Below are 140225 nucleotides of genomic sequence, written 5' to 3'. Positions count from 1 at the left end.
TATTTGCGATTAATATATACGCGACTTTATACGAATTTCACGATTGAGAATAAAATACATATCCTATTTCGCGCATGATTAGCTGAATAAGAAGAAATGAGCTTTATAAGCTTTAAAATATAATTAAAAATCGCGTTGTGGCCACGTTTAATAAAAAATAACGGAACGAATGATTTTCATTAATATAGTTATCGATCGTCTTTTAAATTATAGAAGAAAATATTTGCACTACCAGCATTTTGCACGAACTATTAAAAACAATATTCAAAGACGTAGAAAGATAAACAAAGCTTCAATGTATAAGTCAACGATTAAATTATAAGATAAACCGCGATTTAAAATTCACGAGAAAACGCAACGAATAAATAAGCGATAATATGCGGAATATTTGATCGCGATACGTATAATTTTTATAATATAATAATCGAAGCTCTCAATAGACACGTGCGCGATATAATCACGTTATTATCACGTAAATATAGAAAATCGAAAATATTTCAACAATCATTTGAGGTCTGTAATGTTTGTGTTTATCGTCGCGTTTTATCGCAATTTAAAATTCGCGATAAAACGCGACGATAAATAAATCGATAATATTCAAAATATTTAATTGCAGATACGCGAGTGACATACCGGTAATCCGATAAAAAGAGGAGCGATCTTAAAAATGGAGAACGATTAACATCTTGTTTCTACATCAGATTTCGCAAGATCAATCTGCGAAGAAAAGTTAAGTGATCCATTGAACGTCGGGAATTCCATCGTAGGAGGGAACGAATCCTGGATCTTCCGGACTATTCCCGATAGCAATGATTTCAGTATTAAATCAAAGACAATTATCCCTCGTCATTATTTTCAATTCACGAATTTGATATTCACGTCAGAAAACATGTTCTTCCATTACTAAGAAATATATTTCTTTATTGAAAATTAAATGGATATAACCTTTGTCATTGAAATGTGATTACGAACGATTATATTTATAAATAATAAAATACATGCATTATTGGAGTTTGTGTTAAATGTGCGAACACATAATTTGGGGTACCGTCTGCGCGCGCGAGACGAATCGAACCCGATAACAGCAAGATTTAAAAAATTTCAATTCGAATAGTGTTCAAAATAAAATAAATGAAATAATTTTAAATATATAATTAATTCTAGATTAATTATCTAGATTCTTATTCTTGTAACGTTTAAATTAATAATTTTTTTTCTTTTAATCAATATCTTACTGATATAAGGGTACCCATTCGATTCGTCTCTAAATTTTTAAGTATTCGCACATATTATGTAACATTCATGTATAATTTCGCGTATATATAATATATCATATTAACAAAAATTATAAAAATATTTTGGATACGTTAATTTGTGCATGTATTTTAAATAATTTTTTCAAATTAATTAGTAATTAATAAAATATATTCGTTCGTAATCATTTTTATCATAAAAATTAATAAAAATTAATTAAATTATGAAATTATTTAAAAAATTAAAATTTATATACAACGCTATACCCATATTTAATCTACTATTAAATCTTTCTGGCATTATATAGACAATAATGATACCAATCCTAATAATGAAGAACATTTTTTAACGAAGAAAAGAAAAGATACATTTCTCTCATCTAAATATATATTATTTAAATTAATTCGACGTTAAAGAAGCGTATCGTCGTTGAACTACTACCGAAATCATTGCTTTCGGAAATTGCCAGGAAAACCTGGGATTAGTTCCAATCTTACAATAAAAATTCCCAATTTTTAACAGACCCTGGCGAAAATAAGAAACTTTATAAAGCGTTAACAACCGTTGAGTGAGGGTTTTCTGAGAGTTTATATGCTTTTCAAACTTTGTAAGAGCACTTACATAACGCTGTTGGGTTTTGAATGCTTATCAAACGCTGCAGTGTTGCAATTTTTGTTCTACAAACTCTTTATATAATGTTACATGAAAGTTTTGCAATGCTGAGGTAACATTTTTCAGAGTACGTTCAGTAAACGTTGATACATCTTCGTGTACAGAGTTTACTCAGACTTTTCAAACGTTTACGTTTACGCTATAACGTACAAACGTCTTTTAAACGCTGCAGTGTTGCAATTTTTGTTCTACAAACTCTTTACTAATCGTTTTTAAACTCTCGACGAACTTCCACAAACGTTCATGTAAACGCCAAACAAACGTCTCATTTTTGCCAGGGGACCACCGAACTAGACGTCGCGAATTGATCTCACAAGAACCGGTGAGAAATAATTCTCCATGATGAAAATCGTTTCGACTCCTCGGCGGTACGAGCCACGCAATTTTTATTAACGTTTATTTAACGGAAGAAACAACGATAACTCTTTTATTAAAACGACAATCTCGTCTAAGAATGCGAAAAGAACGCGGGAAAAACACGGTGATTTCACAACCGTAATTTATTAATTTATTTATAAATATTTTCCGATACGAAATTCGTAAATATAACTGAAAAAACAAATTATTAAATTCATAATAATTAACTCGCGATTCTATAATATCGAAGGTGATCGTTAAATTTTGTGAAGCTAATATTTAATCGTTGACTTATCACATCGAATCTTCACACTCTTATTCGATAATTCTGTATATTTAATTAGCAATATTTAGGAATATTATCTGACGAGAGGGACAGCGATAAAAATCTTTTGTTAAAACGATAATTTTGTATAAGAACTTATATTAAAAATTTTATATTTGATCGCGCGATGTATATACTTAATATGTATACCTATACATTAGACGGCTCTCCCGGTTTCGGTACGAGCGAAAATCCCATTTCACTTATGAGAATCAACTTCGAGCCAACCGGTCAGGATTGCAACGATACAACGAGCAAGGACTAAGCCCAAACCGGAAAGAAGACGAAACGATTGACGGAAATAGAAGAAAATGAAGTTCACCAACTCTTTTTCGCGCATAATTATCCTATCTCGTATCGAACCTGGACCCGCTAAGCACGATTTCAGGTGCTCCGCCCGGACATATTATGCCTCCCGCGGTTGCTATATGCTACACCAGGCTAGTAGACGGCAAAAGAAGAGGATACCCACATTTTTTAAATGCTTACATTCAGCAATTTAGAAAATGGGGAGGCAACCCCTTTTACCGAGCGAAAATCGTGCCTAGGGGAATCCACTCGACTCCTCGACAGGGTTAACACACGCAGTGCGTGTGGCTGTAGACGAACAAAGAGAAGGGACCCATTGACGACCATTCCGAGCAATCGATCGAGTTTTAACTAATTCGGGCCGAATCACTTGACGAAGCACGAAGCAAGAGTGTACGTTGCATAGCAACGTGTGCAAACTCGAAACATCCCAGTTAGTTGGCATCGAAATAGAGACTCGTGACAATAAATGAAATTGGGATTTTATATGAAAAGTCCAAAAGTTCCGCGAAAACGCGACGACGCGAGAATACTACAACGCGAAAACGCGGTAACGAAGCGCTTGCCGTCCGCGACACGTTGACGGCACCGACGACGCGAAAGGGTACTTAGCTTCCCATTCAAACACCTTAAGATTTATCATAAATAGAAAAATTTAAGATAAACCTCAAAGCACCATCCAAGTACTAAGCCCTCCCACCGCGACAAGGTGTACCCCATGGGAGGGTTATATTATATATAATTTTATATATAATATAATACATAATTTGAAATTTATTTTGTAATATAATACATAAATTTAAATTCGCAAATATAAACGATAAATAAAAATATAAAGGATCAGAGAACATCTATTATACAAAGCAATGTTCAAAATAATTGATTTTAAACCTAATTATTGCGCGCAATTAATTTTTACATTTTTACTTTTAAATAGATATATTTTAATATTATAAACTGCGTAATTACAAAATAATTTATATTTCTTAGATATAAACTTTTAAAAATATGATAAATAAAAAAATAGAAATTTTTTTATATATGAAATATTTAAATAAATATATTAATTTGAAATGGTTTATAAAACATAAAAGTATCTGAAAATATTAATTAATAAAAAATTTTATAAATGTTTTAATTATTTTAAAATGAAATGGAATATTTTTTATAAGTATATGTATTATATATGTTACAATTTAAAATCACTATTAAATCACAATCAAAGAAATAAAACGAAACGAGAAATATGTATATTTTGAATATATATATGATTGATAAATAATTTATATATTGTTGCGTCCGCGGAACGCGGTATATATCGAACGCGATATATATCGAACGCGCGCGACACAATCGGCATACGCTCGTGCATTCGTAAATAATAACGCGATTTAAGGTGCACAAGAATTTTAATAAATCGCGAGTAACATACAAGAATTCAGAATAATCGTAAAACGGATCACAAATAGACGCGCGTCCGCACAACTTGACAGCTGGGCTTAGACTCTCTGACAGTCGTTGTTTATAACAATATCTTGACAACGTGCGCGAAAACGATCTTCTTCGAAAGAATTCAAAGGGTGACGAATACATTCAGAGGGACGGGACGCGGGGACGCAACAATATAATAAATAATGAATGTGATAAATAATTTATATTAATGACTTACATCATATCTCTTATTGATCCATCCACTTCCAAAATCTCCTTTTTTCTTTTGCTTCCTTCGCTCTTTTCTCGTGGCACTTTAATCCTCGTTGCACTTACACTTATTCACGAAAAGTTCCTCGTTGTACTTGCAATTGTGTTTAGAGAAAGAATTTGATAATATATGAAACGTCTCACATCACTACTTCACTGCTCAAGAGCCACTGAGCGAATGATCGTAAGCCAAGAATATTATCGCGGTACTGTTTATATCGCCAGGGTCGACTATGTAAAGAAAGAATTTGATAATATATGAAACGTCACTACTTTATTGCTTAAGGTTACTGTGCGAATGACCGTAAGTCAGAAACATTACCGCGGTACTGTTTATATCGCCAAGTTCGACTTATACTATGTTATTATTATAATTCGTCGTTGAAATCTTCTATGAGTTATTGTCGATTAAGAAAATTTAAAGCATTGGTTGAAATTTATTTAATTCTAATAGATATCGTCAAGGAAATTATTATAATAAGCATTAATAATCGAAAGATCATAACAAAATTAATTCTTTTATCCCCTTTTATGTATCCCCTGTTTCAATTTTTATTCGCAGTAATTAATGATTGCGATGCGATAAAGATTTATCGTTGCGATACAGTTTCATGTCGTTTATTATAAGTTAATTAATTTATAATTATTAATAATTATATCAAATCATGTTTCGATACTAATCGTAATCGTGTTTAGAAAAATATTCGACAATATGCGAAGCAAAATATGTAGTATAATTATAATATAATTTATAAATTGATGATGCTATCAACATCAAATAAATATATATTCGAATTTATTCAAATATTTTCAATAATATGGATAATTTGATGTTGCATGAGAGCATTATAACACACACGCTTGGACTTACAATAATATTATATACATATATGGAAAGAAAGAGAAAGGAAAGTTCGGAGAGTAAGATAATTTTTCGAAAAATGAAGATATTGCAAGATATATTTTCCATTTTTCGAGACTTTTATTCAAGATTTATTCTCTATTGTGAGTGTTATAAATAACTTTTACACATAGTTTTGTTATAATTTTCATAATAACTTGATATACATAATAAATTGTTATATAGAATATATACATAGAATATTTTATTATATTACACGAAAATATCAGAAATGCGTACAATGTAAAATTTATTAGAAATTTTTAGATTGGCGTATATAGCTGATATAATCTATCGCGATCAAAAGAATCACTAATAAATTTATCGATTATGTCTTTCAATTAAGAAAGAGTACCCGGAATTTTAATGTATTTTGTAAGGTTTTCTAAAAGAAATATTATCGCGAAAAGATAAACTAAGTTTCGATGTTACTCAATGATTAAATGAGAAAAAAATCGCGATTTAAATTTCACGTATATACATGACAAATAAATAAATTGACAGTAATAGTAATATTTAATTACAATCCGTGTAATTTTTATAATAATCACAACACAACGTGCGCACACGCAATATAATTATTATCGTTTTATATGATAATAAAAAAGTATCAAGTAATTAATTTTTCTGTTGCATTTAACAGTTAACACTTAGCAATAAAACGATAATTTATTTTATTGTGATTTTTATAAGAATAATTATTTCTTTAACGATACTTAAAGATTAAGTGTATTTTATTCGATGTTTTATCATTCAACTTTTTAACAATCTAAATACAATTCAAATTATTATTAATTTTAATTCTTGTCACACACTTTTATTTTTAAATCAATATGTCAAAAATTAAATTCAAATATAATCAATTAATATTCTTATAGATCTATTCTTTATAAAACTCAAAATAATTTATTTTATAAAACTAATTATTACGCGCAATCAATTTTTTTATCTTTTAAGAGAGATTTATCTCTGATATTAATACTTTAAATGTAAAACTAGCAAAAAAATGTTTCTTTATTATAAATTTTTGAAAAATATAATATAAAGAAAGTATGTTAATTTTCATATATGAAATATTTAAATAATTATATTATTTTAAAAATATTTTATAAAATATTAAAATATTTATATATAAAAATATTAATTAATAACAAAAATATTACAAATGCTTTATTATAGATACTTTAAATGTATTAAAATAAAACCTGGAATATTTTATACATGCATTATATTATGTGATTTTTAGAGCGAATTATATATACCATTGAGAAAATGAAAAAATAATAAGCAATATGTCTATTTTCAAATTAATATATATTGTTGCGTCCGCGGATCGATATGTATCGAACGCGCGCGACACAATTGATCGGCACACGCTCGCACTCGCGCACTCGAAAATAATAATACGGTTCTTTGAAACACAAGAACCACGAAACATAGAACCACGGGAAACATACAAGAACTCAGATAATTCGTAAAACGAAACACAGATTTTAACGCGCGACCGCTCAGCTTGACAGCTGGGCTCAGACTCAGCTGACCGTCGTTGATGTTAAACAACCTCTTAACAACGCGCGCGGAGATGATCTTCTTCCATCGACGTACTTCCCGACAGAATAACGAATGGCGTATACATCCGCAGGAACGAGACGCGGGGAGCAACAATATAAATAATAAATAATTTTTATAAATTACTCACCGCATATCTCTCTGGCTGCTTCAGACTCTCTCACTGTTCTCTGGCTGTCCGATACTTTTCCAGATATCCTTCTCCTTTCTTTATCCTTTGCTTGCACCTTCACAGCACTCATGTTCACTCGCGAACAAACAATTAATTATATTTAGTCATATGTAGAAACGATTGCGAGACACTTTGCACGGCACTCCCGATCACGGAATAATTACGAGAGACGCACTTTAATATATTGTATAAGGGATAGAGAAGTACGATTCGCTCGACGTTTTTATGAAATCAAATTAAATACTAATTCATTACAAATGTTGTTTTCATTATTGATATATATATATATATATATATATATATATATATATATATATATATATATATATGCAATACATGTATATTAATACGAATTATAGGATCGAAAGTTTAATAAAATTGAAAATCATGATACAATAATTGTTTAATTAATAATTAATTTAAGAATATACGACGTATTTCGCACTACGATCTTTACTGCTCGAGTGTTGCCGTGTGAATTATACCAAGACCGTATGACTAGCGCGTTATTGTTTACATCGTCAAGGCCGAACACCGTGTTATTGTCCGTTCGTCATATCGAAATATATTATATTATATTATATTATATTTTATATTATAATATAATATAATATAAATATGTTAAAGTACGTAAAATATTTCGATGACGAACAGACAATAATACCGATCTTGGCGTAAACAATACATATTTATATTATATTATATTATATTATATTATATTATATTATATTATATTATATTATATTATATTATATTATATTATATTATATTATATTATATTATATTATATTATATTATATTATATTATATTATATTATATTATATTATATTATATTATATTATATTATATTATATTATATTATATTATATTATATTATATTATATTATATTATATTATATTATATTATATTATATTATATTATATTATATTATATTATATTATATTATATTATATTATATTATATTATATTATATTATATTATATTATATTATATTATATTATATTATATTATATTATATTATATTATATTATATTATATTATATTATATTATATTATATTATATTATATTATATTATATTATATTATATTATATTATATTATATTATATTATATTATATTATATTATATTATATTATATTATATTATATTATATTATATTATATTATATTATATTATATTATATTATATTATATTATATTATATTATATTATATTATATTATATTATATTATATTATATTATATTATATTATATTATATTATATTTTACGTATTTTGATACAGCAAATAATTTGTCGATATTGATCGCGATCGCGTCTAGAAAAGGATTTAACGGAGCGCCTTGTACTACTACTTTACTCTTTGAGTGTCGTCGCGCGAATAATAATAGAGCCGAGAAAATTAGTCCGAAAGACCGTGTTATTATTATTTTTTTATCGAAACATTTTTCAAGACTATGGCATGTAAACATTAGCGCGCTATTGTTTACGCCGCCAAGGTCGGTATTATTGTCTTGTTCGTCATCGAAATATTTTACGTACTTTAACATACACATACACACACACACACATATATGTATATATATATATACATATACATATGGAATATATTAAAGTATATAGAAGTACTTTAGATTATATAGATTTTTTAATTATATGATTATTTATTAAAAAATTGTATGATGTATCATGGAGCCTTACATTATATTAATTGTTTAGATCCACGATTCAATTATTTTACTGTGCGTCCTTATAATCCGAATTATATTTCAATGATTGAAAAATAAAACCATAAAACGTCGCAGATATATTATATTCGACTCTATAAATATCTATAAAAGAATCTATTAAAGAAATAATTTCTGCTCGTGAAAATCGATTTCATATCGAAATAATAATTTATTATTTTTTTAGATTTCTGTTACTATGATTCTTATTATAATTAATTAAATGAATAAATTACGAAATATGCGATTCGAGAATTTTCGTCGCGGTATGTATATAGATATTAATTATGTGTTATTTATAAAAGTTAATTAATTATATTGTTATAATAAATAATTTTCCGATGTTAATCGCGATCGTATCTAGAAAAGAAATTTAACGGCGTATCACTATATTACTCGCTAGAAAATATTAGACAATAACATATGAAATTATATATATCGTTTCACAATCGACATGCAGATATTACAATGCTATCTGTATCTCATTTATATAATTTCATATGTTATTGTCTAATATTTTCTCTAATGTGTTATATTAATTATTTTGTTTCAATTTTTGATCACGGTAATTAATGATTGCGATTCGATAAAGATTTATAGTTGCGATACAGTTTCATGTTGTGAATTAATTTTTAATTAATTAATTTATATTAATATTTAAAGTAAATTATGTTTTGATACTAATCGTAATCGTGTGTGTTTAGTAAAAAAATTACAATACAATACGAAACGTTTCTCACTACTACCTTATTACTCGAGAGTCACCGTGCGAATGATGACAAAGCCGAAACATAGCGCGCTACTGTTTATATTTTATATTGCCAAAGTCGAACACCGTGTTATCAATAATTCGTTGCCAAAATATTTTATATATTATAAAATGTACATTAACGCGGAATATTAAATTAATGAAGTATTTTAATTTATTGATTAAAATTGATTATTTATTAAACAATTTATCCTTTCATTATGCTAATTATTTGCATCTATAATTCGATTGATTTACTTCGTGTTCTCTCACAATCCAAATTACATTTAGATTGTCAAGTAGAACGATAAAGTAACACGGATGAAATATATTTGTGACTCTAAATGTTATAATAATAATTATTTTTTTTGTCCGTAAAAATCGCAACGATCGAAGTAATTATTTAATATTTTGGATTTCTATCATTTAATCGATTTTCGATTTAATTGTATATTGTTTAACAAGGATTGAGAAAATTAAAACATTGGTCGAAATATAGTTAATTCTAATATTATAGCTTTAACATAGCGCGCTACTGTTTATTTTTTGTATTGCCAAAGTCGAACACCGTGTATTTTCATTTCAGAAGTATTTTCATTAATTAATTAAAATTGATTATTTATTAAATAACTTATCACGGAATCTTTCGTTATGCTAATTATTTAAATTTATTCGATTATTTTATTTTCAAAGTCAAATTCTATAATATTTAGTTTTGCATTTTAGAAGACTGACTTAGAGCGAGCTAAATAAATAAATAAATAAATAAATAAATAAAAAATAAATAAATGATGTTGAGAAGAAAAAGAACACACATAAATAAATAATAGCGTGGAAAGAGAGAACATACTAATATTTTTATAATATAATAAATAACATACTAATATTTTTATAATATAATAAATTATTATTAATTCAATTATTTATATTTTTATTTATATTATTTATATTATCAGAGACACATATATGTTACCCTCTGAGAACATTCGTGGACATTGGCTTTGTAGTTCATTTTCACGTTTTTAATGTCTACAGAGGGAGTATCGCTTCCAGGGATCACCTAAAAGCGGGCCATGACATCTCTCAGTCTTCTCTCTGGCATGCGCCGAGAGCCGAGATTCGCGAGCTCGAGAGGCCTCCAGGCTCGCCAACCCCTCTGAGAATAATCTCTTATCTTTTTCACGCGACGTGACATCTCGAGAAACGTTTGAGAGTTCGATACGTCGCGATTATATCGACAGCCAATCACATCCACCCGTGCCTAGGGTCACTAGCAGCGCTCGGCCAATCGGAGAGCTCCGTTTTGAATCGGCCAATGGGCGGCGCGGTCGATCGGGCGCCGCCCACGAAGCGGCGGCGGTGGGGAGGAGGACGGAGAGGAGTGGGGGGGAGGCAACGTCACGTCTCCGATCGCACGAGAGGTTATCCGAGAGCGATTGTAAATTCTTTCTCTCGCTTCACGCATGTTCAGGCGCGGGAAATCTTCGCGGATTCCACAGACGTGCGACAAATTCCGGTAGCATGACAGCTAGAACGCTTCTACACCTGGGCGACACGACGAGCAGATGGTGCGGATTCCCGTGTGATTTCTCTGTTTTTTTCTCGGTCCCTAGCACACTTGACAGCGCGCTACTTCCGCTCTCTACGCTTCTCTCTTTTGTAAAAAAATTATCCCTTTTTATCCGACAAGTTTCTTCAAAATAATATGAATTTTCTGGAATTTTATTCCCGATATGGAAACTTTTCATCTTTCAAGGATATTGATTCTCTCACGGCTTCATATTGATTCCTCGTATTTATTATTACACAGGGTGTCCCATATGAATAGAGCATAGACTGTTGCTGTCAAAAAATATAATTATCTTTTTCTTGCCAAAAGTGTTTTCGAGATATCTCAATTTTTAATACAATGTATTTGCTGTTGTCTTTTTTTTTTTAATTCTTTATATAAAGATTTGTAAATTTGTATAAATTAGGAAAATATGTAAGACACCCTGTATAAGATGATTTTTAATCGCAATATATGAATATACTTTTGCAGAAATTCAGAATAACATAAATTGGTAAAGATTCTTCTCCTTAAAATTATAATATAACATAACATGATCTGTGTATATTAAAGCATCTAATGAGCGTATTCAGCAAAATTGCAATCAAACGTAGCTTTCACTTTTAGAAGCAACAAGTAGAATTCATTGCCATCTTATATAATACAATTTTTCTTTATTAATAACACAAGACAATTTCTAATTGATTGCTGATGCCAACTTTGCCATTCAAAGCAATAAAATATTTATTGTAAAATTTTATACTTATATTTATATTTAATTTTATTTATTTCAGATTTATTACCTGAAGTATGAATACGCAATTAAGAATTACATTCTGTACATTACAAATAATTACATTATGATTTTTTACGGCAATTTAAATATATGCTACATAAAAGTATTATATTTATAAATTGTATTAATTATATTTATGAAATTGCAGTTTCTTTGCGACTATACAAAACTGTGGACCAAGATTGCAAACGCCACAATATAGGCAAATAAGAAGTCTGAGGAGGTCACAGATTTCCCTCAAACAGTCAGCATCCCCTTTTCCAAATGTTCATATCGAATCTGGAGTTGTTCAGCCTGCAAGACTGTGGAAGCACCTTGGCTTCACCATCATGGTAAACAAATAACTTACAAAGCTATTCATCAGCTTTATTTATAAAATCAGATAATATATTTTATAAGAATATTTTATATTTTATTCAATAATATTATTTATAAGAATATTTTATATTTTATTCAAAAAGGCTAATATAAACCACGAGCGTTGAAGTTCGACGCAAAATAAGATACGAAATAACAAATTAAATATGCAAACTTAAGTAATCATAGATAACATATTGAATATTATTCTTCAAAAAAAGGACATAAAGAATAAATCGAAGTTCAAAGTAAATAAAACGCAGACGTTTCGATCTTCTCCGGATCCTTCTCAAAAAAACATACAATAATATACAGAAAGAACGCAGTCAGTACGAATGTCCGATGTAATAATGTCAAATCGCTATCATACAATTAAACAAATTTTTTTTCAGAGACGACAATAGAATGAAAATTATAATATAAATTGAGTTTCGCAAAGGGAAATTACCGAACCGCATTGGAAATGTTCGAAGGGCCGCCAATCACTCACTTGTGCTCCAAAATCGCAGATCGGAGCCGTGTGTAAAAAATGACACAAAAAAAAAAATCGTCGAGGACGTCCGTTTCGATGGTACAAGGAAAGAATGTATAAATATGCTGCGGTGACGCCAAAAATGCGAATCGGAATGATCATTAGTTATGCCCCCCCCCCTCCCCCCTGTCTCCCGTTTTTCGGGATTCCTCCGCTTCTTTTCGCACCTCAGTCTATTGCGCCACATTTGGCCGGCGACACATCACTTGCGATACTCTGATCTTATTTTCATCGATATGCTCTCTCTCTTTGTCTTCGTGGTCTTTTCACACGAATTATTGCGGTGTCTGCGTGTATGTACATTCTGTTTATTAATTATTAATTTTCTTTAATTTTTTTTTTCTCTTGCTTGTGGTTGCTTGGTCTTGTTTGTGGGGAATGCGTGTTGCTCTGTCCTCTTTTATTTTATTTCAGATCTCTACCGCTTGTGCTTTTGGATATTATGGAGTTGCCAAATTAATAATCAGCCTGATTTGCATTTTCGGCGTCACCGCAGCATTTTTATACATTCTTTCCTTGTACCATCGAAACGGACGTCTTCGGCGATTTTTTGTGTCGTTCTTTACACACGGCTCCGATCTGCGTTTTGGAGCACAGGTGAGTGACTCGCGGCTCTTCGAACATTTCCAATGCGGTTCGGTAATTTCCCTTTGCGAAACTCAATTTATATTATAATTTTCATCCTATTGTCGTCTCTGAAAAAAATTTTTTAAATTGTATGATAGCGATTTGACATTATTACATTGGACATTGTACTGACTGCGTTCTTTCTGTATTATTATTGTATGTTTTTTTGAGAAGGATCCGGAGAGGATCGAAACGTCTACATTTTATTTACTTTGAACTTGGATTTAACGTTCTTTATGTCCTTTTGAAGAATAATGTTCAATATGTTATCTATGATTACTTGAATTTGCATTTTTAATTTGTTATTTCGTATCTTATTTTGCGTCGAACTTCAACGCTGGTGGTTCATATTAGCCTCTTTGAATAAGTTCTTATTGAGTTTTATCCAACAAAACACTTTATATATTTTCTAATTTGTTTTATATATTTTATAGTTAAAACGACACATTTATTTCGTTTATGTGTAAGAAAAAATAAAACTAGTTTAGAAATTTAGAGAAAAAAAACTTCTTTTTATTCTTCCAAAATTGTTGTCAACAATGTTAAAAATAGAAAGAATTTGATCGCCGCTAATAATTGAAATAGAATCTTTTATTCTTTAAGTACTTTGAAATAAATGGTTTTTTAACATTTTTGTTTTAGTTTAGCAGTGCCTCTATGGTCGGTGCTGCAATTTGGGAATATGAGCGTATCAGAAGCCAGACGTACAAGATAATCCAACGTTACAGACAGTTTCGAATTAATGTATGTATTAGTTAAAAAGATATGTATTTAGGAGATGATTCCCTCACGCTTTACTGTATATACAATAATATATTGGTTAGCGAACAGGATGGAGGGGCGAAATAGAGACATGGTGGAGAAACTTGACAGAGGGACAGAAGATGTTCGTGCCTATATGTTTTATAAACGTAGTGACATTCTTAGCTTGGCGAGTGCCAGCTTTCCAAAAGACGATGGTGCGCTATTTTTGCGCTAATCCTGCCAGTAAGTAATATTATCATCTCAAGCATTTAATGAGCAAAAATTTGGAACATTTTCTTTTCTTTTCTGGATTATTATAAATGCTGATTTGAATAATTCTTGCGTAGGTGCGACGTGCTGGCCGATGCTGCTTTCCACTTTTTCACATTATTCCATATTCCATTTGGCTGCAAATATGTACGTGTTACATAGCTTCAGCACGATAGCTGTGACAACGTTAGGAAAGGAGCAATTTTTAGCTCTGTATTTATCGAGTGGAGTGATAGCCAGTTTTGCTAGTCATGCATACAAAATTATGTTTGGTGTGCCGGGTCTTTCTTTAGGAGCGGTAAGCAGCTTTATTTTATAAAGAAAAAAGATTATTAACACACAAATTTTTATATATTCTCGTAGATATTCCGAAAATTTATAATTATTTTTGAAAATGGAAGTCCGATATTCTAGAGAATATTTTTTTTTTTCTATTTTAGTCAGGGGCAATTATGGGTGTTCTTGGATTTATCTGTACACAATATCCTGACATACGACTCAGTATCATTTTTCTTCCTATGTTTACATTTACAGCTGGTATGGTATGTATTCCCAATCTTTATGTTGAAATTTTATAAAAAAATTTTGATTACATAAGTAAAAAATAGCATTATTTTGGTACATATTACTCTATTAAATTGTTATATAATAATTTGTAGTCTGATATATATTTCTCTGTTGTTCTATATTTTTGTTACTTAGGCAATCAAAGGAATAATGGCTGTGGATGTTGTCGGTTGCACCTTAGGATGGAAATATTTTGATCATGCTGCGCATTTAGGTGGTGCACTATTTGGAATGTAAGTTTAGTCAAATAACAAAATTCAAGGTATAAGACTTGCATTATTATATTTCTTTTCCATAAAAAAGAGAAAATAATGATATTATATAAATGCTCATTATAAATTTAATTTACAATGTAAGATAATTTTTCTAATAAAATCTTTCATCTTTACCAAATAATATAAATCGCACTATAATTTTTTTTTTGTAAATTGCAGATTTTGGCAAATTTGGGGCAATGCTAATATCTGGCAAAAGCGGGAACCACTTCTGACTTTGTGGCATAGGTTCCGAGAATATAGTAGATCACAATGATATTTTTTTAATTCTAAATTTTTGTTTATGCAATATTCATAAATTGTAAAGTTTCTATTATCTCGAAAAACAAATTTATATATGCATTATATATTTTTATTATTATACACCGTTTTTACATAATGAAATATAACTTTACCACTTCTCCAAAAAGAAAAACAATAAACATAGACATTAAAATAATAATTCATGTACAATTTTTATAGAAAAATGCGAGTCTTTGGAGAAGGTTTAGTATCATTTAATTCATAATTGTAAATCTCTCGTCAAAAATATAATATAGATTGCAATATTTCAAAAATCCAATGCTTTTAACAATATTGAACATACTTAACTTTTAAGATATTTTATGTGATGTTTGAAGTGATCCTCGATAAATGTAGCTATAAAGTAATAGCTATGATCATAACCATCCTGAAATCTGAGAGCGAGTGCAATCCCGTTATCCTTGGCAGCATTTAGTAAATTTTCTGGTAATAATTGTCCTTGTTTCAGAAACTGATCTTCGTTACCCTATAAAATGTGCAAACATATTAACAAAATACAATTTTTTTTTATAAAGCATAATCAATTAAAAAAAAACTGAAGAAAAATCTTGAAAATCAATTAAATGATAAAAAAAAAATAAGATACAAATTAAATGATTAAAAGTCAATTAAATGATTAAAAAATAAGATACAAATTAAAATCAAATATAAATGTAATTTTAAAATCAAACCTGATCTATTAAAATGCTCAAAGGTGGGCCATCGTATACTTTTGCTAATTCTGTAGCATCCCATTCTTTCCATGCAACATTATCTTCTGGCCCTCCCAGGTATCCTTTGAAAGCTTTCTTTCCCCATGGACACAAAATTGGATTACTTATGGGTGCAAAGGCTGAAACTGCTTTATACTGTCCAGGATTTTTAAAGGCGCATATTAAAGCGCCATGTCCTCCCATGCTAAACAAACAAGAAGAAGGATATTTTAAAGATTACATTCAAATATATCTCTGCAAAAAAATCTGTCACTGTTTTTCACACCTGTGACCCATTATAGACTGTTTGTCCGCTAAAGTTGGGAATTCTTTATTAATCAAAGCCGGCAGTTCTTTGGTGACATAGCTGTACATCCTGTAATTTTTACTCCACGGTTCGCGTGTCGCATCCACATAGAACCCCGCACCACTGCCAAAGTCGTAACTGTCATCCTCCCCAGGAATATTCAGTCCTCTAGGACTCGTATCAGGTATAACAAGAAGCACGCCATAATTCGCAGCGTATTTCTGAGCTCCAGCTTTTTCACTGAAATTAGCTTCGGTGCAGGTGAGACCAGACAACCAGTAGATAACCGGCACGGGGCCCTCTTCGACCTGGGGTGGTAGATAGACAGCGAATTTCATCTTGCATCCTAATTCTGTGCTGTTGAATAATTATAATTGTCAGTACAAAGTATTCCATAGGAAGCTCTACTGTTCTAATTAAGTTAATAAATGCGTATTAAATTCTAGTAAAATTGCTTTAAAATCTTGACAAAAATTTATAAAGTATATTTCTTTAAAGTTGATAAAAATTATATATTTTTATATTATTAGATATTTATAGCTAGCTTTTGCACAAATCGTGTATTTTACCTGTTGTGCGAATACACCTTCTGCCATCCTCCAAAAATTTTGTTGCTTTGAACTTGCGTTAACTCGGACATCTGAAAATTATTGTTAGATTTTAAATAAATAATATTCTTAAATATTTATATATTTTCTTAGATTACAAATATTATTTATTTGCTATAAACTAAAATTTCGGTAAAAAAATTGTTAAATTAATTAATTAGTAATTTTTAAAAATGTTTACGTTTCAGATTCAATGAGAAACAGTAGGATTGCTTATAAGGTTAGGTTAGTTAGAGTCAGTTTAGGTTAGATAACCGATAAATAAAGGTTATACGTGAAGGTTAACCGATGAGTCTCTAATATTTTATAGATGAATATTTTGTTATAAATATATATAATTATATCTTTTTTTTACGTCATATAAAAATATATATATATATATATATATAATTTTTATAAATATATAATAAATTTTACAATATATAATAAATAAAAATATGTAATTTAATATAAAATATATAATTTTTATAAACTTTATAAAGAAATATAATTTATAAATTTTTATCAAGCTTTTAGAGCAATTTTATTGGAATTTAATACGCATTTATTTTGAAACAAATTTTATTAAAACTACTTATAAACATAAATTTATCTATAAACAGAGAAAAAATAATAAATAGAAAATAAATAAAATTTTCATCCTTATAAGTATTTCTGAATTTCTTTGAAACGTTACGTACTTTTTTATATCCGAAATGCGCGGATGAGGCTTGTAAACTGGACCAAAATGCTCGAAAAGTCACACGCGAAAGAGAGCGAGAGATGCAAGATATCTTTAACATAGAAAACATGATACTTTGGACTTTTATCTCTCAGATTTTTATGTGCACGTGTACCTATATGTATGTTCCATACATATTTAGCATTAGTAGTGCAACTTACTTCAAATGATAATTATAAACATGATTGTTTTTTTATTTTTTCTCTTATTATATAAATATCTCAAAACAAAAGCTCTTACAAGCCTTTCTTTTTAATATATGAAGAGTTATATAGATTAATTCTTCTATTACACAGTCCTAATTAATATATCAACAGAATAATCATCACGATTTTTTTCCTAATTGTTGTTTATCTTGTATACTAGAAGATCTCTTTGACAAGGCAATTTTTGTAGGACACGATTCGCGCTTTATATTTTTTCTTGAGATGTTACTTGCTGCTGAAACGAAATACAAGTTACAAAAATTAGTAATTATCAAGAAATCAAAAAGAGATATCAAAAGAAATTAATTATTTAAAATTTAAAATACTTAAAATATTTTTTTGGTCCTGATCCAAATATTCTGATAGTATAAAAGTTTAAAAATAGACGACTTAAAAATATATATTTAAATATTCCAATATAAAAGTAATAAGCGTACGTTTCTCGAATTGTGGCTCTATCTTAACTATACTGCCAATACTCTCTCTCGACGATGCGAGAACGCTTGTGCGGCTCGTACTCTTCGCAGGCTGATCTAAAGAGCCTGCAGAACTCCCGTAAGGACTGATGGGCGACCTGGTCGAGGGAGGAAAACTCGGCAGCTCGATATTTCTGGCTATCAATAATTTTTTAACATACGCCTCAGCTTCCACATGACGAATCGTGAACTCTGCGATGTCTTGCAGGACTAGCGCGTTCTGTTCTTGGAGCTCACGCAGTTCCACCTCTCTCTGAAAAGTGGAATTTCGAGACGGAATCGTCAAAGAATGCAATTCGTCGTCCGCAGATTTTCTGCCTGCAATTTTCAGTCACCTGTTGTAAAAGTACGATGTCGTCTTTCTTAAGAACGTACAAGTTCTGTATATCCTTTTGCGCTTTACGAAGACTCTTATCAGCCCTGGAGATCTTCTCTCCCTGTTCCGTCGTTTGTTTCTGAATATCCGACAAGTAACGTTGCTTATTTTCCTTTTCTTCCTTCATTTCCTCGATGTTTTCGAGTAGTTGAGTATAATCATTCTGCGCTGTCTGTCCAATAAAATTATATATTAATAAAAATTATAAATTAAAAATTATATATTAATCATATATTGTTTCCTGATAGTTAGGGAGGAAAGCTCTTATATGTGAATGCGCGAAATACCCGCAATTTATCGGACAACTGTTGCAGCTGCGTTTGCCTTTGGTGCAGCTTTTGTCGCGCATCGCGCATTTGCTCGTCGAGTCTCTTCTGCTCTATCCACTCCGGCGCGTCCTGGTCGACCGCGGTCAGATTGTCTCTGTACTTGTCGTTGCACACGTTTACCACGCGTAACGTGTTCTCCATGCTACGTATCTCCTGCTCGGTCCGTCCGATCGCTTCGTCCAGCTTGTCACCTCGCTCCCGCAATAAATACCGCTCCTGAGCGCTTTGTATCTTCAGGTATGCGGTGCTCATCGGCAACCCATCCGGGCTGGCGCCCAACGCGGCGACGCCGCTGTCATATCGCGCTTGCAGCTGCCGTATCCTGCTCTTTCTCTCGGTGATAGCAGTCCGCAATTCCGAGCACTCGTTGCCAGCAACCCTCTTTTGCACGATAAGCGCCTCTTTCTGCGCCGCGATTTCCACCGAGCGTTCCTTAAGCGCCTGCGAGCAAAAATGGTGAGATGTTGTGGGTGACAACAGCTTGATTACGCGATTGGACCGAGTAGAATCGATTCAAGTTATGTAAAATCTCTTGTTTTTAAGCTAATGTTGTTTTCTAATTATATTAATGAATTTTAAAATGATCAAATAAGACTTACCGCTTCGAGGTGAAGACGATACTTCTCTAAATCGTAAACTTTATCGCTCACGTTCATCGTCATTCGCTCAAGCTGTGATACTCGAAGGCGCATTATATTTTCCTCCACTTGTCTTTCCTCGTTTCGAGATTGTGCGATCTTCAATCGCTTCTCGCCTCCATCCAACAGCAACAACAGATCCTGCTTCTTGCTCCGTAGCCGCTCGAGCTCGTCGTTCTCGTTTGTCAGGCAGTTAGACATTTTCCTCATGTCATGCTGAAGAGGAAAAAAACGTTTTACTTAATTAAATTTTAGTCAAATAAATTTTCTGAGATTTTGACATACTTTGATTGTTCCTTTTTTAAATTAATTTCGAAATAATTTTTATCGTGTGTCATAAACTTGAGAAAAGTGCGAAATTTTACCTCTAAACTAGCGATCTGGTTTTGCAACAGTTTAGAAGTGGCTGTTCTTTCGTTCAGTACAGCTTGCAACTCCTCAATTTTTCTTTGTTTCCTCTCGACCTCGCTCTTGTCGTGCTCGTAGCCTCTGATTCGCTCGAGTTTCATCTCGCACTTTTGCAGATTAAATTCCACTCGATAGAGCTCTTCTTTTTTCTCGCTTAACAGTTTCTTCTCTTTCGCTAGCAATCCGGCAAGCACATCAATTTTCTTGTGCTCACCCTGAGTCTGCACCTGCATCGTCCTCTTTTCATTTTCCAATTCTCCAATTTTCTTCGTTGTCCGTAAAATTGCGACTTGCAGCCGATTCAATTCCTTGACAATCACGGATTTCCGTTTCTCGTCGTGCTAGAAATAATAAATTGTATAACAAATTATTATTATTCTTTCCAAGACTGTTCGCATCAACCTCTTTCTTACAATACATACTTCAATCATCTTTTCCAAGCGTTTTGTTCTCTCTTCAACGTTTAACTTTTGGCTCTCGATCTCCTCTAAAGTCGACATTAGATCATCGATCCGTTTCTTGCAATTGTCTACCTTTATACATTTGTTCTCGATGTCAATCTTTTTGCGTTTCGTATTAGCTCGGATTTGTTGTATACGACGTCCCAGATCCCCAACTAACTTTCTCTGAGTATGAACCTGTCTCGATGATTATCGACAATCATTGCTCAAGTTACAAAGATAATTAAAATAATAAAGATAATAAAAAAATAATAAAAAATAATAAAAACTGTAAATTAACATGGAATAATTTAATAAAACTAGATCTATAATTTTATGAAAAATAATATATAAATATATAAATATATAATATATAAATATATAATATATAAATCTTCGGTATTGTCTTCACACCTCGATGGCGTAAATATCGATCGCCTCTGTGATTTTACGCTGTTTATCTCGGTTTGCGACAAGTTCTTTCTCCGATTGTTTAATCAGTTCTTCCAACTGCTTATTATTTACAACTTGGTCTTGTAAAAATTGTTCCACTTCTTCGAGATTGTTCTTTTTTTCTCTGTCGATCTCTCGCAGTGTGTCGATTTCCTACGATTTATATATATTCGATTCTATATTTTACACAGAAATTGGAAGAAATTGGTCATATATACTTTTAGACTATTTTGTATATCATTGTCCCTCTGTCGCAAAACGTTGACGCTTTGTGTCCACTGATTTATCATCTGCCTGCGCTCTTTTAACGCTTCCATGTACAATTTTGTTGTACGGTCTAAAACAATTTCCATCTCATGTATCTCGTCAAAGGCCTTGACAGTAGCTTGGCGGTAAGTTTCAAGTTCTCCACTAAGTTTCTGCCGGTTTTGCTCCAATTCCTAAAAATAAAATTATCTTTACACTATGTATTATTTTGATGTATAAATTATACAACTAGAGCTTTTCAGTCTTTGTATAGAAAAATCTAACTGATAAAACTGTATTCTTATAAAAAAATCCTATCTTTATAATATTTATTGACTTCTAAATATATTTTATTATTAAATATATAATATTATTTAATTATAAAAACATTTTTGGGATTAAATAAGTTTAAATTTCAAAGTTTTTCAAAATAAATATATAAATTAAATATTAAGAGACAGAAAGAGAAAAAATCTAGATTAAGAATCACAAATTTAAAACTTTAAAAAGTTTCTAATTCAAAGATTTTAACATTTTTAATTCCCAATTATTTCTTTTTAAGATAGAAAATAAAATTGCACGTTAAAGTGTCTATTTATATCAGATCAAAATATTTTTCTATAATATTTCTCTTTCATCTTCCAAGTAAATATAATACATTTAAGAATATTCCTAGACATCTTTACAGACAAATATATATCTTAATTGTCCTTGCGCTACCTTGTACTTTTGTGCATCTTGCTTCATGTAAATCTCTATCAGTTGATTATCCTCTTCCTTTTGCACAAGCATCTCCTCACACTTATGTAAATTATCTTCGTCGAAATGGACCGTTTGTTTCGCCTTAACTATTTTTTTTGTTATCTTTAGCAGCTCTTTTTCTATGTATGATACTCTGCCATTCACATCCGACCACTCCTTTTCAAATTCGCGCGTCTCTTGACGTAGTGACGACTCCTTGTTGCCGCTGAGCTGATACAGATGATCCTCTGTCTCCATCTGGGCCGAATGCTCCGCGAGCAGCTTCTGATTGAAATCATGTCGCATGGTTACATCGCTGGAGTGCTTTTTCATCATCTTCAGCCGTTCTTCCAGATTCTCCAACTTTGCATTTAGAGAGACTTTGTACTTGGTCTTTCTAGCGACCTGTAATAAACAATATAAATATCTAAAAAGGTTTTACAGTTTATATAATTCTTTTTCGAATAATCTTATAATTAAATTAAATTAAATTTATTATTGTGCAATATAATTATTTTAGATTTGTATAATTGACTGTCATAATAAGAATAAATAATCTTTGAGATATTAATAGCAGAAAATTACTTTTTACACCATAAACAATAATAAATATAAAAATTGTTCAATTACGATAAATATTTTTTATTTCTATTTCATTAAGAGAGACTTGGGTTTTTTGTTTTATTTTAGAAAAATAGTTTTGTTCATATTTAATAGCAAATTTTTATTTTATTATTAATTTATAATAATTTATAATTATTATAAATTAATAATTAAATTATTATAAATTAATAATTTAATGATTAAATTTTAATTAATAATTATATAAATTAATATTATTAATTTATATAATTATTAAATTATTAATTAAAATTTAATTATTAAATTATTAATTTATAATAATTATACAGCAAGGGAAATTATAAGATTTCTTGAGATTGACACTTCGTTGCATCTTTACCTCCTCTTCCAGACGTTTGTTCTCCTCGTTAGCTACAGGAATTCGGAAGCCATCCTGCCATCCTAGCTGGCTCAGGATCACATCTATATTACCTGTCGCCATTATTAAAATATCGTGCTGTTCTAATCTGTCGCTATTTATTCGCAGCAATTCGTAAGCGTCATAAAACAGCACGCAATGCAATATTGACACAATTCGCGACGCGGCGACGTTTGTATCTCGTTACCATGGTAACCGACAAGATAGCCAATACAAAGAGAGATGGCACTCGCGGGCTCGGCTGCGGCTGGGACTGACCAATCAGAGCGAAGCAACCGGCCGGCCGGCTACGCTGATTGGTCAACTCCAGTTGCAACCGAATACGCAATCTCTGGTGAACGTTGTTGACATTTGTCAATATTCTTCGCACACGCATCGCGACGATAGCGTGTGATAACGTAAATTGTTGCCCGATTCGATTTTAACATGACTGCATGTCGATTAGAGCCATGTATTCAACTTCCTCTTTCGGAGGAGAAATTGAGAGAAAGCGTGGATAAAGCGAAAGATTGGACACTTATGCACGGTAATCTCACTGATATTGATAACAATCACCTGTAGGACACGTGACACATAAGTAACAAGTGGTTGCTTTTACTATTTTTTGGAATTAGCTATAAAGATTTGAAGAGGGTATAAAATTATAATTAATATAATGTAATATAATTAATATAATATAATGTAATTGATAACACATGTATGTATATTTTATTATTTAGGAATGTCCAAAAGATCCATGAAGAATTATAGTAAGGATCAAGTACAGTTACTACCATTTACGCTGATACCATCAAGCTTTCCTCAGAAGCCTTTTTTCACCGTAAAAAATGTACAAGTTTTGTTAAATCAACTTGTTCACAAGGTCGCCTACGATAAGGAATTTCTTACAAGTAGTTTAAAGAGGTATTGCGAGTTTATTTATCATAATCTTTTTTTTTTCATTGCGATACGACATTATATATTTGTTTTAGCACCATCCAAGCTGATCCGTTTACAGCAAAATTGTTTCATATTTATGAAACAGTATACGAAGAAGGATTTAGCCAGGTATATAAAATAAAATTTTGCAGATATCAGTGAAAAGATTGAGTGGAATAAAAAAACAGAAGAGTATAAAATATATCTTATTCTTATAATTTTATAGAACATAAGTCTTGGATTACTAAGATCGGATTACTTATTACACGATGATTGTAAGATAAAACAAGTTGAAATAAATACAATAGCAACTAGCTTTGCTGCCTTGGCTACTATTACATCTCAATATCATAAGTAAGCATGTAATGTAAAAATTTTACATTTAAAAATCTATTTGTACATATAGTTTATGCATATATGTATCTATTTATAGTTTATATTTGTTAGTTTCTATTTATTGTTTCTATTTATATTTATTAGTTTTATAGTTTATGCATATATGTATCTATTTTATAAAGTAAAATATTTATTTTAGATATATATTAGGAGAATTGGGGTATACCAAGGAAGCAAATGAACAGGTGAGTTATTAGAACTATTTTTAAAAAGTATAATTGTCTACATTATTTGTTTTCCATAATAAGCTAAATTTGTATTATTTTGATATTGTAATATTTTTAACATATTTTATGTGTATCATTTATTATTTATTAATTATCATTATATATAAGATTCCAGAAAATAATGCCATTATTGGATTTTGTGAGGGACTAGTACGTGCATGGGAATTATACAATAATACAGAGTAAGTTGGATAATACAATAGATATATATTACTCTAGAGAAATTCTATGTAAATTAAATTTATAAATGTTTTTTGTATTCTAGAGCTATTATATTGTTTATTGTTGAGGATGTGACTTATAATATAAGTGATCAAAGATTTCACGAATTTCAAATTCGCCAATTATGTCCTAAGATAAAGATTATTAGAAGAAGTTTAACAAGCTTAACTTTGGAGGAAATAAAATTGGGGCCAAATAAGGAGTTAATTGTGTAAGTTGCTTGAATTATAGTGTGTTTATATGTTATAAAATTGTATCAAAAATTTTACATACAAAATACATAAAATCTTTCAAAAAAAAAAGAGGGAATATTTTCAAAAAAATAATAATCAAATTCAAATATAAATATATATATTTGAAATACTGTAAACTTGAATTATTGAATTATTTTAGTGCAAATATGATAGTGGCTGTAGTTTATTATCGTTCTGGTTACGAACTCGAAGCTTATCCTACAGAAAAGGAATGGGATATTAGATTGTTAATTGAACGTTCTCGAGCAATAAAATGTCCATCAGTGCAATATCACTTGGCAGGCACAAAAAAAGTATGTATTTTATTTTATTATTTGCATAAGAAAATATAGCATATATATAAAAATTCTTATTATTTACATAATTATATTAAATGTTATATATCAAATCATATTAAATTATATTAAGTATTAAATGCATACCTGAACAACAAGGATTAATTTTTATATTTATTAAGCTGAAATAAGAGTTTTGTAATACTTATTAGAACAAAATGTTTCAAAAATCATTTCCTTTTTAGGTACAACAATCTTTGGCTCAGCCTAATGTATTGAAAAAATTTCTAAAAGATGAAACATCTGTTGCAAGAGTTCAAGAAATATTTGCTGGATTATACACATTAGACTTTGTAAGTAATCTGTTATTAATCAGAACAATTTAATTGTTTAATGTTTAGGTGAAAATCACGACTTTTAAGACATTTTCTCATTTAAATATCTTTAAATGATACATTTAAGTATATTTGTTTCGATAACAGAATGAGGATGGAGAGAAAGCAATAGAAATGGGTATAAGTAAGCCAAACAAATTTGTTCTCAAACCACAAAGGGAAGGAGGAGGAAATAATATATATAACGAAAACATAAAAACGTGGTTGAGTTCGATGAGAGACTCTCAGGAGAGGACAGCATGGATTCTCATGGATCGCATTTATCCCCCTTTACAGAAAAACTATCTGATACGTGCTGTTGAAGACCCGTCATTAGAGGATAACTTTGATTTATTGGAAGTTATAACAGAACTTGGTGTATATGGAGTGATAATTGGGTAAGCGCAAGCCAGATATCTCGTATTTAATCGCATTATTTGCTATTAAATAATATTAATAGATGTATTTTTTAGGGATAGCAATAATATAATAGTAAATAAACAAGTTGGACATATTTTAAGGACCAAAGCGTCGAGTGAAGACGAAGGTGGCATAGTGGCAGGTGTCGGTGCTCTTGATAGTCCCTATCTAATTAGTTGAAGCAAAATTATTTTTTTAAATAATATATATAATAATATATAATAATATTAATAATGTATAATAATAATAATAATAATAATATATAATTATATAACATACTATAGAGTACAAATGGTATGCAATATTATCTGTGAATGAATGATATGCCAATTACCTTTGTCATAATTATCCTCATTATCCATTGTATAATATACAGTAAACACACATACAAATATAGAATGTATAGAGATAGAGAGTCGAATCAGGACCTTTCACTTTCCAGATGATTAACTCTAAACTCTACCTAGATCTCATATATACATATTTTTAATATTTTCTTACTCCAACACATTTAATAGCACTGAACGGATTAAAATTGTGCTTCCCAAACAGTCAGATTCATTTATTTTTTTGAAATAGAATTTTTTTATTTCACGAGATTCGCTTCTTTATTCCACAGATCCTTATTTTTATCGATAAAATGTATATATGTATGTACTGTATAAAATACACAAGTTAATACATGGATCTTGTATAAATCAATTCCATATGAATGATTAAATAGCACTTTAAGCTTCTAGAAATTATTTTTAAAGATTTAAGAATAATGGTTATTGTACATTTCAGATAAGAATCAAATAAGTTTTTTTTACAAATCTTTCATGAAACAGCTTTGCTCGACAGTCATATAAAATAACACAAGAGAATTAGTATTTTTTTAAAGTTTTATTATAAAACAATATAATTAAATATAAATAATAATTATTTTATATGAGATAATAAGCGCATTATTTTATAAAATCTTAAAAATATATATATGTTATATATACATGTATAACATGAGCTTTATGAGGTATTTGAATTGTATAAATTATTCTACATTACATAATTATATGACAATTATTATATTATATAACAATTTTGAATGAAATTATTATATTAAATAACAATTGTAATGATTTTGAATTATATAACAATTTTGTTATTTATTATTTATATTAAAAATATACATACACATCACGCGCGCGAACTGATTAAAATATATTAGGAATATATTAATTATATGTATTCTCTCAGTCATGATCAAGAACTTCCGTCGAAGATGTTGTTTCCAGGACCACGTTATATTTTTTCTAAAATGCAAATTATTACTTCAATACCGATACCCTAGAATTACGAGAATTTTTATTTACATTCCGAAAATGCTAAACATACGTCAGTCTCGGCTTTCAGCGCTTCGAGTTCCATCTTCTTCTTTCTGTTAAAGAAGCCAATCTTTATTAGACCCAGAATCAACAATATCAGCAACGCAATCCCTAGAATTACTGAAAGCGCTATTATCCACACGGCTATTCGCTGAGCAACCGGCGAGCCTAAGAACGTCGTGGCAACCAGAACAGCATCCGGTTTATGACCTTCTCTTTGGGTAATATTGAGATGAGGTCGCGTTATCGTAACGCTACCTTCAGTCACGTAAAATACGATATCTTTGTTCTTCATCAGGTCAGCTGCAAGCAGATAGAATTCAAAGAAAATAAACTCTCCTTCATTTATCAGCCACATGATTATATTTACCGGGAAAATTCGACAGTTGTAGATCTAGCGTTACCAAAAACTTCGCAACGGACAAGGAACTTAGAAAAGGTCCCAATCTGCAGTCAATTTTCGCGCATTCAACCGCGCCATTTGTGCAATTGATGTACAGCGTTCTATTCTCAGATGGTAGGTTCATCGGGGTGTCTTCCTCGATGCTGAACCTCGCGTGCGTTTTATTTTCAGGGCTCATCAGGATCACGTTATCCGTAGACGCCATTTGTTTAGACGCGATGGAGAGCCCATCATCCGTTTCGTTCGAGTCGCTGCAGTAAAATTGATACGCATCCATCCTGCCAATAGTGTCGTTAATACTGATGATTGCTACACCTGCAGCATCATGGGACTGTCGAATATGGGTCGGAATTTTCACGGTCAACACCGCCTCTTCGATAGGACTGGCGCCGAATTTTTGGACCTCGTAGAAGTGTTGGAATCTGACGCTATTTAGTCTCACCTCGCTTTCCTCGTTGCGTAAATACGAGTACAAATTCTCCTGTGCTTTCCTGCGATGAAAATATGTATCATAAATTTTATAAAATTCTTATTACATTCAATATAAATTATTATTATATTATAAATGTATAAGGTTTAAGGTCCTTTCACGCAAAATCTTGCAATTTATATCGAGAGGTACCAACCCGGCGATGGCTATATCAACGTCCACGTCGAAGTACACAGTGATGGCGTAACTATTGTCATCCCAATTCGCCTCGTCGCTCTGAGTACTTATATTCGCCCACAATTCCACTTGTCTAACGTCGTATCTTATCGCACTCGTGTCCAGCTGCAGCGTCAGTGTTTTCTAAAAAATAAACCATTATATCCGCCTTTTATCCAGCGACCGAGCTACCCAACGCACATCATCATACATTCGTTCTCAGGGGATTGCCGATGTCACAGATCACTTCCAGGATGTTGCCAGGGTTTTCCGTACACTCGGGCGGGATGCTCGCCAATGGCAGGGCCTCGGTGAAGACGCGCAGCCTCGTCTGGTACGCTGGTTCCCCGCGATTGTAAGCGTCGACGCGCAGCGTGATCGTCGGCGTGGAACCGATGATGTACCTGTTGCCTCGAGTCGAGTCGATGGACAACGCAACCCGGAGATCGGACACGCATACGTTGTCCTCGCCGCAGTCCACGGCGAACGGGAGCTTCACCAGATCCTCCATCTTCGAGCGATGCTTGTTTATCACGACGCAAGATACGCAAGACGAGGAGCTTCCGTTTCTGGCGTCGAGGTCGTCCTCCAGCTGCATGGACACCGATATTTCGAGCGGGTCTATGATGTTTCCGATGTTCTCCTGAAATAGACAAGAGCGTGAGCGCTTGATAGGCTGAAAACAATGATTAATATCGACGTGACGCACCGTGAGATGTATCTCGAGTGAATTACGCGCGACCGTAGCCTTAGATAGGGTGTAACGCAGCTTGTAGGTCTGCGATCCATCGTTACTTCTTTGCGCGCGATACGTAGCCCTGCCATGCAATTGATCAACCTTCAGAGTCGCGATAGATCCTGGAATGACAGCAGTTCGAAGTTGAAATGTTACACTTGAAATGTTGAAAATAATCAACAAAGTTCATATATAAATAATATATACAGGGTGTCGGGTAATTTTTGACGAGTTAAAAGTAGAAGAGTCCCGAGTAGAAAAGCCTCTATCATTATTAATTAATTTCTCATTAATTACTGCAAAGATCACAAAACAGCAGAAGACTTTTCTTTTCAGTTTAACCCGCTCTACCTGCACACTTTGGGTGTGTAGAAAATTATCGGACACCCTGTATAATAAAATAAATAATAAATAATATAATAATAAATAATAATAAATATAATAAATAAATAGTAAAAATAAATAAATAAATAATGAATAATAAAAATAGGTAATAATAATAGAAATAAATAAATGATAAATATAACAAATAAATATATAATGTGTATAAAAAATGTATGACATATAAAATATAAAATTACGCAGATACTGAGGTACGTATGCGCCCTCGTAGGACATCCAGATGTCGATGAGGAAGGACGTTGAGTTCCGCAGCAACCTGACCTGCGGATACGTCAACGTCACGTTCACAGCCACGACCGGCGCGGATCTCAGCAGGACCACCTCCCCGGATAGATAAGCGCCCACGGCGACGTCGGAGTAGTTGTCCCGGTCGACGTCTCGGGGTTCCGAGATGGAGATGCCGAATCCTCGCATCGTCGGCGAGAATCGCGTGCCGATCAGTCTCTGGCTGTACCTGCGGGAGACGCCGTCCCTGTTCCCGTTGAACACGTACACCGCGCCACCGCTCTCGTCCTCGTAGGGCGCACCCACGGCGATGTCGCCGTAGCCGTCGTAGTCGATGTCGCCCAGACACGCCACGGCCGACCCGAATCTACCGCCGACAACCTCGCCCTCGATCGTCTGCAGCTCTTCGAAATTGTTCTAGGTTTTCCATGTAAGAAGAGATATAATTTTTCAGTGATTGTTTGAATTTTTTTATTGTATAAAAACGCGGTTTCGCATCTATCTAGAAATTACTTGAAATAGAAAAATAAATAAATAAATAAATAGATAAATATATATTTATTTATTATTTATTTTTCTATTTCAAGAAAATTGCAGAAAATTTCTAGGAAAATCTTAATATTTAATATTAAAATTTATAAAATATCAATAATTTTTTTCTTAATCTTTCCTTAATAATTTCTTTATCTCTTTTTTATTATTGAATGATCTCGAGTCTTAATAATAATTTGAAAATTCATTATTAATTTTTGATTTTTAAAAAGTTAAAGTTATCTGTAACTATTCCTTTTTTTTACTCAAATATAATTATTTTTATTAATTATTATAAATTATTTTACAGGATTATTTCCTTGTATTTTTATTGCTTTCAGGCACTTAAGATTTTGCTTATATTTGTCATTAACTAAGAGTAATTAATAATTGATTGATAATTTAAAATTAAGATAAATTTTATATAAAAATCAATATATTAAAGATTTTATATAAATTATTTAGATTAAATTAATAAAGATTTTAGCTTATTAAATATTAAGAATTTTCATAAATATTAAATAATAAGAATTTTTATAAGTTTATTGATTTCTCTCGTTAAAAATAAAAAGGATTTTAAAAACATCCAGCTTCAGAAATCCGACACGTTCTTATTGTTAGATTAATTCTAATTGCTTGTTATTCGAAATTTTTACTCGAGAGATTCAACAATATTATAGAAAGATTAAATCTTGAACTTCGATTCCCGATAGATATCCGTGCTACTGTGTATTTATTCATAAATTAGTACATTTCGTTGCCCCGTAAAGATGTAGACGAGGCCTTCGTCCATGTCCTTGGACCACTGTGGCGCGCCGACGATCAATTCGTGTCGGCGATCGTTATTAACGTCGCAGGACGTTAACGCTGCGCCAAAAAACTCGCCGTATCGCTGACCGTATATCACCGTTTTGATAAACATGCGCTGATTAGTTTTCGGGGGAAAGGCAAATACGAGAATCTTCCCGTACATGTTGGCGCTTTTCGGCGCGCTGCTGGCGTACCACGTGTCTCGCTCGTTGAAGTAAGTACCAGCTGTTACAGCGTATCCTGAAACACACCGTGTACATGTTACAGGATTTTTGTAAATTCCTCTAGAGACCAATCTCTAAAATGACATCTCTTTGTGAATAAACTGTCGAAATTTCGATTAAAATCAAGAGCTGTCAATCTTTTTTGCTCTTATATTTATCACACTTTAGTCCTTTATTAAGTAACATTTATAAGTATAACTGTTATTTGGTGTTTGCTGGGAAAAAAGGCTGAGCCTTCAGTTTTTTTTTTTTTTATAAAATATTCTCTTTACAATAAGGCTAAAGATTGATGTATTATAAAGAACAATTTTATAGCTTTTTATATGTTAAAAATTTCAACGATTTAAAAAATGTTTTAGAAAAAGGAACAGAGATAGAGATAGTATTTGAAATATATTTCTTTTTAAAAAACGCACATGTAAAGAAAATTAAATTTGATGTATTAAAAAGAGATATTTATAAACTTAAAATTAATTATTAGTTTAAAATAAATTAATTTCAAATGATACGCTTCTAAATTTTTATTAAATTAATAAAATAAGTAATAAATTCTATCATTAATTAGCAAAATAAATTAAAATAAAATGAAATAAATAATAAATTAATTAATAAAACATAATAATAAATTAATAAATTAAAATAAAATAAATAATAAATTAAAATAAAATAAATAATAAATAAATTAATAAAATAATAAATATTTGATCAGCGAGACTGATTCGGTCATTGCTAGCTTGAAAAGAGGGAAGGGAAAGATGATGATAAAAGAAATACATTTTTACCGAAATAATTGTAACTGTGAACCTGTTGCTCTCTAGCGAGCGAGGGAATTATCGTACGCGAGAATGACCCGTCTACCGAGGTGGTAATTAATATCGCATCGCCTTTCCAGTTGTACACGCCTGGGGCACCCAACGTGACCTTCACATCGTCTCCCAGGGAGTTCACGTGCAAGGAGAAGCCAATCTGGCCCATCCCGTAGTTGTAGATGCCTATGTTGTTTTTCGACGTAATCTGACCTTCAGGATTCGAGAGTGGTAGTAATAGCTCCTCCGCTTCTCTCTCGAATACATCAGCATCGGTGGCTCGTGTCGTATAACAAATACCGTTCATGAGCCAGTTGGGCTTGTTGCCGTTCACGATATTGTTTATCCATCGCGGTCCGCAAACCTTCATTCGACGAAAATTAAAAATCAAAATCAAAAAATTAAAAAAAATTAAAAGCGAGAAAAAAAAAATTATAAAATTTTTATTAAATTATAAAATTTATTAAATTATAAAACAGAGGGAGACAAAAATGAGAAGCTATTATTGTCTTTTTTAAATATTGAATTTTTGCTATTATTGAATTTTCAATTTTTAAAGAGATTAAAAATTTTGTGATTTTTCTTGGATATCCGATTTTTTTATATTAAACATTTAACAATTAATTAATATTCTATTAATATTTTATTAACAATTAATTAATATTAATATATATTAATTATATATTCTATTAATATTTTATTAACAATTAATTAATATTATATATTAATATATTTAGTGAAGAGAGTTCTTGTTATTTATTTATTAAAATTTTGGAAATTTGATTCAGAGAGGTCATCAAAGTAATCATACGTTTCAGTGATAATTACACGTAGTTTTAAAATTATCGCATATTTTTCTTCGTCCACAGATTGTATTTTGACGAAGTTGAAGTCGATAGTCTTTACAGAAAGATAAGTGAACAGTTGTCATTACTATTTTTAAATTTGATAAGAAATTTTGAATTTTTAAGTATTATGTTGTAATCGAATGTTCGATGTTAAATATTTACATAAAATTAATTAATAAATATTCCATCAAAAACTACTTAGCACGATAATAAAATATTCTTATTGTTTATTTAAATTTCGGCGAGTTAATTAATCGCACACGAGCGAGATTAATTTTTTAATATTTATTTAATTCAAATATTCTTAAATGATCTGTGCACAAAATTTCATAAAAAAAAAATTCAATTCTCAAGAAAATTTGCAACGTGATAGCCTTGAAATATTCGTAGCTACTGATATTGAAAGAAATATTGATTATTAATATTGCAAAAAAATATTGCAAAAAGTCAAAATTAAAATATACGTCATTGTTTAATATTTTTCAACGCATAACATTAATATAACAGATGATCTGAAACACGATCCTGTTTTTTAATACATGTATTGTAAAGAAAAATCTGAAATATACCAGTGATCGAGGGAAGAAGGAGGGTGTCTTACTCTTCCTTGCGCTTTCCTGGCTCTCGCTCGCCAGTTTTTAACTAATTTCTTCTATTATTATTGCGAAAAGATGAGAAATACCACAACTCTCGGCTCGGTCCTATTTTCTACGACGACAGTCGCGCCGATCCAAGCGTTGTCTTTCAGCTGATGGACCAGTCTCTCCCGAGGACGCGGACCGTTCCCGGTCTTATCGATCGCCCACTCCTCACATACGCCGTTCATCGAGCACTTGAAGACTATTCCTGGCTCGGTCACCAGCGGCAACTCGCTGGAGTTGGCTCGGGGGGCTCCAACGAGCAGCAAGGACTCCCTCGGGCTTGTGTAAAGGGCCACCGAAAATCCAAAGTAGCTGTGACGTCCACCTGACACACGCGTAGGATCATCGTACACCTTGGCGTTGAGCACGTCGATGTTGTACGCCCTCGGGCTGCGTTGCACGATCGTCAAAACGAGGATGAAACTGGCGCGTAACATTTTTTTAGGAAAGTCTCCAGGTCTCGCAAGGTGATCTGCAAGAAAACTGCGAAGTGACTGATTTGTTTCGTCGCCGGATGTGGTGCTTGAATACCGCAATATGACATCACTTACGTTAGTCAACGTTTATTCATGTAAAACGCAAGGAACCTTCGTTCTTGAACGCAGAATAATTACAGAGTAATAAATCGCTGACGCAGACGCCGCTATTTCTTTTTTCCCTTCTCGTTTATTCGTAATCAGTTAATAAAGATGTATATAAATGCGCATGATTAAATAATGTAATATACAGTTATAATAATTCTTCCTCTTTTTTTTCTTCCTTCAAATCTCTCAACACATAGGAAAAAAATGTATATCAATTTATTACTTTTTTTTTTAATTACTTTCCATCGCACAAACCATGTCAACAGTACAATATATCATCAGCCAAGTCGTCGCAAGATGCTCTTAAAGCTAATGCGGATGTGTGTGTGTGTGTGTGTTAATTCGCATCTATAGTTCTGCCTTGATTACATGCAATTTATTACGTCGCCGGATCCGCGAAAAATGTTTCATGCAATAATCGGCGACCGTTTTTTAGATATTTAAGATCAAGCACTGACAGTCGCAATGGCATTACGCGGGAGGAGAGATACGGGGAGCGGTACCAAACGGTGTAATTTCGTTTGCCTACCAGTGACTTGATTCGTGAACACGTCGGAACGCATCATCGCAAATAATCGACAGTATTTAAGACGGTATTGTTAATGAAAATTTTGAGGGGACTGCGTAAAAGATAAACGCAATACAGTATTTCCTCGTTTCATGCCACCTGACATCGAATAGAGCAGCATAGTTTAGAATATATACAATTGTTTATCCTGTGAAAATTCTCCGGCGTCTCTCGAGGACAAAATCACCTAAGAATGAGAGAATACCAGAGGGCGATTATCAGTGCCCAAGATAAAAATAACACAGGCCCGCGAGAGGTTCAGTTACAAGAAGCAGAGTAGACACGTCAGATTTTTGAGTAATTTCTAGTTGAATAACCCAAAAATCGCTATTTTGGCCAATTTCATGAAAGCAAATTTTTTTTGCAATATCATATTCACTTATTCTGCTTTTTGTAACTGACAAAAGCTCAAATTTCGCAGGCCTGCGTAATCGGCCACTTTAGGATAATCATGTAAAGCTCAAAACTTGGTCGTTTCAAAGACCAGTATTCTCCATGATTCATCATCGTAAAACGTTGCGAAGCCAATTGTCTCCTCCGATCATGAAACGAGGAATTATTGTACATTTACGACGGATGGGATTAAAGATACAGACGATAGGATTCGGAATCAAATCAAAAGAAAGGAATTGATCGCATATTCGCATGCGATCAACTTAGTGTTATAAAAATATACTTCAAGGAATCACAGATTATATTATGTACAAATGGAGAAAGAGGAGTAGGGGAGGGGGGAAGGGGGAGGGGGGGATCGGAGCAGAGCGCATCGGGAGGGGGAGGAGGAGTGAAACGAGAGCGTTTAATCGGAAGAATCGCTCGTGGTCGAAGCTACTGTTTGGGGCTGCTGGGAACGATTGCGGTAGCTTCTCCTCGTCAACTCCTCCACCTTCTTTCGGAAACACTCTAAAGTTTTCAGTTTTTGCTCGTGATCGGAACCCGTATCGTCCGCACCTTCGTCGTTTTCCTCGGTACGCGTTTGCTCGCTGTTCTTCCCCCCTGTGGAAACACCTGATTTAATGCCGCTGTCGGGAGTGCAAGGAACTTGAGGCGATTTGTTGTTCGGCGTCGACGGCCCGTCCTCGCGACGGTCCTTACCGGCGCTACCGTTCACCCGATTCTTCGAGCCGGAAGCGGTCCTCTCCGCCTCCGATTCGTCATCGAGCTTTTGCCGTTTACTTTGGCTCTTACCGGAACAGTTCTCGTGCCGAGAGCTGTTCTTGCACTTGCGATGCTTTCGCCTTTGCGCCTTCGTGGACGCGTCCGAGTCGGTTTTCGAATGTTTTCGCTTCGTTCCGAGAGCGTTATTGTCCTCGGAACTGCTGCTGTTGCTGCTGTTACTGCTGCTGTTGCTGCTGCTGCTGCTGTAATTCGAGCGTTTGTCATCTTTCTCAATCGCGTTGGCAACGTATCGCGATCTTCGGGAGATCACGCCGGAACTGGTGCTAGGTTGAGCCGCGTCGACCGGTCGCTCGTCGTCACTGTCCGAATCACTATTGACCTTTAACACAGTACACTTTCTCCTGGCGGATATTCTTCTTCTGTCGGTGAATAATTTCGAGTGTTTTCTCTTGACGCCCTTCGATTTCGATTTCGACTTGGACCTACGTCTCGCGTGAACATTGTCCCCCTCGCTACCGGAATCCGAGGCAGATGGCCGCTCCAACGCGGCCATTCGCATGAGCTTCTCCCTGCGATTTGCGATAAGCCGAGTTATGCGATTCGGCGATTCTAACGGCCGTTCGGGAGCTACACCACCTTCTGATGCTGTAGTATCTAGGATGAGAAATAATAAAATGTAATAACTGAAAAAAAAAAAAAAAATCATATAAACAATGTCGAATGAAATATACGATGCCATAGGTCAAACTTTTCGAGCGACAAGCTATAAAACAAGCGTGTGAAATGATGAGTGATCAATATAAAATATTAAAATGTGTGATTATTGGAACAGAAAAAAATAGAATCATGTGTGAAGCTTGAGAATTTTTCCCTCGTGTATCTGAAATATTCTTTTGGCAAACTCAACGCTTGGTCCATTTCCCATCATCGCTCGCGACACATGGATATATTTTCGAGATTAAGAAACTCTGTTATGCTCGCTGTACCATCGAAATCCGTCGCGCTGTACGGCTCGCCTGTTGCCGGATTGATCTCGGAGTCGCTGGGGGTGTGCGGCGTCGGCATGTCCTCGGAGCTCCAGCCTTCAATTTCTCGCTGTACAAGGGAATCGAAGAAGGCCATCATTCGCGGGTCCTCCTTAGTCGATTGGTGGCTATAATCGTGCGTCATAAACTGTCCGCTGCGTAAAACTAGCCCTATATATTCATCGTGCGTGAACACTCGGCGTTGTCTCTCGCGCTTGCCAGCGTCTCTCTGGAAAAACACGATGATCAACAATCATGACGAAAATCCTAAGAATAAACCAACTATGAAGGATTATTGGATAAACGATTGGCAACCTTTAAACCTCCCAAGCACCCGGTTCCAAGCGGGAATGGGCTCCAGATCTTGATGATCTTCTCGACGCCGGACGACGCGAAGATGCAGCTCGCTTGATTGTATCGGACCTGATTGACGATCGATCTATGACCACGCAATACCATGTGGGCGGATTCTACCCACGGTTTGCCGTCCATAGGGGGGATTTTCCACATGTACAAGTTAAAATCGTCCGAGCCTGTCAATCAATTCGACGCATCATCAATTGTGACCATTTTCTTATGATTAGCATCTATTATAAATACAGGTGAACGTTTCTCGTGTTAAATATACCTACCTGATAGAACATACTCGTCGTTCTCACCAGCGAAACAACACGATTTCATGGTACAACTATTGTAATACCCCGGATGATCGAATTCGCACAAATACGTGGGAGAATCGACCGCGTAAAGAACTGGTGGTAGTCTTCTTCGTAAGGCCAGCAATCGGTTACCCACCGAATTAAACCTGACGTTCATACAGCTCTGCTGCGGACTTCCATAGCACAATACAGGCCTGTAAAGTGGAAGAAACGTGAATAATGAGTGAGTTCAAAGTCGCAAACTACATCATTCTGACATTTTTAGTGATGATTCGCATATGTTCAATCTTTATCTGTACAAATCTTCATTCACTTACTCCAAAGGTTTTCGTACATCCCACATACTGACACCTTCCTTAGCATTGGCAGTAGCGAGCATTCTGGAATCCACAGGATTAAACATGACAGAGTGAAAGGCGCTTTTGTACTGCGCCAAGCAGAGAGTTTCCGTGGTGCTGTTGCTACGTATGTCGTAAATCAAGACTCTCCCGTCGTCGCAGGCGCTAGCAAAGACGTCATCATTGTGCGGATGAATGGATAGTCCGTAGACTGGTTTTTCGTGTAGGAAGTAACTGAGAGGGTCGCTCCTACAATAATCAAAGAGACATTTGTTAACCGCAAAGTGGCAAATATTGGCTTGATATTTTCTCTTCTGTTCAGAAAAGCTGCCTTACGTTTGCAAATTATGGACTATGACTTGATCATCGTTCCCCGCAGAAAATATCTTGGTCTTGCTGCTATCGTAACCGAGGCAAAATATATTGCTGGCGTGTTGGGCCTTCATTACGACGGGCTTGCCCATACCCTGTATCGCCTGCTCCACTCTCCATAATAGAACTCTTCTGTCATCGCCCCCTGTGACAACAAGACACACATGATTCACCTCTATTATCAATGATTCATCATTTTTATCATCATATACCATGACTTATCTCTATCGAAATTTATTTTTAATATCTTCCTAATGGTATATCTTTAGACTTTAGACCAAAGTGTAATTTCTCACACAAAGACACCAACATTTCCGTTGAACTTCCAGCTCGAAGTCAACGGGCCCTGTGTCACGAGGAGAAAAAAGGGAGAAGAAAAATATAATCAATATCGCAGGATCCTTGATGATTTTAATTGAATCTCTTCTGATCTTGCTCTAAAAGATCAGAAGAGACTTAATTAAAATCGCCAAGGAATTTAAAAAAAAATAGCCTCTATAAAAACCATCCATCAAACTTATATAGGGGACTCGATCTGAACCCTAGAGGGAATTACGCGAGACGCGCAATAAGGAAAAAAAAAAAAAAAAATCGGAGCCTGACCGGACACGAGGAGGTCGCCCTGGTTCGAGAACTCGATCGCGTTGACGCATCCGTAGTGGGAGAGCAGGTCCTTCCTGTAGAGGTTCTCGGAATTCTCGAATCTGGCGTTGACGAGACGCCTGCAGTAGTCGTGCCTGTCGTCGATCTGTCGCGCGAGGACGTACGACAGGGCGCTGCACTCGGACGGATTGGCCATCTCCTCGGCCTCGGCGCCGCCCCCCGCCGCCCCGCCCCCCTCGCACGACTGCCGCAGACGTCGGCGACGTCGCCTGAGGCTGGCGGCGCGGTACCGCACGCGGCTCTCCTCGTCCATCTCGGCGGCCGTCCGCGGCCGGTCGTCCCTCTTGCACGACGTGGTGGTCGGCATCGTTGTCCTCGCCCCCGATTCCTTTCCAGGAGAGTGTCCTTCACGAGCGCCTTATTATCCTCCGCGGGGGCAGGACACGAGCGCCGCGCTTCCTTCTCTCGCTCCTGGCTCCTCTCGAGCGCTGTTTACTCGGAGCGAGTATCGTCCACCGGTCGTACTTGAGCGACAGGGCTCGTTTCCTCCTCTTCTCGCGATGCTCGTCACGAAAATTGTCGGCCGAGCGCCGCCAGCAGCCTCCAGCAGCTGCACGCCAAGGGTACAGGGTGATACGCGAACGCCACGACGCACGTATACAAAATACCACGACAGAGACACGCACCGCCGTCAGCTACTCGACCGTGCTCGAAGTACGACACTGTCGTGGTGTCACTACTACCACTACCGTCCCAAATCCAATCCGATCGGCCAACCGACAGGCCCCGTCCTGTCGCTGCTCGTCCAGCCCGATCAGCTGATCGGCCCTCTCCGTCCCCGCCCCTCGCCTCGCCCCGCCAACCCGCGCGCGCGGTCGCTCTCGTTCCGCTAATCGTCGCGTTGTGACTCGAACGGCGCGTGCAATCGCATCCTCGTGACGGTGCGTATCGGGTCTAAGGTCTCGCTCGAACGTGGACGTGGTTCTCTCGATAACCGTTTATTATTCGGCGGCGAGATTATTCGTGCATACTTCCGTATTTCCGTTCGCGCACACGACGTAAACACGCGGCGAGTCATGGAGACTGGTGGTGCCTCGCGGACGTTGCACGTACTACTTACGGGCCCGCCAGGTGAGCATCGAAAGGAGACTGGACTCTCAATTGGAGTCACATACGCGAAAGAGAGAGAGAGAAACATTTGAGAAAAATGTTTTTAAAAAATTAAATATTTTTAAAGTCGTATGTTTTATATATATATATATATATATATATATATATATATATATATATATATATACACACTTGAGATATTATTATTAATTAATATTAATATTAATGTCGGAGTACTTGGAGATTTTACTCCGATATATTTAGACACTATAAAACTAGGAAAAAGATAATAATAAAATAATACAATATAAAATAATAAAACTACAAGATTATAACTCTATTAATAATAAAATAATATAGATATAAAATTCTTATAAAAAAAATAAAACTCTATAAGATTATAAAACTCTATTAAAAAGATAATAATAAAATAATACAATATAAAATAATGAAATAATAAAATAGTATACAAGATATAAAACTTTCAAAAAAATAATAAAACTCTACAAGATTATAAAATTCTATTAAAAAACTCTATTAATAATAAAATAATATAGATATAAAATTGTTATAAAAAAAATAAAACTATGAGATTATAAAACTCTATTAAAAAAATAATAAAAATAATATACAATAAATTTACTGTTCGTATCCTATGATTGTCTTTCCTCTCACACAAGAAAGCTAAATAAATAAATATTTTTTATGCGGATATTAAAGCACCTTAATATACATGTTATCTACGACTTTCAATATTGTCAATAAAGCATAATATAAATAATTTAGTAAATAAATTTTATCAGAATGATTTATGTATATATATGTATATATAAATCATTTCAATGATAAAATTTATTTATTAAATTTATTTATTAAATTGTTTATATTATGATTTATAAACACATATATATATATATATATATATATATATATATATATATATATATATGTTTATAAATATGTGTTTATATACCTATATATATATATGTATATATAGGTATAGGTAAAACTACAGTGTGCAAAAAGATCGTATCTATCCTGGAGAAGAAGAGCAAAAATTTTGATGGGTTTTACACAGAGGAGGTACGAGATCACAGCGGCTCCAGGATTGGTTTTGACATCGTGCGAGTACGAGATCCCGAAACAAGATTGTCCTTGGCACGACTAAAGTATGTGTCTTCTTACTCGATATATGTATGAGACACGTGCAACTGAAAATATTGTACTTATTGCTTTCACGCGTAGGAATTTAACAGACGCTCGACAGGCTTCTAGACATCAGGTAGGAAATTACCACGTTTTCCTGGATAACTTCGAGAAGGTGGCGCTTCCAGTATTGGACTCAGATACTGTAAGAGTAACATTTCTCTTAAAGTTAATTGGTAATCACCTCCTTACAATTCGATAACATAAAATTATGCGTTCCTTTTTCCCACAGGATATATTATTCATTGACGAGATTGGCAAGATGGAGTTATTTAGCAAAGACTTCAAGGGGAAAGTAACGGATATATTGTTGGGGTCCTCTAAGAGAGCTTTCGTGATTGGAACTATTCCGCAGATGCACAAAGTACCGCGACAGCACGTGGCATTGTTTGAAAAATTACACGCAGACGAGAGAATCAAGATTCTAAACGTGTCTCATGGAAATCGAAACCGTTTACCGGAAGAAATTACTCATCTTTTATAAACACACCTCGATTAATGCACTCGTAATTTATTGTGTCGTCATCTCATATGTAAATGCATAAAGTAAAATATCGATTTTTATATATGTACATTATAAACATCATTTATTATTAACAAAAAACAAAATGTTAGATCAAAGAAATCCATCCAATCACGATAGATTTGTAAAAAATTGTCACAAATAACATGACAAGTTGTGCGATTGGATGGATTATTGTACTACATAATTATGCTATCTTGCATATGCATTTATATATTTTCATAATAATTATTATATTTAAATTCCACCATTGGTCATTAAAGAATCGATTAAAATTATCGCGATATAAGAGTCTGCGTGTTTCATATAAACAACAGATTATAAGTTAAAATGTATATATGTGTCGTGTGTGTGGAAAAGATATATCTGGGGATCAAAATTTTTTGCTCTCCATTTACATTTGGTGCTCGCGGATATCTTTAACGAGCAAGGTGGTCCTATCGATTGAGGGTACAAAATAGAAATGTTTTCTCTTCGCGTTATTTTATACAAACAAACACAAATCACTAGTGTTTAAGTGGGCTTTCGGTTTTTCTTATCACGGATAAAATCATTTTTCTCCTCACCTACGATCTATTATTCATAGATAAGAAAAGTCAAGTAGATTTGTTTGTGTGTTTCTAAAAATAAGCAAACTTTTCTCACTTTTGTACCCATCAATATAATGCATTCTCATTTGCATTATTTTTTAATACAGGAAAAATTCTTCCTAATCGCCTAGAAAGAATATAATAATTATTGTTATGGAGAAGCACCCAACTTGTCTCTTACCTTCTCCATTTTGGTATCAAATATATTACGCACACTTTGATTGGGCTACTTATATCTCAGTTATTTTATTTTTATTTATCAATAATACCTAGAGGTTGTTCCACTAGCACATGAACTTTAGTAAAGAATTGGCATAAGCCATCGGCCTTACATTAGGATGAGGCTGTAAGCAAAGAATACATTAAACGATTTTTTTTATATAGCTACAATACAAAATGTAAATGTATGTATAATAATGTGAATAAAGTATACGCACCATTGCTTCGTACGATGTAAAATATGGTTTCATATCTTTGCCGTTAAGTGTGATAAAGGCACCTCGGTTACCCATAGTATCGCTGAAACATACATACATTCAATATTAAGTTAAGATTGAAATTACATCATAATGCATTATAATCAATTATAATGAAATATTACATTATTGAAGACATTGCTAATACATACTAATACAGAGTATTGTTACAATGCATACCAGTAATTTGGAGCGGAGAATACTGTGATACATTTTCCATCATGCCCAACTTCATAACCGTCGTTCTTCACTTCGTGACTCCTCACGATGTAATCGAGAGAATTTATCCTGAGGAAGTTCTGCGTGACATCAGGTCCGAATTGAACTCCTACGCCTCTCTTGCTGGGCGCCCGGCCCTTCTGCGGTTGCGGATCTGACCACAACAATTCGCACATCAACCCTTCGTCGGGTGGTTGTCTATTTCTGTCGATTTCCCTGATCTCTTGTAACGTTACGTCGTCCCGCGAAAATAATCCACCGTGCATTACCTAGCGATGAGTCCATTATAATTTCATCAAAATGATACATGCAATATTTTCTGCAAGATATAAATATAAATTATGCGAGCTTTTTGATGATACGTCATACTCACAAGTACTTTATTATTGAGGCAGTGTGCTAGGGGGAGCCAATTATAGACTTCTGTAAACAATTCTGCCATTTGAGTAGAGTATTTAGCTTTTACTTCGCCGTCAAATCCGTACATTTGATTCATCGTTGCTGATTCATGATTGCCTGAACATAAACAAATGTTAAGAATGTAAACTCCAATTCCAGAATATGTCGAGAAATGAGGATTACGTACCTCTTGACATGAAAAAGTGATTTGGATATAATAATTTAAAACCAAATAGAGTAAATATACATTCTACGGAGAAGGAGCCTCTGTCTACAAAATCTCCATTAAATAACTATGCATCTATTAAGGAATATATATTATTCTTGGATTAAAAATATATAAAATTTTATATACATGTATGTGTTTTATATATATGTGTGATATCAAAATCTAAGGTATATTATTTTTTATAAATTAAACAAACTATCATCTACATTTATCTGTCTTTGTAAAGGATACATATGGATTAGTCTCTGATGGTAATCCGTTCAATTTAAATATATTAAGCAAGTCGTAAAATTGACCATGTATGTCGCCACAAATTGTGAATTTACTATCCTCTGGAATTGTAATATCCACTAAACTAGGTTGTGCCATAAACCACGATTTAACGTCCAACAGAATCTTATAAGCATACTTGCGATGCAATTTATTTTGATTTTTATACCACTGTAGTAAATCTTGCATAAATTGCAATGTGACTTTTCCATCAACCAATTTGGGTCCTGTGTACTCGTCCTCAATAACTAAAAAAATAATATCAAGATGCTATCTTTTAATTGCTTGTTATTAACAGCTTTAAATTCTTTGCATTATTTACAAAATTTTCCATTTGAAAACAATATGTATAGCATATTCTATTTTGTTTCTTCTTTTCTACAAAAGTTAAAGAATGTATAATCACATTCAAAAATTATATAATAAAAATTATTATACTAATTATTTAGCTAACAGCTTAAAATTATTTGCATTTTTTGACAAGATTTTTCATTTCAAAAGAGAATAAAAATATGTATAAGACATTCTATCGTGTTATAAAAGTTAAAGAATGTATAATCACATCATCTTCAAAAATCATATCAAAATTGCTATAATAAATCAAAAGCTTGAAAATAAAATAAAATAAAAAAATAAATAAATAAAAAGAAATTGAATATATTTATAGTTTTGTATAAATAAATATTATAAATATTATAAATTGACAAATAGAATTTAAATAAAAAGTAATGTTAAAGTAATTTATTCTTCTTATATTAAATGCGCAATCAAATAATTGCTCACCCATGGCTTCTAAATTGATCATATCGGCTATATTTTTCTTTTCCTCTACAGAGATAGCCTTCTGGAAGGCTAACAATTTAACCATCTTATTACATTCAACGAATCTCTCATTTGCGTCCTTATCATTGGGCCTGGCCTTTACAACAGTTCTGTAATCCGTAAGGGCTAGTTTGAACTTGCCGAGAGACATGTAAGCAGCGGCTCTGCGATAGTAACCCTTTACATAATTTCTATCTAACTCGATAGCTTTGGACGCATCTGTCAATGCATATCCAAAGCATTCCGTCCTCAGGTAAGCGATACTCCTGTTGCCATAGTACACAGCTATTGAGGGATTTAATTCTATGGCTTTGGTATACAATTCAATGGCTTTATCGTACACTTGATCTGGAAAAAAAAGGAAAAGTAATTAATATAAAAATAATAAAAAAAATAAAATTAAAAAATTATTATTTTCTTTTATTTATTTTATATTAATATTATATTCATATAAAATGTTATATTAATATGTTATATTAATATTTGTTATATTAATATTATATTAATATAAAATGTTATATTAATATTATATTAATATTTGTTACATTAATATTATATTAATATTTATATTATATTATATTAATTATTTATATTATATTAATATTTATATTAATATAAAATTAATAAAAAAAATAATAATTATATCAATGACATAGTACATTTCAAGTTATATTTGTTGAGATTCGATTTTCTAAAAACGCACGAGTTTTTTGAAAATATGAAAAAGAGACCAATATAAAAAATCACAGCTCTCAGTATCCGATATAAAATAAAGCTTCATACGCGCGAAAGGTAAAATGGGAAAATAATTAAGATTCTTTCTCCTCGGTTAGTTGGGTTAGTTCGGGATACACGTGACTGTAGGGTGGATATTAAATATGCCGCGGGATACGAGCCCACGTGGATCACGTACTCTTGAAGTACACGTTCGCCTCCTCCTTGAAAAATTCCGCCTTCTTCGCGACTTCCGTCTCCACTCCCTCGTTCTCGCTCATCCTCGCTGTGTGTGTGGTGCGTCCGCCGCCGAGCCTCGTTAACGGGGATGCAGATCCGATGTAACCCGATGGCGGCAAAGTCACGCTCGACGCGGCGAAAAGTCACACGCTCGGGGCCACGCGGTCGCGTAAAAAAAACTCGCGCATCAACGTGCGTTCCTCCCTCGTCGCACAAGGCGGCATATAAGAGCGTGCGCTTCCCGTTCCTCGCGACCGTACCGCGAATTCCGCTTCTTTCCTCGTCCGCTGCCTCCAGCCTCCTGACCGGCGATGTTCGATTAATCGAATCGCTAATCGATCGTTCGTTGCGCGCGCGCAACAGAGGATGCCTCGTTTCGGCGCGAATTTTCACCCTTTGCAAGTCGAGTTTGATAATTGATCCTTTTTTTCATTTTTATCATTTACGTACGTTTTTATATTGTGTCAAATGGGACACCCTGTATATGTACATATACAGGGTGCCCCATTTGACACAATATAAAAATGTACCTAATACCTTCATTTTTATCATTTAGGTACATTTTTATATTGTGTCAAATGGGACACCCTGTATATATATTAATATAATATATAGGGTGTCCCATTTGACATGACGAAATATCCTGAAGACAAAATAAAATTAAAAAAAAAAAGTTGAAACAAGTGTTACGTGATTTTGAGGGACGATCAAACTGACAATATTATTTATTTAATGCGTGAGCACTTTCAAGGTCATTTCAGGGTCAACTTTTTTTTTAAGTGGAAGCCTATACTTTTTATTACAGAATCTTATTCTATGTAAAAAAACGAACAACTTTTGTCGGAAAAATTTTTCGTACGATCTCTACTTTTTAAGATATTTTCAGAAATAACTAGAAAATTATTTTCATTTTTCAATAATTTTTTAATCGACTTTGCCGAAATTTTAGCGAAAATAAGTGTTTTCAACCTCATAATTTTTGAACATTTTTATTCTGACATTTCTGTAAAAAAAATTACACTTCGTTGTTACTAAAATTATTGTTAATAAAAATCTTTAAAAATAAACTAACATTGTTATTTATAAAAAAAATCTTGAAATGACTGTGAAAAATCGCCCATGTTAAAAAAGAAAACAAACAATTTTATCTTCGGGATATTTCGTTGTGTCAACTTAAATAAGACACCTTGTATATATGTTCTTTTGGTTTTCTCTATTATATATTAAAAATATTTAGAACTTTTTATAACTTTTAGCATTACGCAACATGAGAAACTACCTCTCACAAAGGATATAGATGTGATAAAAATGAAAGAATAAAAATAAAAAATAAATTAATAAACAATCTCATATAAAAATAATGACTTTTATTTCGACAGGTCATGTAATTATTGTAAATTTTTACATACTAAAAATAAATTTGATCTGTAAATTAGTGTATTAAAACTGCATAAAATTAAAAGTACAAAATGGTATTCATATATATAAAATTATTAAGAGAAAAAAAACTAATAGAACCTTTTTTTATTTATATTGACAGAATGTAGAGATTAAAAAAAAACGTTATTTTTTTAAAATGTTTTCTTCTGATTAAAATATTAAGATTGAAAATTATAAAAATTATTATATTTTATATTGATAGTGAATGTCGAAATTACATCGCTTATGTTAGATTCTAATATAAACAAAAATGTTGAAAAAGATGTTATACTTTACGTACATATAATTTTACATATAATTTACGAGCCATATAATAGCCTTAAAGACAAGTAGTGGAAACTGTGGTAAATTCATTATTGTTACTTTTTAAAAATTAATTGTAAATAATGAAAATTAATTGTAAATAATTGTAAATACTAAGTTTGTTTCATTAACATTAATGACTGCAATCAATCGTAACATTATGAAGAATTTAGTGTATTCTATTTGTACTTCATTTTGTGGTTGTTAATCTATTATCCAATTATTTGGATATTTCCATGATCTTGAGAATTCTTTCGTATACAAGTTTTGGAGCATCTTTGGCCTATAAAAAATCCATATAATTGAATGTGGATCATGGCACTTTGTACATATCCACGACGTTGAGCAGTAAATGGTACAACCTCCTTGAAGAAATATTTTTATGAATTACTTAGTTATTATTTACGCAGGACAACAGTCTAAATAAAAAAAAAAAAAAAAAAAATATATATATATATATACAAAATTCAATTCTGAAACGTGATCGTGAAATAACAGAATTTGATAATCGAATATTCGATAGGAATTATATTTCAATCGCGAATCGTTACTCACGTAATTAAACTGCTCGCTATCGTAACCACTGTCCATTAATATCATGTTGCCGCAGGTCTCCTCTTCGACAAAATTCTGGTTGCAGCCGTATTTCAAAAGAAATTTCATAAATCGTTGTGCAGCAAAAATTCATCATGTAAAGAAAATCGCGTTATTACCTGCAATCAAAGATCTTTTATTCTTGATGTATATAAGTTACATGTAATTCTTTTTTGTTTCAAGTTTTAGAGATATTTTTCAAAATAAGAAAACAAACTTTTAAGCACTTTTTTTTAAAAAATTGAGATAATTTATAGAAACTTTGAGAGAATTGTTTCGATTTTAATATTAACTCCTAGGAGAACATTTCGTTCAAAGTAAAATCGAAAATTAAATATATATAGTACAAACAGGATGTGACGATTTTGTTGTAATTAAAACAAATCACAGAAATTATAAAGACTTGTTATTTTTTGAGTAACAAGTTATTTCTTATAATCAGTAACGAGTTGCTCTTATAAAATATCTTTTCCAATTCTGTATAGCATGTTGTATTGTTCATACATTATTTTTTAACAACAGATAATATTATTTATTACAGTTTTGTAATTCTTAGTATCAATATATATCTTTAAAACTAGCTTTGAATTAAAATTCAATTAAAATGAGCTTCTGAAATTAATTAAAAAATTTAATTTTGTATTATTTGTTTGGCTACCTGTAGTTTTTCAATTGACTGAACTGAAGAATCATTAGGATTTCAACACTTATATGAAAGAAATATTTCAATATCTATCACCTAAAAATAATATTAAAAAAATAGGACTCTGATGTGCGTATATAATTTATAGTGTGATTTAAACATATAGTAAAAATAAGATTATATTTCTTTTTATTCCAACAAAAGAATATTGTTCTTAGTAATTATGTTTCGATGCTGAATTATATTTTCTAACAATATTTAAATATATTATTTTATCTTCCAAGAAAGGTAAAGCTGTCGTGCCAGATTTTGCATATGATTTACAAAGGCCACTGGAGAGAGACTAATCATCATTAGCATCATTCGAGTGATTTCCGGACGCTTTGATGCTATTATATAAAAAGTAGTTGCGCCCATAGAATGACTAATGTATGTAATGGTTGCGAGCTCATATTTGTGATAAATGTAATTATTGCGAGTTATGCCCATTTCGTTAAAGCTGTGATAGAATATTCGATATGAAGTGTATAAATATACAATAATGTCAGAAAATAAATATCTTTCTTTTTTAAAAAGTTTCTAAAATATATTGTTTTCGAAATACTCGTGTTCCTTTAATGCATTTGCCGTTTCTTGATTCTTTGTATAAATGACTCTGTGTAAAAATTTTGATAATTCTATTATAATTAAGTATACAATATGTGATGGATATTAATATTTACATACACAATAGATATTAATGTCCATCATGTTACATCAAAGCCGAAAAGCACACTTTGCTGCCACAAGGAAATTTGTTTTATATCCATTTAAATAAAACAACTCTGATGTTACACCACAACTATTCTTAGCCTAAACTTTACTAATTCGCAAATATTTCATTATAAAGATACGAATATTAAATTTAATTATATACCAGAATTATCAAAGTTGTTTCAGCAAGAATTATTTATATGAAAAATTAAGGAACAGCAAATGCATAGGATTGGTATATTGAAAAATGAGACATTTAAAACGATGCATTTACAAAAATTTCAATAAGGCAAAAAATATGTATTTTTAATTTTATTTTTTTTATAAGAAATGCAATAGTATCTGCTTGTGGGACAAATGTATTTATACTACAACATTTGTACACTTATATAAGGGATATTTTTAGACAGATATCATTTAAAATAACTGCATATAATTAAATAAGTAGATATATAGATCAAGTCATTTGATGTCAAATTAAGTCAAACATTACATAACTATGTCATTTCCAAAGCATCATTATTTTTATTTTTAGTTTATGCAAATACCTGAAATTCCAAATTTTGATTCCGACAGCGATAGAGAAATATGCGCTTTCGAGTAACTATTACCACGAAAATTTCCCAACTAAACATCATATCCCTGATTCGCTAATAGGGGGTAAGCTGGAATGTAAAAGAATTTCATTTACTACATGATTTGATCTTTTCATATAATATTCTTGCACATATTTTACAATATATTTATATGCTAATATTTTTAATAATAAATTAAGTTCGCGAATTCATGTATAATTCAATCATTATTAAGTAATTTAAATAACTTTAAATAAGCAATTCTAAATATATAACATATGTAAATTATAAAATATATGTATATAAGTATACATGTTATTTGATGAATTTTAAAAATTTTCGAAAAGTAAAATGTGTTAGAAGTTGTACAATTAAAAATACACTATAAAATTTTTTTGACATTTCAATTCGAGAGTTTCTCTTAGATATTTTTCTGATAAAAGTAATATCATTCCGGATACATATATATCCAGATATAGTCTCGAAATATTTCTTAAAGATTGATTAAAGGATCGTACGGAGTGCTTTGTCTTTGCCAGGAACAATCCAATCAGCGGAACTGTTAAAAAAACCGTGTATCAGCAGCACAGATAGAGAATCGTTGCCACCTGTAATATCAATAAATAGCCATCCTCTGTCATTATAATGTGAGCCTCTGCGCGATAACCCGCTCTCCTTATCATTTGCGGCTGAAAAAAAATCAGATAGGATGTAAATACTCTAAAAACTGATTTAAAATTGATTGAAATAAATTTACAAAAAGATACATACGCATATTTATTTTCTAAGTAAATGGGGGATTATTATATTAAACTTGAAATGCCAATATCTAATTTTATGAAAATTATATAAAATAATAACAAATTATCTTTAATTATCTACAATTATCTATAATTATCTTTAATTATAAATAATTAAAATCCAAAACAAAATCGAATAGACATTAATGATTTAATTACACAGACAATTATAATTATCAGAAATTGTAGAACGAAATCTTTTTGCATGATAAAATATTAATATCAATGAAAATTATCTTAGAGAAATTTTTTAGAGGACCATTATTGTTATTCGTGTTTTTCCTCTCACCGCAATTGAAATAATTGTAATAACTATTTCATAATTATAATAAATATATAATTATGTATTTATACTTTTAATTACTTTAAACATTACATAATAAGCATAATAGAATAATAATACTAAGCATAATAGAATAATAATAATAAGCATAATAGAATAATAATACTAATAATATTCTTTTATATTTTACATATTACTGTATTTTAAAACAAAGAAAAATAATGTATAATGGAACAATTAGATGATATTAATAATTGAATATTAAAATAGCCAACATAAAAAACAAAAAAATAAAAAATATAAATACTATAGCAGATATTCATAATCTTCCACAGTCTGTTCTTATATTTAAGATCATCTTAAATATGATCATAAGTGATCTTAAAATTTCATATGGCCAATGAAATAGTCGTATAACATTTTTAGACTTGAGACGATTTTGAATAAAATAACGGACTATGAATACCGACTGGAATTTATATCTATTTTTTTTTGTAGACACAATTAACAATGATGTATAATTTTGTAAAATATTTTGATTTTGAATAAAAAGCATCAATCATACGCAAGATAGTTTTCGAGCAATTTTTGACAACATTGAATAAATTTAGCAAATTGAAATAATGAAAACTTTAAATCTCGCTTTAATGAATCAATCAAAAAGATATACTTACTGTGTTGAGATCGATATTGATCGGGATTGAATTCGTCATTTGACTGATTCCAGCTAGTCCATGTTATTATTTCCATCAGCTCGTTTGGTTCGGATATTACATTTGCCAGCGCCACATCTACAAAACGAGAGTAGATACAAATCAATCTCATTGCGACAAGCAATTCAATAAATGGCACAAAAATGAGTGATGCAAATTCTTCAAAAAAATCAAAATATATAAATTATAAAAAGGAACAAAAATGCGAAAACGAGATGAATACGATTGTGTGCAGTTGTTTTTTATAATTATTTAATATTTAATATTGCAGTGAATTGTCATTCCGAGCTTTTTCCTTATTAGTTATGTGGCATTACGAAAAAAAAATATATATACATGTATGAGATACATAGATTATTGAAATTACAATATAAAAGAAAGTAGTTGCATGTATAATTAATGCTGTATGCTATGCAACAGTGTGTAATATTTTGTTTTTCACATCACTTTAACAAATTTTGTATGCAATTGCAACGTAACTTTACCATCAATCATTTTAGGCTTTGTGTATTTATTCTCAAGAGACAATTAAAAATAATTTGAATATGTTAATTTTTATTCATTAACACCAGCTTTGAATTATTTGCATCTTTTAACAGAATTTTGCATTTCAAAAAAATATATCTATCGCATTTTATCTTATTTCTTTTTTCCTAAAAATTAAAGAATGTATAATCAAAATAATATAATATATAAATTATAATATATAATATATCATAATTTTCAAAAATTATATTAATATCAATATTACTACTTTACATTATAGTTTCAATTTTGTTAAAAAAGAGACATATTTATACAATAATTTTATTTAGAAATATCACAAGTTAACAAACAAGATTTATATTAAAAAGTAATGTTACTAAAATCAAATATATTTGAGTATATGATTATAGTTTTTTTGTATCAAATTTTCTTGGAATCACTTCAAATACTTACCTACAGTTTCTGAATTCATCTTATGGATCTGAATTTATCTTATCATATCTTTCTTTTTCTTTAGAGAAATTCTTTTCTTCTGAAAGATTAATATCTTTTCTTCGCATTCTTATCATTGCCTTGCTTTTATGACAATTCTGTAAGGATTAGTTGGAACTTGCTGAGAAATATTTAAGCAACAGTTCTGTGATCATCCTTTTCTATAATTTCCATCTAATTGCTTTGTGTCTATCAATGTGTTTCCAAAGAATCCTATCTTCAAGTAAGTTCTACGATTTTGCTCATAATATTATTTGATGGCTTTATTATACTGTAAGAAAAAAGTATAGTGATTAATATAAAATAAACAAAGATTATATCTCATCGTTTGTTTGCAATATATATATAATGCAATAGGAAAAATTAATATTATATTCAACGCTCTCTTATTTATGCAAAAATTCATTCTTTCACGAGTTCTTTCGTTGAATCGTAGTCAGTTTGATCAACTTGAGATACACTTATTTGTTTAAATATTAAATATGCTGAGAAAAAAATACCGATCCTACATATTTGCAAATACTTGTTCGCCTTCTCCTTGAATCATTCCATCCTGATTCACGTCTTTCGTCCAGGATCATCGTATCCTTCTCCTCGTCCTCGTCACTGATTTTCATTATCCAGTCAAAGTTATCCTTTTACTGCTAAAAATCAAGGAGTAATCATAATTAATAAAAAAAGTCCTTAAAAATAATTTACAGTTATTTTCTCTCAAAAAAATCATTTTTAAAGAAATAAAACCTCAAAAAATAATTTTCCTCAAAAAAACAAAATAAAAGATCAAAAATATATAAAAAATATAAAAAATATAAAAAATAAAATATCAAAACTAAATATAAAATCAATAATTACTATTAGCCAAGTACTTGAGAGTATTTTGTAAATTTGATATAATATTTGTCATGAAATTAATCTTACGTTATAGTAGAAATATTACACATAAATTTTTCCGAAGAAATTAAAACGCATTTTATTTTTATTCAGAGAAACTTGATTTCTAAAATCGACACTAAATGAGAATTAGGATTCTTTTAATTCCTAAAATATTTTTTATATAATGAACATAATTTAAAAAAAACGCAAATTTTAAATCGAAGTATTACTGTTAGAAATCCAGGAATAATCATAATGCATACTTACTTGTATTATTTTGACATGTGACATTAGCCAGAGGCATTTTTCCTAACCTAACCTTACACCCAGGCAGGCCACGTGGTCCACTTGATGTAACGGACGTAACGTGACGTCACGTTCCCATGACAGTCGATTAATCGAATCGCTAAACGATTCTGTGCGCGTGAAATCGCTTCAACGCGATTTGAAATATTTGAACTGGTGAAAATCAGTGACCAAATTTTATATCATCTGCATCAGTGGTGATTACGATGGTACCGTAGGCGAGAGACGTGAACCAGGACGGAATTATTCAAGGACGAGGAGAACAAGTACGTAATATGCATCATGTATTTTATGAATATTTATTTATTATACGTACTTTACGAATATGTTCCCAGCAAACACCAAATAACAGTTATATAACTGTTTGTTATAGATTCCCACTCAATAATATAACTGTTATGTAACAGTTATATAACATGTAACAATTATATTTTTGAGTGGGAAATTACAACTAACAGTTATATAAATGTTAGTTGGTGTTTTCTGGGTTATATGGGATCGATGTATTTCCCGGAATATATTTAATATTAAAATTTGAATGTTCAGTCTTGGAGCAAATTTTTGTTATCCTTTGAAAAAATAAATATTTTTATTTTTCTCTTACTATTAATATCTGGAATTCTATAAATATTTTTATTCTATAAATTTATTCTATAAATTTTTATAATTCTATAAATTTTTATAATTCTATAAATTTATTCTATAAATTTTTATTCTATAAATATTTTTATTTTTCTCTTACTAAAATATCTGGAATTCACTCTCTCCTTCTCTCTTTTCCTTTCTCTTCATTTTTCCTTATCATCAGTTGCTTAAAAATATAAAATATTCTCTGATTTTCGCAGCTGGTGGGAAGGAGGCAAAGAATTATTTCAGAAAGCATATCCATCACAAATATATGCTCGTAAAAAAATATTCTTACAATTTTATATCAAATCATCATTTTCCTACATTTTTATCAAGAGTCTGCATCCTTCACAAAAATGTTTTATATTTTTATGTAACTGATGATAAAGAAAGATGAAGAAAAAGAAAGAGAGAAAAAGGAAAAGAGAGAAGGAGAGAGTGAATTCCAGATATTTTAAATATTAATTAATTTAATTTACAAAAATTATTAATAACATAAAATATTAATTAATTTAATTTACAAAAATTTACAAAAATTTAATTTAAATATTATTTTATTTTGTGTAATTAAAATCAGGAAAATATGTATATGTACATAATAAAGAAAATAAAAATATTTAGTTTTTTAAAGGATAACAATATATATACTACCCTCCACAAATTTGAAAACACATTGCATTTTACAGATAAACAATCGCATGGCAGCAATCTGTGCAGATTTTTCATATGAATATATTGCAAGACGTTTAAATGATGATATGACGCCTGTTTATACCGAAAATATACCGAATAATTATTACGCGGCACCGAACTGCTCGGAGTTAAATTTCGCGCGGAGTTAAATTTTTGATTTGTTCTGCCAATTAGTGCTACTACAGCATATCAGATGCTGTAGTGGAATGCCTGTAATGTTTACGCACATTAGAAACATACATCAGAGCAGAGAGAAGACTGAGAGATGTCATGGCCCGCTTTTAGGTGATCCCTGGAAGCGATACTTCCTCTATGGATATTAAAAACGTGAACATGAACTACAAAGCCAATGTCCACGAATGTTCTCAGAGGGTAACATATATGTCTCTCTGATAATATAAATAATATAAATAAAAATATAAATAATTGAATTAATAATAATTTATTATATTATAAAAATATTAGTATGTTATTTATTATATTATAAAAATATTAGTATGTTCTCTCTTTCCACGCTATTATTTATTTATGAGTGTTCTTTTTCTTCTCAACATCATTTATTTATTTTTTATTTATTTATTTATTTATTTATTTAGCTCGCTCTAAGTCAGTCTTCTAAAATGCAAAACTAAATATTATAGAATTTGACTTTGAAAATAAAATAATCGAATAAATTTAAATAATTAGCATAACGAAAGGTTCCGTGATAAGTTATTTAATAAATAATCAATTTTAATTAATTAATGAAAATACTTCTGAAATGAAAATACACGGTGTTCGACTTTGGCAATACAAAAAATAAACAGTAGCGCGCTATGTTAAAGCTTTAATATTAGAATTAACTATATTTCGACCAATGTTTTAATTTTCTTAATCCTTGTTATTAAACAATATACAATTTAATCGAAAATCGATTAAATGATAGAAATCCAAAATATTAAATAATTACTTCGATCGTTGCGATTTTTACGGACAAAATAATTATTATTATAATATTTAGAGTCACAAATATATTTCATCCATGTTACACTTTATCGTTCTACTTGACAATCTAAATGTAATTTGGATTGTGAGAGAACACGAAGTAAATCAATCGAATTATAGATGCAAATAATTAGCATAATGAAAGGATAAATTGTTTAATAAATAATCAATTTTAATCAATAAATTAAAATACTTCATTAATTTAATATATTCCGCGTTAATGTACATTTTATAATATATAAAATATTTTGGCAACGAATTATTGATAACACGGTGTTCGACTTTGGCAATATAAAATATAAACAGTAGCGCGCTATGTTTCGGCTTTGTCATCATTCGCACGGTGACTCTCGAGTAATAAGATAGTAGTGAGAAACGTTTCGTATTGTATTGTAATTTTTTTACTAAACACGATTACGATTAGTATCGAAACATAATTTGCTTTAAATATTAATATAAATTAATTAATTAAAAATTAATTCACGACATGAAACTGTATCGCAACTATAAATCTTTATCGAATCGCAATCATTCATTACCGTGATTAAAAATTGAAACAAAATATACATAAAAGGGGATAAGAGACTTAATTATGTTATGAACTTTCGATCATTGATGCTTATTATATTTCATTAACAATATTAGAATTAATTATATTGCGAACAATACCTTAAATTTTAACAATCTTTGTTAATTAAACAATGTACAATTTAATCGAGAATCGATTAAATGATAGGAATCCAAAATGTTAAATAATTGCTTCGATCGTTGCGATCTTTACGGACAAAAATTATTATTTCAATACCTAGAGTCACAAATATATTTCATCCGTGTTACTTTATCGTTCTACTTGAAAATCTAAAAATAATTTGGATTATGAGAGAATACAAAATAAAACAATCGAATTATAGATGCAAATAATTAGCATAACGAAATACTTCATGAGTGATGAATGATTTAATAAATAATTAATTAATCTTAATCAATAAATTAAAATACTTCTATAATTTAATATTCCTCGCGCAAATATTTTATATTACAGAAAATATTTCGGCAACGAGAGAATTATCAATAACACCGTGTTCGACCTTGATAAACAGTATCGCGCTATTGTTAATACGTTACACGGCTTTATTATCATTCGCACAGAAACCTTGAGCAATAAAGTAGTGACGTTTCATATATTATCAAATTCTTTCTTTACACAGTCGACCCTGGCGATATAAACAGTACCGCGGTAATGTTCTTGACTTACGATCATTCGCTCAGTGGCTCTTGAGCAGTGAAGTAGTGATGTGAGACGTTTCACATATTATCAAATTCTTTCTCTAAACACAATTGCAAGTGCAACGAGGAACTTTTCGTGAATAAGTGTAAGTGCAACGAGGATTAAAGTGCCACGAGAAAAGAGCGAAGGAAGCAAAAGAAAAAAGGAGATTTTGGAAGTGGATGGATCAATAAGATATGATGTAAGTCATTAATATAAATTATTTATCACATTCATTATTTATTATATTGTTGCGTCCCCGCGTCCCGTCCCGCTGAATGTATTCGTCACCCTTTGAATTCTTTCGAAGAAGATCGTTTTCGCGCGTGTTGTCAAGATATTGTTATAAACAACGACTGTCAGAGAGTCTAGCTAAGCCCAGCTGTCAAGTTGTGCGGACGCGCGTCTATTTGTGATCCATTTTACGATTATTCTGAATTCTTGTATGTTACTCGCGATTTATTAAAATTCTTGTGCACCTTAAATCGCGTTATTATTTACGAGTGCACGAGCGTCAGCGTATGCCGATTGTGTCGCGCGCGTTCGATATAGTATATCGCGTTCGATATATACCGCGTTCCGCGGACGCAACAATATATAAATTATTTATCAATAATTATATATTCAAAATATACATATTTCTCGTTTCGTTTTATTTCTTTGATTGTGATTTAATAGTGATTTTAAATTGTAACATATATAATACATATACTTATAAAAAATATTCCATTTTATTTTAAAATAATTAAAACATTTATAAAATTTTTTATTAATTAATATTTTCAGATACTTTTATGTTTTATAAAACATTTCAAATTAATATATTTATTTAAATATTTCATATATAAAAAAATTTATATTTTTTTATTTATCATATTTTTAAAAGTTTATATCTAAGAAATATAAATTATTTTGTAATTACGCAGTTTATAATATTAAAATATATCTATTTAAAAGTAAAAATGTAAAAATTAATTGCGCGCAATAATTAGGTTTAAAATCAATTATTTTGAACATTGCTTTGTATAATAGATGTTCTCTTATCCTTTATATTTTTATTTATCGTTTATATTTGCGAATTTAAATTTATGTACTATATTACAAAATAAATTTCAAATTATGTATTATATTATATATAAAATTATATATAATATAACCCTCCCATGGGGTACACCTTGTCGCGGTGGGAGGGCTTAGTACTTGGATGGTGCCTTGAGGTTTATCTTAAATTTTTCTATTTATGATAAATCTTAAGGTGTCTGAATGGGAAGCTAAGTACCCTTTCGCGTCGTCGGTGCCGTCAACGTGCCGCGCACGGCAAGCGCTTCGTTACCGCGTTTTCGCGTTGTAGTTTTCTCGCGTCGTCGCGTTTTCGCGGAACTTTTGGACTTTTCATATAAAATCCCAATTTCATTTATTGTCACGAGTCTCTACTTCCGATGCCAACTAACTGGGATGTTTCGAGTTTGCACACGTTGCTATGCAACGTACACTCTTGCTTCGTGCTTCGTCAAGTGATTCGGCCCGAATTAGTTAGAACTCGATCGATTGCTCGGAATGGTCGTCAATGGGTCCCTTCTCTTTGCTCGTCTACAGCCACACGCACTGTGTGTGTTAACCCTGTCGAGGAGTCGAGTGAATTCCCCTAGGCACGATTTTCGCTCGGTAAAAGGGGTTGCCTCCCCATTTTCTAAATTGCTGAATGTTAGCATTTAAAAAATGTGGGTATCCTCTTCTTTTGCCGTCTACTAGCCTGGTGTAGCATATAGCAACCGAGAGATGCGAGAGGCATAATATGTCCGGGCGGAGCACCTGAAATCGTGCTTAGCGGGTCCAGGTTCGATACGAGATAGGATAATTATGCGCGAAAAAGAGCTTGTGAGGTGAACTTCATTTTCCTCTATTTCCGTCAATCGTTTCGTCTTCTTTCCGGTTTGGGCTTAATCCTTGCTCGTTGTATCGTTGCATTCCCGACCTGTTGACTCGAAGCTGAGTCTCGTAAGTGAAATGGGATTTTCGCTCGTACCGAAACCGGGAGTGCCGTTCAAAGTATATACATATTAAGTATATACATCGCGCGATCAAATAGAAAATTTTTTATCGTACCGAAATAGTGCGGGAGTGCCGTTCAGTATCGCGCGTAAAATAGCGAAAATAGCGATATAAAAATATCGCTCGTGAATGCGGGAGTGCGTTAAGTATCGCGCGTCTAAGACTGAGAGGAGGAGGAGGCCTAGGAGAGGCATCAGGCTCCGACAGAGCAACCTTCTGGTAAGCAATTTATTTATTTGTAATTTGTAATTGTATTATATATTAAATATTAAATATATTTATTATAATTTAAATTAAACAATTAATCGCAACAATTAATTTGATGTTTTTATTTATATTTAAATAAGAGAGAATTAAAGAAAAAGATTTTTAAATTAAAGCTATAATCTTGTAAAGGTGTAAGCTTTTATAAAGTTATAAGAGAATTATTAGTAATGTTTTTTAAAATTTATGGAATTATTTTATTAATCTGCTATTATTATATGCATCGAATATAAAATTCAATGTATACAATAATTTTTGAAATATTAATTATTTTGAACGCTGCTACATTAGAATCTTCTTTTGTATGTTATAGATCGATGCAACAACCCTGATGATCTGAGAGGAGGAGCAGGCCTGGGAGAGGCATCCTGCACCGGCGGAACAACCTGATGGTGAATATTATTATTTATATATTAATTGTTATAAATCGTTAACTTGTTATAAACGAACAATAATTCGATCTTATTATTTAAATGAATTAAAGAGAAAGATTTTTATAAAAGTCATATAAAATTTTCTATTTAAAAAACAGTCAAAAATTTATAAAATTTTTCCATACGTGTTTATCTGCTTATTATTTTACACATCGGATATAAAATTCCGCGCGATAAAAATTTTTAAAAATATTAATTGCATTTTGTGAGCATTATTATAAATGAATTTTATATTTGTATGTTACAGACAACTAGCTTCGATAACAACAACTCCGCTGTTGCGCATCAGTGTCGGTGAGTGAAAAATACTTTCATTTAACTTTAAAGTAACGGATTTGTAGAAATTGCAGATGTAGATGTAGATGTAGATTGTAGATTGTAGATAAATCCGTTGCCTTAAAATGGATGAGCTAGGATTAAATTAAATAAATTAAATTAAATAATTAAATTAAATAAATTAAATAAAATAATTAAATTATATTAATTAAATTAAATTAAATAATTTAACAAGTTCTTTCGAACTTATGCTTTGCATCTATTGCGAAAATATATTGAAATATTAATTAAAAAAAAGAAGTGATCAAGAAAAGATTTTTTTGTAAAGATTTTGTCTAATTTATTAAATAAAGGACACGCATTAACAATTATCAATTTTATCAATTTTTGATGCTAATTTATTCTTATAATTTATTCTTATAATTTCTTATAATACGCACTTATCTTCTAATTGCTCATGGCTTATCCATCGTAAAATTTGTTTGTAGATATTGTTTTTAAACTTTACTTTAACTTAATATAAAGCCAAATGATTAATTAATTAAATAATTTGGAATATGATAAATACACATATTAATTTTATATTTTATTATAAAATATAATTTATAGAAATTTGTAGTAATTTGGCTTTATTTCAGTTAAAATAAAGTTATATTCAATATTTAACGAACGATCGTGAAATCGAACGATCGTTACTAAATGAGCGTAAATATTTCACGCTCTTTTGCCGGTAATTATCCGGCAAAAGGAGGAGTAATTATTTTCTTCTTCGATCTCTGATTAGAGATCGAGAAAGAAAGTGGCCAGGATCAACGAAAGGTAGGTTCAACTGGCCTGAAGAGTACGGTTAGGGCACGCGGTTAGGGCACGTGACTAAAATATATACATGATTAGGTAAGGTGATGATTAGAGATAGGTTCCTCAAATCTCGAATAATTTTAGTTAATCAGGAAGTTGGGTTGTTAAGGCTATTAAGTAAAATCATTAGAATTCTTCTATTAATATTAGGGTTGTTAGGGCTCTTAAGATCATTAGAATTCTGTAATAGTAGGATTGTTAGAGCTATTAAAATTATTAGAATCCTTTAATAGTAGGGTTGTTAGGGCTATTAAGAAAGATTCATTCTTTCTTTTAATATTCCAATAATCCTAGGGGTAAATTAAAATTATTTTAATTAAGTTGAATTTATTTTTAAAAACGTTGTGAAAATAAATATAACATGTTTGAAAAATAAAAATGTATTAAAAGTGAAATTTAAATTATCAAAATTATCTTCAGAAATATTAAAGAAATTGCATAATTATTAACGTTTAAGAAATCTTAACATGTTATATTTTATTTTAAAACCTAAAAATATATGTGTATTAAGGGGGGAAGACCCTCCAGACAACAGGTTTCTCAATAATTTTTTACAAAAAACTGAGAGTATTTATTACATTGAATGAAATTACATATTGACATTGATGTTCAAATGTATACACACAAATTTTTTTATAAGAAAAAAAAACAAAATGGCGGCGCTACAGCTGCTCAAACTTGGCTCCTTCAATTTGCGCTGTGGAATGCCCAGCCCCTTGTAGTCAACTGAAATCAACCAATCAAAAGTTTTTCATTAAAATAAGTTATTTCGCTTTGTATGTACCTATTTTTAACGAAAAAAAAAAAAATGAAAATTTGAACACAAAAAGAAAAAAATTAAATTGTTAAAAACAATATTTTTAGTAATAATTATTACTAAAAATATTGTTTTTAACAATTTGTTTATAAAAAAAAGAGTGTAATTTTTTTCTTTTTGTGTTCAAATTTTCATTTTTTTTTTTCGTTAAAAATAGGTACATACAAAGCGAAATAACTTATTTTAATGAAAAACTTTTGATTGGTTGATTTCAGTTGACTACAAGGGGCTGGGCATTCCACAGCGCAAATTGAAGGAGCCAAGTTTGAGCAGCTGTAGCGCCGCCATTTTGTTTTTTTTTCTTATAAAAAAATTTGTGTGTATACATTTGAACATCAATGTCAATATGTAATTTCATTCAATGTAATAAATACTCTCAGTTTTTTGTAAAAAATTATTGAAAAACCTGTTGTCTGGAGGGTCTTCCCCCCTTAAATCAAATATAATATTTAATCCAAATGTTAATGCTATCAATATCAAATTATTAGAACGATGTTATTAAATATTTGAATAAATCGAATATTATTATTTGATATTGATAGCATCATAAATTTGTAAATTGTAAATTGTAAATTATAAATAGTTATAATTGTATTTTAATTATAATCTAAGATTGATATTTTAATTGTAAAATACAATACCATTATGACTATAATTATATTATATGAAATTGTATTTACGATTGTAAATTCTTATGCAAATTACAGGAAAAATTATCGAAAGTATACGTATAATGATTACATAATAGTAATTAACATAATAGTAATTCATTAAATTAAAGTATTTGTTTCTGTAGTATATATTTTTGGAATATTCATAGAAGAGTAACTGTTTGTATTTTCATGTCAAAGAGTCATTAATAAATTCGGAAAATTTTTATATAGAATGTAAAAATTCGATGCTAAATTAATGATTAAATATAAGCATTATAAAATTTGACGGACACCTTCGTTATAGAATCGCGAGTCAATTATTATAAATTTAATGATATGCTTTCCGTTAGCTTTATTTACTTATTTATGAATTCCATATCGCGCGGAACTGAATATTCTTAAAATAAATTATTAAATTATGATTGCGAAAATACCGTGTTCTTTCCGCGTTCTCTTCGCGTCTTTATACAAGATTATCATTTTAACGAAAGAATTTTATCGCTGTCCCTCTCGTTAGATAATATTCCTAAATGTTGCTAATTAAATATAAAGAAATGTCGAATAAGAGAGTGAAGATTCGATGTGATAAGTCAACGATTAAATATTAGCTTCACAAAATTTAACGATCGCCTTCGATATTATAGAATCGCGAGTTAATTATTATGAATTTAATAATTTGTTTTTTCAGTTATATTTGTATTTACGAATTTTTTTTTTCGTATCGGAAAATATTCATAAATAAACTAAGAAATTACGGTTGCGAAAACACCGTGTTTTTCCCTCGTTCTTTTCGCATTCTTAGACGAAATTGCCATTTTAATAAAGGATCTTATCGCTGTCCCTTTCGTGAAATAATTCGTGAAATAATTCGTGAAATATTCGTGAAATATTCCTGAATATTGCGCTAATTAAATAAAAGAAATATGGAATAAGAGTATGAAGATTCGATGTGTTAAGTCAACGATTAAATATTAGCTTCATAAAATTAAACGATCACCTTCGATATTATAGAATCGCGAGTTAATTATTATGAATTTAATAATTTGTTTCTTCGGTTATATTTGTGTATTTACGAATTTCGTATCGGAAGATATTAATAAATAAATTAATAAATTATGGTTGCGAAAACACTATGTTTTTTCCGCGTTCTTAGATGAGATTGTCGTTTTAATAAAAGAGTTATCGTTGTTCCTTCCGTTAAATAAACGTTAATAAAAGTTGCGTGGCTCGTACCGCCGAGGAGTCGAAACGATTTTCATCATGGATTATTTCTCACCGGTTCTTGTGAGATCCATTCGCGATGTCTAGTGCCCTGTTAAAAATTGGGAATTTTTATTGTAAGGTTGGAACTAATCCCAGGTTTTCCTGGCAATTTCCGAAAGCAATGATTTTGGTAGTAGTTCAACGACGATACGCTTCTTTAACGTCGAATTAATTTAAATAATAGTATATATATATAATCGCAATCATTAGATTTCGCTTCGATTACTCAAAAACACAAATTAGATATATCATTATATTATTTTATTTTGTACAATCATGAAAACGGATGTGATATTTTTTAATAATCAAAATTTTATGGACGGTAAGATTAAAAAATTTCTTTTATTTTCATTGATAAATCTAATATTAAGATTAAACCTAAAAATAACAGAATCAATTTAGAAATATTCTAGAAATATTTTTTCTACATTAAGATTTATTGAATCGTTTGGAAAACAAGATAAACATTAATTTAATTATATCGGCTAAATAGTATCGACTGGACTCAGTAAGGCATCTTCCATGTTCTTTCTTAATGCTATAATATTTTTCAGACAAAATTTGAAATTTGGTCTAGCAGCCGCTGCACTCCAGCAACGTAGCATCAACTGGTACAACGTTGAAGGACAGTTAAGAGTCATCGGCAACCTGCCTCCAGCACGTACATAATTTATCACTTCTTCATCAGTCTTGCCAATATAAGGTTGCTCACCCAACGATGTAATTTCCCACATTAATACTCCAAATGACCAAACATCGCTTTGAGAAGTAAATATTCCAATTATCAAAGATTCGGATGCCATCCAGCGAATAGGAAACACACCTTCTCCTTTCTAAAACATGATTAAAACAAAAATTTAATTTTCTGATTCAAGTTGTTCGTTTTTAGAATGTGTGCAAAATAAAAAACGTTCATTTATCTCTTGCTTTATATAAATAAAAACTACTTATATTCTATATTACTTAAAGAAACAATGCACGATACTATTATGATAAAAAAATGGAAAGTATTTTCAAAAGAATTCATTTTTTAATCATTAACTTTTTTTAATAATTGTATTTACCACGCGATAATAATCATCCTTGTAGATATCTCTAGCCAGTCCAAAATCTCCAATTTTGATGACACGATTCTCGCGATTTCTCGAAGATACTAAACAATTGCGACACGCTAGATCTCTATGTACGAAACGCAACTCTTCCAAGTAGCAACAACCTCGCGCAACATCTTCGCACATGGCGAGCAAATCCTGCAAACGCAGAGCATACGAATCTGACGCTTGCAAATTTCGGCAATCTCTCAAATATTTTAACAGGTCACCAGTTTCCATCAATTCCAACACTAGTAACGGAGAATCTCCATCTAAACAAACAGCCAACAATCTTAATATATGTTTGTGTTGAAAATGATTCATAAGCTTGGCTTCCTTTAAAAATTTCTTTTTCTCAAGGGAAGAAGCATCTTTTCGAAGCATTTTTATTGCAACGGATATCTCTGTGCCCGATTTTTCTAAGTTTTTCACATTTCCTTGAAATACCTGCGAAATATTTCACACAAATTTACATGCGTACTTCATTAGAAAATGTATAGTTTAATGTCAAGTAATATTATACTTTACTTTATATTAAATAATTCAACGAAAAATGTATAATAAAGTGCATGTTTGTTGTCTCATCTAAATTTTATATTACTTATAATCTATTATAAAAATTAATGTAATTTATATCTTTATTAGAAGATGCATATCTGTTTTGTTGATCCAGAAATTAATTTGAAACATTGCTTGAAAAAATTAATTTTTACCTTTCCGAATGCGCCGCTACCAAGAAGTTTTGTAAATGTAATTTGTTTACGTGCGACTTTAGTTATCGCACATTCATCCGGGTTATAATGTAGCATAGGACTGTAAATCGTATTGAATTGAGTGTTTCGGCAAGGTACTTCATGTAGAATCGCCAATTCTACATCGGTCATTGTTGAAGACAAAAATTGTTCATTATTACCTCTGCGTTGACGATACACTGTTATAAAATTTTGATTTAATTATGTAACAATATGTGTTATAAAATTTACTGTTTTTTAGTAAATTAATTCGTTTAGTTTTATATAAGTAAATTACTATTTTCAGAAAATTTTTAGATATATCAGATATATATGTATAATCTATAATTCAAGTCGATACCTAAATCAAATATACTTACAACGATAAAAGTAGACGCAGATTATAGTAACTATAACGATAAAACTTAACGTCAATAATAAGTAATATTTTTTCGCTATTATTTCAGGAGTGCTCCGAATATCTATATGAAGCAAAAATATAATGTTAATATCTTCGTGTGTGTATGTTTTTACAAATTTATTTTTACTTATAACCTTATTGCAAAAATTTAATTTTTTTAAATTTTAGGCCTATTCATATCTAAAAAAATTAGCACATAATATTATAATATCTATACAGCACAGAATGTTACAACTACTTTGCAACAATATTGCAATATTACAAATTGCAATGAACAAAATATGAATTAGATATTATAGCAACATGATATTTATATTTTGAAAACATTGTAAAACTATAACACTCTTTAATTTATCTATGAAAATAATGTAATAATATATTTTTTTATATTTGTATATATATGCGATGAATTTTACTTTTTTGCAGAAATCAAATGAAATGATGACACAGAAATAATATCAGTCGAGTAAATTTAATTCTAAGCTAAAGATAAGCATTGCTATTTTTTTATTAAAATATAGATAACATTTTATATCAATGTTACAATATATTTTATGATATATTTTCACTTCATGTACGATATTAATCTTCAAAGATAATATATCTTTTTATTATATTAAGTATATAGATACTATTATATCTATCACTATATTTTTCTTAACATTTTTATGTATTTTTACATGCAAATATATATAATTATTTTTACATGCAAATATATATAATTATAACGGATCTTTAAAATTTTTAAGTAAAAATATAATTAGTAATGTTTAATTAGTTCTACAACTATAATGTGTGTATATATATATATATATATATATATATATATATATATATATATATACCCCATTATAAGAGTATAAAAAACATTTAAAATAAAAAAAGTGATTTGTTAGTAAGAGTTTAAAGTAATTTTGTATAAAAATATAACATTTTATGTTATATGATTATGTTTAAATATAATTTCGCAATATATTATCTTAGATATGATTATCATAGATATTGCAAACTTCTATTTATATCAAGCTTTTTAATTTAATCAAATGTTTCCAAGATATTCATCCATCAAAAACAAAAATATGGTTGCAATAACATTGCACTCTTTCCAATATATTACATTGTAATATTGCTACAATATTTCATTGCGAAAAGCGACAGCTTAACTTCATCACAATCTTATAACAATAATTCAGTAGAGTTTCGCAATCGATTTGCAATATTGCAATGTTTCAATGAAATTATTCTTCAATATGTCTGCAATCTTATTGTGCTGTATGGGTATTTTCATTTACTTACCACGTTTGCTACCATGTGTTGAAAAAATAAATCTTTCATCAGCCGGCCATATAAAATTTTCCTCATATTCGAGGTATCTCAATATCAAGCGAAACTTGTATAAAGTTCCCGATTGTAAATTTTGGACATGGTATATTACTTCATTGTTATCATTCATTTCAATATAATTCATTGTTTGCCACTTTTCTGCTGCAATATCTTTGTACTCTAGTGTAGGAGAGTGCAGCAGATTAATGTTTGAGATCCATGAAATGTTCATGCTATTTATGTTGACGCCGCTCGAAGTAATATTGTTTGGTTCTGAGTATATGTGAGTGATCTTGCTTAAACTCTCGTTGTACAAATCGCTGAAATTAATTGGATACACACGCACGTATATCAAGTAATTTTGTACTATTAGTGACAAGTTAATCTTTGTGAAAAATCTGCCGTCTGCCATACGTTTCGGCACATTGATTAATTGTTTGCTCTTTCGTTGCGTGCCGTTCACTAATGTAACTGACTTCCAATGCACTTCGTAGGTCACGGCCGCGCAGTTCAATTTCTTGGGTGGCATCCAATGAACTACTGCTATAGTAGGCGTCAAAGTTAGAACACTTATGTTTTCTGGTGCATTAAGCTTGCCCGAATTAGTTTTTATTGGTATCACATTCGAATCGAATGGATTTATTGATAATTGATCAAAGTAAAAATTGCTTAAAGTAAACTTCAATTTGTACTCTGTAAATGGTGTTAAGTTCTGAATCACATAATATCGCTGGCACGTCTGCACATTGAATTTCTCAGACTTGTTGAGGTTGTTGTCTAAACAATGGCTTACAGAGATAGTATATACAGTAGTTGGTAAATTATATTTTTTGCATCCACTCTTTACAACCGGCTCCGGAAGATTTACAATGATGCTGTTTGCCGTTGCATTCACATTCTCAAAATTATAAACTTTTTCGTCAGGTGTCAGACATCTCATTGGAGGATATGGTTGTAAAGATTTATCAAAAGCATGAATTCTACTAAAAACATCTGAGCTTATTATCTTTTGAACATATTCGGCTGCATTTACGCGCTTGAGACTTATATATTTATTTTTCAAATCGTATATATATTTAGAATTATAATACAATTTAATAAATGCTAAAATGTAAATGTTTGTTTTCGTCTTGTCAATCTTCATAGATTGGAATCGGATGTTACCACTGTATTCCTCTTGAAAAATCATTTTGCACATAGAAACGTTAATGTCTGTCACAAATATGTCATCAGTATTGAACCAGTAAATTAACGGTTCCTCATTATTCATGTTATCAATTATCATATCTATATTAAAAGAATTTACATAATGAAATGAACAAATGAATGCATTTATCCGAACAATTTGCTCGATTTTTCCATCGAGATGATATTTCATTATATTATGTTCATTATATACTGTATTCGTCCAATTGTATGATACGTAATATAAAGTTCTAAAAAATATGTAATTATTTTACTCATTATAAAACATTATTTTAACAAAAACAGAAATTTATATGCAGTGAAAATTCGAAATTCTTACAATTATATAAAAACTTATTATCTTTTTAACTTATGATCTTAATTATAAAACCACGTAAAATTATAGGAAAATTACAAATATGCATAAATCTTTAATGGAAAATTATTTTTTCAGGTGAACGGTAGTAAACGTACCCTATAGACGGTGATACATATAAACGGTCATAATGATTTTTTGATTTGAAAATCTCATCAAATTCAATTATGCCATTTTCCCACATTGTTAAATCGAACTTTACAATATAAGTGTAGTCTGAGTTGTGATAGGTCATATATAGATTCCTTGCTACCCAGTCAATGCAAAGATTATGTAGATAATGATCTAAGCTAGCCATTTTTGTGATATTATTTTCATTAATCTTTAATGTTATTAGGTCTTTTCCGACCATCCCATAAATTCTATGTTCTTGTATCGAATAAACGGCATATCGTACAAATCTGAAAAAAAGGAGCTATATTCTATTACTGATCCGAAAAAAGGAACTATAATTGTATAGTAAAAAATTATAGTTGAGATTTCTAATTTTATAGTTATTACTACTATAATGTTGATAATAATAAACTTGAGCATAATAATAATAATAACTTTAATTTTATAGTTAGTGTTAAAAATAATTTATAATAATTATAACTATTTATTTTATCAATATACGTACTTTGACATTACGAAATTAGTAATGCCTAAATCCACGTCCAATATTTCCATACCTTTTCTCGATGAGAGTAATAATTTAGGTATTGGATTTTCATGTGTAGTCGACACGTTGATTAAATCCGTGTAAGGACCAGCAACAATTTTAGGCGCAATTAAATGCGCACGTACTCGAAAATAATATGTCGTGTTAGATATTAGATTGTGCACCGTGTGCTCCAATTTTGTAGTTGTGATATTTTTATCGTCACAGATTTGAATCTCTTTTAAGTCCTCGATGAAAAAACATTGCAATGTATACCCTTGTATTATTTCATCGGTAAATTTAGGTTGGTTCCATCTGTGAAAAAATAAAATTTTAGTCATTTTATATTTAACAAAATTACAACAGAATTAATATTTTGATATATTTATGTCGGGGTGTACTACCCTAGTATTATTTCATCGGTAAATTTAGGTTGGTTCCATCTGTGAAAAAATAAAATTTTAACCATTTTATATTTAACAAAATTACAACAGAATGAATATTTTGATATATTTATGTCGGGATGTACTTCCGAAAACCGATTACTTCCGATTTGAATGAAATTTTGTAGAAAGCTTCCTTTTAGCTTAAAATACAAGCCTGTAAAAGGAATTTTGGTGACTGCTACAAAAAAGTCATTTTTTTAAAAGCGAGGTTCCACATGGGTTTGTAACTTTCCATGCGAAGCGATGGGGACGGGGTGGGTGCGGGAGGGGGGCCGAAGGCCCCCTTGCATCCCCCCGTGTGTGTGTGTGTGTGTGTATTTGGCTTGTTGCGCGACCTTGTTTACATTTGTTACGATTTGTTTACATTTTTTGCTAGCCGTTACTCGTGGTCTACGTTTCGATTTGTGCTGAGTACGTATGTATCGTTCAAAAAAGTAACGTTAACTAGTAAGCTAATAAAGCTTTGTTCAGTATTTTTTTGTGTATATATTCTAATCTTATCTATTATTATATATATTTCCCTTATTATTATATTTTTCATCATTTTCTTTAAAAAAATGACTTTTTTGTAGGAGTCGCCAAAATTCCTTTTACAGGCTTGTATTTAAAGCTAAAAAGAAGCTTTTTACAAAATTTCATTCAAATCGGAGGTAATCGGTTTTCGGAAGTTTATCCTTTATGTCGTTGAATTTAAGAAAAAGAGAGAAAAATGAAAGAATACAAACTGAGAATTTAGATTCCTTACCTCAATGTCACAAAAATGTCGTTTACTTTTTCTGTAAATTGACTGTCGAATTGTACAAATGCTCTGAGAGATGTTGGCTTGCTCAAACTGCTTTCTAGAGATTTCAAGATCGTACATATTAACATAATTATATATAAGATTAAGTGGATTCTCTCAGTAAATCAAAAAAATACAATTTAATGTGAAAATAAAGGAAAGAGAAAAAATAAATGTAAACTACAAAATATGGAAATTAGCACAGTATTGACCTTTAAAAAAATAATATAAGAATTTCATTTAAGATTTAGAAATGTAATCGTTAATTCATGGCAAAAACGAATAAATAACTTTTAATAAAATGACAAGTACTTTTCGAAAAATTCCTATAGCTTAAGAAATCAGAAGTATAATATTTGCGATTGCTTTGAAACAAAGTAGGAAATTAATAAAATTGACTTTACCTTAAATCATAACAATTTTTACAATGTACAATGTTATAATTATATTATGCTTTTCTATTTGTTTTTTGGACGGGATAGAATTTATATTCTTCTCACTATTGGAAGATATTTTTAGATTTGATTTCTACTTTCTTTTGAATTTAAATTATATTTACACTTTTTCGTCATAGATTTTGTTATTAATGTTTTATGCATTTTTTCGCAACTTACCGATAGATTCTGGGATGATAGAAATATTTTCAAGTGTAACTTCATCGACTTCTCGCTCATTTCTCACAGTACTATCAGAATGACTCCGGTCAGATTTGAAATTTAGTATATGATGATCACTTTTCTCGGACATTAAAACATCCTTCATAAAGTATAACATACGAAAAGAATTAAGTGAATATCATTGAATCGGTTGTTTCTGGTGCTTTTAATGTTAAATTATAATATTAAACGAAAAATTGCCATTCGTTCTTTGTTTGCTTAATAATACCGGTTTGATATATACCATTCCTAAATGATATATATGTGATGTAGTTTTATTCATATCGTAAATCTATTATTTATTTATTTTTTTAAAGACATCTTGTATATCAAACATAACTCATGTCAAAAATAAAATCAATCAATAGGTTAACGAGAGTCAATGAGGATTCATAACAGCTTTTAGCAAGTAGTACAAGCGAAAGTGTAGCTCTTTGCAATTATTAAAACAATTTTATCTAACGATTTGATTCTTTCTCACGATAGGTTATTTAACTCTTCTCAATTTTACCTCATTACCTCATTACCTCAATTGTAACTCATATTTCTTTTCAAAAATTTGCCGATATTACTAAAGTTTTAATAACGTTTGTACTTAGGGGTATAATCCTTCGGTATAAAAGTGATAGTTACCTTTGTGTGTGTCAGTACTAAACCTTTCAATAAAACACATAAAATTGTTCCAAACATAATTTGCATTTTTCGTAAACGTTTGCACTCAATCAGTTTCCGTTGAATCCTCAGTTAATTGTTTTTCTCACCCTACTAATTCTGATGTGTTAATCGAATTGATATTAATTCATATATATACATATATTTTCGATAAATTCTTTAAAACTCAGTTTTAAAAAATCGCAAGTTATTATCTTCTAATATTATGCTTTCAGATTTCTTTTTATGGTCGCAATCACAATATATATCTTAAGATTAAATTAGGGAATTCTTAGTAAATAAATAATTTCTATTTTTTTTAGGAGAACAAATGACAATGCAAAATGATACAAAATGATCATTTGATTGTATAGCGAAGAGAGGAATATAATTATTATCAGCTTTCCTTTTTCATTAATATTATAGTAGAAAAACGTTGATAAAAAGATAACCACAATCAAATTACAAACTATCAAAGAAGTTATAGAATTATAGATCTTGTAACATTTTCAGCCATATTCAAGCACACGCAGCTTGTAATCGAATTCACTTCAATATTTGCTATATATTTTATTAAATATGTAATTATGACAATTCGTTCGTACGATTGTGTTACTACAAACAATTGTGTTACTACGTTTGTTTTTCAAAATCAACTATTTGTACACAATTTTTTGTGATATTCATATGATGCAGTTTGAGTCAAATGATAAGTAACGCGGTGTGTTTGGCTAGCGATCACAATACTAACTGACTTCGAATGATCAATCTGATCATGTGTTGCCATGACGTCTTATTAGCTGCATTCCGTTTGTAATTTATTTTTCTCCACGGAGATACTCGCGTTATTTCAAAAAGAATTAAAATCTTTAAAAACTGTTTGACAAAAAAGTTATATATGTATAAAACAAAAATAGTTCTATATATAAATAAAAATAATTATATGTATATATAATTGTTTAATGAATTTTATTAAACTTTTTATATTAATTTATTTCTGAGTATCTTCTCTTTGACATAAGAGGCACGTTTACTATATAAGAAGATATTCTGATTATAAGAAAAGTAATAATGGATTTAAAAAAGTGATTTATACGTTTTCTGTGATATTCATATAATGCAGTTTGAATCAATACGTAGCGTTTTTAGTATAAATCTAGTAGTTCTAGTATAAATAAATACAAATTTCCAATAGCAAATAAATAACTAAAATAACTAAAATAATGGTACGAGTTATTTTTATCGTTATTTGCATCGAATAATATAATAACGTATATAACTTTACTTAATATTAACTTAACATAATATATTTAATATAATATATAATATAATATAATATAAAAAACTTATAATATTAATTACTTTATTATTTTAATTATACTATTGTAATTTTATATTCGACAATTTTTATATGCACCAGTGTGCATTAGTGTACCCAATCAAATTCTCTCTTTCTCCCGCTATAAATCAATTACTTTTTCCAAAAAAGTGATAAATACTTTAATTACGTGAAATATAATTGAAAATAATTTTGTAATGCTCCGGTCTCCTTTTGTGACTTATTCAGTCCATTCATATATTAAATGATATACAACATTTTTATTTTCAAACATATTTTTATATTATTAAAGAAACATTCTGCTAAGAATAATTAAGAATAATTCTGTGTGTTAAGAATAACTAAGAATAATTAAACAAGTATTTATATAATGGTCTCTTTTTAAATTCATGCATAATAATAGACGTATTTTCAAATATTTTATAAATTTATAAAAATTTATTCCCTCCACAGCAATGATATATGTATGTACAAAGATTTATATGTACAGTTTGAAATAGGAGAAAGCTCCAAAACATAATATAAAAGAAGCTTGAAAAGAAAATTACAATTGTGTGTTAACATTTATGAATTTACAAAATAGTTAATATTACATTAAAAAGTGTGCAGATCTTATATAAAATACAAAAATACACATGTTGAATATCTAATAAGTATCGTAGGAAAGCAAACATTCAAGTATTAGTACATGCATATCCATCTATAATTTTTTCTTCATTAACTAACAATAAGTTATTTATATCAGTTAGATAATACATATAACAATAATATTTATTGAATTCAATATATCATCTCTTCTACGTCACTTCTTAGAACTATAATATTTTCGAGATAAAATTTGAAGATTGATTTAATTTCCGCTGCATTGCAACAAGACAGCATTGATATCAAATGGACAGTTAACCTTTAATTATCAATTGTCAATAGATGACGTAACACAACGTTTTATGACACGTGGCTGTCGTCAATAAATAATTTAAGATATGATATGATGCCCGAGGTAGCACATATTCGTTTTATATATGTTTCTTACACGTATCCAATATTTTTTAATCGTAAAACATTAATAAGAAACGTTTCTATAAAAACGTTTTTAAAACCATAGTTAAGGAAACATATTTTTCACGTTTCTAATATAGACAAAATAAAAACTAATTTTTATTAATCATATTATATATACATATATACATACATATACATATACATACATACATATAAATATATAGGGGAGACTGGGGACAAAAGTAACATTTTTTGTATTATAGGTCACTAATTAATTATCGTTAGAGATATAAAAAAAAAGATTATATGTTAAAAAACTCCATTTATTGCTCTATTATTATACCTATATTTCAATCTCAAATGATAGATATTTAAAGAGCTACTATAGTTTTTCGTAATTTATGATTATTGCTTCGATATGTACAATGCTTTAAGAGACAAAATCATATGTGTGCATGTGCGTACATACGTGTGATATGTATATGTATGTGTATACGTACGTATGAAAGTTAAATTTATTAAAGTATAGTGCGGAATAGTGTAACAAGGAAGAGAAGTGACACGTTAAGCAGTCAGGTTACTTGTTTAAAAACACAGATTTTAAGAAATAAATAAGAGTAAAAAATAAAAGTATAGTGCAGAACAAGGAAGAAAAGTAGTGTGTAATAACGTACCAAGGAAGAGAAGTGACATATTAAAAGTTATTATCAAGCGACGCAGTAGCGTCGCGACGCCGAGTGCATTTATTAGTAAAAACACAGATTTGTGACACTTAACGACAACCAAGTGGACTGTGATTCATCAATCAAAAGGTAAATATTGTGAAATTTTTCTCATTTCTGTTTAGATTAGACATAATATATTTTGACATATTATATTAATAAAGAGAATAGACAGTTATCATTTTGTGGAATATAATTATGTAATTTATAATTATATATATATATATATATATATATATATATATATATATATATATATACAGGGTGTCCCTGAGCATGTGCTCACGCACTTGTGAGGAGGTAGAGCGCAGTAAATTAAATAAAGAAATGGTGATATTTTCAACTTTTGATTCCGACCGGAAATACGCCATCCGGATCGGAAGTTGAATTTTTTTAGGGGAATATGGTACTTTTTATTACAGATTCGAATTGTACGTGAAAAAATAAGAAACTTTTGTATCAAACGTTTTTTCTGAAAGTGCCTCTGTCAATCTTAAAATTGACCTTGAAAGTAACTATGATGAACTTTCAATAATTAATATTTCTATTATTATTACAAAAATCGTTACATGGAATAGGATTTCTTTATTTAATTTACTGCGCTCTACCTCCTCACAAGTGCGTGAGCACATGCTCAGGGACACCCTGTATAATAACTATATTTGTGTCTACGCAGGCAAATGTAATAAATGTCTATGTAACTATAATTATGGTTGCGCAGTCAAATATGAAAATTTCTACACATTTCTACACACACACACACACACACACACACACACACACACACACACACACACACACACACACACATATATATATATATATATATATATATATATATATATATATATATAATTATCATTATACATGTAGAGAATATTTCTGCATAACTATATTTGTGTCTACGCAAATGTCTATGTAATTATAAATGTCTATGTAATTATAATTATGGTTGCGCAGTCAAATATGTAAATTTCTACACACACACACATACATATGTATATATATGTATATAATTATGTACTATAGAACTATAGAGTTATAGATATACATACTTATATATAATTATGTACATAGATAATCTTTTTCTGCGTAACCATAACTTGTATGAATAGATTACTTGTAGGAATAAGGTTTAGATGTTGCATGGAAATAGGAAAAGAGTAACATCATATTTGTAAAACTGGAAATATATTTTAAGTTGTGGGAGGATGGACTATATATGATGATGCTGCCTTATAAAATAATATTTATTACGATACGCAACAAACTTATATCAAACTTTTATGGTAATTATATTATTATTATTTACTTATTACATACATCTGTTTAAGTTTTCGAATTTTTAACTTCTTTTTTTTCTCTTATAGACCTAGTAATGGCTAAATTTCAATTTTGTTTAAGATCTAATACAATGACAGAATTGCAACATGTCTTATCGTTCAATTACATCTGAACTTCTAAAAACTTTCTTTGATTCTTCATACGTGAAACAAAATTTTATTTTATAATAAAGAATAATGCAATTATAAAAAAAATATCCCTAAAAATAATTTATCTCAAAAAATATATGTAAATTTTACAAAAAGATGTGAAATCCCTTCAAAAAAAACCTTACAAAGGTAAAAAAAATACGCCAAGTACATAAAAAATATTCTACCTTGTATGCAACAAAACGTTTATAAAAAAATATCCCTAAAAATAATTTATAATAAAAATTTTCTCTCAAAAAATATATATTTTTCCTAAAAAAAATTCAAAACTAAATATAAAATCAATCATTAATTAGCCAAGTACATTGAAGCAATTGATAGGGATTTGTAATTTGAAATATTTGTCACAAATTCAATCTTGCATTTATGTATTAGATTCTCGACAAAATGAAAATGATTTTCAAAATAAGTTCAATACTTTGTATGATATATAAAAATACATTATTATGTATGATCCAAATAATTATTTGTACAATATATGAAATAGCATTAATATATTGCGGATTTTATATTGCAGATTATAAATAGTAAGTCATAAAACTATTTAACACTTACTGCAATAACATCGATTGCATTAATCGCCAATTTTGAATTTAAAAGAGAAAAACTAATCGACTTATTTTAAGATCATAAGTTTTACTATGTAGACCTGGAACTAAAGGATTTAAGAAGTTACATACAAAAATTTGACCCGAGTCGTATTATAATTTACACATTTTTATTATTAGGAAATATTTAATTTTGAAATTAATCATAAGCTTTACCAAGTAAATTTGGAACTAAAAAAATTAAGACCAAAACGACTTACAAAAACTTGGCGTGCTCGGGTCATATTATAATTCACATATTTCTATAATTGAAATTAATTACAGGTATATAATTCGCAAACTTTGTAAAATTATATGTATTATAATGTGACCCGAGCACGCCAAGTTTTCATAACTTACTTCGATTTAAAGACTGTGCGATTTAAAACTTGCGTAAAACTTTTTTTTTAAATTATATACATTATATAAAAAGTGTTTTAAGAATTAAAAGAATCCTAATTCTCATTAAATATTTTAAAAATCAATTTTCTCTGAATAAATATGAAATGCGTTTTAATTTCTTAGGAAGAATTTGTGTATAATATTTCTACTGTATAAAATTGATATTTCACGGCAAATATTATATCAAATTTACAAATTGCTCTTAAGTACTTGGCTAATAGTAATTATTGATTTCATATTTAGTTTTGATATTTTATTTTTTAATATTTTTTTATGAAAATTATTTGTTGAGGTTTTATTTTTTAGAAAAATGATTTTTTGAGGGAAAATTACTGTAAAAAATTATTTTTAAGGAATTTTTTTATTAAAGATGCATACAAAGTAAAATATTTTTTATGTACTTGGCGTATTTTTTTTACCTTTGTAAGGTTTTTTTAGAGGGATATATAATATGTCAAAATATATTATGTTTAAACAGGAATGAGAAAAATTTTACCACAATATTTACCTTTTGATTGATGAATATTACAAAATTCACAGTCCACTTGATTGTCGTTAAGTGTCACAAATTTGTGTTTTTATATAATACTAATAAATGTACTTGGCGTCGCGACGCTACTGTATCGCTTGATATCAGTAAAATATATATTGATGCTATCAGGATATGGTTATTATTATTCTAATTTATAGATATTTTTTACTTTTGTTTTTTAAGAATTGTACTAAAGCTTAAATTAAGTCCGATTAATTTTAATTATCCTTAAGTGTATTCCATCCTTTGGTGCTAATAGAAATGCTTTAGGATCAATTATGTAGGGTATTTGCGTTTTATCGCAAACTTCAACTTTATAGTTTCGTAGTATCTTTATAAGACCAATCTTTGTCTGATAAACAGCAAAGCGAGCACCTGAAAATAAAAAAGAATTATTATTATGAGAAAAATTTCTCGATGAAAATAATATTACATGTAAAAGCAAAACAAACAGAACTGAAAGAAATGTATTTAAATATACGTATATCACTTTACCAATACAATTTCTTGGTCCATCACCAAAAGGTAGGTAGTGCATCGGATGCCTGGTTTGTATTGCTTCGTTATTAAATCTTTCTGGATCAAAAATATCTGGCTTCGGATAAATATCCGGATCTCGATGAATCGCGAAAATCGGAATCCATACTTTTTGATTTTCCGATATGTCAAGTGTAGTACCATCGAAAGTATAACTTGATGTCGATTGTCGCATAAGAATTGTCGCTGGTGGATATTTTCGTAAAGTTTCTGCATATATTAAAAATAATGTAAGGAAGAATTATTTGAAAATTTGTTTGTGAAATATAAATTATCGAAATGTGTACATATATGTTTTAAAAATTAATTTATTAGCAATAAAACTATTGATATTATAATGCTACTGAAAATTAATAGCAAATTATTAAATTTTTTTCTTTGAATGATGTACCTTTGAAAACTTTATCCAAGTAATTCATTTCTTTTACATTTTCATATGTTAAATTGCTACCGTGCTTAGTGTACTCTTGATCAATTTCCTCACGTAGCTTATCTTGTATTTGTTGATTTAATGCCAATTCGTAAAGCGCATGACTCATAGTCGTCGATGAAGTTTCAAAACCGGCAAGGAAAAATACGAACGCTTGAGCAGCTATCAAGCTTTCGGTCATCTCTGGAATACGATATTTTTTCACAATTAATTTTAATTCTTCGAATATTACATCGAATATTACAAATTATGAATAATCTACTATTAGGCTACAATTAACGTATAATATTAATATATAATGCAATTAATCTATAAATTTATACAGGGTGTCCGATTCCTGAGTGACCAAACGAAAAGTAGTGGTAGATTGGATCAAATTGAGAAGAAAAGTTCTCTACTATTTTGCAAAATTCGCAATAATTATTAAGAAATAAGCAAAAATGTTTCGGCGCATGAGAAGCGGTAGATCGCTCGCAGTGTCCGATTAATGAGTGATCAAACGAAAAGTGGTGGTAGATTGGGTCAAACTGGAAAGACAAGTCCTCTACCATTTTGCAAAATTCGCAATAATGATTAAGTTATAGGCAAAAATGTCTCAGCGCATGAGAAGCGATCTGTCTACCGCTTCTTATACTCTGAGACATTTTTGCCTATAACTTAATAATTATTGCGAATTTTGCAATATGGTAGAGGAATTTTCTTTTCAGTTTGACCCAATCTATCACCACTTTTCGTTTGATCACTTAATAATCACACACTATAAGCGGTTTACCGCTTCTCATGTACCGAGACATTTTTGCTTATTTTTTAATAATTATTGCGAATTTTGCAAAATGGTAGAGGACTTTTCTTCTCAGTTTGACCCAATCTACTACTACTTTTCGTTTGGTCACTCAGGAATCGGACACCCTGTATATACAAAAACTCATAAACATTGTCAAAAATTTAAAAAATTATCATTTTAAAAATTTCTTGTATCACACAAAATTTTCATAAAAGTATACAGTCGTTACTTACTGATATCACCCACTTTATCTGGATTCTTTTTTAACTCCCGCAGCAGATCAATGAAATCATGCCTAATGACATTATTTGTTTCTCTGTAATTCATGGTTTCTATGACAACACGTGTGAAAAATTGGTTGACCTCCGATTTTGGTAGGATATAACTGAGCATTTCGTAGAGCCATGGAAGGGCTTGTCTTATTCTCATCCGTAGAATATTTTTCCAGGTTGGCGTGAAGACCATTCTTCCCATCCTACGAAATTCGCTGTCTTCGTCTGACAGAGCATTCATTTCGATGCCGAATGCACAAGTACCGATTACATCGGTCGTATATTTTGCCGTTACCTCGCGGCATTCTATAGGCTCGTTTTTGCTCACCAATTTCTCAATATATTGTTCAAGATGATCGGCGCATTCCGATATTAAAGAGAACATTTCTTTTAGCTTACCAGATGTAAAAACGGGCGACAACTTTATCCTTAAAGGTCGCCATCTTTTAGGCTCTAAAGCGAGAAGATGTTGCGACAGTGGATCAGCCTACGATATAATAAAAAACAATTATAGTCGAATAAATTTACCAATTTCATTAAATTATAATAATTGAATTATATAAATTATAATAAATTATAATAATAAAAAACTCAAGGCTATTTAAAATTAATATAATCTTTTCAATAATTTTGATTTTTGGAAAATATCGTATGTGTGAAGTTATCACGTTTATATATAATTCGAATATTATAATAAAATTTAAATTATTTACATACTTTTTCACTGACAAGAGGAAATCCTCTGTCGGCAAACTTGGAAAAATCTTTGATAAGAATATCCTTAATTAAATCTGGATCTTTTACAATCAGAATAGGTGTTTTTCTTGTGAATATTCCAATCATGGATTCATTTTTATACTCATTGTATATTTCCATTAAATAATCTCCTGCGAACTTTTTATTAAGCATAACGTCTTTAAAATTACCAAAAACTGGTATCGGTTTTGGACCGCGAATGCCACGTGACTTCCAAAAGTCGTAGGTCGATGTAAAATAATAATAAGCAGCGAGAAATATAGCCGCAATACCGCATAGTATTTCAAAAGGTCCCATTGTTCTGCAATTGCCAATCAATTATTTCGAGCAATGTTTGCTAAAAAAGAAAAAATAATTAATATTTCATCATAAAAACTCATTGTTTAATCCATTTCAACAAATCCAAAATTTAATAAAAAGGTTTGATAAGCATTAAATGCATATTTAACAAAGTATAAATTTATTGTAACTAATTTTTTAATCAGGTTTTATCGATATCGAAATAATCGATAGGTCGCTTATAGATATGTGTAAATAATTTATAAATTGTAAGAATTTGTAACAATTTGTAATTTTGTAAATTGTTAAGAAGAGAATGATGCAGTTTCGTAAAATGTAACGCATTCAAATTATGACATGCAAATTATCTTTCATTTAAAATTTATTAATGTAATTTAAAGATAAGCAATAATAAGTAAAATTTTATTTTATGCTTTTATAAATACATAATCTTAATTAAAATTCTTCGATTATCTTACCTTAATACTTTTATGTACAAAATAATGAGAGGAATCAATTGGTGTAAAGAAAAAACATAGTTGTTTTTAAGAAAAAATATGTAATTTGCAATTAACAGTTACATATTTTTTTTTTAAAACAACTATGTTTTTTCTTTACACCAATTGATTCCTCTCATTATTTTGTACATAAAAGTATTAAGGTAAGATAATCGAAAAATGAATATTTTACTAGATATTTTATGGTTTATGTAAAATTAAGAAATGATTCCAAGTTTCATAACTCGGAAAGTACTTAATGAAAACTAACTTAATTATAGTGTTTTGGAAAGCTCTTGAGATAAGCTACAAGAATATGCAAAAGCATATAGGGTGTCCCATTTAAAAAGTTGGAGGTGACCTTCACATAACCTTGACAACGCTATTTGAGGTCATAATAATGTTGCTGTGTAATGCGCCACATAAAACCCTATAACTTTTGTATGAAACATTTTTTTTTAAATGCGTATTTTTCGAAATTAAGGGGTTTCCACACTTTTGGTAAACCCTATATCAATATACTATATCATAAAATCGCGAAGGAATGCTGTCGAGCGTTTACAATTAGTAGCAAAATGGAGATAAAATTAGCAAGAGCGTAAATGACATAGGTAGAAGAGTTGCTAAGATAATGAACTATACACTCTATATAAAGTTTCGCATTAAACCATGTGTTTCAATATTGTGCTTCCAAAATAATAATTCGCATACTGCTACAATCGTATTAACGCGACGATAATAAAATCAGTGATACCGTTTATCACTTCAAAATGTAAACATATCTGACTTACGTCATTGTTATTGTATGTAAATTGTTATTGTATCTAAATTAATGGATGGAGACACATTGCATCACTTTTTCAAATCAATTATCTATTGATAATTCACATTCTTTTCATAGTCAAATGAACGACTTCCGCGAAAAAATCTGTGATTGATTTGAAATACGAGAATTAAGGACGTTCTCTGTCTGTGTGTGTGTGTGTGAGAGAGAGAGAGACATACATTTTGAAATTCTTGAATTCTTTTGAAAATCTTTGAAAATGTTATTATTTATATGATAATCGAAATATTTCGTTATACGCGATTCAGAAGACATATGATAGATAATATCCAAATAAATGATAAATGATAAATATGACGTACTTGAAGGCGATAACGTAATGGACGATTACAGCAATTGACACATCCGGAGCTATCTCAGCCGATCAACTTGTCACGAAGTGATTGGAAATGATACTGGCTGTCGTGGTCTAAGTTGGATCAAATTATAAAGCGTACGCGCCACCATAAAAGATGTGCGAGTAAGGAGGTGAGTCACGATGAATTGCGGAAATTACATGATGAATATTTATCTCAAATACAGAATGTCGAATACATGACTTCGCATGTTATAATAACGAGAAAATGTAATTGATTAGATAACCTTCCTTAATCATTACACACTATATGCTATTGCATATGTACTCTGCATTTAATAAAATTAACTTATAAAATAATTGTCAGTCATTTTTCGGTCAATAATTATAATTAATTATAATTAATTATCTGACTGTGTGAGACATAAAATATAAAATACATTTTATCAGATATATTGAACTAACAATTAATTTTTTAACCAGATTACACGTGAAGTTTTGTATGGATAAACGATATAAGGAAAAATAGCTCTTTGGAAATAAATGTTAATAAAAACAAATTTTTTAAGAATATAATGAAGTGTAATAAAGTATAGTATTCATGTAGATTACATTGTTATTTGAATTTGTCAACCAAAGTATACATTCGGGGTTGATTATTTTATTTATATTTTACAAACTAAACTATAGTACATTTTTTACACTTTATTACTTTTATTATATGCATGTACATGAGATTTCCTGATTGTCTTTTTAATTATTTTAAAGTATGTTAACTTTTGAATTGATAAGATTAAAACGTGTTATACAGTTGTTTTCTAGTTAATACCCACATGGAAAAATTTATCTAATAGGTATCTAATAAATGTCTAAATATGTATATGAGATCCAGCTTCTATAAATAACTAGTAGATGTATATATATCATCCACATATCTATATCCGCTAAGTAGCTACCAGAGATATCTTCTAGATATATGACTACACATGTCATCCACATATCTACATTCACACACAAAAAATATGGGCTACTAAATTTTAGTACAATTTTTTAACATCTTTAAATAATAAATCAGCGAAAAATCATCGTATTAAGATGAAGCAAAATTCAAATTAAAACTTAAACATCTCTTTCAAAAAGCAAAAACACAAATTTGAGTTACAAAAATTTTTTACAAAATGACGTTAAGGATAGACTTGAAATGAGAAACAAACTGTTGCATTGCTCAGGAGAATCGGTTTCCTGGCACAAAAATGTATGGGTTTTTAAAAAAGCTCATTTATTTCTTAATAAATTCACATTTTAATGAATTTTCTACGATCTATTTTGATAAAATTATATCATTTTGAGGAAAGATATCTGACCGTTTATCTCTATGTGAAGCATCTTGGATCGAGTTACACTTTGATTTCTTTTTTGAAAAAGTTTTCCATGATAATTTGTTTCTCAATTGCAGATTTTACAAGGAAAGTTTCATTTTGTAACATTTATTTCAAAGTATAACTTTACGGTATAACAGTATCACAGTATAAGTAAGAACAGTAGGTACACTTCGTGTCGGTGCATTTGATCTTTATGGTCAATCATCCACCATATTGTTGATTGCGCAAGCTTTTTAATTTAAATAACAGAAACTGTTTAACAACTATTAACAGTTCAAATCTGCATATCAAATGTTTTAATAATACTTAAATAACTTTACTTTTGATAATTCTTAAATAATTATTACTATTTAAAGTAACCCATACAGCACAGAAGTTTGCATCAACATTGCACATAGCAGTGTAATGCTGCAGAAATATTGCAGAGACATTATTTTGTAATATTACTTTGGCAATGTTGCAGCAACATTTTAACATAGCGAATATGTATAACATGTGTTTCTTTATTTGCCGCTATGTGGCGACACCAAACTTAACTAACTCGTATTCGAATTTTCATCTAAAGTGGATATAAGGCCTACAAGGACTAATGTAGTAATTATATTTTTTGTCTTGTGTCAGTTAATTTTCTGATAAATTGACTTGATTTATTTAATATTCTGAATCCTAATAAGGAATCTAGATTATTAAACAAATAATTTGTTTAATAATCTGGATCCCTCATTGGGTTTTAGAATATTAAACAGATTTTTCTTCATTGAATGGGAAATAATTCATTTATTGCACGTATCAAGCGACGCGGTAGCGTCGCGACGCCAAGTACATAAAAAACAGGTCCGAGCATTGAGTTGAGAGTCACTGTTCTCGACGCGGCGCTACCAAGTACCTTATCCGGAATTTCACGTCAAGTAAACTTTCCATTAAAATATTTAATAAACTAAAGCCGTAATAAAAAATCTAACGACACTTTTATGATATAATATGAATATAAACTTTCGATTGCGACCAGTTTCAATAAAATCGGTGCAGTCAATCCTGAGAAATGATGATCGAATATCAGAATTGTGACATTTTTCGTTTTTCTCCAGGCTCACGTTCTTCAGACTCACGTACATGTTCGCACGCACACACGCAAAGCGAGTTTGTCCCTCAAGCGGCGTTCACAGCGTGCGTATACGATTATTGCTTCGATATGTACAATGCTTTAAGAGAAAATCATATGCGTGCATACGTGTGATATGTATATGTATGTGTGTACGTACGTGTGAGAGATTAATGTATTGAAGTATAGTGCGGAATAGTGTAAAACAAGGAAGAGAAGTGACAGGTTAAGCAGTCAGATTATTTGTTTAAAAACACAGATTATAAGAAATAAATAAGAGTAAATAAATAAAAGTATAGTGTAGAACAAGGAAGAAAAGTAGTGTGTAATAATGTATCAAAGAAGAGAAGTGACATATTAAAAGTTTTTATTATTGTCAAGCGACGCAGCAGCGACATTTATTAGTATTATATAAAAACACAGATTTGTGACACTTAACGACAACCAAGTGGACTGTGAATTTTGTAATATTCATCAATCAAAAGGTAAATATTGTGAAATTTTTCTCATTTCTATTTAGACATAATATATTTTGACATATTATATATTAATCTTAATAAAGAGAATAGACAGTTATCATTTTGTGGAATATAATTATTATGTAATTTATAATTATATATGTGTGTGTGTGTGTGTGTGTGTGTGTGTGTGTAGAAATTTACATATTTGATTGCGCAACTATAATCATAGTTACATAGACATTTATTACATTTTCCTGCGTAGACACAAATATAGTTACGCAGAAATATTCCCTACATGTATAATGACAATTATATATATATATATGTGTGTGTGTGTGTGTAGAAATTTACATATTTGACTGCGCAACCATAATTATAATTACATAGACATTTATTACAATTGCCTGCATAGACACAAATATAGTACGCAGAAATATTTCCAACATGTATAATGATAATTATATATATATATATATATATATATATATATATATATATATATATAAAATTGTACATGTAGGGAATATTTCTGCGTAACTATATTTGTGTCTACGCAGGCAAATGTAATAAATATCTATGTAACTATAATTATGATTGCGCAGTCAAATATGTAAATTTCTACACACACACACACACACACACACACACACATATGTATATATATATACAGGGTTACCCATTTTAACTTAGGCAGCCAAATAACTCGAAAAATAAGCAAGATAGAGAAAAATGTTTTAGACAAAAGTTGTATGGTTTCGAGGGGGCCATAAGATGGTATCATTGGTTTGACCTTGAAGAGTCATTTGAAGGTCACTTCAATTTTTTTAAATGGAACATCCTATATATTTTTGTACATTCTTGTAGCTCATCTCGAGAGCTTTCCAAAACACTATAATTAAGTACATTTTCGTTAAGTACTTTTTGAGTTATGAGGCTTGAAATAATTTCTTAATTTTACATAAACCGTAAAATATCTTGTAAAATATTCATTTTTCGATTACCTTACCTTAATAGTTTTATGTACAAAATAATGAGAGGAATCAATTGGTGTAAAGAAAACACATAGCTGTTTCGAAGAAAAAATATGTAATTTGCAATTAACAATTCCATATTTTTTCTTAAAAACAACTATGTGTTTTCTTTACACCAATTGATTCCTCTCATTATTTTGTACATAAAAGTATTAAGGTAAGATAATCGAAAAATGAATATTTTACAAGATATTTTACGGTTTATGTAAAATTAAGAAATTATTTCAAACATCATAACTCAAAAAGTACTTAACGGAAAGGTACTTAATTATAGTGTTTTGGAAAGCTCTCAAAATAAGCTACAAGAATGTACAAAAATATATAGGGTATTCCATTTAAAAAAATTGAAGTGACCTTCACGTGACCTTCAAATGACTCTTCAAGGTCAAACCAATGATACCATCTTATGGCCCCCTCGAAACCATACAACTTTTGTCTAAAACATTTTTCTCTATCTTGCTTATTTTTCGAGTTATTTGGCTGCCTAAGTTAAAATGGGTCACCCTGTATAATTATACAGGGTTTAGCAAAAGTGTGGAAACCCTTTAATATTTCGAAAAATACACATTTAAAAAAAAATGTTTCATACAAAAGTTACAGGGTTTTATGTGGCGCATTACACAGCAACATTATTATGACCTCGAATAGCGTTGTCAAGGTTATGTGAAGGTCACCTCCAACTTTTTAAATGGGACACCCTATATGCTTTTGCATATTCTTGTAGCTTATCTCGAGAGCTTTCCAAAACACTATAATTAAGTACCTTTTCGTTAAGTACTTTTTGAGTTATGAGGCTTGAAATAATTTCTTAATTTTACATAAACCGTAAAATATCTTGTAAAATATTCATTTTTCGATTATCTTACCTTAATACTTTTATGTACAAAATAATGAGAGGAATCAATTAGTGTAAAGAAAACACACAGTTGTTTTTAAGAAAAAATATGTAATTGTTAATTGCAAATTACATTTTTTTTCTTCGAAACAACTATGTGTTTTCTTTACACCAATTGATTCCTCTCATTATTTTGTACATAAAAGTATTAAGGTAAGATAATCGAAAAATGAATATTTTACTAGATATTTTACGGTTTATGTAAAATTAAGAAATGATTTCAAGCTTCATAACTCGAAAAGTACTTAATGAAAACTAACTTAAGTATAGTGTTTTGGAAAGCTCTCGAGATAAGCTACAAGAATATGTAAAAGCATATAGGGTGTCCCATTTAAAAAGTTGGAGGTGACTTTCATGTGACCTTCAGGTGACTCTTCAAGGTCAAACTAATGACACCATCTTATGTTCCCCTCAAAACCATACAATTTTTGTCGAAAACGTTTTTCTCTAAAATGCTTAGTTTTTGAAAGAAAAGGGGTGTACGGGTGGTCTAGGACACCCTGTATATATATATATATATTATATACTAGTATATAATATATATATATATATATATATATATATATTATATACTATATTTTAAGTTGTGGGAAGATGGATTATATATGTTGATGCTGCTTTATAAAATAATATTTATTACGATTCGCAACGAACTTATATCAAACTTTTATGGTAATTATATTATTATGATTTACTTATTACATACATCTGTTTGTTATTTCGAATTCTTAACTTCTTTTTTTTTCTCTTATAGACCTAGTAATGGCTAAATTTCAATTTTATTTAAGATCTAATACAATAACAGAATTGCAATATGTCTTATCGTTCAATTAAATCTAAACTTCTAAAACTTTCTTTGATTCTTCATACGTGAAACAAAATTTTATTTTATAATAAAAAATAATGCAATAATAATGAAATCTATAATAGTAAATATGTAATGATAAAAACTTAATTAAATCAATAATAATTTTGACTTGTAATATACAGGATAGCAGGGAAATTTTGACAGTCCCGAAGTGTGAAGGTAGATTGGCTCAAATTAAGAAGGAAGCTATTTTGCGATATTCGCAATAATTAACGAAAAATTAATTAAAGAAGATCGACCAATGCGCGTGGCTCGAAGCATACGACGGGGCCTTCGCCACGCGCTTACACACTCATCGCTCCTCCCCTCCCCAATCACCGCTTCGCCGCGCGCCGCCATTATGTTATAGTCAGACCGCCTTCGCCGTCGTGTGCTTCTAGCCACGCGCATTGGCCGATCTTCTTTAATTAATTTTTTGTTAATTATTGCGAATATCGCAAAATAGTATAATACCTTCCTACTTAATTTGAGCCAATCTACCTTCTTACTTCGTGAAGGTCAAAAATTGCCTGACACCCTGTATAATAATATAGTATACAGGAACTAAAAAGAACAAAATAATTTAATACCTACGGAAAAAATACGTATTGATGCGAATACGTATAAAGTTATTAGTGGAATTTTTCATGAAGGTAAGAATATAATCGATGGACATTACACAAACATTGTACGTACTAAAAGTACCAAATGGCAATTAATAAATGATTTAGTAATACAAAAGTGTAGTTGGCTTGAAATGCTAAATGCATATATATTTTTTGCAGAAATGCTAGAAATGCATATATATTTTTTGCAGAAAAGATATAAATTTTACAAAAAGGTGAAATCCCTCTAAAAAAATCTTACAAAAATGTAAAAAAAGTACGCCAAGTACATAAAAAAATATTCCACCCTGTATGCAACAAAACGTTTAATAAAAAAATATAGCTAAAAATAATTTATAAAAATTTTCCCTCAAAAAATATATATAATTTTCCTAAAAAGAAAATCAAAACTAAATATGAAATTAATAATTAACTAGCCAAGTACATTGAAGCAATTGATAGGATTTGTAATTTGAAATAAATTTATCATAAATTCTATCTTGCATTTATGTATTATAGATTCTCGACAAAATGAAAATGATTTTCAAAATAAGTTTAATACTTTGTATGATATATAAAAATACATTACTATGTGTGATCCAAATAAATATTTGTACAAAATATGAAATAGCACTAATATATTGCGGCTTTTATATTAGATTACAAATAGTAAGTCATGAAACTATTTAACACTTACTGCAATAACATCGACTGTATTAATCGCCAATTTTGAATTTAAAAGAGAAAAATTAATTGATTTGTTTTAAGATCATAAGTTTTACTAAGTAGACCTGGAATTAAAGGATTTAAGAAAAGTTACATACAAAAATTTTACCCGAGTTGTATTACAATTTACACATTTTTATTATTATGAAATATTTAACTTTGAAATTAATCATAAGCTTTGCCAAGTAAATTCGGAACTAAAAAAATTAAGACCAAAGCGACTTACGAAAACTTGGCGTGCTCGGGTCGTATTAATCTATAATTGAAATTAATTACATGTATATAATTCGCAAACTTTGTAAAATTATGTATATTTGTAAATTTGTAAAATTATGTGTATTATAATTTGACTCGAGCACGCCAAGTTTTTGCGCGCGCGTAATCTGACAGCATATTGACAGTAGAAACCGTGCATGATCTGCTTTTAACTAAAGTGCAATAAAATTTAATATTACAGAATAAGTTTTATTGGTAAATTATAATTTTCTTTTCATAAATAACTATGAAATGTAATGTTATATCGTAGTTATATCTCACGTAGCAAATTCTCTTTCAACTTAATTAAATTAATAATATAGTAAATTGTGAAAATAATTAAATTTAATTTATAAAATTGAGACATAATTTATATGATAATTAAACTCTTGCTTTATGCTTCAAATAGGATAATTTTCCATTTATCCTGTTGATTTTAATCAGTTTAATATTCTCATATTAGGCTTGTATGAGATATCAAAAATTAAACCAATAGAAATATACTTTTGATCTTTTATTAATAGCCACTAGCAGGCTTTATATCTACTTCTAACAGAAATTTGATTGCGAGAAAGCGTGCATCGCGTAGCGAAAAGCGAAGGAACTATTGAATCAAGGCACTTAAATACCGATTATGCAGGTTCTGCTCGGTTTCTGCCATCAATCTGCCATCAAATTATGCGCGCAGATCTTGCTCGGTTTTTGCCGCCAATTTGACGTCAAGTAATACAGCAAGCTTCGCTTGCTTTTTGCCGCCAATTTGTTGTCGGATTTTGTCAGCAAACTTTGCTCGGTTTTTGCCGCCAATCTGCCAGCTTAATCAGGTAATAACAACTCTTGTAGCAAAATTGTAGCAAATTGCCTTTTTGCTGACAATAATTTTTAGCAAGTACTTGGCGAAATCTGTTCGAACAGACTTGGCTAACTGGGAACATTCCTCTCTTGCTTAAGAATGCTGTTTTCGGTAGGGGCGAGTTCCTCCCACCACTTTATAATCTGGTCGAATTCGATGTGAAAGACGTTCAGAATGACGAGCAGATGCTTCTGGAGGTTGTGTGGTTCCGTTGTTGAGAGGTTCTACCTCCTCTCTTTCTCCTAGCGAAGTGTGAATTACTGGATCTGGTTGAATCCGTGCTGATTCTTTTCCTGAAAGTAGTAGATCTTCGCTGAACGTATTGAATTTTCTTTCCAGAGAAAGATAGGGATGTATGTAGGAGGAGGTCGGACGTGTCTTTACGTTCATTTGATCAACGAGCGACAGAATCCATCCGTGGCAACGGCATCGACGCATATCCTGTGGAGAGAGCATTCACACATTTTTCAGCCTAACGAATAATTGCTAGAAAACAATATTCGCAGACTAGAAAAATATGTGAGGCGCAAGTGGCTGGATCGGGAATCGAACCCGAGTCTTTCGCTTTCCGGGCAACTGCTCTAGACCACTGAGCTATCCAGACCTCACACCTAATGCTGCTTTTTAACACAGTGATATGCGACTCCAGAGCGATGTTGGTATCTCACTCGATGGATGCAATGCCGATTGCACGGAGGATCCCTGAAAGGCTCGCTGACCAAATAAGTGCCGGTGGAGGTATTTGTGTGCATGCTGGCTTCCGACTGGTCTTCCGTATGAAACGGCACCGACGAGCACAACGCCGTAGAGTGACCACATTCCCCAAGATCCCTCTAGTATATACTAAAATCCCCACTGTACCAAATAGCAGTGGCGGATGGACCCTAAGATAGGGCCGGGGCAGGCCTCCAGAGATAGGGCCGGGGCAGGCCTCCAGCATCCCTTTGGACGATTTCATATTTGATTGAAATGTCTCGTAATGAATCCTCCTTTAATGCTGACGCGAGCGAGTGCTTTCCCTATCAGCGTAACAATTTTTCCAGGAATACGCTGTCCATTGGAGAGTTGAATTAGTACCGATTGACCTGTAGCAAATGAACGTGACCTTGCGCCGTGATGAGCGTCAAATTGTTGCTTCATTTGCTTCTGCCGAGAAGTAAGACTTAGATTAGGTTTTTTGATTGCAGTAAAAATATCTAATGGAGTTCTAAGCTTACGTCCAAAGAATATTTCTGCCGGAGACTTATGATCTGATATCGCATCACTGGGTGTGTAGTTGTATGCGTAAACAAATTTGTTTAATTCCGTTTCTAATTGTGAATTTTGACTTGTGTCTATAGAATTTTTCAATGTTCTGACCATTCTCTCGGCTTGACCATTTGATTGTGGATGCCCAGGTGGGGTACGCAGGTGAAGGATTCTAAATTCGGCGCACAGTTGCGCGAATTCCACTGAAGTGAATTGAGTACCGTTATCTGAAACTACTTCAGGAAGTCCATATCGACTAAAGAGTCTTCGCAGATATCGGCATGTTGCTGCCGATGTTATTGTTGAGAACCATCCTGCTTCCACGAATTTGGAATAGCTATCGACAATGACGAGTACCCATTGTCCATGTATCGGGCCTGCGAAATCAATGTGAAGGCGTGACCATGGTTTCTCTGGATTTGGCCATGGATGTAATGATTCTTTTACTGGGTTGCTTGCTGTGCGATCGCAATTATTACATTCTTTTACGTATCTCTCGATGTTATCATGCATCGCCGGCCAATAGAAATAACGTCGAGCAAGCTGTATCATCCGGCGAATACCTGGATGTGCAATGTGTAGATGCTTCAGTACAGTAGATTATAGATGTTTAAGAATTATTAGTTTCTCATCTAGAATTAATGTATTATTAACTAAAGCTAAGTAATCGCGACGACGATAATATGGCATTAACTCTTTGTCAATTACGTCCGATTTGAGCCATCCGTTTTGTAGATGATCTATAATCTCAGCGAAAATTCCATCGCTGTCGCACTTTGGAGCTCTTGTCGAGCCGTTGAAGGTAAGAACTGTACTGATTCGTTGACAATCTGTTGTAGCTCTGTATCTGTTTCCTGTAGCGCAGCTACAACTTCTTCGAGATCGGCGTCTATTACGTCTTGTTTTACATCCTGCATTAATCTTGAAAGAGCGTCCGCTTGACCAAATTTTTCGGAGTTGACATATTCTATGTCGAAGTCGTACCCAATTAGTCGAAGAGCCCATCGTTTCAAACGATTTGCTGTGCGTGTATCTAGACCTTTTGTATTCGACGTTTTAAACAGGGCTAAAAGTGGACGATGGTCCGTTTGTAGCACGAAATGACGGCCATATACGAATTTTCGAAAACGTTCAACTGCAGTGACTAATGCTAAAGCTTCTTTTTCGATTTGGCTGTAATTCTGTTGAGTCTTTGTCAATGCTTTTGACATGTGGAAGACTGCTTTTACCTGACCATCTGGGGCGCGCTGTAACAAGACGCCACCAATTCCGATCGAACTAGCGTCTGCTGCAACGATCAGAGTTTGTCTGGGATCGTAATGAGCTAGTAGAAGTGATCCAGTAAGAATATTCTTAATATCCTCAAACGTTTTCTTCATTTTTGCTGTCCACACGAAAGATACATCTTTCCTGATCAAAGCTTCGAATGGTGCTTTGAGTCGATGCAAATTTGACACAAATTTCCCGTAGTAATTTATCAGACCTAAAAACGAGCGTATCTCTTTTGCATTCGTCAGAGCTCGCATTGTTTGGATAGGTCGAAGACGTGCTGGGTCGGGCTCAACCTTTAGCTGAAACAATAAATCCAAGGTATTTAACTATTGAAGTATGAAATTTACATTTTTCCCTTTGTAGTCGAAAACCCCATTCTTGCAAGTGGTTTAGCACGACGTATAAACGCGTATCATGCTCTGTGCGTTCCTGGCCATAAATCAGAATATCATCAAGATAGACGAGTACGCCTGGAATACCTGTAAGTGCCTGTTCCAGCGTACGTTGGAAAATTGCAGGAGCTGGTTTTAAACCAAAAACCAACCGATTGTAAGCAAATAAACCTTGATGAGTATTTATTATAGTTAGTTTCTTACTTTTCTCATCTAGTCTTAGATGGAAATAAGCATCAGATAGATCTAGTTGTGAGAAGATAGAACTACCTCGAAGTTTTGCAATAAGTTCCTCTATACCTGGGATTGGATAATCCTCCGCGTCAAGTGTGTCATTTAATCCTGTTGAGTAGTCTGCACAAATACGTATTTTCCCATTTGCTTTGCGTGTAATTACTATGGGAGCAGCCCATTCCGAAAAGTCGACTGGCGTTAAAATTCCATTCTTAACGAGTCTATCCAGTTCTTCATTGACTGGTTCTTCTAATGCAAGTGCAATTGGACGTGGAATGTGTTTCGGTTTCGCATCTGGTTTAAACCGCAGATGAACTGTTATCTTGGTGCATTCACCTATCGAATTACTAAAAAGTTTTGTGAATTGTTTATGAAGTGAATTTATCGTAATCGTATTTATCATTTGCAGATTTCCGACGACTCCTGTGTCATAGGTAATTAAGCCAAGCTTATCTATTGTTTGAGAGCTAATTAGTGCAGTTTCTGGACGATCAAGTACAATGACTGGTGCTTTTATCATACAGTCCTTGTAGCCAAGTGAGGCGTTAAAAAATCCTATGGTATGCATTGGATGTCCTGAGACATTAACACATGAAGTAGTAAGAGGTTGGAGTTTTGGACGACCGATTCGTGTCCAAGTTTCTCTCCCGATCGTGGTTACGTCCGCCCCTGTATCCAACTGCATTTTTAATGGCTTGTTATTGATAGTAATATGCACGAATTTGCGATACCGATGTCCTGTGCCTAGAACACCTTGTAATCTGAGTATTTTATTTCGTTGCTTCGATAAGCAAACTCTAGCAATATGTCCCGTTTTCTTGCATAATCTGCATTCTGCTTTCTTAAAAGGACATGCATCCCGTCTGTGTTTTGCGGAACCGCAGCCATAGCATGGCGACAATGTAGTAGAATTTGTCTTTTTTTCGTAATGCAGTGTAATAGGATTTGTTTTCTTTTCGTAATATTTACCTTTCTTTTTAGGTGAATTCTTCGTTGATTGGCTGACCGTGTTGATTTCTGAGAAGCGTTGTCCTTTAACGCGCATGACGTCAGCTGTGTGGTTCGCATGTGCGTAGCAGATTTCTCTAATATCTTGAAATGTGCAGTTTTCTTTTTCTGATGCAACCTTGAAGAGGACTGTTCGTTCTGTGTAGTAGGTGTGGTCGCTCAGGGCGAGAGCCGTTAGCAGAATTTTGAGTTTCTCGATATTGAAATTATCGAGCTCAAAGGCATCTCCCAGAACGTTTACTTTGTCAAGTATTTCTATTGCCGTTGTTGGTGGGAAAGCACGAAAATTGAGAGCTTCAAAACGACGTTGGAATAACGTTTTATTATCATGGAACTGTTTCTTAAGATGTTGCACGAGATCTTCAAAAGACATCTCATGCGGTTTCTTCGGTGATAAATGACTGAGTAATTGTTGATACTCGTCGTCCCCGAGAGCATGAAGAAGTAGCTCTTTGCTCCTCGTCTCGATTAAACCCTTCGCTCCTTCCGCGAAAGTGCTTCTATGACGTTCAAACCATAACGTGAAGGTTTTACCCCTTGTAGGATCATGAACGAATTTACCGAGCCGTGTAGTTAGATTTGAAAATTGTGAGAATTTTGCACTATCGTTCTCAGTTCTCGAAATGACAGTATCCGCCATTTGCTTTTGTGACTCACCGATCTGATGTAATGTCTGCTCCTGGTTTTGCGCAGTAGTCGCTAGCGCTTGAAGTATTCGTTCCATTTTCTTGCAGGTTCAATAAGCCGCAGCGCCAATTGTTGTTTCTTGTTCGTTTTATATAATGTCTAAGGCCGTTATGCCTTATTATTATGTCTTCCATACGCGAACAGTCCGAAGTAGTCCTTGAAGATTCAAGCGCGTCGTTTATGCTTCGTTCACGTCGACCACACCCATGCTTCTCCGACGGTCCGTCTTTCGGTCGCCTCTTAAGACTCTTCACTGTCGTGTCGTGTGCACAGTCGTGCCGTGTGCATAGTCGTGCCGTGCTACGTGCTATGCTATGCGCTATGTCGCCTCTGCGCGTTGACGTGCGAGCAATCGCTCTTGGTCGCGCAGTTCGTCAATCAGTAGCGTAGAGCTTAGCGCCTGTCAAAGGGCGCAATATACCCAACACAGATAAAGATACCACAAACTTAAATTATATAGATAAAAGATAAAATAAACAATAATTGCATCTAGATGAAAATCTAGATAATTTTATTCAGATAACGGAAAACACTGAATACTCGTTTTAATCTTGACTTTAATAAATGTCAGTTTTTGTTGTGTTAACGTGGCGCACTTTTTTCAGTGACCTGACCTTCCGCTCTTAACGTCCACTGTCGGATTCGCTCGCGAACAATTTTTGATCCTTCGAGCCAGATTTATCATCCTCATTCGCAGTTTTGTGGGTGAGGTGCCGATCAGTTTTGTGCAGTGAGTTTTCTGTTAAGACAAAAACAGTGAGAATGAGTGCTGACATAGAAGTGCTACTGAAGGCTCAGTACGATATCCACGAGCGAATGTCCCGTTCCGTGGACAATCTCCGGAAGATGGGCGTCTCCAACATCACCCGCGACGCCATCCAAATTCGCATCACCATACTGGATAACCTCTGGAGTAAGTTGGAGGCTCAGCACGAACTCGTCAGGTCGACTCTGAAAGACAAGTATAAAGAGAGTGAGTATGCTAAATCTGATTTCATCGATGTCGCGGAGAATATATACGTGATGCAACGCAGCATGTTAACCGGCTATGCCGAAAAACTCAAGGACAAAGCGCTCACCGCGTCCAAAAGCGAACCAGGTCCAGAGCAGGCTCCAAGAACCTCGTTGCCGCGCATCAAACTGCAGACGTTCTCGGGCGCGTACGAGGATTGGCCCGCGTTCCGCGACTTGTTGCTATCGATAATCGACGACAACTCTATATCCGCAGTGAAAAAGCTCCATTATCTCCGCTCCTGCCTCCAAGGATCTGTGGAAAGATTGATTCGTCCGTTACTAGTTACGGGAGATACTTACGAGCGAGCTTGGACACTTCCAAGCAAACACTACGAAAATAAGCGAGAACTTATCCGCTCCAACTTCGCCGCGTTCACCGCCGTGCCGAGGATGAAAGCTGAGACTGCTGACGAGCTGAGCCGAATCTTCAACGCCGTCACCACCGCCGTGAATGCTCAGGAGAGCATTGATAGTCCCATCGCCTCACACGGGATGGACCTCTTCAATCATCTAGTTGTCGAGCTCTTCGATCCGCAAACTCGGCTCGAGTGGGAGTCCTCGACGTGTGACTCCATCGATCCGCCGAGCCATGACACCTTGATGGACTTCATATCCAAAAGGATACTCACCTTGAATGCCGCCAAGCCAAGGTCCGCCGCGAAGTCCGAAGATGCCGCACGACCAGCGAAGTCGCACTTCGCAAGGAACACTTCCGATTCCTCCAAGTGCGTCATGTGCAAGGGAGAGCACTCACTCATGCAGTGCTCACAATTCAAGGCGAAGTCCGCGAGCGACAGGAAGTCCTTTGTAGAAGCCAACCGATTGTGCTTCAACTGCCTCGGCACTCATTTCATGGCGCAATGCCAGTCAGTCAAGATATGCGCCTTGTGCCAATCTCGGCACCACACTCTGCTGCATGATGCGTACCACGCATCGTCTTCTGATGAGGTCAGCTCACTCTCCGCTGTGCTTCCAAAATTCGACCGCAAGGCGTCCTCCTCGCCACCCATCGTCGACCACAGGGGGAGGCCTCAAGCTGCTGGAACATGCAGTAAATTTATTTTTGTATTTTATTATATATTATAATATTACTTTATTTTATATATTTATTTTTTTCATAAATAGATGCAGATATAAAGTCAATCAAAATGGGTTCTAATGATGCAAATTGTTTGGATAAGAAAAATTTAACAGAGATGTCTAGCAAATCTATTACATATAAACAATATAACAATAATTTACATCCATTTAATTTTTCTGATGAGATAAACTGCAAAATAAAACAAGAATTGTATGAGAAGAGTCAAAACAGCATTTATTGTTTAAATTTTATTTTTTCTTCTTGACATATATATAATAATAATAGAAGTGCTAAAAAATAATTTCACATTAAAATTTTTTAATTGTATCTTTAAATGTATGAAATGCAAAATTTTAAAAATAAAGTTTTTATAAGTGGAACTAATAAGTATTAGGATAAAAGTAAAATTTAAAGATCTCTATTCTACTCTTAATTTTTTAATTATATAATAAAATGAATAAGAGAAAAGACTAGCAAATAAAAAAGTTGAATAATAAAGGCATATTTTTAATTATAGATAATATAGTACAAACTACATGTGGAGGAAAGTCATCAAAAAATGAGACAAAGACGCCAAAAAGACAAAATCTACCAAAGATAATTGCGAATTGTGTTTTACCAAAAGGAATAAAAGAACTAAAAGGAGTGAAAATTGAAAAATTACGAATAAATAACAGCTTACAGAGCAATATTCCTACACAGATTTCTTTAGAACAAGATGTAATAACAAGATGTAATAATGATAAAAGTATAGCTCAAACTTTTTGTAATGATACAACAGAAACTATTACTACAACTGAAAATATTAGAGAAAAAAAACATCATACATCCCATGAAATAAATGAATCATTTGATACTTTAAAAATATCAAGTCCACTTAATAATAATGTTGGTTTAAAAGATAAAGACTTATCAAATAATAAGTCACATAGTAAAGTTATTGATTATACAAATTTAAATTCTGCGACAAAAGTAAGAAATAATGGTGATATAGGTATTAATAATATTGGTAGTGAAATAATAACGACACATGAAAACTATACGTTAAGTAATCAGGAACAATTAAATAGATTTATCAATAACACTGAAGTACATGAGAATAATATATTACAAGACAATAGAAAATGTGAAGAAAAATGTACTAAGAACATATTAAACAAGAATGTTTCAGATCTTATGGATATAGATGATGAAAACTATAATATTAATACATCATCAATACTTGCAAGCAAAGAAGGGAATATACTACCAAAAGAAACTCTAAAGCGTACTCTGAAAGAAAAAGATTGTAATCAGGGTAGTAAAAAAATGAAATTAAATAGGAACAGTTGGCTACAAAGTAATGTAGCATTTAAATCGAGTAATTATCAACAAGATAATGATTCTCTAAGTAGTGTTACAACAAATACAACAGTAGAAACAAATAAAACTAAAAAATATAATCAAGAAGAAAGATCAGATTTACGTAAATATTTGAATCAAATGAGATTAGAAAAAAGTTTTAAGTTAAAGCCTACAGTTGAAAGTAAGTATAACAATTGAAATATAATGCATTTCTAAATAAATAGATTTAATCAATAAAAATAATTGTCTTTTTTTTTAATTATATAATAAATGCAGTAGCAAATGAGAAAGTTTGCAAAAAACTTTCTGTCAAAGAAGAATCAACTTTAAATGGAACTTTATATGAAAAGAAAAGTGCCCAACAGAAGCATAGCTCAAGTGTTGCAAGTGATGATGAAGATGATGATTGCATTTCTCTTTTTGCAGAACCTTTTGCAGAATTTGATACAAGCCAGTAAGTAATAAACTAGAAAAATAATATATAAGAAATAATATTATTATATATAATAATATATATTATAATTAATTTCTTTTTGAATTTAAAGTTTTTTTATTAAATTTATAACTTCCCAGATAGCACAGGACGTCCTATGGAAGTTCATTTTATGTCCATTTTATATCCGCATGTCCATGGACATGAAATGGACGTCCATCGTACGTCTGATTCTAGACATCCGTTAACGGTCAATATTTGGACGTCCATATGATGTTCGGTCTTGGACGTCAAAGTTTCGCGCGAGCACGCAAGGATATGTTAGTTCGTTCGTTTACCGTTACACGACGTGCGATGCGCTATCATTCTCGTATTTAAGTTTTAGTTAGGAGAATTATATAAAGTTTGCAAAGAGTAACAAATAACATTGAAGATATACTGCTCAATTTAATTTCTGATCTCAATGTTTCAGATATTAAGTTGATTTTATAAGTCGGACAAGTAAATGTCCAGCGAATAAACGAAAATAATTCATTATCTATTTAAGATGTAAAGTGCAAAATGCAAGTATAAATATAAATAAAATTTTTATATGAAATTTTTATGTAAAATTTTATATGAAATCGATAAATTATATTATTATTTAATTTTGTTGGGCCAAATGTTTTATATATTATAAAGGATACATAATGCCATCCACTTATATATAATTAAAAATAATTATATATATATATATATATATATATATAATATGATTAGATCAAGTCCAAAACCATACATAATTATGTCTACGCAATTATATATAAACCATTTTCCCACGTATTCATTCAAGATCCAAAATTCGACCATTTAAGATCCATAATTCGTCCACTAAAGGACGTCTTATGGACGTTCAGAGCAGTTGCAAACGGACGTACAGTGGATGTCCTTTGTACGTCCGCTGCAGGTAATATGGACGTCCGATGGATGTACACACATCGGCAGGAATGATGTCCCGGTATGGATGTGTGCCGACGTCATACGCACACACGCGAAGCGCGCACGTAGCCAAGAATTTATTACTTCATTAAATTTTATCTTTTTATATAATTTAATTATTATTTAATTTAATAGAATGAATGCCGACCTTTAGTGCACGCGATCAAGCCGCATTTCTTAAAGAAAGAAAAGAAAAGTACGCATATCGATACTAGAGCGCAAGAGACATGTATAGAAATAGCGCGGTGTCCCGCGCGGTATATAGCTGTCTCGCTCGCACTCTCTCGTTCGAGCGTCGAGCGAGAGCGACGGCTATCGGACATCTCGGTATCACGTCTTATAATGCTTTCTCTCTCGCTCTTGTGCCGTGCGCGAAGGACGCAACAAAGAATGCCCCCCACTACTCTACCCCCACTTTCTCTTTCGCTGCCCGGCCCGCGTACATGCCCGCTTCGTTTGGGTGAGTGTGACGTCAGTGAGCGTCAACAAGCATACCGGGACACCATTCCTGCCGGTGCATGTACACAATGTCCGACATGGACGTCCGTTGTACGTACATAGGATGTACTTGTGCTTCTTGGGTTTTTAGATAAAATATTTTGGAATTGTTATTAATACTAATAATGAAATTAATATAAGTATGAAGTATTCATAATATATTTAATATTCGTAATATATTTAAAAATGATATATTATTATAGATGTGAAGATATATCTTTGAATGAGAAGGACAAATCATCTAAATCTCTACATTGTGATGTACCATATACGATGACTGCTAGTAGTTTCGATAAGTACGTGAAAGAGAATAACAAAGAATTTAATAAAGAATATGCAAAATGCATAGAAAATGATACAGAATCTTTGAAATCTGATAAAACAAATGAAATATTCAATCATAAATCTACACAAGTTTTAAATACAGATTGTGTACCTGCAACTGCAACACAATCAAAATCACCACAAACTAAAAACGTTTACTCAAAAAAGAAAACTCTTTACGATTTTGGGATCAAGGGATATTGTTATCAAGTATTAAAATATGGTTCATATTACAAACGTCGTTGTCAGTGTAAATTTAAACATAATGTAAGTATATTTATTCGTTTTTTTATTTTTATTTTTATTTTAATATTGTTTAATATAATTATTTATATCACATCGTAATATAATTTCTCATTTCTAGATAAAAAAAGTATTTCAAATAATTAATTCGGAGGATTCTAGAACAATCCTTGACATAATGCCAGAGGCATTAAAACAGAATTTTAATTATTTTTGTGAAGAAGTATATATAGCTTTATTAAAAAGGTTAAATACTGATGAGATTTTAAAAACATACAAGATGCTTTATGACAATTGGAACGTTAATTGGAGAAAGGAATTCACAAAACGGTCGAGAGAAAAGATTGCTTCTAATATTATCGAAGAACTATTAAATAGACAAATGTCATTAGAAATGATCGTCGATTATATGATGACACATATTTTGCCCACTAAAAATTTAAAAGAGCTTAACAACATATTACTGACTGTAAAAAAATATGTGAAATCTGGCGAATATTGGAATACTACTAAAAAATTTATTTTAACATTGCAATCAAATGTTTCTAAATGTATCATTGATGAAATATTAAATGAATGTATAAAAAGTAAAGAATTACAAAAGATTCAAGATGTTAATAGCAACTTGATAAGTAAACTTGACTCTACATTAATATCAACATTGGATGAATGTGTGATAATGAAGTGTTTTAAAAGTATGTTAGTTGAAAAAACTGCAAAAAATTCTAAAGTATTGACTCAAAATTTTGGGGATAGTTTAATAACAACAGAAACTATTGCTTCTCCTGATTCTCCTGATCCAAGCCAAAATATAAACTTCACACAACAGGAACCTCCAATAAAATATGATGTTAGTTCTATCAATGAAACTGATGTAAATAAGAATCGTATAACTCAAGATGTAAATGTACAAAAACCATACGTATATGGTAACCATACGTATTTCATGCAACCCATTGGTAATTACTTCATTTTACTATCGATTATTTATGAGAATATGTATATACACATGTGTATACATATACATGTATATACATATGTGTATACATTTTTTAAAAAGTATAGAATATACATTATCATTATATTTATATATTTTTTTCTAGATGCACCTTATGCGCGATCTATATATAGAGATCACGAACGTTTCTGGAAATTTTATATGGATTTAGAACGATTTGAAAAGGGACTTATACATGAAGATTATAATTATGTTATTGATATCTTAAAAAGTTATACAGAAAAACGGGAAAGCGAGTTATTTGTTAGTAAATGTTATCTTATATTTCGAAATATAAAAAGTTCAGAATATCATTTAAAAAACATCCTAACGCTAACAGATAATCAATATTTTAATAAAGATACACTTATAGAGAGAGGATATATTACATAATATATATATATATATATATATATATATATATATATATATATACACATATATATATATATATATATATACACATATATATATATATATATATATATATATATATATATAGTATAGATAATATTACAATTTCACTTTTTAACAAGTAACTATAATATGAAGCTGGTTAACTTTTACATATATAAACTCAACTACTATTATTTTGCACATATAGAAATATAACTATAATTTTAATCTCTGATGCAAATAATATATACTCTTTTATATAAATTTAAAGTATCAAGAGTTATATACGTCAAAATTAGAATCTTATAATTAATGATTTTTTCTTTTTTATTTATCAATATTATTATTAAAGATATATGCATTTTTTTTAATAACTAGGAAAGCATTTTTTATTACATATATATGAATATCTCTTATATAATATAAATTATATATATATATATATATATATATATATATATAATGTATATATATACAGGGTGGCCCATTTTAATCCATCCAGTCAAATATCTCGAAAACCAAGCCCGGGAGAGAAAAATGTTTCAGACAAAAGTTGTTTGGTTTCGAGAGGGCCATAAGATGGTACCATTGGTTTGACCTTGAAGAGTCATTTGAAGGTCACGTGAAGGTCACTTCAATTTTTTTAAATGGAACATCCTATATATTTTTTCACATTCTTGTAGTTTATCTCGAGAGCTTTCCAAAACACTATAATTAAGTACCTTTTCGTTAAGTACTTTTTGGAATTGTTAATTGCAAATTACATATTTTTTCTTAAAAACAACTATATGTTTTCTTTACACCAATTGATTCCTCTCATTATTTTGTACATAAAAGTATTAAGGTAAGATAATCGAAAAATGAATATTTTACAAGATATTTTACGGTTTATGTAAAATTAAGAAATTATTTCAAGCCTCATAACTCAAAAAGTACTTAACGAAAATGTACTTAATTATAGTGTTTTGGAAAGTTCTCGAGATAAGCTACAAGAATGTGCAAAAATATATAGGGTGTTCCATTTAAAAAAATTGAAGTGACCTTCACGTGACCTTCAAATGACTCTTTAAGGTCAAACCAATTATACCATCTTATGGCCCCTTCGAAACCAAACAACTTTTGTCTGGAACATTTTTCTCTCCCGGGCTTGGTTTTCGAGATATTCGACTGGATGGATTAAAATGGGCCATCCTGTATATATATATATATATATATATATATATATATATATATATATATATAGGTAATATATATATATATATATATATATATATACATATATATTACCGCACTATCAATTATGTTATATATTGTAAAGTATTAAAATAAATAAATCACTATATATAACTAAATCTTTTTTATTTATAATCTCACCTAATTCGTATTTGGACATTTCAGTCCAAATACCCACATAGCGAAAGTTGATCCTAGGTACGACCATCGGATATACTTCAAAAATTTTTAATTATCCGAAGGATATCTGTGTAAAACCGTAGGATATATTTAGGATATACTGAGGATATCTAAATGTTTGCTTTCACGTTATCCTTAGGAGATCCAAAAATGGATATCCCTAGGATGACCTATATAATAAAATTAGATCCCAACAATATCCACTGGAGGTTCAAAATGTCTTTTTTGTTGTTCTAAACTGATCCAGACTAAATCATTAAATATACAAATCTATTTTAAATGTCTATTTTAAATATCTCGAAAGAAATACTTTTTTCGAAAAAATATTTCAGTCAAAAATAGTTTAATTTGAAAGAAACAATAAAACAGTAATCTTAAATAGCGTCGTCAAAATAAAGTCAATGACATTACAATTTTTTTAAAATGAAATTTATATTTATATCTTCTATGTAATTGCTGTAATGGTTTATCAGCTTTGCGAATTATTTTTTTTATTTCTTGTAAAAAATTCTCATATTTAAAAGCATTAAATAAATCTAAAGTGCCATGTATGCGAACATCGTCGCATAAATGAATCAAACCATGAACATTATGAGAAATGTTGTATCCTCCATACAGAAATATAAAAGTGTTAACATAATGAATTAATAATTCTTCAGTGTAATTCAAATAATCGTTACATAAATTTTTACAGCATAAAATTCTAGTTGCTACAGTAAGTGTTAGAAAATGATGATAAAAATCATTTGAAAGTATTTCCCGAAGGACAACAGGGCCCGTGTATAATAAAATTTGCCTGATATATTAAGTTGCTTTTCATTGTTTTAAATAATCCAAAGAGCTCGCTTTTCTACAAAATTCAACTGGTATGTAATGTTTAATATTTTCTAAATTGTTTGATAATATGACATTTATAATATTGTAATCGAACTTTTAAGTCACCTGTTGTCTACATATATAAACACTTTCTCATAACTCTAAGGCATTATAACAATGAAGCAATATACAGTGTCGAAAATTTACAATCGGGAACTTTATACAACTTTATTCGCTTGATATTGGGATATCTCGAATATGAGGAAAATTTTATATAGCCGGCTGATGAAGGATTTATTTTTTCAACACGTGGTAGCAAACGTAGTAAGCAAATGAAAATACCCATACAGCACAATAAGGTTGCCGATATATTGAAGAATAATTTCATTGAAACATTGCAATATTGCAAATCGATTGCGAAACTCTGCCGAGTTATTGTTATAAGATTGTGATGAAGTCAAGCTGTCCGCTTTTTGCAATGAAATATTGTAGCAATATTACAGTGTAATATATTGGAAAGAATGCAATGTTATTGCAACCATTTACATAATATTATTACGTATAAAATGTTTTTGTTTTTGATGGATAAATACCTTGAAAACATTAAAAAAGCTTGATATAAATATAAGTTTGCAATATCTAAGATAATCATATCTAAGATAATATATTGCAAAAAAATTGTATTTAAACATAATCATATAACATAAAATGTTATATTTTTATACAAAATTACTTTAAACTTTTACTTACGAATCATTTTTTTTATTTTAAATGTTTTTTATACCTTTATAATGGGGTATATATATATATATATATATATATATATATATATATATACCCCATATATATATACACATTATAGTTATAGAACTAATTAAATATTACTAATTATATTTTTACTTAAAAATTTTAAAGATCCGTTATAATTATATATATTTGCATGTAAAAAATACATAAAAATGTTAAGAAAAATATAGTGATAGATATAATAGTATCTATATACTTAATATAATAAAAAGATATATTATCTTTGAAGATTAATATCGTATTCGTACATGAAGTGAAAATATATCATAAAATATATTGTAACATTGATATAAAATGTTATCTATATTTTAATAAAAAAATAGCAATGCTTATCTTTAGCTTAGAATTATATTTACTCGACTGATATTATTTCTATGTCATCATTCCATTTGATTTCTGCAAAAAAGTAAAATTCATCGCATATATATACAAATATAAAAAAATATATTATTACATAATTTTCTTAGATAAATTAAAGAGTGTTATAGTTTTACAATGTTTTCAAAATATAAATATCATATTGCTATAATATCTAATTCATATTTTGTTCATTGCAATTTGTAATATTGCAATATTGTTGCAAAATAGTTGTAACATTCTGTGCTGTATAGATATTATAATATTATGTGCTAATTTTTTTTTAGATATGAATAGGCCTAAAATTTAAAAAAATTAAATTTTTGTAATAAGATTATAAGTAAAAATAAATTTGTAAAAACATATACACACGAAGATATTAAAATTAAATTTTTGCTTAATATAGATATTTCGAGCACTCCTGGAATAATAGCGAAAAAATATTACTTATTATTGATGTTCAGTTTTATCGTTACTATAATCTGCGTCTACTTTTATTGTTGTAAGTATATTTGATGTAAGTATCGACTTGAATTGTAGATTATACATATATATCTGATATAATATCTAAAAATTTACTGAAAATAGTAATTTATTTATATAAAACTAAACGAATAAATTTACTAAAAAACAGTAGATTTTACAATACCTATTATTACATAATTAAGTCGAAATTTTGTAACAGTGTATCGTCATCGCAGAAGTAATAATGAACAATTTTTGTCTTCAATAATGACCGATATAGAATTGGCGATTCTACATGAAGTACCTTGCCAAAACACTCAATTGAATATGATTTACAGTCCTATGTTACATTATAATCCGGATGAATGTGCGATAACTGAAATCGCACGTAAACAAATTACATTTACAAAACTTCTTGGTAGCGGCGCATTCGGAAAGGTAAAAATTAATTTTTTCAAGCAATGTTTCAAATTAATTTCTGGATCAACAAAACAGATATGTATCTTCTAATAAAGATATAAATTACATGAATTTTGATAATAGATTATAAGTAATATAAAATTTAGATGAGACAACAAACATGTACTTTATTATACATTTTTCGTTGAATTATTTAATATAAAGTAAAGTATAATATTACTTGACATTAAACTATACATTTTCTAATGAAGTACGCAAATTTGTAAAATATTTCGCAGGTGTTTCAAGGAAATGTGAAGAACTTAGAAGGATCGGGCACAGAGATATCCGTTGCAATAAAAATGCTTCGAAAAGATGCTTCTTCCCACGAGAAAAGGAAATTTTTAAAGGAAGCCAAGCTTATAAATCATTTTCAACACAAACATATATTAAGATTGTTGGCCGTTTGTTTAGATGGGGATTCTCCATTATTAGTGTTGGAATTGATGGAAACTGGTGACCTGTTAAAATATTTGAGAGATTGTCGAAATTTGCAAGCGTCAGATTCGTATGCTCTGCGTTTACAAGATTTGCTCGCCATGTGTGAAGATGTTGCGCGAGGCTGTTGTTACCTGGAAGAGTTGCGTTTCGTACATAGAGATCTAGCATGTCGCAATTGTTTAGTATCTTCGAAAAATCGCGAGAATCGTGTCATCAAAATTGGAGATTTTGGACTGGCTAGAGATATCTACATGGATGATTATTATCGCGTGGTAAGTACAATTATGAAAAAAAATTAAGAAATGATTAAAAAATAAATTCTTTTGAAAATACTTTCCATTCTTTTATCATAATAGTATCGTGTATTGTTTCTTTAAGTAATATAGAATATAAATACTTTTTATTTATATAAAGCAAAAGGTAAATGAACGTTTTTGATTTTGCACACATACTAAAAATGAACAACTTAATTCAGAAAATTAAATTTTTGTTTAAATCACATGTTTTAGAAAGGAGAAGATTTGTTTCCTCTTCGCTGGATGGCGCCCGAATCTTTGATGATCAGAATATTTAGTTCTCAAAGCGATGTTTGGTCATTTGGGGTATTAATGTGGGAAATTACATCGTTGGGTGAGCAACCCTATATTGCCAAGACTGATGAAGAAGTGGTAAATTATGTACGTGCTGGAGGCAGGTTGCCGATGACACTTAACTGTCCGTCACCATTGTACCAGTTGATGCTACGTTGCTGGAGTGCAGCGGATGCTAGACCAAATTTCAAATTTTGTCTGAAAAATATTATAGCATTAAGAAAGAACATGGAAGATGCCTTACTGAGTCCAGTCGATACTATTTAGCCGATATAATTAAATTAATGTTCATCTTATTTTCCAAACGATTCAATAAATCTTAATGTAGAAAAAATATTTCTAGGATATTTCTAAATTGATTCTGTTATTTTTAGGTTTAATCTTAATATTACATGTATCAATGAAAATAAAAGAAATTTTGTAATCTTATCTTCCATAAAGTTTTGATTATTATTAAAAAATATCACATCCGTTTCAATAATTGTACAAAATCAAATAATATAATGATATATCTAATTTGTGTTTTTGAGTAATCGAAGCGAAATCTAATGATTGCGATTATATAAATGTATATGTATAAACAATATTTTTTTGAACATGGGAATATGATTAATTTTCGACATTATATATGACCGATAATTACAAACTGATTGTATAATTTATGAGTAAAAGAGGAAATGCAAAAAATATCTTCTATAATTAGTTGTGAATATATAAATATAATAATATAATTAATTTTTGAATTTATAACAGTTATCATGTATAAATTTTTACATTATTCGGGATAAGTTTATACATATAGTTTATCTTTATATTTAATGACTTACTATATATTTAAATTATATTGATGATTACAAAAGTATGCAGTTGTAAAAATGAACTATACTTATTGCTCTATCTCCACTAACTATATTTAATAAAGCTAATAATGTATAATATTTAAACACAATTACGGTCTATCATTTCGAAAGATCACCAAATACTGACAACGTTTTATAGGTATGTATGATATTATGCATTATAAGAAATATTAAATAACATATGAGATTATATAAATCATTTCATAATCGATGCACAGATACAACGACGCAGTAATCTGGCGAGCACATTTTCCCGAATAATTCTAATCTTCGTACTACAGTATACTAATAATCATAAATCTTCAAGTTATAAGTTTTAAGTAAAAATAAAGATAGATAGAATTATTGCGCGGAAATCACAAATATTTTAATATTTTAAATAATACTATATATTAAATGAAATAGTAGTACCGCTCACCAGATTCCGCGCCTTATTGGCTGTTATTTGTCAATTTTTAATTATCTTTAATTATAGAAATGTGTAACACATTGCACATGACGAGCGCTAAATCATCGAATCGAAATTGGAAATCGCTGTTGTGAGTAGGGGGGACCGGGGACAAATGTAACAACGTCATGAAAGTAACAAGCCTCGTAATAAATTACACAATATGTTGAATAATTTCTACTATATAGCCAAACGCGTACGCCCCGATTCTCTTCCTTTTCAGCTAATTGTTGTAGAACGATCGCGCCGGTCGCACATGCAGGAGTAAAATTTGTGTATTTGCATTATTCACCTAAGTATTTTTTGTTTTAGTTTTTTTGTATCTATGCCTAATTAAAGTGTATATATTGACGTAATTATTTGCCGGTGTATTCTTCTAAAATGTATTCATAAGTTTTTATAGTTGATTTGGCTAATTCTTGCATCATATTTAGGTTATAATGCTTTTATTCTAAAAAATGTGTTTAGGGACAAAAGTAACACGACACTCTGTGGACGAAAGTAACACGTTTCAATGCTTAAAGTATAAGGGGGCTGGTCCCATAATAACTACCAAGGCGATTCTTATTACGTATGCCATAATTGTGATTCGGAATAGATACCAATCTCTTTTGTATCAGTAATTATCATACAATTTTTACATTATTATTTAGAATTAAACTATTATTTAGACTTAAAAAAGTACAAAACTGGTGTGATATTAAGTATAATTATTTTATGATATTACTTATAATTATTTTGCTTAACGAAGATTATTTCTTTTAAGTTTTTCAAAGATGATAAAAATAAATATTTGTTTTATTTTTTATTTTAATATAATATAATACAAAAAAACATTTATAATAAAAGTTATCTTGTTTAATAAAAGATTATAATAAAAGTTGCCTTAAATTGAAAGTAGTCATATTTATTTTATTTTCCCGAAATTAAGAACTGGTACTTTTATCTTCACACTATGTTACTTTCGTCCCAGGTCCCCAGGATAAAAGTAACAATCAACGTATTTGCGAAAAGCTATAGTAGCTCTTTAAATATCTATCATTTGAGATTGAAACATAGGTATAATAATAGAGCAATAAATGGAGTTTTTTAACATATAATCTTTTTTTTTATATCTCTAACTATAATTAATTAGTGACCTATAATACAAAAAATGTTACTTTTGTCCCCGGTCTTCCCTATATATTTATATGTATGTATGCATATATGTATATGTATGTATATATATATATATATATAATTTGAAATTAATAAAAATTAGTTTTTATTTTGTCTATATTAGAAACGTGAAAAATATGTTTCCTTAACTATGGTTTTAAAAACGTTTTTATAGAAACGTTTTTTATTAATGTTTTACTATTAAAAAATATTGGATACGTTTAAGAAACGTATATAAAACGAATGTGTGCTACCTCGGGCATCATAGCATATCTTAAAGTTATTTATTAATGACAGCCATGTTTCATAAATCGTTTCGTCATCTACTGGCAATTGATAATTAAAGGTTAACTGTCCATTTGATATCAATGCTGTCTTATTGCAATGCAGCGGAAATTAAATCAAACTTCAAATTTTTTCTCGCAAATATTACAGTTCTAAGAAGTGACGTAGAAGAGATGATATATTGAATCCAATAAATATTATTGTTATATGTATTATCTAACTGATATAAATAACTTATTGTTAGTGTTAGTGAAGAAAAAATTGTAGATGGATATGCATGTATTAATACTTGAATGTTTGTTTTCTTACGATACTTATTAGATATTTAACATGTTAACTTTTGTATTTTATATATTATATAAGATCTGCACACTTTTTAATGTAATATTAACTATTCTATAAATTCATAAATGTTAACACACAATAGTAATTTTCTTTTTAAGCTTTTTTATATTACGTTTAGGAGCTTTTTCCTATTTCAAACTGTACTTATAAATCTTTGTACATACACATATCATTGCTGTAAAGGGAATAAATTTTTATAAATTTATAAAATATTTGAAAATTTATTTACATCTATTATTATGCATGAATTTTAAAAAGAGACCATTTTATAAATACTTGTTTAATTATTCTTAGTTATTCTTAACACACAGAATTATTCTTAATTATTCTTAGCAGAATGTTTCTTTAATAATATAAAAATATTTTTGAAAATAAAAATGTTGTATATCATTTAATATATGAATGGACTGAATAAGTCACAAAAGGAGACCGGAGCAAAATTATTTTCAATTATATTTCATGTAATTAAAGTGTTTATCACTTGTTTTGAAAAAGTAATTAATTTACAGCGGGAGAATTTGATTGGATGCACTAATGCACCTGGTGCATATAAAAATTGTCGTATATAAAATTACAATAGTATAATTAAAATAATAAAGTAATTAATATTATAAGTTTTTTATAGTATATTAGATTATATATTATATTAAGTATATTATGTTAAGTTAATATTAAGTAAAGTTATATTATATATACGTTATTATATTATAAGGTTATTCGATGCAAAAAACGATAATAATAACTCGTACAATAATTTTATTTATTTTAGTTATTTATGTGCTATTGGAAATTTGTATTTATTTATACTAGAACTACTAGATTTATACTAAAAACGCTACGTATTGATTCAAACTGCATTATATGAATGTCACCGAAAACGTATAAATCACTTTTTTAAATCCATTATTACTTTTCTTATAATCAGAATATCTTTTTATATAGTAAACGTGCCTCTTATGTCAAAGAGAAGATACTCAGAAATAAATTAATATAAAAAGTTTATAATAAAATTCATTAAACAATTATATATACATATAATTATTTTTATTTATACATAGAACTATTTTTGTTTTATACATATGTAACTTTTTTGTCAAACAATTTTTAAAGATTTTAATTCTCCTTGAAATAACGCGAGTATCTCCGTCGAGAAAAATAAATTACAAACGGAATGCAGCTAATAAGACGTCATGGCAACACATGATCAGATTGATCATTCGAAGTCAGTTACAGTTGCGATCGCTAGCCAGAACACACTACCGCGTTACTTGTCGTTTGATTCAAAGTGCATCATATGAATATCACAAAAAATTGTGTACGAATAGTGGATTTTGAAAAGCATACGTAGTAACACAATTGCATATAGTAACACAATCATACGAACGAATTGTCATAATTACATATTTAATAAAATCAAAGATATAGTAAATATTGATGTGAATTCGATTACACGCTGCGTGTGCTTGAATATGGCTGAAAATGTTACAAGATCTATAATTCTATAACTTTTTTGATTGTTTGTAATTTGATTGTGGGTATTTTTTTATCGACGTTTTTCTACTATAATATTAGTGAAAAAAGAAAGCTGATAATAATTAAATTCCTGTGTTCGCAATACAATCAAATGATCATTTTGTATCATTTTGCATTGTCATTTGTTCTCCTGAAAAAAATAGAAATTATTTATTTACCAAGAATTCCCTAATTTAATCTTAAGTTATATATATTGTGATCGTGACCATAAAGAGAAATCTAAAAACATAATATTAGAAGATAATAACTTACGATTCGTTAAAACTGAGTTTTAAGGAATTTATCGAAAATATATTTATATGTATGAATTAATATCAATTCGATTAACACATCAGAATTAGTAGAGTGAGAAAAACAATTAACTGAGGATTCAACGGGAACTGATTGAGTGCAAACGTTTACGAAAAATGCCAATTATGTTTGGAACAATTTTATGTGTTTTATTGGAAGGTTTAATATTGACAAAGGCAACTATCACGCCGAAGGATTATACCCCTTCAAACAGTCTCCACAAAGAAAGTGTTTCGATGTATCCGGATTTAAGTTTCACGCAGGTAAGAGATATTTTTCGCTTGATTAAGAAACAATTAAATGTTATTGCAGTTAGTAGTGTAACTAAAAATGAATGATAATAAATTATATATTCTACCTATAATAAGATAAGATAAAATAAAACAATTCAATATAAAAGAAAATAGTATGTACGATGTTGTAAAAAAAAGATGGATAAAGTTTCGAAATTTTTTTTGCCAATGGATGTTATAGTACATTAAATTTAATTAAAACGGTATTTTAAAATTTGACTGTATTATTTTGTCTCTCTCTCTTTCTCTTTCTCTCTCTCTCTCTCTCTCTCTCTCTCTCTCTCTCTATATATATATATATATATATATATATATATATATATATATATATATATAAAATTTTTATTTTTAAAAATAACAATTTTTAAAATTAATGAAGTTTTCTGTCTACAATCTGCTACATTAATATATACATACGATGACACTTCAACAGATTTTTATATTCTTTTTTTTCAATTTTTAAAATTTCCTTATTTTGCTAGATATATATAATAATATTTATTGATATACAGGGTGACCCATTTTAACATAGGCAGCCAAATAACTCGAAAAATAAGCAAGATAGAGAAAAATGTTTTAGACAAAAGTTGTATGGTTTCGAGGGGGCCATAAGATGGTATCATTGGTTTGACCTTGAAGAGTCATTTGAAGGTCACGTGAAGGTCACTTCAATTTTTTTAAATGGAATACCCTATATATTTTTGTACATTCTTGTAGCTTATTTCGAGAGCTTTCCAAAACACTATAATTAAGTACCTTTCCGTTAAGTACTTTTTGAGTTATGATGCTTGAAATAATTTCTTAATTTTACATAAACCGTAAAATATCTTGTAAAATATTCATTTTTCGATTATCTTACCTTAATACTTTTATGTACAAAATAATGAGAGGAATCAATTGGTGTAAAGAAAACACATAGTTGTTTTTAAGAAAAAATATGGAATTGTTAATTGCAAATTACATATTTTTTCTTCGAAACAACTATGTGTTTTCTTTACACCAATTGATTCCTCTCATTATTTTGTACATAAAACTATTAAGGTAAGGTAATCGAAAAATGAATATTTTACAAGATATTTTACGGTTTATGTAAAATTAAGAAATTATTTCAAGCCTCATAACTCAAAAAGTACTTAACGGAAAGGTACTTAATTATAGTGTTTTGGAAAGCTCTCGAAATAAGCTACAAGAATGTACAAAAATATATAGGGTATTCCGTTTAAAAAAATTGAAGTGACCTTCACGTGACCTTCAAATGACTCTTCAAGGTCAAACCAATGATACCATCTTATGGCCCCCTCGAAACCATACAACTTTTGTCTAAAACATTTTTCTCTATCTTGCTTATTTTTCGAGTTATTTGGCTGCCTAAGTTAAAATGGGTCACCCTGTATAGTAACCTTTATACTAATGTAGATTTTATTTTATGAAATTAATTTAGAAAGTAAGCATCATTTCTTTCGGTTAAGGGTAATTATGTAACGGAACAGAGCTACTAAATATCGAGATAGAAAGTCTATTCTTTAAATTGTATCTATTAACGCTAATATTTTGATCGACAATATATTCAATAACTATCGCTAGAATTTATACTAATTTTCATTGTACATATATCCATTTATATACAATTATATGCAGATATTCTTATCGAGGCATTATCGGTTTATACTATCTGTTTATATTTATTATTTCCCGGATTTGTTTGTGTTAAAAATATAACGACATTCGAGAAAAAACTTGTCAAGGTAATAAATAAAAGAATTTATATAATTCGATGTCTAATATTTAATAACTGTAAAGAAACAATATTTTCAACCTTTTTATTCTTGAAGTACAAACATTAATAAAACTTTAGTAATATCGGCAAATTTTTAAAAAGAAATTTGAGTTACGGTAAATTGAGAAGAGTTAAATAACCTATCATGAGAAAGAATCAAATCGTTAAACAAAATTGTTTTAATAATTGCAAAGACTACACTTTCGCTTGTACTTGCTAAAAGCTGTTATGAATCCTTATTGACTCTCGTTAACCTATTGATTGATTTTATTTTTGATATGAGTTATGATTGATATACAAGATGTCTTAAAAAAAATAAATAAAAAATAAATTTTACGATATGAATAAAACTACATCACATTCAATTTATTATCATTTAGGAATAGTATATGTCAAACCGGTATTATTAAGCAAACAAAAAACGAATGGCAATTTTTCGTTTAATTTTATAATTTATATAATTTATCATTAAAAGCACCAGAAACAACCGTTTCAACGATATTCACTTAATTCTTTTCGCATGTTATACTTTATGAAGGATATTTCAATGTCCGAGGAAAGTGATCATCATATATTAAATTTCAAATCTGACCGGAGTCATTCTGATAGTATGACTGTGAGGAATGAGCGAGAAGTCGATGAAGTTCCACTTGCAAATATTTTTATGATTCCAGAAGAATCTATCGGTAAGTTGCAAAAGAATGCATAAAACATTAATAACAAAATCTATGACGAAAAAGTGTAAATATAATTTCAATTCAAGAGAGAGTCAAATCTAATCTAAAAATCAAATCTAAAAATATCTTCCAGTAGTGAGAAGAATATAAATTCTAATTCCGTCCAAAAAAGAAATAGAAAAGCATAATGTAAATATAACGTTGTACATAAAAATTGTCATAACTTAAGGTAAAGTCAATTTTATTAATTTGCTACTCTGTTTTAAAGCAATCGCAAATATTATATTTCTGATTTCTTAAGCTATAGGAATTTTTCGAAAAGTACTTGTCACTTTATTAAAAGTTATTTATTCGTTTTTGCCATAAATTAACGATTACTTTTAAATGAAGCAAAAAAATTCTTATATTATTTTTTTAAAGGTCAATACCGTGCTAATTTCCATATTTTGTAGTTTACATTTATTTTTTCTCTTTCCTTTATTTTTACATTAAATTGTTCTTTCTGATTTACTGAGATAATCCACTTAATCTTACATATAATTATGTTAATATGTACTATGTTAAAATCTCTAGAAAGCAGTTTGAGCAAGCCAACATCTCTCAGAGCATTTGTACAATTTGACCGTCAATTCACCGGAAAAGTAAACGACATTTTTGTGACATTGAGGTAAGGAATCTAAATTCTCAGTTTGTATTCTTTCATTTTTCTCTTTTTTTTTTAAATTCAACGACATAAATATATCAAAATATTAATTCTGTTATAATTTTGTTAAATATAAAATGGATAAAATTTTATTTTTTCACAGATGGAACCAACCTGAATTTATCGATGAAATAATACAAGGGTATACAGTGCAATGTTTCTTTATCGAGGACTTAAAAGAGATTCAAACCTGCGACGATAAAAATATCACAACTACAAAATTGGAGCACACGGTGCACAATCTAACATCTAACGCGACATATTATTTTCGAGTACGTGCGCATACTAAAATTGTTGCTAGTCCTTACACGGATTTAATCAATGTGTCGACTACACATGAAAATCCAATACCTAAATTATTAGTCACATCGGATCTACGTATGGAAATATTGGACGTGGATTTAAACATTACTAATTTCTTAATATCAGGGTACGTATACTGATAAGAAAAATAGTTATAATTATCATAAATTGTTTTTAGCATTAACTATAAAATTGAAGTTATTATTATTATACAGAAGTTTATTATTATCAATATTATTGTAGTAATAACTATAAAATTAGAAATCTCAACTATAAATTTTTTACTATACAATTATAGTTCCTTTTTTTCAGATTTTTAAGATATGCCGCTTATTCGATACAAGAACATAGAATTTATTGGTATACCGGAAATGTCCTAAAAACGTTGAAGATTAATGAAAATAAAACCACAATAATGGCTAGCTTTGATCATGATCTACTTGATATCTGCATTGACTGGGTAGCAAGAAATCTATATTTCACCTATGAAGGGTCAGGCTACTCTCATATTGTAAAGTTCGACTTAACAATGTGGGAAAATGGCATAATTAAATTTGATGAGATTTTCAAATCAAAAATTTCTAATTACTATTTAAATGTATCACCATCTATGAGGTACGTTTGCTACCGTTCACCTGAAAAAATAATTTTCCATTAAAGGTTTATGCAAATTTGTAATTTTTCTATAATTTTACGTGGTTTTATAATTAAGATCATAAGTAAAAAAAATAATAAATTATAATATAATTATAAGAATTTCGAATTTTTACTACATACAAGTTTCGGTTTTTATTAACATAATGTTTTATAATGAGTAAAATAATTATATATTTTTTAGAATTTTATATTCCCTATCATACAATTCGATGAATGATGTATATGATATGATGCAATATCATCTCGATGGAAAAAATGTGCAAATTGTTCAGATAAATTCATCCCTTTGCTCATTTCGTCCTAGGATTTATCTTAGTTATAGAATTGATAACACTAATAATAAGGAGCCGTTAATTTACTGGTTAAGTGATGATCACTTATTTGTGACAGACATTAACGTTTCTATGTGCAATACAATTTTACACAAGGAAAACATAAGTGATAACATCCAATTCCGAGCCATGGCGATTGACAAAACAAACATTTACATTTTAGCATATAAATGGAATGTTTATTCTCAATATATATACATTTTGAAAAAGAAATATGCAAGTTTCAAGAGCGTAAATGCAGCCGATTTTGTTGAAAAGATAATAATAAGAAAAGAAGATGAAAATATGTTTTATGGAATTTATGCTTTTGATAGATCTTTACAACCATATCCTCCAATGAGATGTCTGACACCAGACGAAATAGTTTATAATTTTGAGAATATGACTGCAACGACAAACAGCATCATTGTAAATCTTCCGGAGCCGGTTGTAAAGAGTGGATGCAAAAAATATAATTTACCAACTACTATATATACTATCTCTGTAAGCCATTGTTTAGACAACAACCTCAACAAGTCTGAGAAATTCAATGTGCTGACGCGCGAGCGATATCACGAGATTCAGAACTTAACACCATTTACAGAGTACAAGTTGAAGTTTACTTTAAGCAATTTTTACTTTGACCAATTATCAATAAATCCATTCGATTCGAATGTGATACCAATAAAAACTAATTCGGGCAAGCTTAATGCACCAGAAAACATAAGTGTTCTAGCTTTGACGCCTACTATAGCAGTAGTTCATTGGATGCCACCCAAGAAAGTGAACTGCGTGGCCGTGACCTACGAAGTGCATTGGAAGTCAGCTACATTAGTGAACGGCACGCAACAAAAGAGCAAACAAATTATCAATGTGCCAAAACGTATGGCAGACGGCAGATTTTTCACAAAGATTAACTTGTCGCGACCGGTACAAGATTACTTGATATACGTGCGTGTGTATCCAATTAATTTCAGCGATTTCTACAACGATAGTTTAAGCAAGATCGTTTACATATACTCAGAACCAAACAATATTACTTTGAGCGAGGTCAATATAAATAGCATGAACATTTCATGGATCTCAAACATTAATATGACGATCTATTTTACAATAGAGTACAAAGATATTGCAGCAGAAAAGTGGCAAAGAATGAATTATTTTAAAATGAATTGTAACTATGAAGTAATATACAGTGTCGAAAATTTACAATCGGAAACTTCATACAACTTTCGCTTGATATTGAGATATCCCGAATATGAGGAATATTTTATATGGCCGGCTGATGAAAGATTTATTTTTTCAACACGCGGTAGCAAACTTGGTAAGCAAATGAAAATACCCATACAGCACAATAAAGTTGCGGATATATTGCAGAATAATTTCATTGAAACATTGCAATATTGCAAATCGATTGCGAAACTCTGCTGAGTTATTGTTATAAGATTGTGATGAAGTTAAGCTGTCCGCTTTTCGCAATGAAATATTGTAGCAATATTACAGTGTAATATATTGGAAGGAATGCAATGTTATTGCAACCATATTTTTGTTTTTGATGGATGAATATCTTGGAAACATTTAATTAAATTAAAAAGCTTGATATAAATGGAAGTTTGCAATATCTAAGATAATCATATCTAAGATAATATATTGCAAAATTATATTTAAACATAATCATATATCATAAAATGTAATATTTTTATACAAAATTACTTTAAACTCCTACTTATGAATTACTTTCTTTATTTTAAATGTTTTTTATACTCTTATAATGGGGTATATATATATATATATATATATATATATATATATATATATATATATACACACATTATAGTTATAGAACTAATTAAACATTACTAATTATATTTTTACTTAAAAATTTTAAAGATCCGTTATAATTATATATATTTGCATGTAAAAAATACATAAAAATGTTAAGAAAAATATAGTGATAGATATAAAAGTATCTATATACTTAATATAATAAAAAGATATATTATCTTTGAAGAATATCGTATTCGTACATGAAGTAAAAATACATCATAAGATATATTGTAACATTGATATAAAATGTTATCTATATTTTAATAAAAAAATAGCAATACTTATCTTTAGCTTAGAATTATATTCACTCGACTGATGTTATTTCTGTGTCATTATTTCATTTCATTTCTGCAAAAAAGTAAAACTCATCGCATATATACAAATATAAAAAAATATATTATTACATTATTTTTATAGATAAATTAGAGTGTTATAATTTTAAAATGTTTCTAAAATATAAATATCATATTACTAATGTCTAATTCATACTTTGTTAATCTATATTTTTACAATGTTTGCGTAATGTTGCATTGCAATTTGTAATATTGCAATATTATTGCAAAGTAGTTGTAACATTCTGTGCTGCATAGATATTATAATATTATGTGCTAATTTTTTTAGATATGAATAGACCTAAAATTTAAAAAAATTAAATTTTTGTAATAAAGTTATAAGTAACAATAAATTTGTAAAAACATACACACACGAAGATATTAAAATTATATTTTTGCTTAATATAGATATTTCGAGCACTCCTGGAATAATAGCGGAAAAATATTACTTGTATGTAATATTATTGATGTTAAGTTTTATCGTTATAGTTACTATAATCTGCGTCTGCTACTTTTATTGTTGTAAGTATATTTGATATAGGTATCGACTTGAATTGTAGATTATACATATATATCTGATATAATATCTAAAAATTTACTGAAAATAGTAATTTACTAATATGAAACTAAACGAATAAATTTTACTAAAAAACAGTAGATTTTACAATACATATTATTACATAATTAAGTCGAAATTTTGTTACAGTGTATCGTCATCGCAGAGGTAATAATGAACAATTTTTGTCTTCAACAACGACCGATGTAGAATTGACGATTCTACAAGGGGATTCTTCTGAAGTACCTTGCCGGAACACTCAATTCAATATGATTTACAGTCCTATGTTACATTATAATCCGGATAAATGTGCGATAACTAAAGTCGCACGTAAACAAATTACATTTACAAAACTTCTTGGTAGCGGCGCATTCGGAATGGTAAAAATTAATTTTTTCAAGCAATGTTTCAAATTAATTTCTGAATCAACAAAACAGATATGTATTTTCTAATAAAGATATAAATTACATGAATTTTTATAATAGATTATAAGTAAATATAAAATTTAGATGAGACAACAAACATGTACTTCATTATACATTTTTCGTTGAATTATTTAATATAAAGTAAAGTATAATATTACTTGATATTAAACTATACATTTACTAATGAAGTACGCAAATTTGTAAAATATTTCGCAGGTGTTTCAAGGAAATGTGAAGAACTTAGAAGGATCGGGCACAGAGATATCCGTTGCAATAAAAATGCTTCGAAAAGATGCTTCTTCCCACGAGAAAAGGAAATTTTTAAAGGAAGCCAAGCTTATAAATCATTTTCAACACAAACATATATTAAGATTGTTGGCCGTTTGTTTAGATGGGGATTCTCCATTATTAGTGTTGGAATTGATGGAAACTGGTGACCTGTTAAAATATTTGAGAGATTGTCGAAATTTGCAAGCGTCAGATTCGTATGCTCTGCGTTTACAAGATTTGCTCGCCATGTGTGAAGATGTTGCGCGAGGCTGTTGTTACCTGGAAGAGTTGCGTTTCGTACATAGAGATCTAGCATGTCGCAATTGTTTAGTATCTTCGAGAAATCGCGAGAAACGTGTCATCAAAATTGGAGATTTTGGACTGGCTAGAGATATCTACATGGATGATTATTATCGCGTGGTAAGTACAATTATGAAAAAAAATTAAGAAATGATTAAAAAATAAATTCTTTTGAAAATACTTTCCATTCTTTTATCATAATAGTATCGTGTATTGTTTCTTTAAATAATATAGAATATAAATACTTTTTATTTATATAAAGCAAAAGATAAATGAACGTTTTTGATTTTGCACACATTCTAAAAATGAACAACTTAATTCAGAAAATTAAATTTTTGTTTAAATCACATGTTTTAGAAAGGAGAAGATTTGTTTCCTCTTCGCTGGATGGCGCCCGAATCTTTGATGATCAGAATATTTAGTTCTCAAAGCGATGTTTGGTCATTTGGGGTATTAATGTGGGAAATTACATCGTTGGGTGAGCAACCCTATATTGCCAAGACTGATGAAGAAGTGGTAAATTATGTACGTGCAGGAGGCAGGTTGCCGATGACACTTAACTGTCCGTCACCATTGTACCAGTTGATGCTACGTTGCTGGAGTGCAGCGGATGCTAGACCAAATTTCAAATTTTGTCTGAAAAATATTATAGCATTAAAAAAGAACATGGAAGATGCCTTACTGAGTCCAGTCGATACTATTTAGCCGATATAATTAAATTAATGTTCATCTTATTTTCCAAACGATTCAATAAATCTTAATGTAGAAAAAATATTTCTAGGATATTTCTAAATTGATTCTGTTATTTTTAGGTTTAATCTTAATATTACATGTATCAATGAAAATAAAAGAAATTTTGTAATCTTACCTTCCATAAAGTTTTGATTATTATTAAAAAATATCACATCCGTTTCAATAATTGTACAAAATCAAATAATATAATGATATATCTAATTTGTGTTTTTGAGTAATCGAAGCGAAATCTAATGATTGCGATTATATAAATGTATATATGTATAAACAATATTTTTGGGAATATGATTAATTTTCGACATTATATATGACCGATAATTACAAACTGATTGTATAATTTATGAGAAATTTATGAGTGAAAGAAGAAACGCGAATAATATCTTCTATAATTAGTTGTGAATATATAAATATAATAATATAATTAATTTTTGAATTTATAACAGTTATCATATATAAATTTTTACATTATTCAGGATAAGTTTATACATATAGTTTATCTTTATATTTAATGACTTACTATATATTTAAATTATATTGATGATTACAAAAGTATGCAGTTGTAAAAATGAACTATACTTATTGCTCTATCTCCACTAACTATATTTAATAAAGCTAATAATGTATAATATTTAAACACAATTACGGTCTATCATTTCGAAAGATCACCAAATACTGACAACGTTTTATAGGTATGTATGATATTATGCATTATAAGAAATATTAAATAACATATGAGATTATATAAATCATTTCATAATCGATGCACAGATACAACGACGCAGTAATCTGGCGAGCACATTTTCCCGAATAATTCTAATCTTCGTACTACAGTATACTAATAATCATAAATCTTCAAGTTATAAGTTTTAAGTAAAAATAAAGATAGATAGAATTATTGCGCGGAAATCACAAATATTTTAATATTTTAAATAATACTATATATTAAATGAAATAGTAGTACCGCTCACCAGATTCCGCGCCTTATTGGCTGTTATTTGTCAATTTTTAATTATCTTTAATTATAGAAATGTGTAACACATTGCACATGACGAGCGCTAAATCATCGAATCGAAATTGGAAATCGCTGTTGTGAGTAGGGGGGACCGGGGACAAATGTAACAACGTCATGAAAGTAACAAGCCTCGTAATAAATTACACAATATGTTGAATAATTTCTACTATATAGCCAAACGCGTACGCCCCGATTCTCTTCCTTTTCAGCTAATTGTTGTAGAACGATCGCGCCGGTCGCACATGCAGGAGTAAAATTTGTGTATTTGCATTATTCACCTAAGTATTTTTTGTTTTAGTTTTTTTGTATCTATGCCTAATTAAAGTGTATATATTGACGTAATTATTTGCCGGTGTATTCTTCTAAAATGTATTCATAAGTTTTTATAGTTGATTTGGCTAATTCTTGCATCATATTTAGGTTATAATGTTTTTATTCTAAAAAATGTGTTTAGGGACAAAAGTAACACGACACTCTGTGGACGAAAGTAACACGTTTCAATGCTTAAAGTATAAGGGAGCTGGTCCCATAATAACTACCAAAGGCGATTCTTATTACGTATGCCATAATTGTGACTCGGAATAGATACCAATCTCTTTTGTATCAGTAATTATCATACAATTTTTACATTATTATTTAGAATTAAACTATTATTTAGACTTGGAAAAGTACAAAACTGGTGTGATATTAAGTATAATTATTTTATGATATTACTTATAATTATTTTGCTTAACGAAGATGATTTCTTTTAAGTTTTTCAAAGATGATAAAAATAAATATTTGTTTTATTTTTTATTTTAATATAATATAATACAAAAAAACATTTATAATAAAAGTTATCTTGCTTAATAAAAGATTATAATAAAAGTTGCCTTAAATTGAAAGTAGTCATATTTATTTTATTTTCCCGAAATTAAGAACTGGTACTTTTATCTTCACACTATGTTACTTTCGTCCCAGGTCTCCAGGATAAAAGTAACAATCAACGTATTTGCGAAAAGCTATAGTAGCTCTTTAAATATCTATCATTTGAGATTGAAACATAGGTATAATAATAGAGCAATAAATAAAGTTTTTTAACATATAATCTTTTTTTTTATATCTCTAACTATAATTAATTAGTGACCTATAATACAAAAAATGTTACTTTTGTCCCCGGTCTTCCCTATATATTTATATGTATGTATGCATATATGTATATGTATGTATATATATATATATATATAATTTGAAATTAATAAAAATTAGTTTTTATTTTGTCTATATTAGAAACGTGAAAAATATGTTTCCTTAACTATGATTTTAAAAACGTTTTTATAGAAACGTTTTTTATTAATGTTTTACTATTAAAAAATATTGGATACGTTTAAGAAACGTATATAAAACGAATGTGTGCTACCTCGGGCATCATAGCATATCTTAAAGTTATTTATTGATGACAGCCATGTTTCATAAAACGTTTCGTCATCTACTGGCAATTGATAATTAAAGGTTAACTGTCCATTTGATATCAATGCTGTCTTATTGCAATGCAGTGGAAATTAAATCAAACTTCAAAATTTTTCTCGCAAATATTACAGTTCTAAGAAGTGACGTAGAAGAGATGATATATTGAATCCAATAAATATTATTGTTATATGTATTATCTAACTGATATAAATAACTTATTGTTAGTGTTAGTGAAGAAAAAATTGTAGATGGATATGCATGTTTTAATACTTGAATGTTTGTTTTCTGACGATACTTATTAGATATTTAACATGTTAACTTTTGTATTTTATATATTATATAAGATCTGCACACTTTTTAATGTAATATTAACTATTCTATAAATTCATAAATGTTAACACACAATAGTAATTTTCTTTTTAAGCTTTTTTATATTACGTTTAGGAGCTTTTTCCTATTTCAAACTGTACTTATAAATCTTTGTACATACATATATCATTGCTGTAAAGGGAATAAATTTTTATAAATTTATGAAATATTTGAAAATTTATTTACATCTATTATTATGCATGAATTTTAAAAAGAGACCATTTTATAAATACTTGTTTAATTATTCTTAGTTATTCTTAACACACAGAATTATTCTTAATTATTCTTAGCAGAATGTTTCTTTAATAATATAAAAATATTTTTGAAAATAAAAATGTTGTATATCATTTAATATATGAATGGACTGAATAAGTCACAAAAGGAGACCGGAGCAAAATTATTTTCAATTATATTTCATGTAATTAAAGTGTTTATCACTTGTTTTGAAAAAGTAATTAATTTACAGCGGGAGAATTTGATTGGATGCACTAATGCACCTGGTGCATATAAAAATTGTCGTATATAAAATTACAATAGTATAATTAAAATAATAAAGTAATTAATATTATAAGTTTTTTATAGTATATTAGATTATATATTATATTAAGTATATTATGTTAAGTTAATATTAAGTAAAGTTATATTATATATACGTTATTATATTATAAGGTTATTCGATGCAAAAAACGATAATAATAACTCGTACAATAATTTTATTTATTTTAGTTATTTATGTGCTATTGGAAATTTGTATTTATTTATACTAGAACTACTAGATTTATATTAAAAACGCTACGTATTGCTTCAAACTGCATTATATGAATGTCACCGAAAACGTATAAATCACTTTTTTAAATCCATTATTACTTTTCTTATAATCAGAATATCTTTTTATATAGTAAACGTGCCTCTTATGTCAAAGAGAAGATACTCAGAAATAAATTAATATAAAAAGTTTATAATAAAATTCATTAAACAATTATATATACATATAATTATTTTTATTTATACATAGAACTATTTTTGTTTTATACATATGTAACTTTTTTGTCAAACAATTTTTAAAGATTTTAATTCTCCTTGAAATAACGCGAGTATCTCCGTCGAGAAAAATAAATTACAAACGGAATGCAGCTAATAAGACGTCATGGCAACACATGATCAGATTGATCATTCGAAGTCAGTTACAGTTGCGATCGCTAGCCAGAACACACTACCGCGTTACTTGTCGTTTGATTCAAAGTGCATCATATGAATATCACAAAAAATTGTGTACGAATAGTGGATTTTGAAAAGCATACGTAGTAACACAATTGCATATAGTAACACAATCATACGAACGAATTGTCATAATTACATATTTAATAAAATCAAAGATATAGTAAATATTGATGTGAATTCGATTACACGCTGCGTGTGCTTGAATATGGCTGAAAATGTTACAAGATCTATAATTCTATAACTTTTTTGATTGTTTGTAATTTGATTGTGGGTATTTTTTTATCGACGTTTTTCTACTATAATATTAGTGAAAAAGGAAAGCTGATAATAATTAAATTCCTGTGTTCGCAATACAATCAAATGATCATTTTGTATCATTTTGCATTGTCATTTGTTCTCCTGAAAAAAATAGAAATTATTTATTTACCAAGAATTCCCTAATTTAATCTTAAGTTATATATATTGTGATCGCGACCATAAAGAGAAATCTAAAAACATAATATTAGAAGATAATAACTTACGATTCGTTAAAACTGAGTTTTAAGGAATTTATCGAAAATATATTTATATGTATGAATTAATATCAATTCGATTAACACATCAGAATTAGTAGAGTGAGAAAAACAATTAACTGAGGATTCAACGGGAACTGATTGAGTGCAAACGTTTACGAAAAATGCCAATTATGTTTGGAACAATTTTATGTGTTTTATTGGAAGGTTTAATATTGACAAAGGCAACTATCACGCCGAAGGATTATACCCCTTCAAACAGTCTCCACAAAGAAAGTGTTTCGATGTATCCGGATTTAAGTTTCACGCAGGTAAGAGATATTTTTCGCTTGATTAAGAAACAATTAAATGTTATTGCAGTTAGTAGTGTAACTAAAAATGAATGATAATAAATTATATATTCTACCTATAATAAGATAAGATAAAATAAAACAATTCAATTTAAAAGAAAATAGTATGTACGATGTTGTAAAAAAAAGATGGATAAAGTTTCGAAATTTTTTTTGCCAATGGATGTTATAGTACATTAAATTTAATTAAAACGGTATTTTAAAATTTGACTGTATTATTTTGTCTCTCTCTCTTTCTCTCTCTCTCTCTCTCTCTCTCTCTCTCTCTATATATATATATATATATATATATATATATATATAAAATTTTTATTTCTAAAAATAACAATTTTTAAAATTAATGAAGTTTTCTGTCTACTATCTGCTACATTAATATATACATACGATGACACTTCAACAGATTTTTATATTCTTTTTTTTCAATTTTTAAAATTTCCTTATTTTCCTAGATATATATAATAATATTTATTGATATATAGTAACCTTTATACTAATGTAGATTTTATTTTATGAAATTAATTTAGAAAGTAAGCATCATTTCTTTCGGTTAAGGGTAATTATGTAACGGAACAGAGCTACTAAATATCGAGATAGAAAATCTATTCTTTAAATTGTATCTATTAACGCTAATATTTTGATCGACAATATATTCAATAAGTATCGCTAGAATTTATACTAATTTTCATTGTACATATATCCATTTATATACAATTATATGCAGATATTCTTATCGAGGCATTATCGGTTTATACTATCTGTTTATATTTATTATTTCCCGGATTTGTTTGTGTTAAAAATATAACGACATTCGAGAAAAAACTTGTCAAGGTAATAAATAAAAGAATTTATATAATTCGATGACTAATACTTAATAACTGTAAAGAAACAATATTTTCAACCTTTTTATTCTTGAAGTACAAACATTAATAAAACTTTAGTAATATCGGCAAATTTTTAAAAAGAAATTTGAGTTACGGTAAATTGAGAAGAGTTAAATAACCTATCATGAGAAAGAATCAAATCGTTAAACAAAATTGTTTTAATAATTGCAAAGACTACACTTTCGCTTGTACTACTTGCTAAAAGCTGTTATGAATCCTTATTGACTCTCGTTAACCTATTGATTGATTTTATTTTTGATATGAGTTATGATTGATATACAAGATGTCTTAAAAAAAATAAATAAAAAATAAATTTTACGATATGAATAAAACTACATCACATTCAATTTATACTCTCTTAAAGTGAATCAGTGTATTATCACTGAAAAACAGTAAATAGTCACTAATTACAGCAGTTATAAGTACAGCACTGTAAATCAGTGATATTTTATTGAAAGAATTAGTTAATAATTTTGACTGTTTCAATCAGTAATAATATTTCTTTCGTTATTGTCAGTAATATTAAACTACAATTCATCTCTCTATCTATTTCATATAAAATTAAAAATTTTATTTATATTTACTAAATATTTATTATATTAAAAATTTTATTTTATTTATAATATTTTATGCATATTAAACTTGCTATTTTATTTAAATAGATAACGAACGAATAATTTTCATTAAGTCGCCAGACATTTATTTGTCCGACTCATAAGATCGATTTAATATCTGAAATTAAATCGAAGTAATATTTTTAATTTTATCTGTCGCTCTTTGCAAACTTTATATAATTCTTATGACTAAAACTAAATACGAGAGAGATAGCGATCGTAGCGGTAAACAAATGAACTAGCGATTACTGGTTTTACAGTGAATTTTATTTTAACTGACCATAATCAGTGAGATATAAGATAAAATAACAAAAAAATAAGCGTTTCCACTGAAAATCAGTAAAATACTCACTGATTCTTAGTGAAATCTTATTTTACTGTTTAAATTAGTGATATTTTCACTGATTCACTTTTAGAGAGTATCATTTAGGAATAGTATATGTCAAACCGGTATTATTAAGCAAACAAAAAACGAATGGCAATTTTTCGTTTAATTTTATAATTTATATAATTTATCATTAAAAGCACCAGAAACAACCGCTTCAACGATATTCACTTAATTCTTTTCGCATGTTATACTTTATGAAGGATATTTCAATGTCCGAGGAAAGTGATCATCATATATTAAATTTCAAATCTGACCGGAGTCATTCTGATAGTATGACTGTGAGGAATGAGCGAGAAGTCGATGAAGTTCCACTTGCAAATATTTTTATGATTCCAGAAGAATCTATCGGTAAGTTGCAAAAGAATGCATAAAACATTAATAACAAAATCTATGACGAAAAAGTGTAAATATAATTTCAATTCAAGAGAGAGTCAAATCTAATCTAAAAATCAAATCTAAAAATATCTTCCAGTAGTGAGAAGAATATAAATTCTAATTCCGTCCAAAAAAGAAATAGAAAAGCATAATGTAAACATAACGTTGTACATAAAAATTGTCATAATTTAAGGTAAAGTCAATTTTATTAATTTGCTACTCTGTTTTAAAGCAATCGCAAATATTATATTTCTGATTTCTTAAGCTATAGGAATTTTTCGAAAAGTACTTGTCACTTTATTAAAAGTTATTTATTCGTTTTTGCCATGAATTAACAATTACTTTTAAATGACGCAAAAAAATTCTTATATTATTTTTTTAAAGGTCAATACCGTGCTAATTTCCATATTTTGTAGTTTACATTTATTTTTTCTCTTTCCTTTATTTTTACATTAAATTGTTCTTTCCGATTTACTGAAATAATCCACTTAATCTTACATATAATTATGTTAATATGTACTATGTTAAAATCTCTAGAAAGCAGTTTGAGCAAGCCAACATCTCTCAGAGCATTTGTACAATTTGACCGTCAATTCACCGGAAAAGTAAACGACATTTTTGTGACATTGAGGTAAGGAATCTAAATTCTCAGTTTGTATTCTTTCATTTTTCTCTCTTTTTTTTAAATTCAACGACATAAATATATCAAAATATTAATTCTGTTATAATTTTGTTAAATATAAAATGGATAAAATTTTATTTTTTCACAGATGGAACCAACCTGAATTTATCGATGAAATAATACAAGGGTATACAGTGCAATGTTTTTTTATCGAGGACTTAAAAGAGATTCAAACCTGCGACGATAAAAATATCACTACAAAATTGGAGCACACGGTGCACAATCTACTATCTAACATGACATATTATTTTCGAGTACGTGCGCATACTAAAATTGTTGCTGGTCCTTACACGGATTTAATCAATATGTCGACTACACATGAAAATCCAATACCTAAATTATTAGTCAAATCGAATCTAGGTATAGAAATATTGGACGTGGATTTAAACATTACTAATTTCGTAATATCAGAGTACGTATACTGATAAAAAAAATAGTTATAATTATCATAAATTATTTTTAGCATTAACTATAAAATTGAAGTTATTATTATTATGCACAAGTTTATTATTATCAACATTATAGTAGTAATAACTATAAAATTAATAATCTCAATTATAATTTTTTTTACTATACAATTATAGTTGGCTCCTTTTTTTCAGATATGTAGAAAATGCCGCTTATTCGATACAAGACAATAGAATTTATTGGCATGACAGCAAAGATCTAATGATATTGAAGATTAATGAAAATAATATCACAAAAATAGCTGGGTTTAATCATTATCTAAGTAATTTTTGCCTTGACTGGGTAGCAAGAAATCTATATTTCACCTATCACTGGTTAGGCTACTCTCGTATTGTAAAGTTCGACTTAACAATGTGGGAAAATGGCATAATTAAATTTGATGAGATTTTCAAAGCAAAAATTGATATTAACTATTTAAATGTAGCACCGTCTATTGGGTACGTTTCACATGAAAAAATAATTTTCCATTAAAGATTTATGCATATTTCTAATTTTTCTATAATTTTACGTGGTTTTATAATTAATATCATAAGTAAAAAAAATAAGAAGTTATTATATAATTATAAGAATTTCGAATTGTTACTACATATAAGTTTCTGTTTTTGTTAAAATAATGTTTTGTAATGAATAAAATAATTATATATTTTTTAGAATTTTATATGGCATATCATACCGTAGGACGAATGAAAAATATGATATGATGCAATATGATCTCGATGGAAAAAATGAGCAAATTGTTCAGATAAATTCATCCCTTTGCTCATTTCGTCCTAGGATTTATCTTAGTTATAGAATTGATAACACTAATAATGAGGAGCCGTTAATTTACTGGTTAAGTGATGATCACTTATTTGTGACAGACGTTAACGTTTCTATGTGCAATACGATTTTACACAAGGAAAACATAAGTGATAACATCCAATTCCGAGCCATGACGATTGACAAAACAAACATTTACATTTTAGCAAGGAAACATTCGTTTGAATTTACTCTCTACGTTTTGAAAAAGAAATATGCAAGTCTCAAAAACGTAAATGCAGCCGAATATGTTGAAAAAATAATAAGCTCAGATAAGAAAAATATATTTTATAGTATTTACGCTCTTGACAAATCTTTACAACCATATCCTCCAATGAGATGCCTGACACCTGACGAAAAAGTTTACAATTTTGAGAATGTGAATGCAAAGGCAAACAGCATCGTTGTGAAACTTCCGGAGCCGGTTGTAAAGAGTGGATGCAAAAAATATAATTTACCAACTACTATATATACTATCTCCGTAAGCCATTGTTTAGACAACAACATCAACAAGTCTGAAAAATTCAATGTGCTGCGATATGTGACGTGCGAGCGATATTACGAGATTCAGAACTTAACACCATTTACAGAGTACAAGTTGAAGTTCACTTTAAGCAATTTTTACTTTGATCAATTATCAATAAATCCATTCGATTCGAATGTGATACGAATAAAAACTAATTCGGGCAAGCTTAATGCACCAGAAAACATAAGTGTTCTAGCTTTGACGCCTATTATAGCAGTAGTTCATTGGATGCCACCCAAGAAAGTGAACTGCGTGGCCGTGACCTACGAAGTGCATTGGAAGTCAGTTACATTAGTGAACGACACGCAACAAAAGAGCAAACAAATTATCAATGTACCGAAACGTATGACAGACGGCAGATTTTTCACAAAGATTAACTTGTCACTACCAGTACAAGATTACTTGATATACGTGCGTGTGTATCCAATTAATTTCAGCGATTTCTACAACGAGAGTTTAAGCAAAATCATTCACATATACTCAGAACCAAACAATATTACTTTGAGCGGGGTCAACATAAATAGCATGAACATTTCATGGATCTCCAACATTAATCTGACGATCTTTTGTACACTAGAGTACAAAGATATTGCAGCAGAAAAGTGGCAAACAATGTATTACTTTAAAATGAATTATAACGATGAAGTAATATACCGTGTCGAAAATTTACAATCGGGAACTTTATACAAGTTTCGCTTGATATTGAGATACCTCGAATATGAGGAGAATTTTATATGGCCGGCTGATGAAAGATTTATTTTTTCAACACGTGGTAAGCAAACGAAGATACCCATACATCACATTAAGGTTGCATGGATATATTGAAGAATAATTTCATTGAAACATTGCAATATTGCAAATCGATTGCGAAATTCTGCTGAGTTATTGTTATAAGATTGTGATGAAGTTAAGCTGTCCACTTTTTGCAATAAAATATTGTAGCATTATTACAGTGTAATATATTGGAAAGAATGCAATGTTATTGCAACCATTTAATAATATTACGTGTAAATTGTTTTTGTTTTTGATGAATGAATATCTTAGAAACATATAATTAAATAAAAAAGCTCGATATAAATAGAAGTTTGCAATAATAAGATAATCATATCTAAGATAATATATTGCAGAATTGTATTTAAACATAATCATATAACATAAAATATTACATTTATATACAAAATTAAACTTTTTTAAATTAAACAAATTTAAACTTTTACTTACGAATCACTTTTTTTATTTTAAAAGTTTTTTATACTCTTATAATGGGGTGTATATATATATATATATATATATATATATATATATAAACATTATAGTTATAGAATTAATTAAACATTACTAATTATATTTTTATTTAAAAATTTTAAAGATCCGTTATAATTATATATATTTGCATGTGAAAAATGCATAGAAAAATATAATGATAGGTATAGTAGTATCTATATATTTAATATAATAAAAAGATATATTATCTTTGAAGATTAATCGTATTCGTACATGAAGTGAAAATACATCATAAGATATATTGTAACATTGATATAAAATGTTATCTATATTTTAATAAAAAAATAGCAATACTTATCTTTAGCTTAGAATTATATTTACTCGACTGATGTTATTTCTGTGTCATTATTTCATTTCATTTCTGCAAAAAAATAAAACTCATCGCATATATACAAATATAAAAAAATATATTATTACATTATTTTTATAGAAAAATTAAAGAGTGTTATAATTTTAAAATGTTTCTAAAATATAAATATCATAATACTAATGTCTAATTCATACTTTGTTAATCTATATTTCTACAATGTTTGCGTTGCAATTTGTAATATTGCAATATTATTGCAAAGTAGTTGTAACATTCTGTGCTGCATAGATATTATAATATTATGTGCTAATTTTTTTAGATATGAATAGACCTGAAATTTAAAAAAATTAAATTTTTGTAATAAAGTTATAAGTAACAATAAATTTGTAAAAACATATACACACGAAGATATTAAAATTATATTTTTGCTTAATATAGATATTTCGAGCACTTCTGGAATAATAGCGGAAAAATTTTACATGTATGTAATATTATTGATGTTAAGTTTTATCGTTATAGTTACTATAATCTGCGTCTGCTACTTTTATTGTTGTAAGTATATTTGATATAGGTATCGACTTGAATTGTAGATTATACATATATATCTGATATAATATCTAAAAATTTACTGAAAATAGTAATTTACTTATATAAAACTAAACGAATAAATTTTACTAAAAAACAGTAGATTTTACAATATATATTATTACATAATTAAGTCGAAATTTTGTTACAGTGTATCGTCATCGCAGAGGTAATAATGAACAATTTTTGTCTTCAACAACGACCGATGTAGAATTGACGATTCTACAAGGGGATTCTTCTGAAGTACCTTGCCGGAACACTCAATTCAATATGATTTACAGTCCTATGTTATATTATAATCCGGATAAATGTGCGATAACTAAAGTCGCACGTAAACAAATTACATTTACAAAACTTCTTGGTAGCGGCGCATTCGGAATGGTAAAAATTAATTTTTTCAAGCAATGTTTCAAATTAATTTCTGAATCAACAAAACAGATATGTATTTTCTAATAAAGATATAAATTACATGAATTTTTATAATAGATTATAAGTAATATAAAATTTAGATGAGACAACAAACATGCACTTTGTTATATATTTTTCATTGAATTATAATATAAAGTAAAATATAATAGTACTTGACATTAAACTATACGTTTTCTAATAAAGTACGCATGTAAATTTGTGTGAAATATTTCGCAGGTGTTTCAAGGAAACGTGAAGAACTTAGAAAAATCGGGCACAGAGATATCCGTTGCAATAAAAACGCTTCGAAAAGATGCTTCTTCCCTTGAGAAAAAGAAATTATTAAAGGAAGCCAAGCTTGTGAATCATTTTCAACACAAACATATATTAAGATTGTTGGCCGTTTGTTTAGATGGGGATTCTCCATTATTAGTGTTGGAATTGATGGAAACTGGTGACCTGTTAAAATATTTGAGAGATTGTCGAAATTTGCAAGCGTCAGATTCGTATGCTCTGCGTTTACAAGATTTGCTCGCCATGTGTGAAGATGTTGCGCGAGGCTGTTGTTACCTGGAAGAGTTGCGTTTCGTACATAGAGATCTAGCATGTCGCAATTGTTTAGTATCTTCGAGAAATCGCGAGAATCGTGTCATCAAAATTGGAGATTTTGGACTGGCTAGAGATATCTACATGGATGATTATTATCGCGTGGTAAGTACAATTATGAAAAAAAATTAAGAAATGATTAAAAAATGAATTCTTTAGAAAATACTTCCCATTTTTTTATCATAATAGTATCCTGCATTGTTTCTTTAAGTAATATAGAATATAAATAGTTTTTATTTATATATAGCAAGAGATAAATGAACATTCTTTATTTTGCACGTATTCTAAAAATGAACAACTCGAAACAGAAAATTAAATTTTTGTTAAACTCAATGTTTTAGAAAGGAGAAGGTTTGTTTCCTATTCGCTGGATGGCACCCGAATCTTTGATGATCAGAATATTTACTTCTCAAAGCGATGTTTGGTCATTTGGGGTATTAATGTGGGAAATTACATCGTTGGGTGAGAAACCTTATATTGACAAGACTGATATAGAAGTGATAAATTATGTACGTGCTGGAGGCAGGTTGCCGATGACTCTTAACTGTCCGTCACCATTGTACCAGTTGATGCTACGTTGCTGGAGTGCAGCGGATGCTAGACCAGATTTCAAATTTTGTCTGAAAAATATTATAGCATTAAGAAAGAACATGGAAGATGCCTTACTGAGTCCAGTCGATACTATTTAGCCGATATAATTAAATTAATGTTTATCTTATTTTCCAAACGATTGAATAAATCTTAATGTAGAAAAAATATTTCTAGGATATTTCTAAATTAATTCTGTTATTTTTAGGTTTAATCTTAATATTATATGTATCAATGAAAATAAAAGAAATTTTGTAATCTTACTTTCTATAAAATTTTGATTATTATTAAAAAATATCACATCTATTTTCATGATTGTACAAAATCAAATAATATAATGATATATCTAATTTGTGTTTTTGAGTAATCGAAGCGAAATCTAATGATTGCGATTATATATATGTATATGTATAAACAATATTTTTTTGAACATGGGAATATAATTAATTTTCGACATTATATATGACCGATAATTACAAACTGATTGTATAATTTATGAGTGAAAGAGGAAACGCGAATAATATCCTCTATAATTAGTTGTGAATATATAAATATAATAATATAATTATTTTGAATTTATAACAGTTATCTTGTATGAATTTTTACATATATTTTATCTTTATATTTAATGACTTACTATATATTCAAATTATATTGATGATTACAAAAGTATGCAGTTGTAAAAATGAACTATACTTATTGCTCTATCTCTACTAACTATATTTAATAAAGCTAATAATGTATAATATTTAAACACAATTACGGTCTATCATTTCGAAAGATCACCAAATACTGACAACGTTTTATAGGTATGTATGATATTATGCATTATAAGAAATATTAAATAACATATGAGATTATATAAATCATTTCATAATCGATGCACAGATACAACGACGCAGTAATCTGGCGAGCACATTTTCCCGAATAATTCTAATCTTCGTACTGCAGTATACTAATAATCATAAATCTTCAAGTTATAAGTTTTAAGTAAAAATAAAGATAGATAGAATTATTGCGCGGAAATCACAAATATTTTAATATTTTAAATAATACTATATATTAAATGAAATAGTAGTACCGCTCACCAGATTCCGCGCCTTATTGGCTGTTATTTGTCAATTTTTAATTATCTTTAATTATAGAAATGTGTAACACATTGCACATGACGAGCGCTAAATCATCGAATCGGAATTGGAAATCGCTGTTGTGAGTAGGGGGGACCGGGGATAAATGTAACAACGTCATGAAAGTAACAAGCCTCGTAATAAATTACACAATATGTTGAATAATTTCTACTATATAGCCAAACGCGTACGCCCCGATTCTCTTCCTTTTCAGCTAATTGTTGTAGAACGATCGCGCCGGTCGCACATGCAGGAGTAAAATTTGTGTATTTGCATTATTCACCTAAGTATTTTTTGTTTTAGTTTTTTTGTATCTATGCCTAATTAAAGTGTATATATTGACGTAATTATTTGCCGGTGTATTCTTCTAAAATGTATTCATAAGTTTTTATAGTTGATTTGGCTAATTCTTGCATCATATTTAGGTTATAATGATTTTATTCTAAAAAATGTGTTTAGGGACAAAAGTAACACGACACTCTGTGGACGAAAGTAACACGTTTCAATGCTTAAAGTATAAGGGAGCTGGTCCCATAATAACTACCAAAGGCGATTCTTATTACGTATGCCATAATTGTGATTCGGAATAGATACCAATCTCTTTTGTATCAGTAATTATCATACAATTTTTACATTATTATTTAAAATTAAACTATTATTTAGACTTAGAAAAGTACAAAACTGGTGTGATATTAAGTATAATTATTTTATGATATTACTTATAATTATTTTGCTTAACGAAGATGATTTCTTTTAAGTTTTTCAAAGATGATAAAAATAAATATTTGTTTTATTTTTTATTTTAATATAATATAATACAAAAAAACATTTATAATAAAAGTTATCTTGCTTAATAAAAGATTATAATAAAAGTTGCCTTAAATTGAAAGTAGTCATATTTATTTTATTTTCCCGAAATTAAGAACTGGTACTTTTATCTTCACACTATGTTACTTTCGTCCCAGGTCCCCAGGATAAAAGTAACAATCAACGTATTTGCGAAAAGCTATAGTAGCTCTTTAAATATCTATCATTTGAGATTGAAACATAGGTATAATAATAGAGCAATAAATAAAGTTTTTTAACATATAATCTTTTTTTTTATATCTCTAACTATAATTAATTAGTGACCTATAATACAAAAAATGTTACTTTTGTCCCCGGTCTTCCCTATATATTTATATGTATGTATGCATATATGTATATGTATGTATATATATATATATATATATAATTTGAAATTAATAAAAATTAGTTTTTATTTTGTCTATATTAGAAACGTGAAAAATATGTTTCCTTAACTATGGTTTTAAAAACGTTTTTATAGAAACGTTTTTTATTAATGTTTTACTATTAAAAAATATTGGATACGTTTAAGAAACGTATATAAAACGAATGTGTGCTACCTCGGGCATCATAGCATATCTTAAAGTTATTTATTGATGACAGTCATGTTTCATAAAACGTTTCGTCATCTACTGGCAATTGATAATTAAAGGTTAATTGTCCATTTGATATCAATGCTGTCTTATTGCAATGCAGCGGAAATTAAATCAAACTTCAAATTTTTTCTCGAAAATATTATAGTTCTAAGAAGTGACGTAGAAGAGATGATATATTGAATCCAATAAATATTATTGTTATATGTATTATCTAACTGATATAAATAACTATTGTTAATTATAATGAAGAAAAAATTGTAGATGGATATGCATGTATTAATACTTGAATATTTGTTTTCTTACGATACTTATTAGATATTCAACATGTGTACTTTTGTATTTTATATATTATATAAGATCTGCACACTTTTTAATGTAATATTAACTATTTTGTAAATTCATAAATGTTAACACACAATTGTAATTTTCTTTTCAAGTTTTTCTTATATTATGTTTTGGAGCTTTTTCCTATTTCAAACTGTACATATAAATCTTTGTACATATATATATCATTGCTGTAGAGGGAATAAATTTTTATAAATTTATAAAATATTTGAAAATACGTTTATTATTATGCATGAATTTAAACAAGAGACCATTTTATAAATACTTGTTTAATTATTCTTAGTTATTCTTAACACACAGAATTATTCTTAATTATTCTTAGCAGAATGTTTCTTTAATAATATAAAAATATTTTTGAAAATAAAAAGTTGTATATCATTTAATATATGAATGGACTGAATAAGTCACAAAAGGATACCGGAGCAT

General features: G+C 29.9%; 15 protein-coding genes, 1 long non-coding RNA gene and 1 pseudogene across 31 annotated transcripts; 8 read left to right on the top strand and 9 right to left on the bottom strand.

Annotated features, from left to right (window-relative positions):
* The first annotated feature begins 11103 nt into the window (after positions 1 to 11103).
* Rho-7 (rhomboid family intramembrane serine protease rho-7) lies at positions 11104 to 16008 on the top strand. 6 transcript variants are annotated; one of them, XM_083088301.1, is made up of 10 exons: positions 12278 to 12411; positions 12541 to 12761; positions 12829 to 13007; positions 13383 to 13565; positions 14238 to 14339; positions 14420 to 14582; positions 14687 to 14907; positions 15050 to 15151; positions 15312 to 15409; positions 15611 to 16008. In XM_083088301.1, the coding sequence occupies exons 3-10, from the start codon at positions 12966 to 12968 to the stop codon at positions 15705 to 15707; spliced, it is 1008 nt and encodes a 335-aa protein (XP_082944427.1). In that variant the 5' UTR covers positions 12278 to 12411; positions 12541 to 12761; positions 12829 to 12965; the 3' UTR covers positions 15708 to 16008. The 6 variants fall into 6 exon arrangements, with proteins under 6 accessions (XP_082944426.1, XP_082944429.1, XP_082944425.1 ...); XM_083088298.1 differs by having other exon boundaries at positions 12829 to 13261; XM_083088299.1 differs by lacking the exon at positions 12541 to 12761 and having other exon boundaries at positions 12272 to 12411; positions 12829 to 13261.
* Positions 15442 to 18181, bottom strand: LOC145965041 (S-formylglutathione hydrolase-like). 2 transcript variants are annotated; one of them, XM_083088304.1, is made up of 5 exons: positions 18042 to 18181; positions 17323 to 17393; positions 16733 to 17110; positions 16426 to 16651; positions 15442 to 16220 (listed from the first exon to the last, which is right to left on the bottom strand). In XM_083088304.1, exons 1-5 carry the CDS (start codon positions 18150 to 18152, stop codon positions 16038 to 16040), a joined length of 969 nt encoding a protein of 322 aa, XP_082944430.1. In that variant the 5' UTR covers positions 18153 to 18181; the 3' UTR covers positions 15442 to 16037. The 2 variants fall into 2 exon arrangements, with proteins under 2 accessions (XP_082944430.1, XP_082944431.1); XM_083088305.1 differs by lacking the exon at positions 18042 to 18181 and adding an exon at positions 17543 to 17627.
* On the bottom strand, positions 18091 to 23546 carry LOC145965038 (coiled-coil domain-containing protein 39-like). The gene is made up of 12 exons (XM_083088297.1): positions 23357 to 23546; positions 22375 to 22800; positions 21627 to 21848; positions 21370 to 21561; positions 20938 to 21153; positions 20473 to 20856; positions 20069 to 20323; positions 19428 to 19910; positions 19100 to 19312; positions 18726 to 19017; positions 18244 to 18520; positions 18091 to 18134 (listed from the first exon to the last, which is right to left on the bottom strand). The coding sequence occupies exons 1-11, from the start codon at positions 23456 to 23458 to the stop codon at positions 18408 to 18410; spliced, it is 2898 nt and encodes a 965-aa protein (XP_082944423.1). The 5' UTR covers positions 23459 to 23546; the 3' UTR covers positions 18091 to 18134; positions 18244 to 18407.
* A 167-nt stretch (positions 23547 to 23713) lies between these two features.
* Positions 23714 to 26759, top strand: LOC145965844 (glutathione synthetase). 2 transcript variants are annotated; one of them, XM_083089580.1, is made up of 11 exons: positions 23714 to 23921; positions 24115 to 24298; positions 24367 to 24442; positions 24540 to 24667; positions 24849 to 24894; positions 25045 to 25118; positions 25202 to 25369; positions 25552 to 25705; positions 25933 to 26040; positions 26170 to 26459; positions 26535 to 26759. In XM_083089580.1, exons 1-11 carry the CDS (start codon positions 23822 to 23824, stop codon positions 26659 to 26661), a joined length of 1455 nt encoding a protein of 484 aa, XP_082945706.1. In that variant the 5' UTR covers positions 23714 to 23821; the 3' UTR covers positions 26662 to 26759. The 2 variants fall into 2 exon arrangements, with proteins under 2 accessions (XP_082945706.1, XP_082945707.1); XM_083089581.1 differs by having other exon boundaries at positions 23890 to 24028.
* Positions 26760 to 27363: 604 nt separating this feature from the next.
* Positions 27364 to 34806, bottom strand: LOC145965839 (integrin alpha-8). Of its 2 annotated transcripts, XM_083089574.1 has the most exons (11): positions 34669 to 34806; positions 34159 to 34589; positions 32605 to 32992; positions 31540 to 31838; positions 30212 to 30674; positions 29604 to 29752; positions 29106 to 29537; positions 28875 to 29038; positions 28216 to 28739; positions 27856 to 28148; positions 27364 to 27773 (listed from the first exon to the last, which is right to left on the bottom strand). In XM_083089574.1, the coding sequence occupies exons 2-11, from the start codon at positions 34552 to 34554 to the stop codon at positions 27714 to 27716; spliced, it is 3168 nt and encodes a 1055-aa protein (XP_082945700.1). In that variant the 5' UTR covers positions 34555 to 34589; positions 34669 to 34806; the 3' UTR covers positions 27364 to 27713. The 2 variants fall into 2 exon arrangements, with proteins under 2 accessions (XP_082945700.1, XP_082945701.1); XM_083089575.1 differs by lacking the exons at positions 34159 to 34589; positions 34669 to 34806 and adding an exon at positions 34046 to 34144.
* A 71-nt stretch (positions 34807 to 34877) lies between these two features.
* On the bottom strand, positions 34878 to 40481 carry LOC145965841 (uncharacterized). Its single transcript, XM_083089576.1, has 7 exons — positions 39386 to 40481; positions 38747 to 38927; positions 38390 to 38659; positions 38046 to 38266; positions 37729 to 37946; positions 37375 to 37642; positions 34878 to 37042 (listed from the first exon to the last, which is right to left on the bottom strand). Exons 1-7 carry the CDS (start codon positions 39750 to 39752, stop codon positions 36069 to 36071), a joined length of 2499 nt encoding a protein of 832 aa, XP_082945702.1. The 5' UTR covers positions 39753 to 40481; the 3' UTR covers positions 34878 to 36068.
* On the top strand, positions 40019 to 43054 carry LOC145965843 (cancer-related nucleoside-triphosphatase homolog). Its single transcript, XM_083089579.1, has 4 exons — positions 40019 to 40516; positions 41493 to 41664; positions 41741 to 41846; positions 41934 to 43054. The coding sequence occupies exons 1-4, from the start codon at positions 40462 to 40464 to the stop codon at positions 42183 to 42185; spliced, it is 585 nt and encodes a 194-aa protein (XP_082945705.1). The 5' UTR covers positions 40019 to 40461; the 3' UTR covers positions 42186 to 43054.
* Positions 42193 to 46502, bottom strand: Ppd3 (protein phosphatase D3). Its single transcript, XM_083089577.1, has 8 exons — positions 46143 to 46502; positions 45191 to 45577; positions 44369 to 44655; positions 44096 to 44201; positions 43883 to 44025; positions 43471 to 43778; positions 43252 to 43333; positions 42193 to 43158 (listed from the first exon to the last, which is right to left on the bottom strand). The coding sequence occupies exons 1-8, from the start codon at positions 46222 to 46224 to the stop codon at positions 43099 to 43101; spliced, it is 1455 nt and encodes a 484-aa protein (XP_082945703.1). The 5' UTR covers positions 46225 to 46502; the 3' UTR covers positions 42193 to 43098.
* A 1033-nt stretch (positions 46503 to 47535) lies between these two features.
* Positions 47536 to 54510, bottom strand: LOC145965320 (uncharacterized). Of its 6 annotated transcripts, XM_083088781.1 has the most exons (9): positions 54406 to 54510; positions 53775 to 53909; positions 53227 to 53536; positions 52773 to 52940; positions 52249 to 52365; positions 51010 to 51180; positions 50465 to 50581; positions 48482 to 48639; positions 47536 to 48291 (listed from the first exon to the last, which is right to left on the bottom strand). In XM_083088781.1, exons 4-7 carry the CDS (start codon positions 52780 to 52782, stop codon positions 50544 to 50546), a joined length of 336 nt encoding a protein of 111 aa, XP_082944907.1. In that variant the 5' UTR covers positions 52783 to 52940; positions 53227 to 53536; positions 53775 to 53909; positions 54406 to 54510; the 3' UTR covers positions 47536 to 48291; positions 48482 to 48639; positions 50465 to 50543. The 6 variants fall into 6 exon arrangements, with proteins under 6 accessions (XP_082944907.1, XP_082944902.1, XP_082944903.1 ...); XM_083088776.1 differs by lacking the exon at positions 52773 to 52940 and having other exon boundaries at positions 53766 to 53909; XM_083088777.1 differs by lacking the exon at positions 52773 to 52940 and having other exon boundaries at positions 47536 to 48345.
* Positions 54511 to 60053: 5543 nt separating this feature from the next.
* Positions 60054 to 61174, top strand: LOC145964735 (uncharacterized). Its single transcript, XR_014436546.1, has 3 exons — positions 60054 to 60286; positions 60645 to 60723; positions 61013 to 61174. It is a non-coding gene; the product is annotated as an uncharacterized LOC145964735 (long non-coding RNA).
* A 3781-nt stretch (positions 61175 to 64955) lies between these two features.
* Positions 64956 to 73398, bottom strand: LOC145965386 (proto-oncogene tyrosine-protein kinase ROS-like). Its single transcript, XM_083088882.1, has 11 exons — positions 72916 to 73398; positions 72241 to 72382; positions 71591 to 71684; positions 70804 to 70842; positions 70379 to 70714; positions 69858 to 70160; positions 68172 to 69634; positions 66835 to 66936; positions 66437 to 66654; positions 65697 to 66170; positions 64956 to 65465 (listed from the first exon to the last, which is right to left on the bottom strand). Exons 1-11 carry the CDS (start codon positions 72979 to 72981, stop codon positions 65118 to 65120), a joined length of 3585 nt encoding a protein of 1194 aa, XP_082945008.1. The 5' UTR covers positions 72982 to 73398; the 3' UTR covers positions 64956 to 65117.
* Positions 73399 to 77228: 3830 nt separating this feature from the next.
* On the bottom strand, positions 77229 to 83869 carry LOC145965275 (putative cytochrome P450 6a13). Of its 2 annotated transcripts, none has more exons than XM_083088704.1 (6): positions 83712 to 83869; positions 81751 to 82126; positions 80995 to 81520; positions 79939 to 80160; positions 79506 to 79757; positions 77229 to 79385 (listed from the first exon to the last, which is right to left on the bottom strand). In XM_083088704.1, exons 2-6 carry the CDS (start codon positions 82084 to 82086, stop codon positions 79213 to 79215), a joined length of 1509 nt encoding a protein of 502 aa, XP_082944830.1. In that variant the 5' UTR covers positions 82087 to 82126; positions 83712 to 83869; the 3' UTR covers positions 77229 to 79212. The 2 variants fall into 2 exon arrangements, with proteins under 2 accessions (XP_082944830.1, XP_082944832.1); XM_083088706.1 differs by having other exon boundaries at positions 81751 to 82090; positions 83712 to 83839.
* Positions 83870 to 86348: 2479 nt separating this feature from the next.
* LOC145965645 (uncharacterized) lies at positions 86349 to 104007 on the top strand. The gene is made up of 7 exons (XM_083089302.1): positions 86349 to 86673; positions 97308 to 98767; positions 99315 to 100322; positions 100418 to 100595; positions 102254 to 102641; positions 102739 to 103576; positions 103721 to 104007. Exons 2-7 carry the CDS (start codon positions 97465 to 97467, stop codon positions 104005 to 104007), a joined length of 4002 nt encoding a protein of 1333 aa, XP_082945428.1. The 5' UTR covers positions 86349 to 86673; positions 97308 to 97464.
* Positions 104008 to 105810: 1803 nt separating this feature from the next.
* Positions 105811 to 106396, bottom strand: LOC145965644 (uncharacterized; annotated as a pseudogene).
* LOC145965309 (proto-oncogene tyrosine-protein kinase ROS-like) lies at positions 105928 to 109764 on the top strand. 2 transcript variants are annotated; one of them, XM_083088757.1, is made up of 6 exons: positions 105928 to 106289; positions 106406 to 106563; positions 107810 to 107920; positions 108089 to 108306; positions 108567 to 109040; positions 109278 to 109764. In XM_083088757.1, the coding sequence occupies exons 4-6, from the start codon at positions 108136 to 108138 to the stop codon at positions 109623 to 109625; spliced, it is 993 nt and encodes a 330-aa protein (XP_082944883.1). In that variant the 5' UTR covers positions 105928 to 106289; positions 106406 to 106563; positions 107810 to 107920; positions 108089 to 108135; the 3' UTR covers positions 109626 to 109764. The 2 variants fall into 2 exon arrangements, with proteins under 2 accessions (XP_082944883.1, XP_082944885.1); XM_083088759.1 differs by having other exon boundaries at positions 105928 to 106563.
* A 3771-nt stretch (positions 109765 to 113535) lies between these two features.
* On the top strand, positions 113536 to 123576 carry LOC145964948 (proto-oncogene tyrosine-protein kinase ROS-like). Its single transcript, XM_083088097.1, has 10 exons — positions 113536 to 114541; positions 116887 to 117034; positions 117599 to 117692; positions 117832 to 118158; positions 118344 to 118646; positions 118870 to 120323; positions 121567 to 121680; positions 121865 to 122094; positions 122356 to 122829; positions 123067 to 123576. The coding sequence occupies exons 1-10, from the start codon at positions 114395 to 114397 to the stop codon at positions 123412 to 123414; spliced, it is 3639 nt and encodes a 1212-aa protein (XP_082944223.1). The 5' UTR covers positions 113536 to 114394; the 3' UTR covers positions 123415 to 123576.
* Positions 123577 to 128008: 4432 nt separating this feature from the next.
* Positions 128009 to 137041, top strand: LOC145964951 (proto-oncogene tyrosine-protein kinase ROS-like). The gene is made up of 10 exons (XM_083088099.1): positions 128009 to 128336; positions 130459 to 130606; positions 131171 to 131264; positions 131404 to 131727; positions 131918 to 132220; positions 132435 to 133879; positions 135137 to 135250; positions 135435 to 135664; positions 135929 to 136402; positions 136639 to 137041. Exons 1-10 carry the CDS (start codon positions 128190 to 128192, stop codon positions 136984 to 136986), a joined length of 3627 nt encoding a protein of 1208 aa, XP_082944225.1. The 5' UTR covers positions 128009 to 128189; the 3' UTR covers positions 136987 to 137041.
* The last annotated feature ends 3184 nt before the right edge of the window (positions 137042 to 140225 follow it).

Source organism: Camponotus vicinus, unplaced genomic scaffold, assembly GCF_025532165.1.
Source record: "Camponotus vicinus isolate PSW18456_S1 unplaced genomic scaffold, iyCamVici1.0 SCAF_14, whole genome shotgun sequence".
In the NCBI taxonomy this organism is placed as follows: domain Eukaryota; kingdom Metazoa; phylum Arthropoda; class Insecta; order Hymenoptera; family Formicidae; genus Camponotus; species Camponotus vicinus.
The sequence above is the reverse complement of the archived record's forward strand: the minus strand, read 5'-3'. Positions and strand labels throughout refer to the sequence as shown.

What these genes read in the sequence shown, in the direction of transcription:
- Rho-7 (XM_083088299.1), top strand. Translation starts at nt 13,076, where the DNA reads ATGCCCCCCCCCCTCCCCCCTGTCTCCCGTTTTTCGGGATTCCTCCGC. An exon ending in ATCTGCGTTTTGGAGCACAG is followed by an intron (nt 13,566 to 14,237) that starts GTGAGTGACTCG and finishes TTTTTGTTTTAG; the next exon opens with TTTAGCAGTGCCTCTATGGT. An exon ending in TTTTTGCGCTAATCCTGCCA is followed by an intron (nt 14,583 to 14,686) that starts GTAAGTAATATT and finishes ATTCTTGCGTAG; the next exon opens with GTGCGACGTGCTGGCCGATG.
- LOC145965041 (XM_083088304.1), bottom strand. Translation starts at nt 18,152, where the DNA reads ATGTTTTCTATGTTAAAGATATCTTGCATCTCTCGCTCTCTTTCGCGT. An exon ending in CGCATTTCGGATATAAAAAA is followed by an intron (nt 17,394 to 18,041) that starts GTACGTAACGTT and finishes AATAATTTTCAG; the next exon opens with ATGTCCGAGTTAACGCAAGT. An exon ending in CAGTCTATAATGGGTCACAG is followed by an intron (nt 16,652 to 16,732) that starts GTGTGAAAAACA and finishes TTGTTTGTTTAG; the next exon opens with CATGGGAGGACATGGCGCTT.
- LOC145965038 (XM_083088297.1), bottom strand. Translation starts at nt 23,458, where the DNA reads ATGGCGACAGGTAATATAGATGTGATCCTGAGCCAGCTAGGATGGCAG. An exon ending in ACATCGTACTTTTACAACAG is followed by an intron (nt 19,018 to 19,099) that starts GTGACTGAAAAT and finishes TCCACTTTTCAG; the next exon opens with AGAGAGGTGGAACTGCGTGA. An exon ending in AGAGCCACAATTCGAGAAAC is followed by an intron (nt 18,521 to 18,725) that starts GTACGCTTATTA and finishes TCGTTTCAGCAG; the next exon opens with CAAGTAACATCTCAAGAAAA.
- LOC145965844 (XM_083089580.1), top strand. Translation starts at nt 23,822, where the DNA reads ATGACTGCATGTCGATTAGAGCCATGTATTCAACTTCCTCTTTCGGAG. An exon ending in CCAAGGAAGCAAATGAACAG is followed by an intron (nt 24,895 to 25,044) that starts GTGAGTTATTAG and finishes ATTATATATAAG; the next exon opens with ATTCCAGAAAATAATGCCAT. An exon ending in ACTTGGCAGGCACAAAAAAA is followed by an intron (nt 25,706 to 25,932) that starts GTATGTATTTTA and finishes TTTCCTTTTTAG; the next exon opens with GTACAACAATCTTTGGCTCA.
- LOC145965839 (XM_083089574.1), bottom strand. Translation starts at nt 34,554, where the DNA reads ATGTTACGCGCCAGTTTCATCCTCGTTTTGACGATCGTGCAACGCAGC. An exon ending in TCACAGTTACAATTATTTCG is followed by an intron (nt 31,839 to 32,604) that starts GTAAAAATGTAT and finishes GGTGTGTTTCAG; the next exon opens with GATACGCTGTAACAGCTGGT. An exon ending in ACAACTGTCGAATTTTCCCG is followed by an intron (nt 28,149 to 28,215) that starts GTAAATATAATC and finishes ATCTGCTTGCAG; the next exon opens with CTGACCTGATGAAGAACAAA.
- LOC145965841 (XM_083089576.1), bottom strand. Translation starts at nt 39,752, where the DNA reads ATGCCGACCACCACGTCGTGCAAGAGGGACGACCGGCCGCGGACGGCC. An exon ending in GATGTACGAAAACCTTTGGA is followed by an intron (nt 38,267 to 38,389) that starts GTAAGTGAATGA and finishes TCCACTTTACAG; the next exon opens with GCCTGTATTGTGCTATGGAA. An exon ending in CGACGAGTATGTTCTATCAG is followed by an intron (nt 37,947 to 38,045) that starts GTAGGTATATTT and finishes ATTGATTGACAG; the next exon opens with GCTCGGACGATTTTAACTTG.
- LOC145965843 (XM_083089579.1), top strand. Translation starts at nt 40,462, where the DNA reads ATGGAGACTGGTGGTGCCTCGCGGACGTTGCACGTACTACTTACGGGC. An exon ending in ACTACTTACGGGCCCGCCAG is followed by an intron (nt 40,517 to 41,492) that starts GTGAGCATCGAA and finishes ATGTATATATAG; the next exon opens with GTATAGGTAAAACTACAGTG. An exon ending in TTGTCCTTGGCACGACTAAA is followed by an intron (nt 41,665 to 41,740) that starts GTATGTGTCTTC and finishes TTTCACGCGTAG; the next exon opens with GAATTTAACAGACGCTCGAC.
- Ppd3 (XM_083089577.1), bottom strand. Translation starts at nt 46,224, where the DNA reads ATGAGCGAGAACGAGGGAGTGGAGACGGAAGTCGCGAAGAAGGCGGAA. An exon ending in GGCGAACGTGTACTTCAAGA is followed by an intron (nt 45,578 to 46,142) that starts GTACGTGATCCA and finishes TTTTTTTTCCAG; the next exon opens with ATCAAGTGTACGATAAAGCC. An exon ending in TTACATCGTACGAAGCAATG is followed by an intron (nt 43,159 to 43,251) that starts GTGCGTATACTT and finishes CTTTGCTTACAG; the next exon opens with CCTCATCCTAATGTAAGGCC.
- LOC145965320 (XM_083088776.1), bottom strand. An exon ending in TCAATATCGATCTCAACACA is followed by an intron (nt 51,181 to 52,248) that starts GTAAGTATATCT and finishes ATTTTTTTTCAG; the next exon opens with CCGCAAATGATAAGGAGAGC. An exon ending in TGGCAAAGACAAAGCACTCC is followed by an intron (nt 50,582 to 51,009) that starts GTACGATCCTTT and finishes TTTACATTCCAG; the next exon opens with CTTACCCCCTATTAGCGAAT.
- LOC145965386 (XM_083088882.1), bottom strand. Translation starts at nt 72,981, where the DNA reads ATGCAAATTATGTTTGGAACAATTTTATGTGTTTTATTGAAAGGTTTA. An exon ending in TAGTACTGACACACACAAAG is followed by an intron (nt 72,383 to 72,915) that starts GTAACTATCACT and finishes TACTTTATGAAG; the next exon opens with GATGTTTTAATGTCCGAGAA. An exon ending in ACTAATTTCGTAATGTCAAA is followed by an intron (nt 70,161 to 70,378) that starts GTACGTATATTG and finishes CCTTTTTTTCAG; the next exon opens with ATTTGTACGATATGCCGTTT.
- LOC145965275 (XM_083088704.1), bottom strand. Translation starts at nt 82,086, where the DNA reads ATGGGACCTTTTGAAATACTATGCGGTATTGCGGCTATATTTCTCGCT. An exon ending in AGATAAAGTGGGTGATATCA is followed by an intron (nt 80,161 to 80,994) that starts GTAAGTAACGAC and finishes ATCGTATTCCAG; the next exon opens with AGATGACCGAAAGCTTGATA. An exon ending in TGGACCAAGAAATTGTATTG is followed by an intron (nt 79,386 to 79,505) that starts GTAAAGTGATAT and finishes TTTTATTTTCAG; the next exon opens with GTGCTCGCTTTGCTGTTTAT.
- LOC145965645 (XM_083089302.1), top strand. Translation starts at nt 97,465, where the DNA reads ATGAGTGCTGACATAGAAGTGCTACTGAAGGCTCAGTACGATATCCAC. An exon ending in TCAAGCTGCTGGAACATGCA is followed by an intron (nt 98,768 to 99,314) that starts GTAAATTTATTT and finishes TTTTAATTATAG; the next exon opens with ATAATATAGTACAAACTACA. An exon ending in AGTGTAAATTTAAACATAAT is followed by an intron (nt 102,642 to 102,738) that starts GTAAGTATATTT and finishes TCTCATTTCTAG; the next exon opens with ATAAAAAAAGTATTTCAAAT.
- LOC145965309 (XM_083088757.1), top strand. Translation starts at nt 108,136, where the DNA reads ATGACCGATATAGAATTGGCGATTCTACATGAAGTACCTTGCCAAAAC. An exon ending in GTAGCGGCGCATTCGGAAAG is followed by an intron (nt 108,307 to 108,566) that starts GTAAAAATTAAT and finishes AATATTTCGCAG; the next exon opens with GTGTTTCAAGGAAATGTGAA. An exon ending in TGGATGATTATTATCGCGTG is followed by an intron (nt 109,041 to 109,277) that starts GTAAGTACAATT and finishes CACATGTTTTAG; the next exon opens with AAAGGAGAAGATTTGTTTCC.
- LOC145964948 (XM_083088097.1), top strand. Translation starts at nt 114,395, where the DNA reads ATGCCAATTATGTTTGGAACAATTTTATGTGTTTTATTGGAAGGTTTA. An exon ending in GACATTTTTGTGACATTGAG is followed by an intron (nt 117,693 to 117,831) that starts GTAAGGAATCTA and finishes ATTTTTTCACAG; the next exon opens with ATGGAACCAACCTGAATTTA. An exon ending in CGTCTGCTACTTTTATTGTT is followed by an intron (nt 121,681 to 121,864) that starts GTAAGTATATTT and finishes ATTTTGTTACAG; the next exon opens with TGTATCGTCATCGCAGAGGT.
- LOC145964951 (XM_083088099.1), top strand. Translation starts at nt 128,190, where the DNA reads ATGCCAATTATGTTTGGAACAATTTTATGTGTTTTATTGGAAGGTTTA. An exon ending in ACTAATTTCGTAATATCAGA is followed by an intron (nt 131,728 to 131,917) that starts GTACGTATACTG and finishes CCTTTTTTTCAG; the next exon opens with ATATGTAGAAAATGCCGCTT. An exon ending in AATGTAGCACCGTCTATTGG is followed by an intron (nt 132,221 to 132,434) that starts GTACGTTTCACA and finishes TATATTTTTTAG; the next exon opens with AATTTTATATGGCATATCAT.